At 39.9% G+C, this 113672-nt stretch overlaps 1 protein-coding gene across 8 annotated transcripts; it reads left to right on the forward strand.

The window, feature by feature from the left end:
* The first annotated feature begins 27589 nt into the window (after positions 1–27589).
* On the forward strand, positions 27590–111405 carry frmpd3 (FERM and PDZ domain containing 3). 8 transcript variants are annotated; one of them, XM_069170410.1, is made up of 17 exons: positions 27590–28088; positions 61542–61640; positions 89495–89607; positions 89730–89884; positions 90033–90135; positions 90439–90484; positions 91767–91871; positions 99101–99208; positions 101190–101321; positions 102344–102463; positions 102867–103003; positions 103536–103662; positions 104078–104167; positions 104412–104591; positions 104791–104959; positions 105701–106639; positions 107293–111405. In XM_069170410.1, exons 3-17 carry the CDS (start codon positions 89567–89569, stop codon positions 110103–110105), a joined length of 5265 nt encoding a protein of 1754 aa, XP_069026511.1. In that variant the 5' UTR covers positions 27590–28088; positions 61542–61640; positions 89495–89566; the 3' UTR covers positions 110106–111405. The 8 variants fall into 8 exon arrangements, with proteins under 8 accessions (XP_069026511.1, XP_069026513.1, XP_069026512.1 ...); XM_069170412.1 differs by having other exon boundaries at positions 105701–106588; XM_069170411.1 differs by having other exon boundaries at positions 104824–104959.
* Positions 111406–113672: the final 2267 nt, after the last annotated feature.

Genomic DNA, 113672 nt, shown 5'->3' on the forward strand with positions numbered 1-113672 from the left:
TGTGTGAAACAAAAACAGAGACAAAAAGGACGGACTCGCTGTTTGCATGTAAACAACTCTATTAGCAAGCTGTCCTTGGATGATTGAGAGAGCCGAGCCGAGCCTCCATGTGATGTCTTTCTCCAGTGTTCTGCCTAACCAGCTTCCCTCTTTCTTTCACTTCTCATTCAAGGCGTCACAAGATGGCACATAATGGAATACTTAACAGACTGTAAGAGCCTTCATTGCTTCTACTGTCATCTCTCATGCATGCACCGCTCACTGCACGGTGCAGGCGAGACTCCTAGCTCTGATAAACTGTTGCTGGCCTTCTGCTCCGTTGTCCATTTGACATTTCCCTTTCTTTATTTTAAATATTCAACCCCACCTCATAATCCCATTACTGTCAAAAGCCTACTTTGTGTCCCCTCATTGTCTCATGATCTCATTTTTCTCTCTGACAATGAGCTGCCGTTGAAATGAGCCTCACTGCGGGCTCAGGAGAGAGGAGTGAAGATGAAGAGCAGCCAGGGAGGCAGGAGGGGAGACAGAGACATGGACAGGACAAAAGAAGAAAGCGGACAGGGGCAGGGCAGAGGGGAGAGCAAGAAGAAAGGAGTATTGAGCGATGGCAGTTTGGGTTTAAAGGAAAACACGGGGAAGCGGAAGCTTGAGAAATTGGAAATTACAACTGGGAAGAAAAATGGATGAATGAGAAGAAAGGGGAGCAGGCAGGAGAGGTTCAGATGTATCCAGTCAGGCTCGGGGATAAATATATGGCTGTGCTTATTCATGATCCACATTTCTCCTTCTATGAAGCCATTAATTTCTCTGCAACCAATTGCAAAGCTTTATAGACCCTCTTTTGTGCCAAGGACCCGTAGTGCTCAAATCATATTGTCAGCTCCAAGCTCCACCTTCAGGTACTCTGCAGTCTATTAGTTCGCGTAAGACCTCCTCTAATCTCTCACTCCCCTGCAGCTTGCACATGTTCAGCATCTCTTCATTATCATCAAAAGGGCTACACAGGAAAAAAATAAATAAATAAGAGTGTAGGAAATCTCCTCTTTTCATCAACATAACGGTGATGGGGCAGAGCACCCGGGATTGTAAACGTTTAACCTTGGAGACGTCTTTGGCTAACACACTGCACCATTACTCGCACTCTGGTACAATAGAAGATGTGTGTCTATGTGCACTGTGTGTCGCCTGAAATTAAAGCGCCAATAAAGGCACACTCTATTAGCTTGTTAGCAGCAGAAGACATTTAACATGGGAAATCTCTTACACACACACCAGCTGCGACTGCGTTATCTTTAGCATTGCCTCTGAGACAGCGCCTATTACTGTACATCCAACCAACATAAACAAAGCACGTCCATACACACAGCTGCTTGGATGCACAGCCCGGGGCTCAGGCAGGGAAAAAGAGAGCGAGTATGCTCTCATGAGAAATGAGCCATGTTATCTCTGTTATCTTCCTCCCCAGCTGGGCCCGGAGAGACACAATAAAGTTGTCGCAACGATCGATGCCTTTCCACAATTCAGAGCTGATGGAGTAGGTGTCAAACTCTGTAACTTAGTTTTTACATCCCGCTCCCCGACGCACGCACACACGGACACCTGCCCGCACGTTCCCACGACTATTCAATCAATCATTATCTGAATAAGGGGGGGGAGGTCAAAAACATCAAAGGTCACAGCAGCTAGTAGATGTGTTGGGAGGAAACTTTATTATGTCATTATGCTGCTTGGCAGCTTTTATGTTCCAGTGATGAAGCTTGTGTTGTGTCACAAAAACAAATCTCTCCCAGGGAGGATGAATGATGAAATAACTGGTTGAGGTGGGTCTTGCATACTGAGCAATCCAGATACTGGACTCTGGGTAACTTCAAAAAGTTTCTGGGTACAGTTGGAGCATGTGACAGACATGTTGGCGTCACCGCGGGTTCTTCCGGTCCAAACGCACAACAACTAGCCCGGTACAGTTGGTAACCGTGTTTATTCATATTCAACATGAACAATATTCTCCTCCGCTTGTGCACTCCTGCCGGGCATTCGAGCATACGCCACACGTCCTGTCTCCGCAGCCAGCCTGCTGCCCCGTGTCCTCAGGAATGCGAGCCGTCTGGTGACCTGCAAGGGCTTTTATCTGGAGAGCCAAATCAGTGATTCCCTGCAGCTGTAGCAATTAAGGCTCTTCCATGCACCGTTCCCTGAACCACTCCCCCAATCAGTCCCTCCAGCCGCTGACCCACACCACGCCCCACAACCACAGAGCAAAATTGTGGATTACAGATTAGTCAATTGAAAAAAGTAATCTAGTAAATCTTTAGTAAAACTAATCAATTAACCACTTAGGTAATTTTGAAGTAAACCCGTCTCTAATTCTACCTTTCCAGTTTTGTATTTTTTCTGCTACTCTTTGACTTTGTATAAAGAAAATCAAATATTTTGGGGTTTTTTGACTGTTGGGGCTGACAAAACAAGCCTGTGGATTTTAAGATGTCAAGATTTAGATTTAAGATTTCACAACCTTGTGATTAATGATTAATGGAGAAAATAATCAGCTGAATAACTGATAATGAAAATAATCCTTAGGTGGAAGATCAGGTGGACTTCGTCATCCGAACCCCTTGGGAAAAGAAAACAATATTACATGTTAGATAATGACCTGAAATATTTGTTGTTAATATCCTCCCCAGTGTACAGACTGATTTCCTAGTTCAACTTGGACATCATATTTTCTGATGCTGTTCACCTGCAGTTTTCTGGCATTATTTCCACAACCTCTGATAGCACATTGTCTGCTATGCCATATTATCTGCTTTTTACTATTCTTGTCTTCTGTCTGCTTGTTGTTAGTTATTTTGCCTTTTACCCGGCTCAGTTGTTTTTACAGGATTTGTTTGATTTGCTCTGGTCTGTATTGTCGGTTTTGAAATACATAACTGGTTGCTGACATTTAATAAAGTGTGTGCGTGTGTGTAGCAATCAACAGTTATGTGATAAAAAAAATTGCCCTTTAATAACTTATTTGATTAACAGTTATTCAAATCCACAGGTTTGTGTAATGTCATAACAGTGGAAGACATGGAGAAGATCAATTTAATTTTATGAAGGATTTTTTTTTTTTTTTTTTTTTTCCGTTTTCGCCTCAATCTACTGAAATGATCTGGGCCACATGGGATTACAAGACAGTTTTTTCTTTCTGCTCAGTCTGTCTCCAGTGTGATTTTACATCTTACAACCTCAGCAAAGACAAACAGGCTCTTGTAATGAAAAAGAGAAAAACCTCAGGGATTCTGAGTGGCAGGCGGTGTCAAGTTTGGTTTGCAGGTTTCACTGCATGTGCGCAAGCGACTGTTTGTGTGTAGGTGTTTGTGTGTGGGTGCACGTTGTTTTCAGCCATCATCTTGTGCTTCTATCTGTTTGTGCGTGTATACACACTACATCCATCTATCCAAGCATCTATTCATTTATTGAAGATGTCCCAAGCCGATGTCAAAGATTGGTATTGGGGCCAATCAAAGCATTATTTTTAACAGATTGGTTTCGGCTGAGTTATATTGAGCCTTGATCCTTTTTGCATATACTGTCGCACTGGTGTCATTAACAGAGAGCACCGTTTATGTTAAGCTGCAGGAGTGTACATGTCATTTGGCATGTACACAGATAAAATGTGTGCAGTGTGGAAATATTTTAAAATGGAAACAAAAGCAGCATAACATTCCCTTATAATGTCTGCAATGGAAGCAATTTGTGAGGTGGTAGTACCAGAGCAGCGTTCAATACCACTTATTTATATGGCACCTAAAATAACTACACTCAACAAAACACAATGATTTCACTCAGGTAATTGTGATGAAGTTGAATTGTGATTTGTATTTGTTGTGCTTGTAAATGTTAAAGTGAAGTTCTGACACCAATTCGAAGAGCAATTGTGATTATAATAGTCATTTTGTGTTCTTGCTACAATGCTGCACTAAGTGGGATTGATAAGAGCTATGTATAAAGTTTGTTTACTTTATTATTTTGCAAAAAATGCATTACATACTTTTAATTGTCAGACCTCTCCATTGGATTGAGGAGGGTTCTGCACTGGATCCTAACAGAATACTACAGAACCATGGGACTGTGCTGTTTCCTGCTCTTTATGAGTTTCACGATTAAAAGCCCGTGGCAGTGAAGACTCTTTTAATCTCTGTCTGTTTGGCTCTCGATGGTTTTCTCTAGAGCTTCCTCTCTCCCTCGTCCAACACGAGCCTGGACAAAAAGCCTCTTTCAACGAACCAAGTTTGGGATCCTGCTCAATCCCAACAGGCAGCATCTTTTTAACTCCCATTTATAAGACAAACATCATAAGAAATATAAAATGATGAATGAGTAAAATGCTATTTATAAAGTAAATATTATCCTAGGATTAAACTGTTGAAGATAGAGTGGAGAGTGGGGGGAATGGAAAGATAGCCTGCTTCAGAGGAAGAGAGAAATAAATTGAATCAGGGCCAGTCACACATGTAGTCAAAGAATGGTATCTTCTACTTAGATAATTGAATTTCCCAGAAACTCTCTTTATCCCCACAGGAGAACAAAGGAGAAACCTGTGATTAAGTTGAAGGTGAGTGTAGAGTAATGGAAAATAAATTCTGTAATTAGCTGGCACATTGGATTTAATTTGGATGGTGTTGTGCAGTATTCCCATGTTTCCTAAAGCGGAGCTGTGGGTTAACTGAGACAAACACCTGTAATTATTGCATGGAAGCATCTGCCTGCTGAAATGGATCCTCCATGTTTAATGAGTCAAATCCTGCATCCTTTCAGGGATTCTATAAGATCTGAACAGTGTCGTTGGTACATAAAGATAAAGAAGGAAATATTAAAAACAGTGCATGAGTCCTGGCACAGCAGGGGTTTGAGCTCGAACAAGACTTAGAGGCACAATTGTCCATTAGCTTATACAAAATATGTTTTGCACTGCCTTAAAGAAAATAAAAACATCTGAGAGCAAGCCACGTGTTGCTCAGAGTTGCTCAGAGTCAGGGCACTGAGAACTGAGGAAAAGGTCACAGTTGAACAAAAGGGTTTACTGTAATAATCAATGGAAGGTGACGAGTCGGTCAGTCACAGGACCAACACAGAGATTCACCACAATATGCAGCACAGCTACAAGCAAACAGCCTAACCTGCACATCTTTGAACTGTGTGTTGCGGGAGAACACCGGCACAGTCGAGAGAACTCCACTCGGACCCTTCGAGGCACTGCTGACCACTGCACCAACATGCACCTCCACTCTTTACTGCCATTGCAAGTACAGTTATTAGATTTCTTTTAAGGGGCCATTGATTCAAAAAAATAAGATGGAACGGATCAGGAACTTTCTTCTCGATCACGTCGTGCATTCGCTTGATAACAATTATGCAGCACATTCCACTATCTGGAGAGAAGAAAGCCCTCAGAATTTTTACAAGTGGTGAAAGTGTGAGAGATGCCTTCCTGCTGTACTGGTGGTCAGACGCCTGGCTGATGTCACAATCACTACTTGGACACGATTTCACCAACAGAGTTTGTATTATGTTGAATTTAGTTTTTATGTTTGTATTGGCCAGCTAGGTTGTCACACCAAGTGGAAGAAGGCAGAATACAAACAGCAATTTTGCTGTCTTTAAGCCTTTAAGTCTCGTGCTTTGTTGATCCAACCACACACTCTTCCACCCTGACCTGGGACTTTTCAGCTCTGAAACACAACAGAGGCTTAAATCCACCCAGCTTTAAGATGTTCCCTGCCAGACCAACATTACGATAGGTTGTTTTATGTATTTGGAAAAAAAAAAACTGTGAGGACTGTGGTGCTTGAGTAAATATTGAAATAGCTGTGTTTCCTTTGAGTCATGGATTTTGGGTTATTTTCATTTTAAGACAGAGACAACAGGTAGGGAGAAGCCTGCCACTGTCTGTTCCCGCCTGCACATTTCTAAACCCTCTATGGACCTTTCTGTCTTTGATTAAGCTGCCAAGGCGCTGAAAGCAAAGCTACTGGGTACTGCCTGCGGGGAGAGCAGAGGAGAGATAATGTGATAGATCATGGTCTCTGAGGTGTTCAGGCTTCTCAGTGCTCTTTAAAAAAAAATTCTTACCAGTTCTATGTCTCAGAAATTAGAGAAAGCATTTTCTATCTTCACCTCATTACAATATGACCGCTTTTTGGATGCCAGCCCCTGTTTCTGATGGTAAACAAAACATAGGCCTGTTTTTTATATGTCTGTTTTGTTGGAAATATGTCACCTTGTGTGTAATACACCACTAAAAAAAAAAAATCTGTATTTTATTTACTACTTTATTGAATCTTAGTGAGTATTGGCATCTGTTGTTTTGTTGTTTTGTTCCAAATTACCAGCTAGACTGTATTAGCTATCATGTTGAACCTGCCTCCTGCGCTGTGCATGCTGCAGTAACTGTAAGCTAAATACAATTTGCACATTTATGCCATTTGCAATTACATTCTCAGATTTTTCTACTATAATAAACTAATTATCTGGCATGCAACCCAAACAACCCAAATGAAGCATGGCACCAGCTTTGGCTGCGTATCATTGTTTTGAGTTCACTCTGATTTATACACCAGTGTTTATTTACAGAACATTCATAAATGTGAATCAAGGCGGTAATGATGAAACACTGTATCAGTGTGTTTTAACAGAAGATGAGAGGATGTGCTCTAATGAGCGCCTACAGCTATATAGTGACCTACCATTTTATACTTACTAATTTGCATTAGCCTGTGTGCTGGACAGAGCTGCTCAGTTTTATATTGTGAGGTCAGCGAGCGCAGTAGTGACTGGACTATGAACCCTTTAAACAAAGCAATCAGCTGAGACTCTCACTGGGAAGAGACACATTTCTGACAGGATTTTATTCAATGTATTTAAAAAAAATTACTCATTAAGTCAGAGCTGATCAGATTACATTCACATGCAACAGTTTTGAGTTTGCTTGAAAGTACAGCTGTCTCTTCAATGTGAATATTTTCTGGTTCTTTTAAACCTCCATGATAATAAACTGAACATCTTTTGGTTGCGGACTATTAGTCCGTACAAAAGAACACGTTTCGGGAAGCACTTTGGGCTTTGGGGAGCACTGGTTGACATTTTTTGCCATTTTCTGACATTTCAAAGAACAAAATAATCAACATTAATGGGAAATAATTAGTTGCAGACCAAATGGGAAGTGTGCGAAAATCATTGTTAATGTCATCCTTTTAGGAAAGTATTTATTTTTAGGCCTACAACTAACATGTATTATCATCAATACTTCATCTGTCAATTGTTATTTTCATAAATAGATTAATTGTTTAGTGGGAATGTATTGGTACATTACATTATAACATTCCTTTGTTGAAATGTCCAACAGCACAGGACGATGTATTCTGGTTTTACTCGACCAGCAGTTTAAACATCTTTATATATTCAGTTTACTATGAGACATGTCAAAGCAAAGTAAGTCCTCATACTAATAGAAGCTGCAACCAGACAAAGTTTAGCATTTAACTGAAAAATGACGTATGTGTGATTATTAAAACTATTGTTTATTAACTAAATAATGAAGTGACTATTTGTTGCAGGGTTATTTATTTCCACATTTATTAGCATTACATAAATTAAACATATTTTTGGCTAGAAATTTTGAACATTTTGCATAAAATGGTTCACATTTTTTGGAAAAGATTATAGTTTTAGCAACAAGTAAATTTTGAACATCAGCTCTCCTCCAGCTTAAATGTTTACCGAGCTTGCTTTAACAGAGCAGTGCTGTTTTATTTTATTTGTGTCTTTCTGTAATGTCTGTTGCGTTTATGAATACCTAAGATACTAACAAATATACTAAAAAGTTTGTTTATTGCCACCAAGGAGTCCAAGGTGTTTACAGAGTAGGAGCTCTTATAGGTTCCTTTATAGAACCACAGGCTCCAGAATCTCCTGTGAAATATAAAGGAAACACTAAAGGTAGATAGTTTAAATGCATATTCCAGGTGCGCAGGGAATGGTGCCATCACCCTTCCTGAAATACTGATGAACTGTAAAATGGCACCTTTTGCATCGTTGCCATAAAAATGCTTCATAGCAGGCAGAAAATGTTTGTCTAACTTGTCATATAAACAAGAATGAGCAGTTGACTATTTTCACCGATGAGCTTCTGACTCAACTGTCATTTTGTTTTCTCTCTGATCCATTCACAGAAAAGACTTGCCAGCTGGCTCCTGCACAAGCTGCCAGGGATGAGTATGTATGACATAGGTATTTGCAGGATTATAATTCTTTGTTTGAATCATATATATTGCTTTTGGATAAATTGCTTTGCAAAAGTGCTGACTTTGCAAACTAAGGGCTGCCACCACACATGCCCAACATCCCCCATTCAACACACCAGTTATTTCCTATTTGAGGCATTTTTTACATCCTGAGAGCCAAACTGCTCGGGTGGCACTGAGAACATGTATCACAGAGAAGAATTGGATTAACAACAGCTAGCGAAATATTAAAGAGTGAAACACCGGCCAAATAGCAACATCAACCAACCGGATGACTATGATTTATCCCGGCAGACTGAGAGTCCCATTTGGATTGTTTAAGGGGCATTAGTCTCTGTGATTTCATGCTATGGCATTGAATAATTAAATAAAGCTCATGTTTGTCAGTCCTTTCAGGATTTTGCAGTCTTTTGTGATTGTTGTGATCAAAAATGGTTGATTTTACAGCAGCTTTTCTCAAAACTTGTGATAAAATTTGCAACGTTTTGTGATTTTTATGGATTACAATTTACAATAATTGCAAACTTTGATGATATTTTGATCTATCCCCAAATGAAGAAAGAGCCATGTCATCCCTTCCTACATCATAACAAACAATAAGCATGCTGTAGAACACAGAAATAGCTGTAAATATGTTGTTTTGTTTTGTTTTGTTTTGTTTTGTTTTGGGAACTTTAAGAACAAAAAATCATAAAAAGTGACACAGCTTTCTAAAACAGTCTGTGACTGCAGTATAGAATACACGAACTACATATTCTGTACAAAAAAGTGATTTAAATGCTTTTTAAATTATATGAATTCAACAATACTATATGCACACTAAAAGGTGAAATTACCCTTTTACAATTAAAAGGATGATATACATGTATATTTGGTAGCCTAATGCTCATATTACGAGCATATTTATAAACCTTGTCACTTCTGTTTTTTTTTCTGCTCAACCAACATGAGGTTTGTTTTGTTGACAAGAGGAGAGGTTGAAGAGCCTTGTTGACTGTACATGAGGAATTATTCTAGTTGGGCTGTAATGCCTTCAGCAGAGCTTCTGCCTTTTTTGCAGAGAAATCAGGAAACTTTAGCAAAATTGCAAGCTGCTGAAAATATTGCAGAAGTCAGTTGAGTTTGTTGTAACCATTACAATCACAAGATGTCAATTTATTGGAGGGACTGTTTTTTTTTTTGGGGGGGGGGGTTCAATCAAATGTCAGTATAACCCAGACAAAGGGAAGATAAGGACAGACGGATGCCTGCTTAGGAGTAGGATGGAATAAAACAAAACTTTCAGAAAACAATCACATTGGCTTTACAATTTGCATACACTTGGACAAATGCATATGTTGAGGTCCCAGTGAGGGACACTACTGAGGGTCATCAGTGAGGAGAGAGTCATGAATGAATAAATAAACATTTTGACACTGTTGACTTATTCATGCTGAGCTTTCAGCCGCAGAAACATTCTCTGTGGTTTCACATGCCAACTGAGAATCCTTGAAAGCCAAATGTGCAAATCAAATAGCTCCATAAAAATGGTATCTCCTTTTCCCTGTCCAAGAATAACACTGAATGCAAGTCTGTTGTCCGATTAAAGAACATACGCATTACATCCAGCTTTCAAATGGGCTGTCATCTTTAACCTCTCTTTCAAAGTGAGAGCAAGTCATTAAAATTTGTTTTCAAGTAGTTATCTGTTGAGACAGAGCAGACACACAAAGTACAATCATATAGTGTCTTGATTACCAAGCATGCTCCAGCTAATTCAGTGTTCACACAACCAACAAGACTTTTCAGATTTAATAAACTCTTGCTTCATGCAACATAAACAGGCATTGTTTGTAATGTCATGCATTCCACTTCGGTCACTAATAAAACATAAAAACAGGCAAATTAGCATTAGCCTGAGGGAAAGCATTCTCATGTTTGTCATGTGTTTTTTAAGGGAGGCTTAATCACAATTCCATGCTGAAAGACCCATCACTACTACCAAGGAGACCTTCCTACAAAAACTTAATTGAAAAAGAAAACTTTATGTCTCTCTTCCCCAATAAAGTAACCCGCTTTGCGTTGAAACAAAGATGTCTTTTTACCTCATAGTCAGATAAGAGAAACAGAAACTGTGCCTGTTTTCTAACTGAAAGTCTGTTCTCTTTGAGCAGTACTCAGTCTTTCCACAGAGCCCCCTGAGCCTGAATGTAACTTAACCTTGTGTGTAAGTTTAATGTTGTTGGTTTTTTAACTCCCATTGAAGCCATTGCTGCACTATGTTGACTCCCAGAGAAATGGAAAAAGCCCCAGAGATTCATTACAGAGAAGGTCAGGTGTCCAATTCAAGAAGAGGCCAAGCAAAGTAAGCATTTTATAACAAAATGAAACATTGAAGTTGCTGTTAGAACAACACAAAAACACCATAAATAGTGACTGTGTCATTAGAGGCGAAAAGGGAGGAAGAGTCACAGCCACAAAGGAAGAAGTTGGAAAAGTGTCCTTGCAGAAGGCAGTTTGTCCCACTCAAAACAAACAAACACGCATAGGAATGAAAAAAGAAATAGACTTGGAAAACAAAACACAAAACTATATCCCGTCTCGAAAAAGGCATGAAAACTGTTTTCCCCTCTAATCACAAAAGGGAGTCAGCTATAAAGGAAATGAAAGTTAAAAGAAAAAGTTCTGCTTCTGGCAGTTTTACTTTTAATTGCATGGTCATATAAGTAGTCAGAAACAGAGGAAGCTGATGAATAGAATGCAGGTTGTTGCAATATTTCATTAGGTATGAAGCACCTTTGGGTCACATCTGGCAGGAGCTGGGAGGCAAAGCGGAAGGTGAATGATCAGTAGAAGATTTTATCAGCGGCATTTTGGGTAAAGACAGTTTTATAGTGTTATTAATCAAAACAGAGAGGAATACAACCACGTTTTAGAAATAAAAATCCATGTGCTAAAGTTTCACATCTGCCACCACAGTTACCAGTGTTCCTCTTGTAGTGCAAAAACTCTTCAGAGCACATGAAATTTAGAAAACCTCTGCAAGACACTGCAGTTTGGCAAGTAATCAGACTACAGAATGAGTCCCAAACCTGCCACATACAACAGCTATTTTTTACACCGTGAGCTCTCACAATGTGGACTGAGGAAGGAAGCACAACATTTTGCCACCACGAAGCACCAGCTATCCCCTGAGACCTTGTTTTTGACATTTCTACATAAAAAAAAAAAATCCCAATTCAGTCAGTAATGACTCAAGAACTGTAAGGCTAAAGTGACAACTTTAGGTTGCATTGATAAGAGACGCTTATTTTTTAAATACAATCTGTTTCCATCACCAGACCAGAGTAAGACCAGAAGAACTCCAGCAAAAATCTTAATTTTTACTTCCACAGTATCAATATTCAGAATGAAAGAGCGAATAACAGCCTTTTAACAATGAGACAGGAAACACTGACGTTATTGAACCTGTTACAAACCTTTTCAACTACAACTCTACCAAATTTGATGTAATAGAAAATAAACACAACAACGCTGCATCCATTTTTTGTTACAGTAGTACTAAGCAGTCTCTCCATTCAGTGTACCACACTCTGGAACCTCAAAATGACATCAGGTTGCGGTTTAAAAAGAGACGCTGCCTCGTCCCACTACAAGGTCCGTCAGGGTGGAAAGGGTTAACACAAAGTCGCAGCAGTCAGCACAGTCTAATAATCAGACAAGTGCTTTGCCACTAATGTAAATGTTAAAGAAAGCCTTACAAAGCTACGATTCTGCACGATAGTATAGCAGAAGTTGGTTGGGGAAGGATAATTAATAGGAGAGCAAACAGGAGCAGCTCAGAGCTGCCCCTCTCGTTCTGCTCCATTAGAGGGAGAGAGCATCATCGGCCTAATGCACCCAGAACCATCTGTAGAAGAAGAAAGAGATGTCTGGAGTCCAAGTGGACACACTAATGAGCTGCTTTTAAAGACACAGCCCTGCTGCTGGCCAACAGGCTGAGACCCAAGGGAACAACACACACATGTAAACAGGCACACGCTCAAATGCACACACAGACGAGCACATACATACAAAATGGTCAACCTGTTAGCACAACACTAACACTTTTTCCTTGGCTAATGAGAGTAGAAGAAGGAACAGGATGTGAGGAGACAGGAGGATAATTGTGTGAGAAGAGCAAAAATACTTTGAGAAACCAAAGGCAAGAAAAGTAAAAGGAGGGTAATGGCTGCTGGATTGGAACATACAACAATACACAGAAAAACAAAAAAAATCCTCCCCACGTGATAGCACAGCAGACTCAGTGACACACTCACCCTCCCCTGAGACAGACTTCCAATATTCTGCTGAGAGCTGTGGCTGATGATGATGATGATGATGATGATGGGAACACAAGACTGTTAAAAAAATCAAGGGCAACGCAAGAGAAGCGCACACAAACAAACACGCCCTCAAACATGCACTGACACACACAAACACACATTCAAGGGCAAAGTGATCCATTGCAAATGGCATTGCTTTATAAGCCACAACCTACACGGTCTCAACAATTGCTCTCAGCTGCTCTCAGTGGAAACCAGTTACTGTAGCGTTTATTTGCCATTTTCTAGTGCTCCTGTGAAACTAACTTTTCTGTACCTTGTGTTATTCTGGATTCTGGATGTGTTTTAGGCACAAAGGTTTGTCCATATATTGCTGTATGTTGGTTTTAATCAATGGCTGTGTTCCAAATGACATACTGTACTTCCCTTAGTACAACAACAAATACGGCTCTTACATGTTAGGACTCTTACTTGTTTGCTACTTGAATTTCGATGAGGTAGTGTTGTCTCAAATGACACACTGCCTTACTAGAAATAACCATTGAATGCATCCCCCGCTGACCTGTCTGCCGGCTATGATTATTTTACCCAGAAATGTTTCATGCACACAATAAACACACTGATGGCTGCTGTATAACAAGTGTATTCTGGTACTATAGAGGTAAAAACAAAAGTATGCATACAGTGGATACGGAAAGCATTCAGACCCCTTTAAATTTTTCACTCTTTGTTTCATTGCAGCCATTTGGTAAAATCAAAAAAGTTCATTTTATTTCTCATTAATGTACACTCAGCACCCCATCTTGACAGAAAAAAACAGAAATGTAGAAATTTGTGCAAATTTATTAAAAAAGAAAAACTGAAATATCACATGGTCATAAGTATTCAGACCCTTTGCTCAGTATTGAGGAGAAGCACCCTTTTGAGCTAGTACAGCCATGAGTTTTCTTGGGAATGATGCAACAAGCTTTTCACACCTGGATTTGGGGATCCTCTGCCATTTTTCCTTGCAGATCCTCTCCAGTTCCGTCAGGTTGGATGGTGAACGTTGGTGGACAGCCATTTTCAGGTCTCTCCAGAGATGCTCAATTGGGTTTAGGTCAGGGCTCTGGCTGGGCCAGTCAAGAATGGTCACAGAGTTGTTCCGAAGCCACTCCTTTGTTATTTTAGCTGTGTGCTTAGGGTCATTGTCTTGTTGGAAGGTGAACCTTCGGCCCAGTCTGAGGTCCAGAGCACTCTGGAAGAGGTTTTCTTCCAGGATATCTCTGTACTTGGCCACATTCATCTTTCCTTCAATTGCAACCAGTCATCCTGTCCCTGCAGCTGAAAAACACCCCCATAGCATGATGCTGCCACCACTATGTTTCACTGTTGGGATTGTATTGGGCAGGTGATGAGCAGTGCCTGGTTTTCTCCACACATACCGCTTAGAATTAACGCCAAAAAGTTCAATCTTGGTCTCATCAGACCAGAGAATCTTATTTCTCATAGTCTGGGAGTCCTTCATGTGTTTTTTGGTAAACTCTATGCAGGCTTTCATGTGTCTTGCACTGAGGAGAGGCTTCCGTCGGGCCACTCTGCCATAAAGCCCCGACTGGTGGAGGGCTGCAGTGATAGTTGACTTTGTGGAACTTTCTCCCATCTCCCTACTGCATCTCTGGAGCTCAGCCACAGTGATCTTTGGGTTCTTCTTTACCTCTCTCACCATGGCTCTTCTCCCACGATTGCTCAGTTTGGCTGGACGGCCAGGTCTAGGAAGAGTTCTGGTCGTCCCAAACTTCTTCCATTTAAGGATTATGGAGGCCACTGCGCTCTTAGGAACCTTGAGTGCTGCAGAAATTATTTTGTAACCTTGGCCAGATCTGTGCCTTGCCACAATTCTGTCTCTGAGCTCCTTGGACAGTTCCTTCGACCTCATGATTCTCATTTGCTCTGACATGCACTGTGAGCTGTAAGGTCTTATATAGACAGGTGTGTGCCTTTCCTAATCAAGTCCAATCAGTTTAATTAAACACAGCTGGACTCCAATGAAGGAGTAGAACCATCTCAAGGAGGATCAGAAGAAATGGACAGCATGTGAGTTAAATATGAGTGTCACAGCAAAGGGTCTGAATACTTATGACCATGTGATATTTCAGTTTTTCTTTTTTAATAAATTTGCACAAATTTCTACATTTCTGTTTTTTTCTGTCAAGATGGGGTGCTGAGTGTACATTAATGAGAAATAAAATGAACTTTTTTGATTTTAGCAAATGGCTGCAATGAAACAAAGAGTGAAAAATTTAAAGGGGTCTGAATACTTTCCGTACCCACTGTAAATCAAGTGGATGTCGTGCCAGTGTGACTTTTCTTTCATCCATCTCTGGTGCAAGGTGTGTGGATATATCTACTCGGGTATGTTAATTACTGACTCTATGTGGGCATGTGTAGGAGTATGATGTTGTGATGAAATGCTTATGTGATTATGCTGCAAATTAACTTCCCAACGAGGACAAATAAAGTCTCTATCTATGTTAGTGAAAAATAAACACTTTTGTGATGTGTTCTACCTTAATTTGAAGAGTCTTTATGTTGGTGGTCCCTCTCTTTCTGCAACGTATAGCCAAAATGGTGAGTGTGGAGGGTGTCCTGGAGTCATATGATGAGCAAAGCTTTGAGCAACATGCTGCAGCACTGTTCATTTTAAGCAGAAATTACATAGCAAAGTGAGCTGTCTTTCCTCAATGCAGCTGTGTGTTCTTTGCCTCCCTCTGTGCAGAAGCATCCACCACTAGTTCCAGCACAGGTATTAAGTTATGTCATTATTTAGGGGACAGGTCTGCTGCCAACCAGCAGGTCAAACGTAAACTAACTCCACTGCTCCCTGTTATCATCCTCGTTGTTCTGCTCAGCGTGTTGTACTTTATTCTGGTGTTTCATTTGCTTCCTCTCATGAACTTGTCAGTGAAATTAGCTCGTTGGCCACTTCCTTCAGTCAGGTCCATTCATCTGTGGATTCCTTAGGTTTGGTTAGCCCGCTATTGGTTAGTGCGCAACCGGAAGTAACACGGGCCATTACGTTGAATATGCACAACAGTGACACCTCGTGGTGGTAAAAGAAAATGAGGACTTCGTCAAAAAAAGATATTTTGACATGTCAGCGTGGGCTGAAAATGAAATCGAGGATGGCTGGGTCTTATATATCTGTGTTATATGGTGCGTGTGAGCTCCATCTCACGCTGTCATAGTTTACTGGATGCTAAAGCCCACTGGTCCATATCTATCTTTTCTTCTAAATTTCTGTTTGGTAAAAGTTGTCTTTGTCAGAAACTGAACATTTTTGATGTGTCAATTTGTGGATATTGTGAACATGTCCTGCAGAATGGAGGCCCTTACATTTCTGCTTCTGAAAACCTTTTCACAGTTAGTTGAAATACTGGATTTGAACATTGGTTTCATCCTGGTCAGACATACTCTGATTCTGGTGAGGCTGTTGACACTTGTGAATGTATAGAAACACATTGGAAGATACAAACAGCAACAGGTAAAACTAGAAGGGTGTTCGGAGAATGCAGGCCTCCGCCAAACATCTCTGGTGGAGTTTATTTTCGACAGTTTATTTTAACGTGAGTAAGAGTATAGTTAGTTGCATGATATGTGTGTATTTACACTTCCATAACCACACCTTAGTTTGAGAAAAAAGTGTCCATTATTATTATTCATATTATTATGCCAATGTAACCTTTTTTTTTTTAAATCGTGCCCTTTTTGGGTTGCTGTGTAAGGGGCACTGAGATATAAAAGTAAGATTATGCTCAACCAGATCACACAAGAAATAACACATACACTGCAATTTAGGGCTATTGCATATCTTACACCCTCAATTGTAAATTAGCTTCACTTATATAGTGCTTTTACCTTCGCAGTCTACAAAGCACTTTACAATTCTTGCCTCCTATTCACACTCACTATCACACGCCAACGGTGGCAGAGCTGCCATGCAAGATGCTCACCTGCCATTGGGAGCAACTTGGGGTTCAGTGTATTGCCCAAGGACACACTTCAGCATGTTGACAGGAGGAACCGGGGACTGAACTGCTAAACTTACAATCAGTGGGCAACCTGCTCTACCACCTGAGTCATAGCCACCCCAAGAATATAAGCGTTAAACCCTACAATCCAAAACACTTATACAATACCACTTGAAAACTTTTTGTTTTTTACAATTAGGAACACCATATAACAATTATAGCAACTACTTCTCTGCCATTTCACAGCACTTTTAGGCTACTCTACTTCTTCCTGTTGTGACAGGCTGTCCTCCGTCTTGTCACAGTAATTTATTCAGGTGACTTGAGTCGTACCTCAGGACAGTACAGTGACCTCGGATTAATGTTGTCATAGTTAGTGTAATATCAGCCGCAGGGTAAATTTGAGAAGCTACTAACTAATTCAAGGACTGAAACACAGTAAATAAAGGTCAAGTGACAGCGCTGTTTTGATGTGAGAGGAACAGAGAGCAGAGCCCTGAGGTAAACAGCGATGGTCCCTGTAGCCGGCTCAGACAGATGGCTCAAATCGAAGGGGGTTTGGATCGACTGAGGGTGTTGGAGGCTTACCGACTGTGACAGACCAGGGCTCTGTCTGTTGGTGTCTTGGCACAAGCTTGTGCAAACATAAACGTTTAATGTAAGTTGCAACAGGAGCAATAGCATTACAGCGTCAGCCATAATGATGGAAATGACAGCGAGCAACCCTGGCTGACTGTTGGGTGACTGACGAGCCAATGTTTCCTCTAATACTCTTTTCTCTGTGTGCTGATTTTTTTTAATCTGCTTTTGGCCTGTTGAATAATCTCTAATTACCGAATAGACAAACACTGATCAGATCATTTGTTACAATGGCACACTGCAAACTAATGCTAGTTTTGGAAAATTACGGTCTTTTGAGATAAAGTATTAGTCAGATACAAACAGTGATTAACAAACACAAAGCTCCAACAGAGCCACCACCTCTTATAATATGTTGTCAGACAACAAGGTAAAAACTAAGTAGGCCAAATGCTGCTATGAGTTATATTAATTTTACCCCTGTTGTCTTATCCCAACTTAAAGGTACCTGTGAGGCCGAAGAAAGGTAGATGTAGCAACACAGCTGCTAAGGCTTTTGTTCTAATGATTATTCTAAATGTTCGAATCTACGTTTTTTTTCTTTTCTTGACATTAGATTATTAAATCCTGCTTTCCAGCGCCACCAGTGGCCAAAAATCTCACGTAACTTGTATAGTAACTACTGTACATTGTTATTGCAATCTGTGTGTCCAATACCAATTAATGTAAAATCAAATGCAAGGAGCAGTTGTGATCTCTCTGTGTTACTCTCTGTCATTATCCCTTTGAATCCATGTGCAGTATGACTCCACTCTGAGGTCGACTACACTTCTCTTTCATGAAGGTAACAATTAGACTGAAGTTGTGCCCTTGAAAAACCATTAATTTTTTTTCTTCATCTTGAGATAACAAGATAATTAAAGCAGGATATTGAGATTAGAGGAGTTAAAAATCACGAGGAGCAAAGGAGTGCTGAGGTCACAGATATTTGGCTGAAACAAGACTTGACTGTCTGTTCTTGTAAGTGCATGTTTAATGATCAACTTTACACATGGCCAAGAAACATCATAGAGAAAAAAAAGAGCTTGATCATCAATTTTATTATCTCATCAAAGACCATTTACCTAATTTAGGCTGTGGTTGAGAAAATCAATCTATTACCTCCCTGTTATGAGACACCTAAATTGTGATAACAAGAAAACAAAGTTTCATTACAGGATGAAATAAGATAATTTTTTAATGTATGGATAACAAAATAAAAACAACAGTGAGTTTAAAAAGAAATATTGCAAATACTGTATTAAAAATCTCAAAAATTGTTACTGCATTTTAAGGAAGACAATGCATCTCACCCGCCACCTGTCTTTCTTATCAGATTAGGCTCTGTGACTGTGAGGAGCCACACCCTGTAGTCTCTCACACTGTGCTGGTTCACAGGCGTCTGCAGGTATTCGTCAGACTAATACAGCTGGTTCCTCCCCTGACAGGAAGTTCAGCCAGTATTTGACTACGGTGTGTGCAGACTCCGAATCCTGCTCTGTGAGAGGGCCAGTTGTAATCAGGAATAAGCAGACCTCCTGTCGTTCTCTCAAAAGACAGGAGGGTGCAAGATTGTTTTGTGTAGGTTCAAAAAAGACCCTTAAATTGATCCGGGACCTAAGACCTCACAAGCTCACGGTTCTGTACCAACATGCCTGCTTTCTGTCTAATGTGCTGTGTGGAGTCCCTGAGGCTATTTTTAGACTCTTTCCCATGACAATAACAGTCAAGTCTTTTTATGCCTGGGCAGAGACCTATTCAAAGAACTGTCTGTTAATGTGGACAGCATGGATTGATGCCCTCAACGACATGCTTGTATCGCCTTTTTGCAGAACAATAGGTTTTATCTAAAACAAAAGCAAATGCCCACAACACTGCATGAATGTTCTTTCTGACTTGTTGGGATTTGGTGAAAAACAGTGAAGGTTTGAAGGAAACACAGTATGAAATGTCACACTGCAACCCATTACAAGTGATTTTTTTTTTTTTTTTTTAAAGGCTCCTTTGGTGCTTCAACATAAACAGTGATGGCTGGACTTGGTTGAAACCCCTGTAAGATTACAGATATGGACCACATGGAATCTCATAGAGGCTTGTTGTGAGGAGAGCCAACAACATACATCTTTGTCCCCGTGCATGTTGAGCTAAACTGCTCAGATATGTCAGAGTGGAAATAAGTTGTCGAGGTTTTGTTTTTTGTTTTTTTCCACTTTATATGTGTCATTGTTGTGAATTCTGTCTGTAAACCAAATCTCACTTGCACAATTAAAAAGACAACAAATCGAACACAACTGATTGGAACCAAATTAGTTTGAACTAAATGGAATATTGTAATTGATTTCTAAATTGTTTTCAACACAGCTGCATCATAAAAATCACAACAAATGAGACAGCAAACTAAGCAAACTCAGAAAATTAACTCAAAAGACATGGTGATGATCAATGGGGAGTCGTGCTTAAAAACCTAAATATTTTGTCATCATGACACCTGGTTATGAAACTGAAGTCTTTTTGGCATTTAGCACACGAGCAAATATCTTATGCAAATTTGTTTCCTTGATCGAAGGAGGAATTTAATTAATCTGTTCATTAACCTCAAATTTAATATGCCACAATTATGTATGAACCATTTAACTGGAGTTTTTGTGTTTGAGAATGCCTTCTTCAAAACAATTTAAAATGAACTGGTGGATTACTGCTAACACAAGCAACATTTATGTCCTGGAGAATGACAGCTTCTGTAATTTAATATCCTAAATGCAAAATTATCTTTGGAAACGAGAGGAAAATAAAAAGAGGCTCCTTAAAACACAGAATTACTTTGTAATTTTTTTTAAATGAAAAAAGTAAAAAAAACAGTAAACCTTTAATATCTCTCTCCCAAATGCTCTCCTTTACATGTTGATTGGAGAAAATATAGTTGTCTTGTTTATGCTTTCCTTTTGTGTCCGTTTTTGCCTCATTATCAAAACAGTCAGTCGATATGTCATTAGGCAGTACGGCTGAGCGCCATGTCAGTTCAGCCTGAGGTTAGTGTGGACATTAACAGTTTTATTTCTCATTCTGTTTTCATTGCTCAGCCACTCATGAAATCCAATAGATGCACTGAATCGCCGATACAAGACGTGAACACATGACCCCTGAAAATGACGAGGAGGATGAGGCACATCAACGTCTCTGGATATAAATCTGACGTGCAAATTTGACCGACAAATGAGATGATGGAGCCATTACCTTGCAGTGGGGCATTGGTTCGTATATGTGTGTGCAGTATGCACTGTATATGTGGGTTATACAGCGTGGTAAACCGCAGGGATCAGGGGAGATGAAAGGGTTAATTGACTGTTAAGCTTCCAAGCTTTTGAGATCAAAGACTTTCAAGTGTTACGATCACAATCAGCCTCTTCTCCATACAAGCAGCGGCTAGATCCTCTCTGGCAAGGTCACCGCAGACAGAACTTGGGATTTGTAAGCATTTCGTGTGTGTGTCAGTGTGTACCTGTGTGTCTCAGAGTGTAAGTGTGTGTGAAACTCAACTCATTCTGAGAGTTTCGAGTTTAGCCAAGTCACAGTCGAGACCATGCTTCTTCTGAAATCAAGTGTAAATGTGAACTTGAACTATTAGAAAACAAACTTCCAAAATATTTGGTGTTTATCACTTGCATACTTGTTTATATTGTAATGCAGAAAACTGTTGTGCATATGGAGTATACATGAAATATTTATCGTGTATCCTGATAAGAAGGCAATCTCCACTTGGCAATTATACAGTAAATAGAAATAATCCTAACTCCTACTTTATTTAGATACTTTCAACTTCAGTTCAGTGGCACTGTTCTTCATTTCTAACTGTGATATATTTTGTTTTCTCTTTAAACTAACTGTGGAGACTGTACAGTCTAAATATACTGGAATAAATGGTACTATTGTAGTCACATTTCCTCGGACTTACTTTGTAACTGAACTCACTGGGATGGATGAACAAGGTGGGGCTTTATTTTACAGCTTACATACCCGGGACCTGCAATGTAGTCTGCCTGGAAAGAGGATTAACAAGGGAACTCTGCATTTTACAAACTTGCACAGTAATGAGGAGCTTTATTGCACAGTTTCAGTGATTTATGCTGGTACCGTACTCCCAGTAAAATGTGATATCCATTACCTCAGCTAGAATTAATAGAAGATGATAAAAAGATCAATACAATTAATACAAATATCAATACTAAGACAAACCCCATTTCTGGAAAAGTTGGGACAAATGTGTGATTTGTTAATTCTCCTGAACCTTTATTTACCTTATGGTCACCACTGTCGCCTCACAGCACGAAGGTTCTGGATTCAAACCTTGTCTGGGAAACCTCTTTGTAGAGTTTGTATGTTCTCCCTGTGCCTGCGTGGTAAATTAATGATACTAAATTGCCCGTAGGTGTAAATGTGAGCGTGAATGGATGTATAAATATAGATCAAATAATAAATAAATTTGAGTTTCATCGTTGCAACACATAAAAAAAAAAAAAAAAAAAAAAAGTCGAAACAGTGGCAAAATCAAAGTAAAAAAAATTATATTATATTATCTATATATATATACATTATTATATTCCAGTTGAAACATTCCACAATAAGCCGTTGAATTGGTAGCACTTGAGGGTATCAAGATTGGGTATGAAATGCATCCATTGACATCTTTGCAAGCAAAGATTGGTCATGGCTATGCATCATTTGCATTTTTCCAACAATTGCTTGTGTGAGTGTTCCCAGTCCAACTCAGCAAACTCTCTGAACACAAACTTATTTCAACTTGGTAAACACCATCTGTACATGTGCAGTAGTGTGTTTGTGAGAACTGTCATTAGTATAGTAAACTGTGATACAGGCACCCTGCTCTGCTCCATTCATGAGCTTATTATAGTTTCTTTGACAGTTTGCAGTGTGGACCGCTGTTGAAAATCAACAGACCAAAACAGAACACATTTAGCAGTGTCAGAAGTGCCATTAGTAGATTGTAAAAAAATGAACCAATATTACTGCAGTTGTCAACACCGTGTCATCACAGACAATACTGTGGCAGGAATAAAGACGGGATAAATGATGAATGAAATGAAGTACAGAAAAACAACAAGTGTCCTCTAATGTAACGTGGTGAAACCGCAGAGGAATATTCACACTGCACAGAAATCTGGTGCAGAAAGACCCAGAGGCTCCTTTGGGAAAAAATGACGAACAAAAACTTTCTTTATACCATGTTGAACCTGTGTATATGCAATAACTCTGGGCTCAAAATACCTGTCTTCACAGATTATTTGAAAAGGTCCCTTATTTCATTTTCTTTCACCCTCACGTGCAGGGCACAATGTTTACCTCGTCGCAACATTGACACATCTTTCAAGTCCACAAATAGACTAGATGAGATTTCATATCACTCTTCTGACCTCTAATGTTTGTATACGTCTGGAAAGACTGACAGATTAGACAGTCAGTCATGCAGGTAGTTTGTACTTCCCCTCCTCCTCCTTATCATCCTCCGATTCAGCAATTCTCATTGATGGGCTCATGTCCATGCAGTGTTGGCTACCAACACAGATATAATCTATGTGCAAATGTTTGTCCAACAACAACATGTCTCATTACAAACCACTGAAAATCTAGCGCAAATAACCAAACACAGCCTGATTAATATTTAGGTATATTAAAAATTGGCTAAGAACTGGAACAGCAATGATTATCCCTCGCTTGATATCCTGTACGACAACAGGTACAACACTTCCTTCTATGTACGAGAAAATTCTCAAATTGTTGGACAGAACACCAACATTACTGCAACCTCCTTGGCAAACATGGCATCCTTAATTGGAAAGATCGAATGAAATACAGTGACACCTGCCAAATGTTCGAGTTGCTAATTGGCATGGCTCCTCCATCATTTAGCTCTTTATAAACAGGAACACTAACAACAGTCAGGCAATGGCTCATTTACAGAAATGCTGATGAATGTGCGCTGTCCTCATAATGATATAAATAAATAAATGAAATGTAATACATAATTAATGCAGTTTCTGACAGTACATGTTTGTTTATAGCATGTGGCTAGCATGGTATGACTCCCATACATCCCACAGTTGTTGCATCTATCTCCTCTGCTCCAGTGTTACAGAGAAGTAGCTGTGGATGTGATGATGTAACCCCACTACTCTTCAGGAAGCTGCTGTCACTCTGCACATATAAGATGGAGACCAGCAATGTTTGGGTCCAGAATCACGGCAGCATCGGACACCATCTAGTTATTCCTCGTACTACAATGGGTCACGTTGCCCGGGTGTTTGTTCAGTTATATCAATGCTCGGGAGAGCAGCTGCAGATTATGGGATGTCTTCACCTCTAAGGTCTGCTCGATCAAACTTAACTGTAACTTTCTTAACAAGCTCCAGTTTGTCTTGTTAGGACTACAGGGATCTCTGGAGCTCCTTTTTGTGACACTGTGCAATTTCAACAATGGGCCTGGATCTGCAGCCAGTGTGCGCTTTTGACTCTCAGCACACTGGCTACTGATGGTCCACACAGAAGGCGTTTCTCTGAGTGCAGGCTGCAGTTCTGTGATCTCTATCCTGTAGCAAGGCCTCACACAGCTGCTTTAATGCCAGTTTTGAAGATGCTTCCTCCTCCGGGAAGCTTCTCTTGTAAATGGACACTCGGGTGTTTGTTTCTCTCTCCCACAGAAGATGTGGCATCATGACGGAAGGACAGGACTGTTAAAGATTTTACAGCAGACAGAACAGCAGATATTCTTCTGTGAAAGGAAATAAGTTGTGTCTCTTTCAATGAAGTTAAAAACACAGAAGACATAACTGATAATTGATGGAATCCCCTTTAGTTCGGACCAAACGTTGACTTGGACTCAACAATGCATTAATTAAATTGTGGCCGTAACTCCAGAAAGTATATGGTTTTGAAATACCATATATCTTATCAAATTTCACAAAAATATCTAATACGATGTTGAAGTGATCAAAAGTCAAAGGTCATCTTCACTGTGACATCAATGTTCTGCAAATATATTTTTCAGACCATTACTCAACACCATAACTCATAACGAAGGGGAGATTGTGACACATTCTTAATTGGTGACCGTCTTTAAACTGTGGTGATTGTATAGATCTTCTTTGCTGTCAGGTTGAAGGTGTTTGTGAGGCATCCGCATTTTAGAATCTGTAACTTATGTACAGCAACATCTATATTTGCAGAATTGTCTTGTATCAATCAGCTTTATTGACCAAACATGGGAACGCATTAGGACGTCACCCATTGGTTTGTGAACAGTCATTGTGAAGCCTCATGTTTGGAGCTTGAAATGACCATATTTGGATGACCACCCCCCAAAACATGGCTTTTTGAGGCCTAATATCTAATTAATGACAGAATTATTTTCAGATGGACAGCCAGAAAACTAAAAAGGAGTGAATTCAGCTAACAAAACTATGATAACTAAGAGACCCTGAGGACCAATGCAAAACTGATTTTTCACAACATTGAATCCCAAAAGTCCTTCTGTCTTCCTGCTGTGTTGCTGTTTTAATTTCCTGTTGCCAGCTGCAACAAAAGTGTCGCATTAGCGCAAAATGCACATTTCAACTGGACTTCTGTGACTGCTGTAGCATATGTGTGTGAAAGGTAGTAATATGTGTGTGTGAATGTATATACCAGCACTTTTGTAATCCAGTGGTCTGCCAGGAGTGCAGGACTGAGGGGGAATTACCATCTGTTAGTCTTCTTCCAGCATCCAACGCAGTACTAACCATCTTCCTCATGCATAATTACCCTCACATACGCGCCATGAGACCGATTCTTGTCCACCAGATTGCTTCAGTCGCCACCTCAGAACACTCCTAAAGCCTGATTTAGCAGCAGATTACAGAGTTAAATTAATACAGCCAAGCGTCAGGAGTTGCTTTCAAATGCAGACCCCAGGTCAGTGCAGAGCTGTTCCCCCAGGAGGATCAGGTCTGGATTTTGTTAAGGCTACACTAAGCTCTGCTGTGGGGTGAATTACAATGGGCAAATTGTGAACAAATCTTAAACTGTTGCTAATCAGTTTCTTCAAACCCATGACTTCTCTTTCATGTCTTTAAGTCTTTTCCATAAATTGAATTTGCTATAGTAAATCCAAAATGTACTCTTATGGGTTTTGATTGGTCATGTACTCATATCTGGGAAAATCAGTTTTTCTGTAACATGGGAGGTTAAAGAAAGGCAAGACAGAAAGTTGATGTAGAGAGCTGTGGTGCATTGTAGCAGAGCGAGAACCTGATTAGACTATCCCTTCAGTCCAGTCACATAGTGCTGCAAGGATAGCTGTCTGCAGGCCAAACAGCCTGCCAGGGGAATCTTTCCACTGCTTAGAGCACATACATTCACGTGAGATAAGAAGTACATTTTATGGAAATGGTTGACTTTTTTTAACATATAAGCAAACAGTTGAACCTTTTTGAAACAGTGCCTAAAGATGAATAACGTATTCCACTGTGAGGAAAAGTATCTATAAGTGGCTTAGAATTCAAACGACTGCCAATTTGACAGGACACCTCAACAAATTCAGCCCAAGAGCAGACTGTCTGATGCAAAAGATAGTCTTCAAGAACCCAAACATGTTATCACAGGATCTGCAGGTAACTTTTGGTGTCAAAGGTCATAAATCAATCAAAAGGAGAACGCAAAAAATATACCTGCAGGGTATAAAGGCTTTACTATCCAAAAACAACATTGGAGCAAAACTCCAGTTTGCCAATGAACATGTGAGCAGGAGATTCTCCAGATTCTCAGGAATAATGTGATCTGGGGAGACGAATCAAATGATGGGTTTGGACACAATAACAGTAGATATGTTTGGTTTATGTTTTTGTTGAATAAATGTCCTTGTTGTGTTAAAGTATATCCTCTTCACCTGCATCCACTGTGTCAAACTGGATCAGAGGTTTGCTTGTGAAAATATGTCAGAAAGCCAATAATTTCCACTAGATGTGCTTGTTTTTTCACATAGTTGTGTCTGTCTAGAATTTTTTTTTAGTTTGGACAGATGCTGGGATGTTGTCAATAATGGTTTCTGTCAGGTTGACTGTGAATAAGCCCTGACCTCCTCTGCTGTTTCTACATGTTACATGTAGTGTCTATGCTACATGTAGCATATCATGTAGCAGAAAAGCAAAGAAAGCATAACAAGCTTCCATGCTTCTACATCCTGGTTTCAAGCTGCACAATGGCAAACAAAGAAAGAGGAATTGAGCGATTCTGCTGAAGACAAATGCGTTACTAAGAAGGATGCAAAGATACAGAAAGACGTATTTAAGATAGAAAAAAAGGAAAAGATGAAGACATTGTTTAGTATGCTTCTCCTGAGCAGCAGAGATGTCTCTGCTTTTTATCAGAAGAAATAATGTCTGATTGCCCGCATTTTTTCTGTCTCATTCTCTGTCGATTTCAAAGACCTTTCTTCCTATCTCCAGATCTTCATTCTTCGTCACTTTACCCCTCACTGCATCTCTCTTTAATTTTTGAGACAGTCAAAGCAGAACAGACAGCATGCTCAGAGAACAAAACAATGAAACTGAGCCTCAACATTTCACCTCTTGTCTGTCTCATTTTCTTTCCTTACCCTTCCTGTTTCTCTCTGTAATCAAATGGTCCACCTGCCTTCTACTTCTTTTTGGCCACTTCATAGTGTCACTGCAGGGGCTTCCATATCTATTAATCTCTCCTCCTCTCCTCTCCTCTCCTCTCCTCTCCTCTCCTCTCCTCTCCTCTCCTCTCCTGAGTGTTGAGGTGTGATATATCATTCCCCTGGGGATTCAGGGAGGCAGGTAGGCTGTTAAGGTTGTAGATTCTCAGGGCTGTTGATATACTGATAGCCTGGGGGGAGACCTTATGTGTGTGTTTTTGTGTATGTTTGCTTGTGTGTATGTGTGCAGCTCCCAGGTTATAAACTTCTCAGCTAGTCATTTTAAACATGCTCATTAGCGTAGGACTCACAGAAATGTATTTGCACAATAAACATGTATAAATATGCAACATAAGATATGCAAAGCACAAATGCATCCTCTGCTTGTGGACATCTATCTGTCCTATGTCTGTTTCTGTCACACATGCAAACATGTGCAGGTATGAATGACTAATTAACTCAGCCTTGCATCACTGATTGATTGATACCAATAGATGGAGCAGGAAGGAAAACAACCTTTCCTATAGTCTCCCTTGGCATTGTCCCTCCCCTGCTCCCCCCCACCCCCTCCTCTCTCCCTCCCTCTCTCTCTCTCTCTCTCTCACACACACACACACACACACACACACTCACTCTGCCTGAGCATCTCGGAGCCACCGGCAGCATCAACACTGAGAGAATAGACTCTGTTTTCACATAGAGCGCAAAGAGGAGCCAGCACTGACGCGCAAACGCACACTCACACATGCAGAGGGAGGAAACAGCAGGTGGACAGAGAATCCAGCTGAAGCATGTCCACTGGCTACAGTCAGACATGTAGGAGGAGGAGGTGCTCTGCTCGCCGTTCCATGTCCGTTTCAGTTCTCTAAGCACCTCCCATCCCCCCCACCCCCCCGAACGCTCGCTCCCTGGCTCTGCGGTTGCTGAGGGGCTGGCTGGAATGACCCGGGAAAGTGGGAGACACAAGGAGAAGCGCTAGATGGGGCTGCCGGCTGGGAGGGCTCTCTGATCCTTGATCCCTCCTCTTCTCCATGCTGACAGATAGACAACAGAGCTCTGATCTGCTCCACAGATGCATGCCCATATAGGAGGGCATGGCTGTGTAGACCGAGGGTCTTCAACAAGCACAGCTTGAGAGGAGGACCACCACAGAGACACGCAGGTAAGAGACAGCTGGGGCCGCTCTGCTGGATTTCTATCTACAATGATTTGCACAGATGTGAAGGAATGGGTGTCGTCTAAGATAGATCACTTCATTTCTCTCTTTCTCATCTAGTTTCAACTATTGGTTTGATAATTTACTGTAGGTTTTGCTGTGTATGTCTTGCCAATCCGTGCCTGCTTCGCTGCTGTGCTGCATGGCCATTGATTAGAAGAGAGATGGTCTGTGGATGAGAACTGTGGCAGCATAAAAATGGAATATGTCTCTGGGAGGACATGGACTGATATCCATCAGACGTCTGGGAAATGTCAGTTGGCTTGAAGAGGGCACAACAGGGAGGTAGCGGGACAGAAGAAAAAAGAGGAGCGAGACAGCCGAGTGACTGAAAGTCATGGCATTTGCTATAATTTATGTGAGTGCCATATCCTGTGGGCTTGTGCTGTTTTAGGGAGGTTGGTGACCATTTGGCTTTGTTTTTCCTCGTTGCTTCATTTGTAATTCATGTATTCATCCCACACTCCACATTTGGCCAATTTTCAATTAAAGTCTAAAGGCTGTGTTTCACGGTGTGGCAGGGAAGCTGAAAGTGCTCGTGTTGAAGAAACGTTACAAAAATGCCAAAGAGGACTTGGACTGGTGCTCACTGAAGTTGGATAGCAGGGAGAGCCCATAGGTGTGCTTCACAAAGCCAAGAAGGGTGGAAAGTGAGGTAGAAACCTGGGAACAGAGGTGAAACAGTGATTTGCAGCATAATTAGAATGAACAGCTGTGGATGGAGAAAACACATGTGGGAGCTGTGTGAGGATCTTACTGAGGATGCAAGTGAAAATGAACAATAATATCAAGATGAAATGTTGATGCTGCAGTTTTGAGACTTTTCAGCAGCTACCTATGCAGACAGTTTACAACCTCTCCCAATGGTGGGATCTTTCCCCTCGTACTTATTACATGACTTTAAAATGGTTACAGTCCTTTTCTTTTTCTGTGGATGTCAACGACCGGGGCAGCAGCAGCCCCAAAATGCATTTCAGAGATTGGCTCTGGGTGAATGTGCTTATGCAGAGGTGCCTGTGGCTGAGAGAGATGAGCTGTCCAGTGCCCTTGCATGGAGCATACATCACTGAACGTAGCGTCGTGGACCCAGGAGGAATCAACAGAAAGAAATCCATTACTTAGATGACCAGGCTTCTCTGATCTCATCATGTGGCTGGGCAACTTATAGAGACACTGGAGAGGGGCAAATGGAGAGAACAAAAGGACTGAGGCAGGCCAGCAGTCAGACGAGAAGAGAGCACTCTCTTCAATGCCATGATTAATTCTAGAGGCAGTGCATTCAACATATGCCAAAAAAATATCAATATTTTCCATTATACGCTGTGTTTCAGAATGGATGGTGGCTGATTTAGAGGTTGATTTTAAAAGCCATATTGCGACATCTATCTAGATGTCACTCTGCTCGACACTGGCTGGTGTTTGATGGAGTGGATGTCTGAGGCTGATTAGGTGTTCTTTTGCAGTAAATGCATGTGTAGGCTGATCGTGGGAGGTTTTATGGTGGTAAATAAATTCACAAGCATGTAGAGGACAAATCATCAGATAAGTTTTGCCTCAAAAACTCCATTTAGTTACATATTCAGAGTTTTCTGAATAAATAAAAAATATGATCAAAAGCACATTCTAGCCCTGAAATAATTTGTGATATTGTTGTACATTGTACTTTCAGACATTAAAATGCAATTTTATCTTCTCTGACAACTTCTGCTTAGTCATTAGAGAGAGCAGAGCAGCCCCAAGGTTGTATAAGATAGAGCAAATTAACACAACTTGTGGTGCAGCCTTTGCCCAAGTGCACAAACGTAGCAGCCTCTCATAATATGGCTCATTGAGATGTCCTGAATAACAGGGCTGCCGCTGACAAATATCCAGCCTGGACATGCTTTGAAAATCCAATCAGCATCAAAGTGGCAAGGTCTGATGCACATGTGAGGAGAACCAGTTGGCACACGCTGGCAGCTCTGCAGAGGCACATAAAAGCACAGCATAAAAACAGACTTGGCATGAGATAAAACTCGCAGCTAACACCAATTACAGTAGAGGGCATTTAAATGAGGGGAAACAACACACATTATTTCAGTCTCACAAACACTTCACACCGGTAGTTAAGCACAAGTAGAGAGCTCTGTTGTAAGACACGTGAGCGCTCTCAGAGATACACATGAATAGGTACACTCCCACCGACTGCTTTCCCATGCTGGAGTTGGTTTTAAATCTGAGCACTGATCTCTATGTATGCCTTGTTAGGTGAAATGATTTCTGCCCAGTATATAACGCTCTGCAGGATATAATACACATGATGCGGAGTTAAAGGATGAGGCAGGTGATGTTTAATGTTTTTACTATCACCATCAAATCTGATGAAAAGATCAAATTTTGCAAACATGTACCGACTGTGAAGCCTCTCCGATGTAGCGTATGCCTCCATGCCATTAAACTCCATTGTTGCATTTGGGTGACTTTGTATTGCAGTGCAGCTTATTCCTTCCAGCAATGTAAAATAGTTTCACATCCCTGTGCATGTTAAATGACATCTGCTCGGTGGAAATGTGTGTTCCAGAGATCAAAAATGCAGTCATGGAGTCATGTCAGGATGGTGTCTACGTTCATGAATCCTAATGAAGGGATTTGTAAGTCAATGTATTGGTAACTTTCATGTGTTTTTGAAAGACACCACAGCATTGATCTCAGTGACATGCAGCTACAGGCTGTGGCCACACAGACAGTACTTTTTATTTCGTTAGACTTGAGTTGGTTTTGGTCTCTTCAGGGTAGAAATATTACAGGATGTACATTGAGACCAACAGATGGTTTTGTATGTTGTTGTTTTTTTATAGTTATTTTCTAACATCTCTAGTTGTGCTGTATTAAAATGAGCAGTTAGCTTTATAGCAATATTTAATTACTGTAACATGTTTGTTGCATCATGCAAGTTTCTTAATCTGCCACGTATCAGATTGACTGGATGAGCTCAAAAACATACACTTAGTGGCCACTTTATTGTGTACACTTTAATAACCCTATACAATTTGATAAAACAGCTCAGTCATGAATTCCACCACTATGAAATCTATAAAGTTTAGTTGTTGTTGACATTGTTAGAAATGTATATAATGAATCATGTTTCTTACTGTGGGGATCGTTAAAAATTATGTTGGACTGAACAACATCACATGTATGTTGAGAGGTGTTTACTGGGGTTTTCTACTACATACAGTACATAGGCGGGGAAGAATATTAGGAACACCTCTATCTATGACCTCAATGGCAAAACATACTGATTTAACACCTCTAAGACTGTGTCAACAAAATACATCTGAACATTACAGACATAATTAAAGTAGGCTTTATGCCTGATCAGGTGTTTGGGCTGCATTTGATTGTGCAAATAAACCTAATAAAGTGGACACCGAGTAAAGATTCATTATTTATTCCCGATTAAACAATTGACCTCTTGAGTTGTATAGTTGAAACTGCTGAAACGTGGTGGTTACAGCGATGGTCGTTTTAGGCTGAATCCTAACACTAATCCAACAATTATATTTAGTTCCCATGGAAACCTTTTATATTTCTGAAGAACAGATGAAATAAGCTCTCAAAGCTGTCATCTGACAGATAGATAGATAGATAGATAGATAGATAGATAGATAGATAGATAGATAGATAGATAGATAGATAGATAGATAGATAGATAGATAGATAGATAGATAGATAGATAGATAGATAGATAGATAGATAGATAGATAGTCCCTCCTACTCATCGTCAGTTTAACAGGTCAGTAAAATATATCTCTTATTCCTTCTCTGTGTCATGCTCACTCACTCTCTCTTATGGTCACCCCTGACAACCAGTTGTTTCTCATACTGTATCCGAGGGCTAATCTAGCCAAGCTGGAGGCCAGAATTCAGACGCACACAAGACAGAAAAAAAAACACAACCACAGTAATAAACTGGCAGTGTTACTGGGGCGATAAATATCTGAGTAACAACATGCATATTAATTGGTCTTTTGTGCCAGCACATTTCTGAGAATCCCGCTAGTGCTCTGCAGAAGATCAGTGCAGTGTGAACTCGTTACTTAACTTGGCTACGATCCCAAACTATCAACTGGGAAAACAGAAGATAAAAACATTTGCTACAAATGCAAAAAATTCTACCGCACTCTGAACACTGGGTTGTAACATACTGTATGGGGGTACAATGGCTAGTTTTCTGTGAGTATATAGAACAACTCCTAGCCTATGAGTGGCCTCAGGTCACGGCTGCAGACCAAAAACAGCTCTGCATTAAAACAACCTAAAGGACTGTGTGGGTGGGGGTATGGTGCTTCGAGTACTGATGAGACAGGAAATATGATCCAGGAAGAGAGTGAATGCTTATCAGATGCCAATACACACCTAGTTTTTACAATCACAGCGATAATCATAAAAAATTGTATTGCAACATTTGCAAGTTAAAGAGTGGAGCAAAATGCTGCTCTAGAAAGCCAATACTGGCCAAATAGGAAATTTGCACAAGCGTAATGTGAAAGCTTTAAGCCTGTACTGTGCAAATAACAATTAATGGACGCTTGGTGATGTAGGAGACATCTTGTATTCTGAAATTAAACTTCTAAAAATGAAAAAAATATATTTGCATGTTCATGGATTCTGGATCCTCCATGAGAGTGAAGTCGAAGACGTCAATTTTAAAAAATCGGGAAAAACCCAATCAGACACAAATATAAAGTAGAAGCAATGTATTTTCAATTTATATATCTTGATACATGCCTTGCTGGGTCTTTGATGAAAGGGGACCTTAAAGATCCCCACATTGACTGTGAAGAATATTGATGGTGTGAAATGGGAAATGATCAGTTAAAATCTGATGTTTTGCTGATTCATCCATCCACCCCCGACTTCACCCCTGCACAGACGTTGTCACTGTATAATATAATCTTATTTCCTCATAATTTCTGCAAATGCTTCTGGGCTTTGTCACTTAAACATAACCACATGTCACTTTGTGGCAAATCAGAAATGGCTCATACCGTTTGTCTTCAGATTTCAGTCTCTAAACACAGCCTAAGTCTTGTTCCTGACTATGTTCTAAACCCTGATGTTTTCTTGGAGCTATACACATTATAGTATTGACTTGAACTGTTAACATATACACTTGGCAATGGTTGAATGAATTCACATGAAAAGTCAAAGAACAAAACCTCACCGTAAAAGCTCACAGGCCAGAAATGGAGGCTTCACATTCACTGTACAGTAACAGCTGAAAATGCTGAAAATGCTTGGAGTCATGAATCATTTGGGAGATGTGTGCAGTCTTTGGAGAGGACATTTGCATTCTTTACTCACAAACACACACTCACATGCACAAAGTAAAAGCACAATCATTACTGCGAGCCAGGTTGATGACTTGTTTTTTTTTCACAGGGTACAAACATAGCCAAGGGCCATAAAGCTAATTACTTTATTAACTGTCATTTCATGTTCCCTTCTTTGTCACAAAGGCTGCTTTAAAATGTCCCAAGCACTTTATGGTTGAGCATCATAAAATTCCCCATTTAGTCCACCTCAAGTCCACAAGTCTTTCTGCAGATACAATATACGAGGAAAACAGATGGCTGCAGTGTTTTCTGCAGGTTCAGTCAGCACCTCGATTCTCTTTCTGCTCGGGATATTATCTCATTAGCTTTGCTTTTTAGCATTTTTCATTTGTCAATGGCAAAAAACACATTTTGAGGTGGGGGGTAGGGGGGGCTTTGCACAGAGTGAAAAGTGGTGGGTATAAATGGTACTACTGAGAAATGAGGAGATCAGTGAGGTAGACTAAACTGAAGAGCCATCAGGAGTCCACACTCCACGTGCATGTGTGGAAATCCAGAATAAACTAAATCTTTCAGCACAGTAGGTCTTTCACCAAAGAAACTGGAAACCTATTTGAAAACAGATAGATATATTTACTTAATATTTCAAAAGAATTTAATGGATTTCTCTTACTCTCTCTCTCTCTCTCTCTCTCTCTCTCTCTCTCTCTCTCTCTCTCTCTGTTTCACTTTCCATCATCCCGATCTCCCACCTCTCTTTTTCTGGTCCTGTTGTGTCGTTTCTTCCTCTTCAAGAAATCTGGTTTACATGGGACAAGGCACAACAATGTTAATCTTAGAAGCTTCAAATTGTTACAGTTTTATCTGTTTAAGTATTAAATGGAGCTGGTCTACACAAGCCAAGCTTTGGACCTTTAAATATACTCTTCTCAGGTCATGTGTAGTGTACAGTGTAAGATATTTTTTACTCAAAAAAGCACAGCCAAAATATCATCTAATCCTTGACATTACCCACTGAAACTGTAATAATTTCCCACTTGTCTGTTTTACCATTTATATCTTCTCCATTACCCTGATGTCCATTATACTGTATATCCAGGACAATTTGGATAGAGAAGCAAATCAACTGTCTTCCAACCATTACGCCAAAGTGTATACACCTGACAGTCCACTTCAGAATACATTTTGCCTTGACTAGGTGTGAACTAAGTGGCAACCAACGGTGACATCACCCATTGGTTTGTGGACGGCTGTTGTGAAGCCGCAAGTTTGGCATTTTATCCTTCGCCATCTTGCAGTTTTGGAGCCAGAAGTGCCCATATTTGGGTGAGCTGAGGGCGACATGCAGGGGATCTGACATGGTCTGATTGGGGACCAAATGTAAAAAAAATGTATTGACTTTATACTTTATGAGAGAAGTTGAATGGGAGTCTATGGAGCCCGAGCCTTTTTGGAGCCAACCTCCAGTGGCCCTTGTGGTATTGCAGTTTAAGTTACTTCAGCATTGGTCTGTTTTTTCAGACCTGAAAGCTTGTATATACAGTCTATGGCGTGAACAGCAGAATACCTTATATTTATTCATCAAACACCCACATGGGCTTTAGAAACAAACTACTTTGTTAGGATTAGGAAAAGATAATGGTCTGGCCTAAACATTTACGTTTTGTATGTCACATAACTTTGTAAGTTAAACACTTTATGTAAGGATCTTACTCACATCAATTAGAAGAAACCCACGTTGCCCCCTAATAGCCCTCATGGAATCAAACTCTGGTCTCTTAAGTGATAGTGATCCATCCAATCAACCTCAACCCACCTGACTACTCAGACTTTATTACTCTTTAAACTTTGTTACATGACCTCCATCACATAACCTTCGTCAAATGCCCTCCTTCTTTGACACTGGTCATACGTTCATGTCATTTTCACACCATAACACATTATCCTTTGGTGGACTGATGAGTGTATTGCACGCTTTGGCATTATTCCGGGTTCTGTTTTTATGTACGGAAAATGAAAAGGAGACTGATCAAGATAAAAGAAAGCAATATATTCCTCCAGTCTAATGCAAGTCAGAAAAGCAGAGACACGATGCACATGCGGATGCAGGGTTGACGATGATTGATGATGTTTATTTGTTTTACACTGCAGTAGGGAAAACAATCTCCGTGAAGTGTTAGAAAGTAGATTTTGACAACTCATTCCAAGTATTTTGAGATGAGGTTTAAAAAATAGTATGAATCGAGCAGTAGCTTTTCTATGTAATCCAACACACACACACACACACACACACACACACACCAATCTTGCATCACTTAAGGCATGGCTCAAGATTCAAGGGGCCTCCTCTGATATTTTAATCATCTCACAGGTGGACGCTCTGAAGACCCAATTGCTAATAATGATCATCACTGCGGGGGCAGTTGCTAACAAGCCGTCAGAAACTAAACACTTAAACAGGAAATGTGAAGTGGAAGCAACACATCAGCAGAGAGTGCCGCTTTCTTAGATTTCTCTGACTCCCAGCCTTCAGTGGCCCTGCTGCCTGACTCACATTACACCACCTTAAATACACTTTTAGAAGTCTGGAATAAAACAGATTTTCTGTCTGCTTTTTGTTTGGTTGTTTATAAAATGGCTATCTGTGTTCAGAAGATCAAACAGATACCATATCTGTTACATAAACAGCAGCAGGCATGAGCAGAGGAGTATCACGGCTGGAAAAATGTTACCATTTATGGACAGAAAAAGTTGAAATTGTGCACAAACAGTGCAACAGATCAATCAAATTGTTTCACGCATTTAAAAAAAAACAAAAAAACATTATGATTGCATTTAATTGATTTTAGTACAGACAATCTGAGCAATTTATCACATGTTACTGATCTCCAAAGTACAGTTTACTTCAATAACAAATTCCCTTAACAACAACACTGGTATCTCAAAATGGAGGGTGCAGTATAAAGAACCTACAGGGGACCTTACATATTTTCTCTGCCATGCAGAAATAACTATTCTACACACGCATGCACTTTTTTTTTTTTTTTATCATGATTACCCACAAATTTGTGATTATCAGTCAAGTCAAGAAGCAGAGGAAAAGGAAACTAAACAGCTCTCACTCAACTTAGAAATTTAAAAAGAAGAAAATCAAGGAGAATAATACATTTTCTAAATAGCTTAAAGGAAGTTAGGACCTGATTTAATGGGAGCCTGGGTTCACTGTGCTGCATGTATGAGAATGATCTAACAAGACTGCAGCCATACGTTTCTTGCTTTAAGGTGATTTGTCCTTGTCTTTTGTTTTTTTTCCAGGAGATGTTTTACATTGCTTTGTCATGAAAACTGTATTTGACCCCAACAGCACCCGTCTGCTCTGATTATATTCAGACACTGAACTTTCTTTCTATGTTTGTTCTCTGAAATGCGCTGACGAAGAGAATTATTGTTTGCAATCTGTTTTGGTTTTAGAGGTGTAGATTACATGCTCAAATAGTTCTCTCACATTCTCCACTGACAACAACACTTTCATTAAATGTCATTAAAATAAAACTAATTGCGACAGCTGCTATAATAATTATATTTATACTGTCGTATTGCTGCAATTAGTTCCAAATGAAACATTGAAAATAGAATTAATTAAATACCTTGCCCATTGTGTCCTCTACATTTTGTTAACAGATGAAACTATTCATTAGGCTCATATTTGAAGAGCGCCATACAATAAGACAAAAAACACAATCATTTAAATGGTGCCAACATAGAACAAAAATCATTTCTACTACAGTCGAAACATTGTTGTCTCAAAAGAAAGCAGCTAATGAGAAGGAAAACTAAGTGAATCTCTCCTGGCACATGTGATTTGTTGGAGTAAATAAGTCTGAGGAGTCATCTCAATATTCAGTTATTGTCTTTTGGGGATATTTGGGAGGTCCTTTGATGTGAGTGCTGCTGCCTCCCCGAAGCAGTGCAAACCAAAGATGAAACCTCTCCTCGTAAGACACTTCAAAGGTGTGAAATGAAACACTTTGACACGTGAGTTTGTCTGTGTAAATTCACACAATTACAGAGTATTTCTTAAAAAAGAAACACAGATCAGATTAAAACTACAAAACTGTAATGCAATGTAATTTTACTGTAACCATGGCAATAAAATGCTGGCGAGTTTTATGACAGTTTTACAGGGAAAAGGTGCAAACAGGTAGAGAAGCACACTGGATAAAATTGTCCCACCTCCTGGTAATCTGTGATGCCCTATACAAACACACAACTACAGCCAGCTATAGAACTCAAGTTTTATGTTTGTTGTGTTTGAAAAACCTTTAAAACTGAGACAGGTTTTTGATTACATTTAAATAAACGCAGGACACTGTGGACTTTTTGTTCCTTTAACCAGTCCAAAATCTTTCCATAATATTGGCCACTTTCTAAAAAAAGGTGGATAATGCTGTCTTTACTACAATTAGAAATGGTAATGCAAAATAAATACAGACACCAACATTTTACTGATACCTTCAGGATCAATAGTTTTGCAGCTTGCTCTTCATAAGGTTAATAGAAAAATGTATCCAGTCATGATTGTTCTTTCTTAAAACATATTTATTGCTGCAAATTAGTTATAAATTCCACAAGACAGGACCATCTTTTTCCTCTATTTCCACAATTTGTATACTGTCAGTTGTTGAAGAAGACAAAGTAACTCAACCTTTACAATATAATTTAAATATTTGGCCACATATATTCTTCATACACTCATATGCAGAACATGTCACACATTAAGTTGCAGAAAATGTGAGAAAGAGGATTTAATATTCTGCCAACTAAGTAAAGGCAGTCGGTTTCATTCCCCTGCAGATTACGATGCTTTCTTGCACAAAACCCTGCTAGATTATGCTGTCAACACAACATATCTATGTACAAACATGATTTGTAGTCAGATGCTAGTGTGTCAGATTGTGTTTGAATCAGACTGATTGCTTGTGTAACTGAATAGTTTTGAAAACCACACAGACAGGGTTTATTTTCATCCGCAGACCGTTTCAGGGGGTTGTAGCTTTCAGCCCACAAGTCTGTTAGCATGCACGCTACATACTGTGCGTGTGTGTGTGCACTCTTGCAAGAGTACGCACAGCGAGAGCAGCCCACGAGGATTTATTACTGTAAGAGAGACTCTTCTCAAACCCTCCCCTCCTGCACACGCAGATCAACACACACACTCAGAGGTACACAAAAGCTTCACGGACACCAGGTTTGTGTGGGGGCATGTTCATTTTCTTCAGAGGAGACTAATTTAAATTTTTAATGGCTTCTGACTCTTTGAGGAAAATAGAAAAGTGGCTTTACTGAATGCTTATGAGCTCCCACATCAAAATTTCCATGACCTCGAGGGAAGGATGCAGCCCAATATGAACATTTAATGTAATTGGACATACTAAATGCGGTATTATGCAGAACATGTCCTCACGTAAATGGCACTCTGCCATGCATGAAGGAACTGACTTCGGTTGAAACGTCAGTGTTGTCATCGTTTCTTTTGTCAATGTTGCACAGTATCATTCTTCTCAGTCTCAAACGCCATTTCATAATGTTAGAGCCATTATTGTGAAACTAATACATCTAGCACTGTGGATTAATTTAGCCATTACACTTTTTGAGACTAGGCTGCTACATCTGCTAGCAGTCTGCTTTAAGCTGCCTTTTCTGGTGCATCACTCCATAGTAGTCAAATATCATCTTCAACCTCATGCCAACAATGTTCATACTTGACAAAACTTATGGTAACGTGTGATATTAACTTCATCTACAGTCCGACTCCTAAATGGAACCAAAACCCCAGAAATGACTCACAAATAACGAGTGAAAGTGAAGAGTTTAAGAAACATTCCATCACTTTGTAGTTTTGTCCTCATCTTACTGTTGTTGTGAGGACATTTGGCCCGACATACTGCAGAGTAAATAGACCTACAAAACACACGCACATACGTACACACACTCTGAGTCATGCAGGAATTAGTCACTCTCTTTTGATATCCTCTCCCTCCTGACATGGTTACTTCCTGGCAGGATGTCTTTGAGGCTGATTTATAAAAGCACAATCACCATTGATCCTGGCTAGAAATTTCACTAACTGATCGCAATTTGCACGGCTGAGGGCCACTGCTGAGATGAGGCTCTCGTCTGGTTAATTAATGGTCTGCAGGTAATGTGGGCGGGATGGTCTTCACCTAGCAGTGGAGTACATTCTCTGGAGAAGGATCTGCCCGTAATGAAGGGCACTTAGACCACCTGCCAGGAGAGCACAGCCATGATTGAAAGTCACCATGAGTTTCCTCTGACTAAAACAGATTCGTCACAGATGTGTCACTCAGACATAGTACTGCAGTAAACTCACAGGTTCCCATACATCCCTTCATCACTGCACCTCCTTCCTGTATATCTGCATTGAGACTGCAAACAGAACCACAGAAATACAGTAAAAGGCATGTTGGCTGATAATCTCAGTGTTGAAGATAAATCATCGTTGTGTGAGAAGTGCACTATAGTGATAGATTGTGCTTTCCCCAGCGTATTCTCAAGGTGAAAAGTCCAGACTCAGACAAATCCTTTGCTAATGGCCTGTCATTCCTCTTAGGAATCCAGTAAACACTGGCTCTGTAAAATCATGCTTCAGTGTGCATGTGTTCTGAACAAATATGCTGACAGCATGCAGCACAATAAATACACAAGATGAATAATGCACTTCCTAGTGAAAGAGGAAAGTCAAAATAAGATAATAATCATGCAGAGGCCTGTTGGGATATGTGCATATCATGCCTTGATTTGAATGAGTAAGCTGTAATCAGTTTTCAGAGTTTGTTACAATAATACACAGACGGATGTTACATCTTTTAGCAGTTTCAGCTAGCAGTGTTGCACAATCACAGCTGCTGAGCTGAAGTTTTTTGTCTTTTTTCTGTGGGATTTATTATGAGTTTTGAAAGGGAGGGAAGCCAAAAAGTGCCGTAGCGTCCCACCGTCCGGTGTTGCTGTTGGAGACATTTTTTAAACGACTACAAAGGGAAATAATTTATGAATATGCCTTCAGTCCCGACTAGCATTCATCTCGAGGTGAAAATTGCCATTGGCCTAAAATTTGTAGCTGTAAGCTTCTCTATTCGGCAATGAATATAGCGGGGCTTGTTGACATATAACGTGTTGTGTCAGCTTTGGTGTGTCATCTAAAGCTGTCACGGTCTGCCTCTGATCACATTGTTTTCAAACAGTATGTTTTTGCCTCTGTCAACTGGCTTATATGCTGCATATGTTAATTTCACCTCATTTTATCTCTGAGTTGTTCTGCTTTTGTTGGCAGGGTTTGAATGGCTTGAATTTGGCTGAAATTTCAAGAGCGCATTACTGTTTCTGCAAAGATCAGCTGATCAGATATTGATGATTTATTTTATTCATTAATTTAAAAAAAGATTCTCTTGTGAAATATGATGCAACATACTGGTAAACAAAGCCATAAAGTGGGTATCAGAAATCTAAAAACTATGCAATCTAATGGTCATCTTGGTCTGGCAGTTATTACTTTTTGTGAACAAACTGATTACAAAATTGTGTCAAAAATCTGATATTTGGCATTAGTTTTACCTTGCTGAAAAAAAAACAAAAAAAAAACAGCTATTAATACTGACGTTCAAAGACAAATATCTAAGAATTTAGTAATAGAGAAAACAATTTAATCACAAGTTTCATTCACTGTCTTTTCAGGAACTTCTGATAATTTCACATGCTCGTGATAGCACATGTATATTACCCAGCTGATCGTGATTCGTACGTGCTCAAAATTCTGCTATTTTCTAACCATTTTAAGAAGTTGTTCATTCTGGTTTGAAAGCTGACATTTAAAATGCTTTGTTGAACTCAAAAACAGCAATGGCCTCACCTCAAGGTCCATTTAGTAGCTGCTCAATGACAATTAGGAAAAACTTTTTGAATGAAGATCATTCGATACTGTCTGAACAAAAGCACCACAATAGCTATGGTACAGGTTTCAGTGAGATTTAGTCATTTGACTATTAAAAAAATCACTCACTATTGGTGAACTGGAAGTTTGGAGAAATGTTCAATTGGTGGTTCACACTTGACAACATTTTTCTGTACAGTATTTTCTGTCTTACACTTGGCTGTAAAGTTCAAGTTAGAGCATTTCAAAGATGAAGTGTTATCTCGCCCGCACTGACCTTCAGAAGGTCATCCACGCATTCATATCATTGTGTTGGGAGTTTTCTAATTCACTGTATTCAGGGTTGTGCAAGAAAACACTTTCACGCCTGCAGTTAGTTTGAAACGCAGCTGCTTGGCTCCTACCAAATTCAAAAAGACATAAGCACATTAGCCTTAATCTACTCTGTCTTCACTGGCCAACAGCCACCTTTGAAACTGATTTTAAGATTTCATTCACTTTAAAACATTTAATGGCTTGGTTCACAGCTATATTTCTGAACTGCTACAGCCCTATAAGCTGGGACGCAGCTTCAGATCCTCAAGCAGGACCCTACAAAGATCCCGTTCAAAACTAAAAGGGGGATTAAGACGGACTAGGCTTTTTCAGTCAGGCCCCCTCAGCCATGGAACTACCTGTCAGACCATCTGAAACTAGTACAATCAGTGATATCTTATAAATCACTACTTAATACGTATCTTTTTTCCAATTACTTTTTCTAGCCTCGTCAGCAATACAATTTCATTTTTTTCCCCCCACACTTTATTAATTTTTTTGGGGCTTTATTTGTCATTTTAGTGGCCTGTTTCTATTGATTTTATTGTGCTCAATTGATTTTACCAGTGTAAAATGCTTGGTAAGAGTCTTTTTGAATAGTGCTTTATGAAGGTCTGCTATTAAAAATTTAAGCTAATCCACTGATGCATTGGTGGCATTGGAGGAAACTGGGAACTGGAGAGATAATTTCAAATTTTGAGAAAACTACATTTTGTATTAGTTGGAGGGCAGCAACTGCCTAAATATAGCTCTGACTGTCCATCTGGTACTGTGATATTTGCAAAAGTAATTTAGCATTTTAACTGGCCTATTTTACTGTATGTTTCATACAACAAGTGAACATGTGAAACAAGCTGATAATGTGACAAAAAGGAATATGTTCATTTCAGGTCCAAAACATGGAGCTGACACATCTTGTTACAGTAATTGCATGGTGTTAGCTGTTTTTGTGTGCAATCTACTGAATATCATCTACTATGCTGTATTTCCATCTTCCACCGCAGTTTATTCACACTATGTTTTCACAATATGGTACTCCCACGTGAAAACCCACGTTACTTCCCAGAATTTGTGGAGGGAATTGACGATATCACATATCTCTGGCAGTTTATCTAACAGAACATGTGGCCAGTCTTTCTTTTGACAAACGTCACACTGGGCAAAGGTGCTGCCTCCAGCTAAAAGCTGTAATCTCCCTCACACCTGGCTGGTGCGGCTGGGGCCAATGACGGCGTGCGTCTCAAGCTCATCAGTCTGGCAGACAGTAAATCAGTCCGGGCCCCTGCAGAAGCCCTGGAGCTGTGCTGCACGTCACATACAGCACTTCATACCAAATATGTCCCTGCAGGCTTGCCCCTGTGACGGAGATTTACTTGCTTTGTGAACACAATATGTGGATAAAAACGATTGGGTATATTCTCAAAATTCTTCCATAGCGCTTTGCAAAAAGTCCAAAACGTCATTTTGATCATTTATGATGCAGGAACAGATAACAAGTATACCTTCCGTCCAGAGGGAACGCTTTCAGCTTTTGTGAAAAGGCTGTGTGATTACTTTGAATGCAGATCCTCTGGTAGTCTTTTGTCAGAGCATCAGTGAGAAACTGACACACATTCCACCTTGTGTTTCTACTGGTGCTGGATTTGGATGTGTATTTGTTATCAGTTCCTATCAATGCATGTGTGTGTGTGTGTGTGTGTGTGTGTGTGTGTGTGTGTGTGTGTGTGTGTGTGTGTGTGTGTGTGTGTGTGTGTGTTAAGTGGATTTCTAACTGAGCCGGATGCTGGATCTTGGTATGACAAAAGCTTACGGCTTCAGACAGACAGATGTTCCTCTTCAGATAACGATCACAGCACAGAACATGGCTGTGAGAACAAAGCTGTCTCCTGTGATTATGCTCCCTCTACAGCCTGAACCTGGGGAATACTTTGTGCACGGTACAGTCGAGACCCAGCTGATTGGAGTCACACGGAGTTAAATGATTAATGCATTTATGACGGTTTCTATTTTTATATCTACCACAGTGGCTGTTTGAAGCTGATGAAAGTATAAAAAAAAAAGAAATCTATGCAGACTCACCAACTTATTTGCCTTGTTTTTGCGGTGGAGTTTCAAAGCCCACTGAGATAAGAGAGTGGGGGATCTGGCAGCTGGCACAGTGGAGGCTGTTTTTGAAAAGGAGAAACTTCAGAGCTACGTTTTATCTCCACCTTCTTACCTAAATTGCCCCCAGCAGCTGGCAAAGGAGGACCTGAGCAGGTGATTACCAAAGGCAGGGGCAAGAATGTGACTGAATCATGCAGAAGAGGCAAGGCCTGGGTGCCCTGCAATGTAACAGAAGTGTCACCAGTTTGAAAACAGTAAACGCATGCACACACACACACACACACACACACACACACACACACACACACACACACACACACACACACACACACACACACACAGAGCATTTAACATTCATCATTCTTTGACTGACGGCTTCAGGGCCTCTTTGAATGAGAGCACCTTTTTTGATAACTCAAGGGGAAATAGGTGAGGGTTTCAAAAGTCGTGTAAGGCTTCAGCTGACAAGCCGGCCACCATACCATGATGCATGGAGGAGGCAGACTTAACGTGACTAACTGCCTTAGGTCTGGGCTCTCAGAGAAGCCTGCAAGGCTCAGCTGTGATGGAAATGCAGTGGGAACAGAAAATCTTATTGTGGAGTGAAAATCTATTTATCTGAGAATGTACTGTGTACCCACAAACTATGTAATTCTCCAACCTCCTGAAACACAAAGCATATCCTTTAACCCTCGTGTTGTCCTAGGGTCAAAATGACCCGCAGCTGTGTTCAACCAAGTTCTATTTTATTTTCATATTTTTTGGGATCATTGGTGACAAGGAGGCTGTGAGGGTTTCTTTAAAGAATGATGACCAATGATCCCAAAAAATATAAAAATATAGAAATAAAATAGAACTTGGTTGAACACAGCTGCGGGTCATTTTGACCCGAGGACAACACGAGGGTTAAAGCTACAAGCAATGTTTGAGGTAACAGTAATGGTGGTCATCATTTTAAAAATGGTCAAACTGAATCTATATTCTAAAATTGAAAATGGAGATTAGTTTAAAAGCCAGAGTTTATATTAATTAATCTGCTGAATTGAATACATTCTACAGCTACATTTTGAATAGTTATAACAGTGCACATTTTCTTTAAATGGAAGTTCTCCAAGCACAACTGCTCACCTCCATTACAGTGCTATATGTCTTGATGGTGAGCTGAGGACAGGAGGGAGCTTTTTGGGACTGTTCAGAAAAGGTCACCTGCGCCGCATCCATCAAATCTGAATGTGCAAGGTTTCTTTCTTGAATACATTTTTTTTTAGTTTCTAGCAAAACTACATATACTTAACTTTCCAAAGGACTGTTGTCTAGTTATGGAAGGTAACTAATTACTAATTATCCTGTCTGTAATAAAAAAAAAATTGGCATACAGCTGGACTTTTTTGTTCTCACACTTACGAAAGGATGATTATTTCTCTCACTTTCTGAGATGGTTTCATTTTAATAAATGTTCAACATATTTTGAATGTCTTTCGGTATACGGTTTGTGTTGTCATGAGCTGCACTAAAGATACGTTTTGAAATGTCCAAACAAGGTCAGGATGCCTGTTTGGTTGCTACATGAAGTTGCGTCACTTTGGTAGACAGCTAGACGAACCGATTGAACTAGTCAGAGACATCTAACGGGTCTGAACCGCGTATTAGCAAATGGCAACAATTGTCAGTAACGTTGCACCATGTTAAGAAATTCACCCCTGAACTCATCAGCTTGGACCGCACCGTAACACACCCTCATGTGCACACTGAATTAAAGTCACACTGAGAGGACTCCAGACAGAGAGCATCTTGAAAAACGTCATCATTTATTTGACGGTCCACCACCACACAGAGAGCGAGCTGGTTAGCATGCTAACCTGAGTACACAATATATAGACGTCTTTGACAAAACATCATTAAAAAAAACATTTTTTTAATGCTTTAAACTAAATATCTTCATATTAGATTGTGCCTTTAAAGCCCATGATTTCCAGGTGCACAATAATAATTGTCCAAATGGTCACGTGACTAAACATTATTTCATACCATTATAAAGATCATCGTGGTTTTGAATGTGTACAGTTCTGAGACCCAAGAGGGACAGAAGAGACATGTCTGTCATGGAGGTTTCAGGTGGGGTTTGAGTGTTGCTGCTTAATGGATCATGTCATCTGATGACATTTATTATTCTTTCCCATATATAATATGCTATGAAAATAAATATTGTCATCCTTAAACTAAAGGGCCACACTATGGAAATAATTTAGAATAACTTTACTTCACGTGATATTATAACACATCTATTATGTGACGCATCACAAAATATATATTTTTTTTACCTAAATGAGAGGAATTGCTTTGTGTTTTCTATATTTCAGTCAGTGGTCCCACATTTTAAAGTAGAGTATTTCAGCCCAGAAAATATACACTTATTTGACAGCAAGAGATTTTGCACTCACAACTGGGACTGTACACAAGAAAAGGGCAACTCTGACGTATTGATGCAGAGTGAGGGCATGACCTGCTCTGCTGCCACTAATCAATCTTCACCTCAAACCTCAACATTTCCAGCAAAGCAGAATCCCCATGTGTGCCAATTCGATCTTTTTCTGCTGTTAGCGTGGATGCCAAGATAGCTGCAATTTATGGCTGTTCTTTCTTCTGTTCAAACGAGAGGTAAGCTTTAGCGGCCGTGCAGGTGCTTTTAATGATCTTGGTTTTATGGCGGTTCGTAAAGCATGACGTTAAAGATGCACGACAAGAATGCTGAGGAGGCAAAAGGATATGGTGCACAGCTTCACCTCAACTCCACCTCATTTCCTAATCACGGCCCTGCTCAGCTTCTCCCAGTTCTTCACGGCAAATTTATGGTCTCTGCTCAAATGCAAGGCTGAGCTGCTTTGCATATTACCCATCACCCCCTGGGGACGGTAATATATATATCATAGATTTGTTCAGTAGTTTGTCACTAGATGAACTATGCAGGTAAAGAGGAGAGAAGACAGAGCAGTTTCAACTTCTCAGATGATTAAGGATTATATTTTGGGTTACTTGATATTACAATACCTTTGCAAAATATATTTTTTATATGTTTAGTAGCATAAAAGCGTTATCATTAGCCTGTTTCTTTTTCCATAGGTGAAACTTTCATCTTGCTTTCCAACTAAATATTCTCTGAGAGACACTGTGTCCCACAAGGTAATGAGTAGAAACTTGTTCATGGAAACAGCCAGCCATTAAACACAAACAATCTGAGCTAATTTTGTAATTAAACTGCTGCTACACTGTCTGACTTCCTAACCTGCCACTGCAACACACAAAGACAGCCACAGCAAAGCGAGGATTAGAAGTTATCCTGTCGCTTTAAAGACAGGCTATTTTCTTCACTTATCCTAATGGTCCGGTTCTCTCAAAAAGCGCTTCATTTTTGATGAAGAGCAGCACTCTCTGAGTCATTAAGACCTCTCAGTGCGTCAGCATATGAAGATCTCTTCAGAGTTATCAGAGGATACATCATCTTGTTGAATTGAGAACAATTTCTTGACATGGACAGTTAAAGCTTCTCATTACACTGCTGTGACAGTCCGTGTATCATACCTCATTTACACAGCTCTCTCTACTGACAGTTATGTGCTACTTTCTATTTTATTTACTTCAAACATAGATGAGCAAGAGTCACTCATTGTTATAAATAGACAGTGTCTCTGTTGTAGTTTTAAAAAATATATATTTTAAGATATTTTAATATTTTTGTATCCGTAACTCAAATTGTTTCTCATCAAAACCTGATTCTGTTTCATGGGAAAATATCTGATAAAAGAAGAAAATATATATTTCAGCAAAACTTGCTTGGATTTTCAACACATTTAGGCAACCATAAATGTTGTTCCTTGATTTACATCAAAAGATCGTTTCCAACAGATTTCCTGCCTTTCTGTAGATTTTCAGTGTGCTCACATTTAAAAAGGTCCTCAGACTGTGTTTCTCTGACCCTCTCTGTATAATAGCTTTCTCTGGAGGAGTAACAGACGAGAAGGCCTCAGGCTCTCCAGTGGGCCAAACCTGTTATGACGCAATGCTTTTACCACTTTCCCTTGAGACTTGACTTTTAAAGAGTTCAAGGCAATGGCCTTTGAAGTATAAAGTATTAAGTTCTAGTTTATGTTATGGAGTTGTAATTGGCTACTCAAGATTACACCGTAGTGCTGTACAGTATGTCAGTGGACCCGTGTTCCCAGTGGGAAGTGGGCCAGCTAAAGGTTTCTAGATTTCAAATACATAATTTAGTTTATTTAGAAATGCATTCAGGTACAGTAGACAACTGGGCTCACATGGGTTGAATAACCATTCAATGGAACTGGTACATTAGATCAGAGGGATAATGATCAGGCTCCAGCTGATCCAATGACAGAGACAAATCTCAATCAGATGCAAAAAAGACACTTACTGTAAACAAGTTTTGACTCCACAACACAGTTTTGTTGCTGTTGCTTATATGCAGACTTGTGTTTATCTCATTCAACTTACTACCTGTCGCAGGTAGTATTTCACGGTCATATACATTGTTTTGAAATGGCCTATTTTAGTTTCGGTTTCAGGAAATGTTGGTCCTGTAGAAGGTGCTGAAAAGGCTCACACATGTTGTTTTGTGAGTGATTGGAAAAATGTGTAACGACGTGTTGGTTCCACCACACTTCATACTTTATAAGTGGCTGGCTTATTGCTGTACACTTGGCACTTCTGGACATTAAATAAAACATTCTCTGCTTCTTGCTGAACACGTGGCTATTTGCACTCGTACTTAGATTTCTGTGGGTAAAACTTGAGAAGGATGGCTCACTTAAACTTTATGATGACCTTTTGTTAACAGCCAGCCTATTGTGGATGTAAAACATATCGAGCTCTGAATATGTGAGATGAAGTTTCCTACTCAATTTTGCATTTATTGTAAAGATCAGAGATATTATTTCATGGCAGCAAGTCCTCCAAATTAAATGTCAAATCAGATTGTTTGGAATTGAACTTTAGATCGACCCAAAGAAGTGTTTTCTGATTTGATCTCAGCAGGATGACATCATGTGTCTGTGGTTTCCAACACTGTTATAAATAAAGGTTAAAAAGAGATGTTTTATGATGTGACTGGTTTATGATGGTTGAGTTTTTGTTAAGTTTGGGCACAAAAGCGAAAATGAGCACTTCATGGTTACAATAAAAAATGCTTGGGTAAACAGGAAGTAAACAGTAATCTCCTCTGTTTCAGTTCAATGTGTTGTTGAAAATAACAGTGATGAAATTACTGGTGTCTTGTTTCTTGACAGCGCAGTATCCTTCAGGGATTGTTGGAACATGTACAAACAACCGGCAAAAATAAAATGTTGAGGAAGCTTTTCAGCTGTGACCTTTGAGGTAAATTTTGGTAAAAGTCGTAATGGATCTCTTGGATCATCATCAAAAAAGGAACTCTGAATTTTGGCCCAATTTACCCCTGCACTGAAAAAATGCTAAATGTTTCTCTGAATGCATGACCTGGATAGTGACATCCAATCTATGTGTGTTTGCACTTACACCTTAAAATGCAATCACGTTATCTCAGCTTTTCCTGCAAATTTATCTGTTTTCAGTTTGCCAATTTCTTGGCGTTACTAAATGTCTTGCAGGTTAAGGCAAGATATTCAGGATCTATTTTTGGTGGGTTTACTTGAGGTAGCATGAAGAGGGGGAGTTAATCAACCTTTTGCTAAACTGGTGGATTTTTTTTTCTTGATAATGTTGTCTGGCTATATAGGTTGCGTTTACATCTAGCTGAGATCTGATCCGTCCGTTGTGCAGGATTTACACCTTTTTTAATATGTGGTTTCTCTAATCCAGTTAGATTGTATGTAAATAAACTGTTTAAATGAGAAACACAAGATTTATTAAAGGAATATGAGATAGATATAGGATAACCTACCTGTATGTGGACTGTGTACATCGAGACCAGCTCAATATCAGCCAAACTAAACTGAACTTTATTGCTAGCTGCACTCATTTTGAACAGATGAGTAACTATTTAGAAAACGAAGCAAAAGTTAAGTTGATTGTGTTTTTTTTTATCCTTTTAAAATTATAATTGCAAATCACCAGTAGCCGAATGTTTCTACCTTCTATATTGCGAGGCTTTGTTCTACACTACAGCAAAGTACAGCATGAATAATAGTCATTTTCTCAGCACAGAGTATCTAAGTGGTGGTGGTGCGGAGGCGTATTTTGGGCACTGTTTGACATTAAAAGAGAAAAGGGGAGAGTGCAGTGAAAGACATGATTAGTCACAGGTGTTCTGCCTGCTGACGTAAACTCCTTATGTTGGGCACAGGGTACGTTCACGTAATAAAGGACAGATTCCAGAGCTGAGATGAGTGGGCGGTAAAAGACACTATGAGGTTCACACTAAGGTAATAGTAAATTCAAATAAAAAATGGTATGGTTTAGATGAAATATTTTACAGACAGTGCTTTTGGACATTTTATCCATTTCCATGCTTGAATTACTTCCACCTGTTCCTCTACATTTTACAATTGAAGTGTGTGGTCTGCATTAAGAAACAGCATTACTCATGAAGGCAACAGAACTCTGCCAACTGGATACAAACTGCTTTTAAGAGCAAAGCCAAACCAGTCTCATGTATCTAAAAATCAATAAAAGCAATATCACTACAGTTGTTTTTATTGGACCATGATGGATAAGGCATTATGCTTTAAAAAGAAACAAAAAGAAAGAAAAGATTTGATGATGTAATGGCTTTCTTAAGTGCACTAATAATGGTCAGTCTCTCACTGTGAACAAGAGATACAGTAAATAAATACAGTACAGCGCCAGTGCATGTCAGTGTTACTTGAGAGGGATATAGTGTTGCTTGGTCAAAGGGAACTGCAGCATATTGGTTGTTTGAATCATTGGTAAATGGTTTGTTTATTGGAATAATCAAATTGCTACATTCTCATAGAAGTGGTATTTTATCAGATAGTAGGGATTGTAATTCTGAACTGCATGTTTCTGCTTGGAAAACCACATTTGTGGTCTATGTATGCCATTATAACCTTTCAACCTGCATTCTGTCAGATACACTGATGAAGGGTAAAAGGCTTTTCGTAATAAATCAATAGACTTTAGAGTGCAGAATCTATTTAAAGATTCAAAGGTGTACTCAAGTAATTTAAACCTATAGCGCGGGGAAGAGTAGGCTACAGCGAAGCCCATGATGTAAGCATGTGTCAACAGGGTTTCTGTAATTACTGTCACTGGCAGAAAGGGACATTTTGCACTGCAGGTTTTTCATGCCACTTCCCTTAATGTGGGGAATCACAAGAGACAGATTTTTCTTTTTAAAGTACAATATTGTTGTGGAGATGAAGTGTAAAGTACAGTGGCCCCAAATGACAAAGAACATAACAAAGACAGAAAGTAAAAAACACTTGCTCTCTCAATCCAGAAATGCTCCAAATATAAGACCACAAAAATATCTCAGAGGATGCTAAAAGTGGGTGTGGAATCTGATATTTTACTTCCAGATTTACTTCCAGTTTGAATATTCAAAGCTTCAACCCGAAGCTGTTTTGCTGCGTTACGTTTAGACAAAAACAAGCACAGCATAAAGTCTGAATTCAGAGGGCCTACAGGGGTTATCACCAAATAAATTATTAATTCCTCCAAATCCAACTGAGCCTTTACTTTTATTTCTTAAAATCTTGACTTTGTGGTCGGTTCGAAATCCAACAAGCTGCTGGTGGCTTTTCATTTTCATGTGTTTAGAGAATACCCTGCTGATCACAGTAAAACGACAAGCTGATTTATAACATGCCTGTTTATTTGCTACTAGGCTGACAACTACTCTTCCTTGGGAACATATTACAGTGATGTTTCTTTGACTCTCTGTGCACCTGCTAAACCGCTTGAACAGAATAAATGTCGGACATAAACGTTAATTACGTAATGTTATCATGAAGTCAGGTGCACTTTTGGCCCAGCCAGAGATGATAATTAAAGACAAGCAAGTATCAGCTGTCCCACGACTGTCCCACGACTGCAGCCAATTTGACCTTATCTGTGAGATGTGCAGGGAATTAGAAATCAGCAATCATCCAACACCCTCCCATCATCACCACCACAAGCTCTCTCTCTCTCTCTCTCTCTCTCTCTCTCTCTCTCTCTCTCTCTCTCTCTCTCTCTATCTCTCTCTCTCTCTCTCTCTCACACACACACACACACACATAGAATACTTTATTCTGTGCAGAGACTGTATTAATTAGTTGCCCACCTTCCTATTCTCTCATTTAGGCCTTTATTTTCCCTCTGTATGCATTAGGTAATCATGTATGATTGTCCTGGGGTGTAAACATCACGTTACAAAATAAATCACCATAATGAGCCTGGTAAGGTCTGCACAACTGGTACTCAGGGAAAAACATCATAGATTACGTAGGTTAGTGATGCGCATTATTTAAGTTATTTCTAAGGACAAGGTATTTAAAAGGCTAATGAAGTAAATGGTAAGAAGAGATAATACCCGAGTGGTTGCAATTACCACAATGCAGCTAGCACTGTTGGCTGCTGTTGGCATCATCTGCTTGTTGTTGCCGAAAAAAATATAAAAATGTACATATAATACTGTCAAGCCAATTTTGCCAGCTGAGGGATTCTCTGACATTTCTTTTCTAACAGTAAATGGGATGTATATCCAGATAGCAGGGGCATGGGAAGGGGCACCACGGACATTATGTTTTCAACCTTATCTTGTTGGTCTAGATTAGTTAGCAGATTAAAAAGAAATCAGATTTTCCTTTTAAATAGGCCATGAGCCAAAAAACGTGCGTAACCAAAGCAATGGCACCTTGATGTGTCTATTTATGAACTGCATAAGTTCATAAGTAAGTGGTTCTATAGCAATATGATACATTTGTACTTAGGTTATGATTTGGAGCCACAGTTTAGGAAAACAGGGTCAAAATAATCCACAACTGAGAGGCACAAGTGATAGAAGCTTTGCAGACAAAAACAAGAAATTGGGGGAAACAGTCTGCGACGCTGAAGGTGGCAAAAGTTAAGAAGGTCACAGGGCGAAGGATTAAAAGGGCAAAGATTGAGTCCAGAAACAGGTGGAGAACCTAAAGGTGCAGGTGGAGAAAAAGGCTGGGAAGCTTGAGACACTGTTGCTCAGACAGGAAGTTAAAACAAGTTAAGTAGTGAATATGTAAGAGGTAATACTTACATATTCACTACTTAACTTGTCTGAGGGAATAGGGAACAGGTGAGGTGAGTGTGGGCATGACAGGAAAGGCTGGTGTTACAGCAGAGCAGATGGGAGAGGCACAGGGATGATCTCTCATCCAGAGTTAGTAAATGGGAAACCACACTTAAGTTGACTGCGTTCCAGTACAACAAGTCAAAAAAGCCAGGTTCGTTAGCCACTAATAACAATACCAGTAGATAACAATGCATTATGCGGTATTTTGCATTGAGCAAACACAGTAGCAACATGTCCACAAATAGAATTTGACAGTACTGTCGGACTGATTTAAAGAGACACAAATAGGACTGAAGTATTCATAAAAACTATTACTCCAGCTTTCACTACTGTTGATGCACAAAGAAACCATCTTGGATTTTGAGTTCTGGGTTGGTGAGGTTCTTCTGACTTTCTAAATTGGAAATTCCAACTTCTCAGTTCAAATGAAAGGCACCATTATTGAAGCAGTATTGTTTGTCTTTTGGCCTATTAGGGCAAATAGAGAGCAACAAAAGCATTCATCTGGAGTCACCGTGTTCACCAGTAGCTAACTTTGTCTGTGTATGATTTGGCACTGGTAAGGTATACAGCCTAGTGGATTTATCACATTGTGTTTGCTCAAAACAGCTGCAGGAAAATGGATTGATGAGAAAGTGAAAGTGAACCAATATCATTGAAGTTGGAGGACATAAAACCAAAACAATGAGCTTAAAGATACAAGACTGCTCTGTAAAGCTGAAGGCCAGTTGCCCTGTTTAAAGTAATTCACTGTCTGCACTACATTATTCCAAGACACTAAGATATAAATATCATCAAAGGTTATCATCTTTTCTTGGATTGTTCATATTTGGTTAATTTCTAGAAGGACATTTTTAATTGTTTTTTTTACAACAGGGGAAATACTTATCGATGAAAAGCTTGTGCTTTTTGGTTGTTAAAAACAAACCCGTTTTCTTTCCCATGTCCTGAAAATCTGGACGTCTGGGTGGAAAATTCTGGAGCCTCCAGTTTTCAGGCAGAGGTTCAATGAAAATATCTATTTTATATAACTGGAGTGAATGTGTCACCTAAGAACCAACTCTGAATTTTCTTTCAATGTCTGCAGCCTTTTTCTATGTGGGACGAGAAATAAGAGTGACATTAATGTAATTTTGTCTTTTTTGCACAACATCATCAAATGAATCAATGGTTTTCTGCCAGGCAATGTATCCATTTTTCTTCTTCTCTCTTTTCATTTCTTTTCTGGGGGAGTGGGGATGCAGTTTTTGTGTTTGGTTCATCTACGGATGAAAAGAAGAATAAATCAAATATCATTTTTAAAGATGAATAGGACTGTAGAATCGCATAATAATTCTTTTTGGGTTCATCACCATGAGCAACACTTTTCATGTCACACACAATAACTTGACCCAATATTAATACATAAATATGTATTCGTGCTATAGTTGTAATATAACACTATGGATGCTATTATTACAAAATTCATTGGCCACCATATGCCAGTCAGCAGTGACTGGGGTCACAGTGGGTGTTATGATGAAGATCTGGATCGAGATGCAATTTAATTGCCTTATTATGTTATTGGATTATATGGTAGGAGTGGAATTTGTGCGGGATTGTTTGCATGTATGGCCTCGTTGCGTGTCACTTATATAAGGATACTTCACAATAAAATATTTGAAAAAGGGATCTACTACTTTTATGCCATGCAGTGAAATCAGGATGACCTATTCAAAAAATTGTGCAGACTATAAAACTGTGTTGGATCAGTTACTTTACTGTCACATCTAAATAACAAATGGTATGTTAGCAAGTGTTATTATTTTACAGTATGCTTTCATACATACGCAGTCTTAGTTGTCTACTTGAGTGTTTCCTCAACTGCATGCACAAATGAAGTCCACTGCCCAGTCCCGAAATTTCGGTGGACACATGTTGTGCCTGCAGACCTATCAGCCTGTCACTCCCACAGTGAGCAAAAGCTGGCTGCCGAGAACAACACCTGGGGACTGCCTATCTTAATTAGCAAGTATTCCTTTTTCTAAAGTGAAGCATGGCATAGCAGAGGGCACAGTGAGAAAAGGCCAACCCGCAGCTTTCCATTAAAAGCTTAACTGGGTTTGGAGCTACAGCGAGAACATCGAACAGTGGGGTGATCAAAGACAGAACACACAAATCAATGAGCATTGCACACACATACTGAACATATGTGTGTGTAGGTGTGCAGAGGCCTACACCCATACTGTACAAACGTGTAGGCTTATATCAAATCGAAATCATTTACGCTTTAAAAACAGCTGGACCACTTCAGAAGGTTTATTATGGAGATCCAAATTCAAATAGCTGTCTATTTTCTTCACGCAAACATGCATCAAACAGTTACATGGGCCACAGCCATGTTTTATCTAGCAGGTGAAAAGCCAAAGCACCTGCTCTTATAACCACTGAGCCTTTGAAGGCAATAGGATGCATATTGACAATACAGGACCTTAGGCAATTACAAGCCTTATCTTCCTGCCTGACAAACAGTCTGCTTCATTATGGGCTTTTAGCTGACACCTTACCTCAGCCTCCCCATTGAATCATCACTTCTAATGGAGAAAATGAAATGGCTAAGAGGTTTATTAAATATATCTGAATTGTTTGACCATCATTTTCCTCCTTAATAGTCCTTTTAAAGCTTCCATTAGTCAGAGGATGCAGTGAATGACAATTGAAGAAAGAACGCGGAGCGATGCAGAGGTGGAGGGAAAAGTAATGCCTTGACTCATGCGGGAAAACAGGACGCATAATGGTTTGAAATTTTTTCATGTATATGACAATTATTAGAAATAAAATCGGTTCTTTTTAAAGCCGAATTGTGTGGAAAAAAAAAAACAATATTAGAGATTACAGTTTGGATTATCTATCGATTTATCCTTTTGTGACAGGAAGAATTTACACATGCAAACAGAGTACATTACAGCAAATTCCAGATGGGCTTGTTTGAGAACTGAGTAGAACTGTATGTTTTGGCAGAAAAAACACTCACATGGTTTATGTAATTTTTGGCTACAAATGGTTAGCTATCGTCTCCTGGATATAAACCTAATGCGCTAAAATAATCCAAAATAAAAGACGGCTGATATATACCTCAAGCTTTTTACTGTAATTGGTGTGGACAGACATGTTCTCGTGTCCTTTCTGGTCCTATCAGTCCTCCTCACCACTCATTCAGGGCAGGGATTTTTATTTTCTTTATTTTCACTGTTCTGGTTAAAAATCAAGGTTTAGGCCTAAGGGCTAATCAGCTCTAATTACTGATGATGACTAATTGTACCTGCCATGAGACATCTCATGATGTTACCATAGTAACACAGTAGGTGCTATCCTTGTGGGTGTAGTGTTGATATATGGATGCTCTGTACAATATGTTGCCAATTAATTAAATGTGAAACTGATATTTTGAAAGACAACTGCAAGCGCTGGAACAAAAGATTTTTTTTTTTGAAATGTCTACATTTTTAACAGCTGTGCACAACCTAGCACACCAACATTTGAGTGTAAAGGTTAAAATGAACAGCAGACAGTAAGCATTTGGTGTCCATGATATGATCATCCTTCTGGGATGTGTTTGCCCTGGTCCCACATACAACCCCTGTGGAGAGGCGTGAAGGAGGCGCAGAGGAGAAGGTGCAGACAGACACTGTTTGCACAGGACAAATAAGAAGCACTACAATGTGTCTGTCCTGGAAGAAGGGAGGAGCTGAGAGGTTGGAGAACACAGCTTTGTTAAAGAATAGTTTGGCTGAAATGGACAGAGGGCCGGGCTCTGTTTGTTGAAAATAGGAATCAGATGATGGATGGAGGACGGAAGGAAATGAGGTTAAAATGAGGCGGAGATGAGTGAGGAAAGAGAAAGTGTGAAACATTAGGGGGTGAAATAAAGGAACCTTCTAATGATTATGATATTGACAAATTCATGGCAGCAAATGGTGAAAGGATCAGACAATCTCTGAGAATTCTACAAAGCAAAGCACAAGTTAACCTTGCAAGACTCAAAAATCAGTTGACTGAATCTGAAAAAAATTACTATCCACTTGATTTAAGAAAATTTATTTTCAGAAGGCAAAAACAACACAGCAATAAAGTAATCTGCCAGAGATATAAAAAAAAAAAAAAAATCCAAACAATGAAGCTGAAAAATATGTGGCTTTGGAGATTGTGGGGAGTTTGCAAATGATAAAAAGGATTCGCTTAAAGTCAATATTCAGTTGAGGTCATTCACTTATTTAAACTCAATCATTGCAGTGTTATACAGCCGACTGGCTTCACTCTGCTTGCAGTTTAATTTGAGGTATACATTTGCATGAATACAAATTCAAACATTTAATAACTGGTAATAATGTAGCATTTATTTAACAAAAAATATTAGGTTTTAAATTATGTCTCCAAACTATCCAGCCCCCTTTTTTCCATGGAGAGTAGTAGGAAATAACTTCCCAATATGTTTTATTGGCCTAATAAAATCTCTGCGCTGATTTGACTCCAGCTAAATTAGACATGTGTTATAATTAATCCCACTGTAGTTATTATCCGCATAGACAGAACTACCTTCCTGATCTTAATCCTAAACCTAAAGATTTGTAAATTACCCAAACCAGACCAAGACAGTTTTTATTGCTATGCCTTCAGTTAACCTTCAGATTTGTGTGCGCGCCCACAATCCAACAGGAATCCAATGTAATCCATCAGTAACAGTCAGAGGCTGCATGCTTAAGAGTCCATAAGTCCGGTGTCAACATGAACCCAAATGGAACAATTACAGATTCTTGTGTTTACGAGACAAAGTCTGTGGTTATGATTTATGGAGTAGATGGTTATTCCATAATGAACATGTGTGTGACTATTTCCACTGGCAAATACAATTTCATAGATGTTTAGACAACAACAGTGTTGGTACTCGTGATGCAACTGCAATGACTGGCAGGAAATAAATGTGAGCTATAAGGTAAAAGTCACGACTAAGCTTTTTAAATTTAAAATGGGCATGCCAGTTCTGATGCAGAGCTTCATACATTGTACCCTCTCAGTAGTTCAGTATTCAGATGCTTTGTGTCAGAAATTCTGACTTTTACTTTCCAATCTTGATGTAATGATAAATGAAAATAACAAATGAATAATTCAATCCTCTTAAATTTTGTATATATTTTAAAGTGGTTGCAGTTAAGGTTTGATAACAATGTGTCAAATGGTAGCATGGAATTAAATGTGACAACGTAAAAGGTGATTTTACAAAGCTTTGTAGTGCAGTTCCAGGTTATTCAGCTGTCCAGCTACACACTCTCACCAGTCATTTTCAGCCACAGCAGACAGCTATTTCCTGAAAAAATAAACTGACGAATAAACTGACTACACACTACCTGCTGAGCAACAAATGGCCGACAGACACAGTGACCGGTAAAGATAGTGGAGCATTTAGCAGCTAAAGTGCCACATATTTCCCTCAGGAGCTGGTGGGGATCAAAATTAGAGGTAAAACAGAATGACTATTAGACTGAAATTTGTCATGAGACCAGAAAATACGACTCCAAATGAATACTAATGTGGCTCTGCGTCTGCTGGGTGTGTAAATAATATACATTTTAATATACAGTAATCTACATTCACTATATCAACCTGAGAGGTGAAATATCCAGTATGTCAGCCGTGAGTGTACATCAGTGCATCAAACTGCTCGTTTAAGGCTTTAAAATGAAAATCATATTCTGGAGTGATTCTTTTATATCTTTCAATAAACTTAAATGTTTCTTTGTCTGCTCTGTTTGAATCCTTATCTGTGGATTACTGAATGTGACTCAGGGAAAAGATGTGAATAGTGAGAAGTTGAGATGTATTCAAATTATCACAAATCTCTGCATTGTTGCCCTGCTTGTTTCTACTAAATCTTTCCACTATTTTGTCAGATTAGGTGCTGTGTTGACACTTCTAGCTAAAAAAAAAAAAAAAAAAAAAAAAAAAGAACACAGTGGTTTGAGACTAATATAGTGCATGGTAGGAGAAGCTGCTCCCTGTTATGTGTAAAAAACGGTTGCCCCTCCTGGTAGAGGAACCACCGCTGGGCCTTGTTGGTGCTAATAAACATCCACCTACTTTCATGTCAGATCTGATTCTTATCTTGGATTGTACGTTGAACAGGTTAAAAATACTCCTGTGCCGGTTGTAAGAAGCAACGTGAGACTCAGGTTCCTTTGAGCCGCCCTCTCTTTTAGTGTCATGTGATCAAAGCTAAAGGCAGCTTGTCTTTGAAACATGTCATTGTGAAATGAATTATGAACTGAATGTGGATGGTCTTGAGTCCATTAAAAGTTGAAATCTGTACTTAATAAGAGCAGAGTCTGTCTGTCTATCTATCTTTAGAGACGTGTGATGAAATATTAAATTAGACCATGTCTCAGTGATTAGTGTCATTAGCTCAATATCATATTTGACATCTATAAACTGATGAAATCTAGAGAGGGCTTCAAACATGCAGCGAGTGCACACACAAATACTGACAAGAATCAAAATGCATACACACAATGAGAGCACTTAAAATACCTGGATATGTATAAAATATTACTCATCAATTCATCAAGTCTTCATCATTTCTGTCAGCGGGATTTATCACCAGTGCAGAGGGATAATGTTTCAGTCACTATGGACAGCAGCTATCACCTTTGACATTTGGAAACATAACGCGTCAACCCAATTGCCCAACTGCAGCCACCGCCTGAAAGGAGACAGGAAGAAAACCCAGGAGCTGCAGACTAACTCATTAGCATACTCCCACTCACACAAACAGACATGCAGCAAAATGAATGAAGAGGGTCACACAGACCAGGAAAATGGTGCATAAAAAACTAAACTTACATTGGCAAGAGCCTGAAGCGGTAAAATAATGATAAAACGTGAGCGTGTTCATGAGTATATGAAGAGAACGAGTCACATACACAAGCTGACGGGTGACACATCACACATTCCTACAGGTGACCGAAATGCAGCAGTAGGCTAATAAAAGTTGTGACAAAGATCACGAAAGCTAGCAAATGCAGTTGGATATAAATGAGGAAGGTTTCAAAATTATTTAAAAGATATCAGATTTATGGATGTTAAATTTTGAAATTCCCTTCTCAGTTTTTGAGTGTGTTCCCGTTTCAACATCACACCAGAAAGCCAAATCCAATACGGAAACTTTAGCATAAACCCAGACCTTCAGAGCACTATGCTGAGTGCTGAGGTAACGTCTATATCTGGATTGTGCACAGCAGCTGGTCAAGATGAGCCAAGCAGGATATGGGAAAAGGAAGTGGGCTAGTTTGTCAGCAGTTTCTACAAAGCCTTGAAGATTATGAAAACCGATATCAGGAATGTCTGAAAGTTTTCCAGTTGGTTGGAGGTGAACAGGAGGCCACAGCAAGAAGAAAACATAAAATAAGACATTGGCAGAAAAGGTACAATTAGAAAATATAAGACCAAATGGAAAAATAAGCACATAAACTTCTAAAAGTGCATATGAATAATTGGTTTATTAGATTATTATCATTCAATAAAAAAAACCTAAACTTAAATGTCTTGTCACTCCATTTACACTCTGGTTTTAATTTGACTATAAAATACAAGACTGCGTTTTTGTGTTAGTATAAATCTAATTAAAAGGGTGTGAAACAAGGTGATGCTTAAATTGCTGATATCACATTATCAAAGGTGAAAGTATAAACAGAAGCAGCACAAACAACAATACGAGTTTCATCAAAACAGCTGAGTTGTGCAGATGTGAGCTTAATATTCTTAATATTACATTTTCAGACTACTTCTCCCTCACAAATAGAATCTGGTGCTGCTGTACTACAGTGACAACTTAAATCGTGTTCACGTCTACAGTGCATGGATGAAGTTAACAGTGATACCACGGAATACACTGGTTTTCTGTGTAGCTGATGTCACTTCTGGTCTTCTTCCTATTCATTTTTATCAAAGCCTACTTTTCTATTTCATCTCAAATCTGAAGAATCAGAACATCACATCTGTCATTGTCACCGTCTCATAACACAAACCACTGTTTGTACCACTCCTTCCGACTGCTCTGCAGCGCATCATTATACGGATGTCGTTAACAGTCTTCATAAACTGTTTTTTCATGGTCATTTACTGGCTGCATCAGCGTGTCATGCATTATTACTGCTGGGGGATGAATATGAATATATGCATCTTAGGAAGCATGATCTTAGCAAGATAACACCTACAGTATGAGTCATTTCACACATAAAGATGTCTCACTGTATTTACATTATTACTTTTCATATGTTACTTTATATTTTTCATGATATGTTGGTGGATTTCTGTCAAAGGGGCCATTTTGTGCACAAAAACTGAGGCTAAGTATCAGCGGCTTATTCCGTGTTTACAGAGTATGACAAGGCTTTCTTTGCTTTTGTGTCTCTGAACAGGTAGACACACACTATACTCCTGACACATCTGTGTGTTTGTGGCAGATCCCTGCTTAAAAAAAAGAACCTTCTGTCCACCAGTCAGCACCAGTCAGGATCGTAAGTAAACTTTCTACCTTCCATTTTCTCTCATTCAATGTACCAAAGCTGCACATGGTTCCTGAGGAATTCCTATGTTAAAAATATTGCACTGTGGGATTGTTTATACAGGACAAAAAAAAAGAAATAATTCAAAGCTACACTGACTATTACAACATGAATTATGTGACGAAAGAGCTCTAACTCCTTCTCTTACAGTGTGAGCTAACAAAAGCATTTAAAACCTAATCTTACAAACGCTAAATCATTTATCAATGAGCCACAGGCGAAAGCTATAGAGTTAAATTTTACTTAAATGCGTAACCTCCTTCTGACTGACTGATCATGATATAATAACCCCATTTAAAATTAGTTACGCATAATGATTCTCCATGCCTTCATCCTCTAACCTTCTCAGTCCCTGTCTTTCTTCAGAAACATTACATATATCCTGTCAGAGCTTATGAACGGTCTTGGTTGGGAATCCTCTATTGTTATGATCTTGCAGTGAAGGTGTGATCTCACGTGCAGCAGCGGGTTTGTGCGTGTGCATGGCCTCTGCAGCTCCTGCTCACATTTGCAATTCTGTATTGATTCCATTCCAGTGAGCAGAGAGCTGATTCAGAGTGGTGAGGGGGGAGGGGGGGGTTTCTCTGTTTTAGCCAGGTACCTCATCCCGTGGCTATTGCCATCGCAGAATGAGTGCGAGTGAGAATAATAATGCTGCAGAGTGCAAAGTCTGCAGTCAATACAGTAATTAAATTTGCTGCAGTCATAAACAATTGTGAGGCAATGTACTGTATATGCAATTCAAATACCAATAGGATTATACCATTTTTTTAAAATTTTAAACTAAAATATGTCTAAAATTTAAAATAAACTGATTTTATGCATACAGTCTTCATTGTAACAAACACTGTGTTTTGCAAAAAGGAAATAGTGATCAGCAGTTGGAAGCATTCTTTAATTAGCATATGAAACACAATGTTCACAAACATCAAAAACATGTTGTTTATCCCCACAGCGCTTTAGGATTATAATCAATTTATGGGCCAATTTATTGTTTTAGAGAGGGGGAATCCCTGCTCCTGAACTAATCTTAGTTCCACATTCAGTAACCTGTAATTTTCAAGCATTATTGATGAAACATGTCATATTTCAAAGAAATGTATAGCTAAGATAGCAGCTCTGTGAGGCTGAATTTAGCAAAATGCTAATGTCACCATGCCAACATGCTCAACACCAACCCCGGTTCCTTCGTCACCATGGTGGATTGAACTTTTCCAACCTTTGTTCATTCAGCCATGCCTCCAAAGCGGCTGGGAACTGCTTGAAGATTAGAATGGCCTTAGCTAGTGTCAGATCGCTGACCAACAAGACATTCATTTTAAATAACTTTTTTAACTCCCATGAGTTGGATGTTCTGAGTCTGACAGAAACCTGGCTTAAAGCCTCTCAGAGCTTGTCCCTACTAACTGTGAAGACATTAATTCTCTCAGGCTGACTGGTAGAGGTGGTGGGCCTGCCACAGTCTTTAAGAGCAGTCTCTGTTTCCGCCAGGTTAAACTGGATCCATTCTCCAGCTTTGAGCTTCAACTCTTTGAGTTTTCACCGTCCACCAGAACTTTATGCGTACTCGTCTATCGGCCTCCTAAACCTAATGGTGATTTTATCCAGGAGTTTTCTGAATTTTTAGCTGAAATCTTCCCAAAATATGATAATATTTAAATTTTTGGTGATTTTAATATTCATGTGTGTTGTTCTTTTAAGCCAATGGTGATTGGCTTTTTAAACCTGATTGACTCTTTTAATCTTGAGCAGCTAGTCTCTGGTCCCACTCATGAACATGGTCATACATTGGACCTTGTTTTATCTTTTGGTATTTCTGTATGCACCAGTGAAATGTGTGACGCAACGTTCTCGGACCACAAGCCTTGTTGTCTTTGAAGCTGTTACCGCTGGCTCAGACACTCCCCCTCCTGCCGCTGTTCGCTGCTCTCGTTTTATCACCTCCAACACCGCACAAGAGTTTTTAAATGCTTTTAGAGACGCGCCACTGTTTTCTTCTAATCAAACTCCCCCATGGCATCTTTCTCCGGCGGATATTTAAAAAAAATTTTAACTCAACCTGCTCTGTAATTCTTGATAGTGTCGCCCCCCTGAGGACATACTTCCCCAAACTGAAACCTCAACCCTGGTTAAATGAAGCCACTCGGGCACTCAGGCAGAAGTGCAGGAGGGCTGAGAGAAAATAGAAGAAAGACAGACTCCATGTGTCATTTGAAATCTTAAGGAACTCCCTCACAAACTATCAGAATGCAGTTAAGTCAGCTAGAAATAGATGCTTCTCTGACTTAATTGCAAACCACTGCCACAGGCCTACAATTCTCTTTGACACCATTAACTCTGTTATCAACCCCCTGATCCCGTCATGTTCAACTCTGTCTCTGGGACAGTGTGACACCTTTCTTAGGTTCTTCCAGGATAAAATCTTAAAACTTAGGTCTGGTGTTACATCCCATTACATTGGACCACTTTGAGCCCGTTTCCCTCACAGCTTTCACTAAAATTCTTGATAAACTAAAAACTACAATGTGCCACTCTGACATCATCCCCTCAGGCCTCTCAAAGAAGGTTTTTGTTGAAATCGGACAATGTATACTGTCAATTATCAACAGCTGTCTGTCTTCTGGTTCAGTCCCAGTCTTTTTTAAACACGCAAGAGTGATTCCTCTCATCAAGAAACCTAATCTGGAGCCCTCTGACCCATCAAATTACAGACCAATATCCACCTTGTCTTTTCTGTCCAAGATCTTTGAGAAAGTTGTATTTTAACAGCTTCAGTCTTTTATCCGTTTTAATGGTATCTGTGATGTTTTTCAATCTGGTTTTAGAACATCTCACAGCACTGAATCTGCCCTTTTAAAAGTTTTGTCTCAACATGGGCAACTGCTCCTCTCAACAGGCCCCCATTTTGGGTCCACTACTCTCTTCACTCTACATGGATCTATTTTCCAAAAACAAAACATTTCTTGTCACCTCTATGCCGACGACATTCAAATATACTTTCCCCTCAAATCTGGAACTGCCTCTATACATGAATTAATGAATTGCCTGGCTGATGTCAAAAGCTGGCTCTCGCTAAATTGTCTATGCCTCAACACGAAGGTAAAACAGAGATCCTGCTAATCAATCCCTCTCGCCTTTCAGCTGCTATGTCCCTCATTGTGTCTTGGCTCCATGGCAACCCACTGTAATTTCCATGTCAAGAATCTGGGTGTGATTTTGGACTCATCTTTTACATTGGATCTCCAAGTTAAGTCCATTATCAAAATCAGGTTCTTTCAGCAAAGAACTTTAGCTAAGGTCAAATCCTTTCACGATATGACTGATATATGTATATATACATCTATATGTCCGACCTGCTGCAGCCCGATACCCCACCGCGCTCACTCAGGTCTCTCGAACAACAGTCTTTAGTTGTTCCGAGAACAAAAATGACAACCCGGGCCAACCGTGCCTTCTCTGATGCTGCCCCTAAGCTCTGGAACAACCTTCTCCTTTATATTAGGTTGTCATCCACCTTACCAAAGTTTAAAAGCCGTTTAAAAACCTATTTATGTTCACTGGCCTATCCACTTTGATCTTAACCTCGGCACTTTTGTGTGATTTGTGTTAGTTTTAATCTGGTCTTCTCGAATGTATGGCTGTTTGTCTATGTGCAGCACTTTGGGCAACCTTTGTTGTGTTTTAAAATGTGCTATACAAATACATTTTGATTTGATTTGATTTGATAATGATGCTGGCATGGTGATGTGTGCCAGTTGTTTAGCATGTTCAGAATCAAACACAAAGGCTCATGGGAATTAATTCTGCAGTTATTTGGTGTTGTGGCTACTCCTGGATTAAACAAAAGCCAGAGTCAAGACGTGTCTTTCCGTAAATTTAATTTAACATCTGCAGATCGGCTCACGGTCAATCAAATGAGTGAAAGCTGAAAGAATAAGCCCCGAGTGACAGGAGACATCAAGTTTCATAAATCAAATTAGACCAATTTAAACTACACAAATTTCTCATGTGCAAAATCTCATGGGAACAAATACACGTGAAACATTATTATAGTATTAGATGAAAAATGTAAGGATCCCTACAATTATTAGCAACCCTTAAATGGGAAGCACAAACATTTGTCTAAAATTAATCAAAGTCCATGCGATAGTTGTTGAGATATTATAGTCTGGACCAAAGTGGTGGAATGAATGAGAGACAGACGGACCAAAAGCGCCTGCCTCTAGCATGACCAAAAGGCTTCATTTAAATGAGACGTAAACACATTTGACATTTTCCCTTAGCTGTGTAGCTGCATGTTGTTATATCCTACAAATAAAATGCGACTCCTATATTTCTCAGTGTTGCCGCTGGAGAAGAGAAGCCAGTGTCCTTCGCCACTTCACAGAGATTTGAGCAAATTGTGATGAGTGGAGTCGGCCACAAAGGACCTGGCATGCCAGGGATAGACAACATAGATGCAGCAAAAACACCCTCTGTGATGTGCTGGGGGGAACATAAGCAGCTACTCAAGCATATGGAAGGTGTTGCTATCACAGGCAGGGAGAGGGGAGTTTGTTTTTCTCTGGGTGCGTGGTATAAACGGTGATGCTTTTGCTTGAAAATTCCTATTCGATCTATTGCTCAGCCTTCAACCATCTTTGAGTGCATGCTGGTGGAAAAGAATAGCTCACAGGCACCTAATAATATGTGAACACAGCTTAGATGGATTTTATTGGACTCTTACACTTTCTGCATCTCATTTCTTCACGAAATGATCCTTTGGCTGATACTGGTCGTTGGATAGATGTAAGATTCACCTGCAAAAATCTCTCTATGATGTCGCAACATTTGAAAGTAGCAGACACTAATTAGGGCCCCAAAGAGACACTGAACCATTTGAACCACCCACAGTCAGGTTAGAGACCTGCTCTGAGCCTGCAGCCTGTATCAAACCTTTATCAAAGGATTTCATCAAGGATAGATGGTCTTTAATACCGACATTTAAACCTGGTCTCAAACTGCAATTCCCTCCAGTTAGAAGGTCTCTTTAACTTTTTTGCTACATTACTGATATGACAGCTGATCCAATGCAGTGGTTGTATTGATAAAAACAGATTAAATAACAGTCTGCCATTTCAGTGGAGATCTATTTACAAAGTGCGCTCTGCTGAAGGACCACGATGCATTCTTTGCTGCACCGACTCCAGACACCCAGTTCAAAATCGTTACAGCCAACATCAGTCAGACAAACTCATCAAAGGCCAGACTGAATTTCTCAGTGCTGAGCCGTTACCAGTTCAAAACCAGCAGCCAGGCTGTCTGTCCTCTGGTAGCTTATTCTCATCTAAACTATGTGACCCTTGCCTCGCTTCATCCCTTTCCCTTTCTATTTATCTCCTGCACTCCACTTTACTATTTATTCCTGCTTTCTTCAACTCCTGCTTCTCTGCTTCTCCCTCCTTCACTTTTGTGTATACAAGTTTTGTATTTTTTTCTCCTGATCCTTGTTGTTGTTTGTTCTGTGATGGTGAGCTTACAGCAGCCATCAAACACAGTGGATTTTCTTTTATGTATCTGTGGCCACTTATCCTGTCCTGTTAAACAGACAGATGCCAACATCTTTGGGGTGATAACACAGCTGGGCTTGTGCCAGTAGGTTGATCAAAGAAGTAAATATTGAAGCAGAGATTGCTGTTGCTGATCGGAACTGGCAGAGCTGTGAAACTGCCATCGGCCAATCACACGTAGATGTTCCTTTCCTTTTGTAAAATTGACTGAAATTAGGCTCGGTCTCTTTGCATGCTTTCAGTAAGGCAGGATGTGTGTGATGATGCTGCTTACTCTTGTGTGTGTGTGTGTGTGTGTGTGTGTGTGTGTGTGTGTGTGTGTGTGTGTGTGTGTGTGTGTGTGTGTGTGTGTGTGTGTGTGTGTGTGTGTGTCTTAAGAGTGTAGACCAGTGGGTGATCATCTCCAGACTCATCACCACGGTACTCGTCTCCTGTCACAACACTGTCTGGAAACGAGCGGCTCTGTCACGCTGGGTGACACAGCACTCCAATTAATCACAGAGAAGGACGACTAATGAAGTCATTATGTATTCTGAGAGTTTCATCTTGACATCCACTTTTCCAAGTAAAGAAAAGTCTGATACACAAATACACTTAAAAGGCTTTAAACCATAATGGTAAAGGATTAGCAAAAATGGAGTTTGACAAGTGAAATTTCACAGGATGTGGTTGATTACTCCATCTCTCAATGTATGTTTCAAATATAAATTAAGATTTTTCTATTGCCTTTTATTTTAATGGGTTCAAGAACAAAGACGCTGGTGGCACTTTTACCCTAGAGAGAGAGAGAGACGTTACATTCACAGTAAAATCCATTCATTATTATAGTTAGAATCAAAGAGTGCAGGCTGCTCTGTGTGGCTGGCACTTGTTTTCGTGATGTTTGGCTGTAAAATAGTAACATTCTCAAAAACAATGCAAGACTGAAACCTAAAATAAACTTATTTAACTGCATTGAGCATGGGCTGCATAACACCAATGTGTACGGCATTTGCTTGTGCACATCCTTTGTTTCTCAGACTACTGATGGAATATCCGCATCAGATAGTGAGCAGTTCCATTTAGTCTGCTTACACCAAATGCTACGCTACAATAAAGCCTTACCGTATCATCAGATATTAACGCTGAATTGGATAAAAAGAGAAAGGGAATTTAGTAAAATTGTGTCCTCAGCAGAAGCCCTACCAAAACTCTCCTTTATGAGGTCACTTTGAAGCGCTGGAAAAACACAAGTGAGGGAGCCATCATTAAATTAATTTTCAACAGCCCCTGAATACTGTCATGCTAAATTCCCCTGAAATGTGGCACCTCAATAACATGAACCTGTAATGCAATCTAATACAAACTCCAACCTGAAATAAATAACATTTGTGAAGCTTCAGTGGTGATTTGTTGAGGTTGTTGGATTGTTGCATTTAGATGATTTGTCGGCCATGTAAGGCTGCCCCATGAAAGTCAGTGAGTGTAATCATTGGATGCGAACGCCTCAGTCGACTGAGACTCTTCAAGTCAAGCAGTCTTTTGATGGCTGTGGTGTCTTACACATACTCATAGGACACCCCCCGCCTCTGCCCCTGAGGGAGGAAAGTTGGGTACAAGAGGCACATGGAGGGCGAAGCCGCTGCACCTTTCTGAAGTTTGGGGGGGGTGAGAGTGTTGTGTGTGGACGGAGGGATGTTTTGGTGTGCATAAATACAGTTTTGATTTATTGAAATATATGTTCAACAACTGAAGTTGGCATGCAGCATCTTTGGAAACCCTAGATTGAAATGTATTAAAAGACGGTTAACATTCTTAATCATTTAGCTATCATGGACAAAAGATTAATCTTAACGTGTGAGGTTCAATGTTGATACAACTTGAGATGATACTTGTAATAATATGTCAACATGCAAATTTAAGACAAAAAAAACAAAACATCTAAATGCAGCTCTAATAATCAAATACTTACACTCTTTTTTTTCTTAATTCCAATTTTGAGTGAAATGTATCTAAAATTACACAACACTACAACTAATTCACAGTTTACATTGGCGCGCAGACCTGCCAAATGAAACTGGTGCCTCGATTTTTATTCAACTTCTCTGAAATTAGCAGCTTGACAGCAGGCAAGTACACCCACGTCAACATAAACACAATCATATGCATGTGCATGCACGTAAACACAGACAGCCAGAGAGAGAAGTAAAGTGGAGGCAGAAAAATGAATCCCAGAGGTTTGTGGCAGAATACAGAGAAGTCAAAGGAACAGAGGTGCATTTACACACATGTATACACCTGTACATACACACTGTGAGTGACACCAGGTGAAAGACAAATTGATAAATTGAGGGGAGTAGTAACAGCATTATTAGTAGTAGTACCATCAGTTTGTTACTGGATGTGTTGAGAACTATTAAATACATAAAACACAATTAGTAAAAGCTTTGTATGAATCCTTAATCACTGCAATAAATGGCTCTAGTGCATCACTGTATTTGTTGGCATCTGTTAAACTGATTGATCTGAGCCTCCAGGTATTCTCAGTTATACAGACAGTCATCTTAAAAGTGTGTATTTATGTGAAACAGAAGATGTGTGGATTACAGAGCAAGAGAGAGAGACTTTTAAAGAGCAGCAATTGGAGGATGATGATGATGTAGAGTCAGGGTTTGTGCATCATCTTCCTTCCTCATCCCTGAGGCTCACAGTTGATACACGGTAGAGACAATCATTGCTCGAATTGCTTGAAGGTTGCTATGGTGATTACTGACCAAAGCAATTTGTAAATAACAAATCACAGAGTCCACAGGTATGTTAGCAAACACAAGAGCGGCCATTACTTTCTGTAGAATAACAGACAGATAACAGTGTGAAAATGTGTCGGGTGATTAGGACAATGAAAAGAGATGACTAAGTGTGTGTAATTGGTATCATTAGATTAGTCCAAATTAATTGATTCATCTTTTTTTTATGTCAATTTATCAATCACAATGTTTGCAAACTCCAAATAGTTTTTGGACTGTTTGAAAAGACAGATTAATCAAAAACAAATGGTAGATTAATTAATTAAAAAAATGTTAGTTGCTGGTATAACAAGGATCAAGGATCTGACTTCTGTGTCATATACCATATTCATTGTGTGTGTGTGTGTGTGTGTGTGTGTGTGTGTGTGTGTGTGTGTGTGTGTGTGTGTGTGTGTGTGTGTGTGTGTGTGTGTGTGTGTGTGTGTGTGTGTTTGTGTTTAGATTTGTATTGTACATTTATCCTTGTGAGATCCTTCGGAGAGAGGACAGTCTTGCGGTCCTCCCTTTCTGACATAACTTCAAAAGGCCGTTTGAGTGTTCAGGCTTGGTTTTAAGATACTGTAGGTGTTAAGTGTCCTCACACAGATAAAAGGAACATGTGTATGTATGTGTCTACAAGAACCCTAATAAGTAAGTAAAAGTATATCCTGAAAATGGCCAGTAGCGTAATGATCCTTAATGTATCTGCACACTTGACTGTTCACGTATAGAACAGAAAAAAAATCGTATTGCATACATCTACATTATTAAAGACTTTCTGTCAGAGATTCATTATTCTGTTACTCTCCCAGACAGATAGATACACACCCACACATGCTTGTGCATGTGTGTGATGTAAAGGCTTTCTGGAGCATGAAATAAGCTTTCCGAGGGAACAGTGGAAAAAAGAGTGGCTGGTGTCCCCTGCTATTTCTTAATTAAGTACACACAGCTCTCATCTTAAAATTGTAAATGTCACCTCAGTGCTGCTGGCTACCATTCCAGTCCTTCCTCTTGGTTATAGCTCTTGAGTAAAATGCTGAGATGTGGTCAGAGTAATGCAGCACTCGACCATACTCTTAATAAGGTACTGTAAGGCAAGAGCTCTGGAGCCACAGCAAGTCATTCATTATTTTCTTGTCTCAAAGAAATGTGTAAAAATAAAATTTTGAAAAAAATATATATATATCATGCCTGTCAAAACAGAATATTTTCCAAAGAGTTTCTTCTCCAAAACAGGTAAACAGCCTCTCTACTCTCCTCCTCTTCCCCTCCCTCCACTTATTCCGCCTCTATATCACACTCAAGGATGTGTGATGTTGTGTGTGGTGTGCAAGTGTGTTATGTTCTCTGGACTGTGATGAGCCAAGAGGAGGTACCTCTACGATAAGAAACATATCGATGCTCGGCACCTGTCTGCCTGTCTTCTGACTGACTGAAGCTGTAATGAGGAATGAAGTTTGATGTGCACGCTCAGTTTTACCAATTATGTATTTTCTCCATCTTTGGCACAACAACATTCAAATAGAAAATGTAGATGTAGATATAGAAACTTATTTTTCATCATTTGTTGTTTTGATTTCAACATAGGACCAGGAAGGCAAAAGCTTTGAAGCTAATGATGCTCCTAGTCTTAAAAAAACAAACAATTTTGTCTGAACCCCACAAGCCTCACTACATTTGTGCACTGAAAAGCTGCAGTAATGTTGCTGACAGATTAGCTGCTGTCAGGACAGTTACACACCTTTCAGCTTGTTTTACCTGGGCTTTAATGGACCTGCCAACTCTCATCATATGTCCCCGGTACATACAGTAGCTGTTATGCACAGTCAAAAAGAATACACTGTAAATATATTTTGCCTTTCCTCTTGCAACTGACCTTTTTACCATGTATGCTTCATAAGCACATAATCTGTCTTTGTAGGCACTCTTCGTGCAGTGTTTGGTTTGTGTCTGCAACAGAGCACCAGAAAGAAGTCTGTAAATGTCATACACAGCGCCACAAAGCGCAGCTGTTAATCATCTTAATGCAATCAGACGTTTGTTTGTCCTAGGTTCAAAGACTGCAGCGCAAACTTAAATGTCTACAAATAAGTCTCTCTCCACTTACACCATCTACAGTGTCCAATTAACTCTTAACTGTAGGTTTACCTCCACCTCCACCTCCACCACCACCAACCTTCCGTCCATCCAAACCCCTCTCACCCCCGCCCATAAACAAACCCTGCATTGCACAAGCCCCCCAGCGCGTCACAACACCACCACTTTGCAATCAACTCTGCTTTGTCAAACTTCACACACATGGCTGAGCACAGGATATCACAGCGGTGAAAGGGAGAGGAGGCGAGCTGTGACAATTAGCTGAGACAGGGCCTCAAGGAGAACGACAGGGAGAAGCCAGTGAACACTTTGATGCCACTCGACACCTATTTGGGACATTCTCTTGTGTGACTGCACCACTACCACAAAGACACAAGTGCAACTTACTAGAAAATGTTGAAGGACCCATTAGCAACATCTTCTGCCTTCGTGTATGAATGTTTTTGGACCTGATTACAGCTAAAATTTCTACAAAATGACAAGCTTACACAAAAGAGACCTATGCTTGTTATCTATAACAAAATTCATTTTTCTCCTATTCTCTCCTTTACCATCATGACACAAATGTTCCCAAATGTGCTGTAGGTACAGTGTGACACTCATTAAGCAATAGAGATTGATCCCTTGAAATGGTCCTGCAAAAGGCTCGATTTGACAGACCGCCCGGAGCATTACCTGCAATCTTGTTGATTATCTCCACATTCACATCGATTGTCATGTAGTTCCTTCTCCCACCCCACCCCCCACCCCACCCACCCCTCGCCCCCTCCCTCATACTCAGTTATAACTCTGTGGTTGCTGATACGGAGCTACCTTATTGATCGCACCCCATTAACAAAGATAGAAGAGCACAGTTACAGCCTGATTCATCACAAATCATGGCGGAGCCATCACTCAGTGGACCACCTACACTTACAACTGAAATAAACCTCCTTCCACAGGTACACTTTCCACCAGGTACTTTCCACAAAAATTAATTCACAGAGTTTAGAGCATAAAAACTAGAGGAGAGCTGAATTGTGAGTGGGCATGCACAATTCATACGCATGTACAATTTAGGGAGGAGTCATAAGGAAAAGATAGTACACGCTATCTTCCAAAAATACATAGACTGCACTCTCTCCATTAATTGTTCTGCCTGGGTGCTTCTAGAGTCTATAAGAGGGCTGAAGGCTGAGAACCAGCGGTTGGAACCGAAGGTTCGATTTCTTGTATCAGCAAGGAAAACATCCATAGCTGAAGTGCCCTTGAGAAAGGCACGTAACCCCCAACTGCTCCCCGGACGCTGCAGCTGTCTATTGCACTGGATGTGTGTGTGTGTTTACAGCTTACCAATGGTAAAATGCAGAGGTCAAAGTGCAGGGAGTAAAAACTTGGTATATATGACATACTGGCAAATAAAAAGCTTCTTCCTCAAAAACGACTGGGCTTGATACTGTGTCATTTTGGACACAAGACATAGACAATTTGGTGCTATACCCGACGAGGATCGAATCAGATTTGACCGCCCAATACGAATATTCGATAATTTGTTCCTCTTTTTGCTCTATTTACACTATCTGGCAACCAGAAAATCCTAGGCGCGCTCATATTTGTCTCCAGCTTGCCCGGTCTACTTTCAGCAGCACACGGTGGAGGTGTCACCCTTCACTACTGCCTCTGTGGCTTCTGTGCAGGTCTCCCGATGCGTGAGTCTGCCACCACATGGGCCTCTTGTCGCCCCCATCTGCACCCGCATAGCTCCCTTGGTGGAGGCTGTGGCTGGCGGGGACATTTGTGGTAAAAAAAAAAAAAAAAAAAAACCTAGTCTGGGCCTCGCTCCCAACTGGACGAGCCTTTGCCCAACTGTATCCGACTGACGACACTCTCCCGGCAGGCTGGTCCAGGGGCTGACGTACCTAACGTCAGGGTGTATGGAGAGGCCAGTGCAAGGGCTATTCCTGGCCAATCGCTTGGATCCTTAACCTGGGCGTGGTACAGCAGCTTCGCCCTGGTCGCCCTCTGAGCGCCTACAGTACCCAACTTTGCCTCTGGTGCCTATTGTCAGTGTGTAAAATAACCCAAAACCGAAATTCTGAAACCGAAACCGAACCAAAAGTAAACTGAGGTCTCTGACTGGCGATTCAACTCACTGCCTCTCGAGGGGGCTGCCCTTGGACGATTGTTGGTGAAATGGTCAGTATATCATGGCTCTGGCGGAACAGTGTCATGGTGATGGAAAGCAGTCGACTAGCACCTAGAGGAATTCACTACGCATACTTATTTATTCTTTGTGTGATATCAAGGAGCCATTTTCTCAAAGATTGAACACCCTGACCAATGCTCGCAAGCGAATTACACATGACAATGACAACCGCAACAAGAATTGCATGCAGTCAGCGGTTTTGCTTCAATGCAATAGTCAAGCTCTTTTAGATGTGTGCACCACAGCAGGCTGCATATTCCTCTCTTCTCTCCTTTGCCCAGGGTGCATTAAATGGATTAAACCACAAAGAGCAGCCAAGCATTTATTCATTTCCTCCACACTGAGGGTGAGAACAGCAGACAGCAGACAGCATATTATGGAGAGCAACAAAGTCCCTGGACCATTTTTCCAAATCAAAGATAAGATTAAAATCGTCTTGAGTCGATACAATCTTCCTTATCAAGCAGCTTTGATGCAACAGTGTTTGTTTTCTTTTTGAGTACCCGTTACCATACTTAAATGTGAAAACCTAATCGGTACGAATGAATCAAAATATAACGACAAACAAACTTTGATGAGGGCAGAAAGATTTACTTTTTTTCCTCGAGACAGGATTTGATGATGGTTCCACGGCATCAGTTAAAGTTTGGCGTAACTTTGAAACGAAGAGTAGGCCTGTGTTGTGTATATAGGATGAGGATTGACTGTTTTTCTCCACTATCAATCACCTTGATTAGAATAAACCCTTTCAAATAAATCATGTTTCAAGGGGGTCCTGTAAACAACAAAATGATACTCAAACAACTGAGACACATGATTAGTGTACTAGCATGACAAATCTCTATTGTTACCATGGCAGCAGAGTTTAAAGAGTAGCTCTCAGTTAATTGACACTCTATGATTTTTCTTTTTGTATATGTTTGTGTGTTTCAGTTCAGTCACTCAGTTGTTCGGATTCCTAACTGTCACTAGAGATCCCTCCACTCCTGTTTCCTACATTACATTAACATACAACTAATTTGCATTGACAAACATGTAATGGCAAAAATTGTTGTCTGGATTTCATTCTATGGTAATGTGTTTAAATATGAAATGGAGCTGAAAACTATACTGTCAAATTAAAACAAAAGCCTCAAAACAGCTGCACAGCAGTGGACTCTGGTCCAAGGCAGAGGCAGGAGAGGAGTGGGGCCTTGCTGGACACAAGTGTGCAGGCAGCGGGAGCACAGTAGCTCAGCAGACTAGATAATTACACACCCTGATGGCACAGCCACTTGGTATTCTCTGCACACCCACTAAAACATACCACCACTAGATAACTCAGCCTTGAGAGACAGAGACAGAAGGAAAGAAAGTAAGGGAGAGCTGTTACAGAAGCTCCGAGATCAGCCAGAGTCAGACAGCGGGGAGCCTGGGTTACAAATCAACCCCTTGCCGTGGTCTGAACCTGAGGTGTAGAGCCCTATGACAGGCACAACTAACATGCTCCACTCATGGAGCAACTCTTACATTTTACCAAGTGATGTATAATCTTCAGAACAGGTAGAATCACTTAGCCTGGCACTGTTACTCACCGCTTCAGTCTTTGCCATGATTATAGTCTGGAAACCCTGTTTGCATTAAGGCTTGCTCAGCCACTCTAAACAGTGCGAGGGCATTAAGTAGTTCCAACAATAGCATCAGTGCTAGAGTTTTGACGTAAAACATAAAAGTATATGGTGGGCAATGCCGCTCCAATACTTTCAAAATTACACCAAAGTCTACGCCAATTGGAATGCAACGACTGGAAACAATCCCCAGTGGAGCGTGGGGCCTTATCAATACACACAAGCACTCTCTTGGCCTAAAAGTTGTTGGGAAAGCAGCACAGAAGATGCACTTCAATAAGTAATGTGATAATGGGGCAGAGAAGAGAAGTCAAACTAGATATTGGGGTTAGTGAAAAGTTGTGCTGGTGTGTCCAGTAGTTCTCATTATTACATGTTACTGAAATTTAAGGGAAATAGTGTTGTGCCAGCCAGACAAGCTGTTTGATATTCTCTAGTTGGCCTCTTATGTTGCTGTGTGGAAAAGAACAAAGGGGCTGGTAACATCACTTGCGCAGTTAAGCACAATCAAAAAAAATAATATTACAGAAAGAGGGTTTGTAGAAGTGTGCCTGAGTCAGAAAATGTGTTTACTCTGTGTGAAATGAACATTAGGCAGATACACAAATACGTGGAGGGTATGGGAAATGAGCCTCATGCTGCAGACTGCGGGAGAGGACCACTTTATTGGTAGTCACAAAAGGGCGGAGTTGGAAGGGGCGTGTGGGTGATGTCTCATGGGTAACAGCGATAGGAGGAGGAGGAGGAAGCAGCGATGCTGTATTTTGTCGAGGAAGAGTGTCAGTCTGTGTCGTTCCGCTGTCAGGCGAGCTGCTGAGAACTGTGTGCTTCACTGAAGGGTGACAGCAAAGAGACAGAGCCACTCTGCTGCTGTCACAGCCACTATGCCTCTCAGTTTTCAGCTGTGGGCAAATGGATGGTATAACTGGCTACAGGCTGCTGGACCTGAGCGGCTAATCATGCCATTTTTCCTGTGCATGCGAAAGCTATGGTCAAAACCAACTGTAATGGTCTCATTTACAGACTCTTTGAACAAAAAAAAAACATGGAGTCTAGAATTGATTTTGTAAAGGTCAGGAATATTAGCTTTTGGTGGTAACTTGGTCTCACTGCCAAAACTTAAAACTTCTTTCTTATTTACAGTATTTATACATCTTGAAAGGTTAGAGGGGGGTAAATAACAAGCAATAGATCAGGGATGAAAGTTGGCGCAGGCGCACAGCCGGTAGAGTAACAATTCAGAGTCCTGTCAGAGCGCAGGCAGCTTGTGAAACTTTGAGGAGAGAATAAGGCTATGCAGACTTGGCTTTCTCCTTTCAGCCTGACTGATGAATCAAATGCAGTCAAGTGGAACCTCTCCAGCCTGAGAACATAGATTCAAAATAACCAGCCAGGGAAACTGCCTCTCCTCCTTGAAGAAGCTTATTGGAATATGAGCTGTTTTCACTTAGAAAATATTCTTCATCGCTTACTTCTGTGCCCCCACATTTAATTTGGCATATTTTTATGTTTTCTTTTTTACTGCCCTGTAGCTTCATTTAGTTGTTTTAACTAATTCTCTACTCCAGCTCTGTCGCACCACCGCACTATAATTTAAAAGAACACAAGCACATTAAATTACATTCATGCACACAGACAAACAGAACTGTCAGTGTGAAGCTATATAACAGATTGGTGGTTCTTACATGTAAGGATATTATCTTTTTTTTGTCAATAACTCCGCATGGTTTGCAGTATTTGCTCTTTTTCCTCTTCATTTCACGTTGATTTATATTTATTGCAGTAACAAGCAAACGTCTGACTCAGCACATCACGCAGGGTCATTTTTTGTAATGTTTTTTCTGTGTGTCTGCCTCTCATAGATACTGTAGGTAATTGACCTTCAGCAAACCAGCACATGTGCTGTTTCATGGATGGATATAAAACGGACTCAAACTGAAGGTTAAAGAGATTGCCTCTATAGTCATCAAACCCCAGTGTTATGGAGATGCAGCTCTGCACTTGGCTGGTTCCCTCAATCTAAAAGCCTCTCCTTGCTGCTAGACAGTAAATGCAGCTAATACTATATGGCACTATGTAATATATCACAGGGATGCAACACCCTCAAAAAACATTCAAAATTCTCAATTTTAATTAAAAGGCGGTAATGTGCAAATTCTCTTGTTCACAGTAAAGATGACTTATAATTATGGAGTTATGAGTCCAATGTAGATAAATGAAGGAAAATGCCTACATTGTTTTGGCTTTCCTCAGACAGAACTGTCACATTTGCCATAATATTTATGACCTTTTTGGGGATACATTAAAGTCTGCCCCATGCCCTCTACAAACATTTTCTTTATGGCCAGGGAAGTAAGGGAAAGTCCTAACAAGCTATTTCACAGATGAGCGGCATTTCTTAACCTCATCCACCTTTTATCAAGGAGGATCCTGCTCAGTGACCTGCAGAAGACAAACATCTGTTTGGCTAACCTCTGCCACCTATCTCTCTGTGACAGACTGGCTGTTAATCACCATGCTAATCCATCACAGCTCACTGTCCCTCTTCTCCAAACCATATTTGTACATCTGTCTGCGTGAAACACTTCAGCTCGATGAACAGCAAAGGTACTATGTGTTTAGCTGACTCTGGCTTTAGGCGAAACCTGCGCTCAGACACAGTTTTGCCACAGTGAGAAATGGTCTCTGCTGAGCTGTGGGGGCTCGACTGTCACTACTAATGGTGCAGACACAAAAAAAACTCTGAACTACACTCAAAGACTGTGAAAGTGGTCAACAACAGCTGATCTTAAGTATAGTAGGTACAAGGCACTGTGTTACTATCGGAGCTCAGAGTCCAGGGCTGCAACTAACAATTATTTGTATAACTCATTCATCTGGCAGTTATCTTTTTAAATAACTGATTACTCATTTGGTCTACAAAAATATATGAAAATAGTAAAAGCTGCCCATCCCAATTTTCCAGAGCTCAAGCTGAACTATTTAAATGTCTTGTTTTGTCCATCACTCGGTCCAACAGCCAAACATGTTTTTACAATGATATCAACCAGAGAAAATCAACAAATTATCAACATTGAGAAAGATTAACCAATGACAAAATGACAACTAAGTGGTAATCAAATTTGTCGGCAATTAATTTTCTGCTGATTGACTAGTCGATTAATTGATTAATTGTTTCACTTCAATTTACAACATTGTGCTCTACACTTGAGGCTAAACATAATAGAAATAATAAGTTAATACAGATGAATCAGAATACTCCAGAGTTTATTTCCTGATTAGATGTTCTTGGGAATTGAGAATGCCATTAACTTTATTAGAAATTCATCTGCCGTTTATTCTCTCAATGAATTGATTGTAGTTTCACAGCTATACATCTACATTATTTTTTCCCAATTATGTTTAGGTGAAATCAATGGCTGTATTATGCTCAGAGGCACTGTTGAATTGTATTGTTGGTTGTTGTTTTTTTTGACTGAACAAAGCTCCACATTTATGGACTGCATGGGAGTCAACAGGAGATTGGATAGTTGGTGTACAAAACACTCGACTCTTACACCACAGACCGGTGGTTAATGGTTAAGATCTGTGAAAGATGGTGTTTTTCATTAAATGTAGACCACCATCTTTCACTAACCTTAAACCTTAAGTGCTGTGAGGGCTCAAACATAACCATAAATAGCTGAATACTGCTGTAGTCACTATTGTAGTCACTACTGTACTGTAAAATTGGATATTTCTGTGGGAAACAAGAAGAAAGAAAGAAAAGCATCAAATCCTTACATTGGAGAAGCAATTTCTGTTTTGTAAATGACTAAAACAACTGAATGATAACAGAAATAGTTGTAGAATAATTTTCTGTCAGTCATCTATGTGTTCAGCTTTAGTGAAAAAGATTTTTTATCATAACAAAACAAAGACTAATGTAAGACACTTAGAGAAGGCAGACAGACATAGGAGCAGGGTGGTAGTGATCTAAACTTTGGTCCTATTAGAGTGACAGTCTTGGCTGCTCTTTAGCAGAGAGGTCGTGGAGTTAATCTGGCCTGCAGATTTAGCACTCATGGAAGGTGGGATATCAATTTCCATGTTGTGGTGAAGGGCATGTGGAGCGATGATCACTGTAAACATGTAGGAGTGAGTCAGAGTGGTAGTAAAGCCAAAGACCAACAGGTCAGCCAAGTCAGATCAAGTGGAACCAAGAGCCCTTCAAATATTTGGCCTGGCAGATGTAGCTTTTTCATCATACTTCTACATCAGGAGGTGCCAAATGGAGATTTTCTTCCTGGGATTATCACTGAGAATTGCAAGTTGCCAAATTATTTTTATCCAATGCCTGCATGGTCTGCCTGTGTTTTTAGGGTTATAAATCTAACTGATACTGGCACAAAAACATCTTGTCATCTGTCCTTTCCATGAAAAATGTGTAATTAAAGATAGATTTTTATCCTCTAACATGATAAAGGAACAGACAAATCTTCAAGTGTGAACTATGAATTCATGTAAATTAATCATTGGTGTGTGACATGGGTAGATAAATCTGTTTATACTGTTCAGATAACACAGTTGGACATAGTATGATAAAGGCTGTCACTATCATTTATCCTCATTTGTCTTGGTCGAGGTGCTACTAAAAACAAAGTGAGTCAGTGAGGAGGAGGCAGAGAGATGTAAAGGGAGTTCAGTCCAGGTAAGAATGAAATGATGTCAGTGTGTTAACAGCTTCCAATGAAATCCATTTTTAGAGGTACATTTGTTCCCTCTTTAAAATAATGCTTGATACAATTAGGAAAAGAAATCAAAGTAATGAGCTGCATCTTTCTCAAGGTTGTGTCAAGTCCCACCTCAAAATCCTATTCACTTTTTCAGATCGTTCTCAATATCTAATATCTCAATCTCCAAGACAATACCTTGTGGAGACACATGACAAACAAAAGCACATGTGAGCAAAGCATGCATGTACAACTCTTTGTTTTCCCCCAAAACTTTTCAGTTCAGCACCCCTGGTTTGCTTGCTCTCACTGGGCTCTTGATTTGGGTCTCAATCCAGATACGTGTGTAGTCTGTTATCTACAGCTATTTCACTGGGTAATCGTGGTTGAGTGGGAGTTCTGAGGAACAAAACCTGGTAAAGTAAATTTCAGTAATCTATCATTTCAAACCAAATCAACAAACCAACACAGGTTCCCAACCTTTACTCCCACTGTCCAGTCAGAGCTCAAATACACTTAAATCTTTCAGATTCCAAATATGTTCATTTAAGCTGATGTTAATTGAGGTTTCATAAAACTATTTATTATATCAAAAGCACAACCTTTCAGTTGTTATTCTCCCAGGGCTGCAATCTAAACGATGTATCACTAGGTTGGAGCAAGCACTGCATTTTATATTCCTGAATAGTTTTATTCCAATGTGCTCTGGATATTTTCATAATGTTTTTTTCTTTACTAAAAAACAGTGGTCCAGGATGTGTTGATTTTTTTTGTTTGGTCTTTTTTAGTATTGTCTTCTTAGGTTTGGATCATCTTTTTTTTTTTTAACTGGGTGAAACAATTTGGGAAAGACAGGGCGTTTACAAGTCATGACTTTAGGTTGTGTTATAACTGAGTCCAATCAATGGGATACACATTCTGTGTAATTTATTGGTTACCGTGACAATAAATATACTATAAGATCACTCCTACACAAATAAATCTACCCCCTAAACACAAATATGTGGACATATTTTATTTACTTTTTTAACCATGTCATCATTTCTCTTCCTTCAAATTGTGCTGCTCCACTGACTTTAAACTCTAAGGAGCCCCTCAAGTACAGTAACCTTTGGCTGGGAACCAGTGGTAAAAAAAATCTACTCAGAAATGCAGAACTGAGACAAATGTGCAGCTAGGCACACAAAGGCAGATATTGTAAAAAGCCATGGATGCAGTTACAAATCTGTGCAACTAAACCAGAAGGCTTGGCAAGACAAAAACAAGTGAAGAACTCAACAACTCAACTAACTGTCTGTAAAACTTAATTTTCCACACAAATCAGACCCAAAAACTCTGAAGTAGTTAAAACAATGAAGATGAAGTTAAGATATGAAACTAAAATCAGGTCTTCTTCGGCATTCTACCTACTACTGTAGAGTCCCTTTACCCAACAGAGCTTATAACAAACTGTCTCAGAGGCCGATTAAAAGAATGTAAATTAATTTTGGAATGCATTTGGGCACGAAAGGTGGGAACAAAAAAAGGACAAAGTGCGCAAAAAAAACCCAGCCAGAATAGGTTCAACTCCAGATAATTTTCTGAGTTTGTTATTCTGTTTGTGTTGACGGAGCAGATACTAAACACGAGCTACTCTCAATAAAAGTGCTTTGGCTTGGTCTCATTGGTTCGGTTTGGTTGGAGAGATCCCCAGTATAGTTCTTACCTGTCAGACCTTCTGTAACATGTCGGCCAGGCCGTCTGACTTCAACTGGTTCATTGAGGCCTGTCTGCCATCAAAACTAACTGTGAGCTGCTAGCCGGGTTTATCAGCTGCTAGTTATTATTAATTCTTGCATAATTCACTCAGCAAATACAGTTCTACACTGTAACCTCCAAATAGGTCAAGACTATCAGGGCCTGTTAATGTTCCTACAAAAATAGAAGGCTCAAGTTATGGTGACATAACCCCGGCCCATTTTTAAAAACTCCTCGGATCTACAAGATTTAAGTGAATGACCTGAATGACACTAAAAACGTTGATTGTCATTGAAAGGCAAAAACTTTACAGGTTAGTTACAGCCCAAAGAGCCGATGGGTGGGCAACAACTTAGGGAGGGAAAGTGATAAACCAGTCAGCATAGCTTGATAAATGGATGCCATCTGCTCCAACTTGGGAGGCCAATTGTGTAAAGAGAGGAAACAATGAAGTGATGTTTGTCAGGTGAACACTTCCAGAGGCAGACAGGGAGTAGGTCCTGCAGCAGCACAAGTCTTTTTGTCTCTATCTTTATATCATAGGACAGAAATTACAGTTGTGGGGACATGTCAAGTGAGGCTTACAAAGATTGAATGTTTATTATTTACCTGGCAGCAGGGATGAGAGGAGCTGGTTGGAGGACGTGGGAGAGGAAAGACTAAAGTCATTGCCATTGTGAGTACAAAAAAGTGTGTAATAATAGATGTCACGTGATACAGTTCATAGGTGTTTTTTGATAGACTGAAAGGAACTGTGTAGTAATGGTGAAGGACGGGAGAGGAGGAACTTAAAAGATAAAGATGGAAAAGCAAAATGAGCTGCTTCCAATTTTTGTTGAGAAAGGACTGCCTGAGGTTTTAAAAGATCCAATCCTGCAGATAAAACACACAATGAAAAGTTTATCAGAAAGGATGTTCAGGAGTGACTTTCATATATCAGCCTTCACTTCCCCCTCTGAATTAATTGGTCGTGTAGTCCTGCAGTATTTCTGTGAGTCTGGATGGGGCAGCCTGTATTGACAAAAAGGATTAGGCCAAGTGCCGATGGCTTCATTTGATTGGCTCTCTCAATGCAAAGGCCTGTCTGTCACCACAAGTCACAAATCTCAAATCCCATAAAAAACAACAACTGCATTGACATTTAGGGGAAGTTTTATCGCAGCTTGCAACTGAAAACAGATTGAAGACACTGGCTACTTCGCTGCCAGAATGACTTTCATGGATGCAGCTTCCTAGAGGCCAAACATGTGACAGGCAGAGTATCTTTGTCTGGGAAGGCTCATTTCACAGTACACTAGGGAGATTATTCTGTCGCCTCTTTCATAATCCGAACAGGATTTCTCCAGAATCAAGGATTTGCTACATTTGATACAAAATGTTGGCAGCATGCACTCTAGGCTGACAGAGGATTTCTCTGTGATTGAATGGGAGTATATGTGTATGACTTTAAATACATGTGCATGTAAAATTGGATATAGTAATAATTGAAATAGGATCTATAATCTTTCTGCTCCGTTATCGCTGCTGTGGTGTTTTTCACATCATTAAGATGGATCATCGTCAGAGTGCAACATTAAGAAGTTGCTTCCGTGTCAGTTTTTTCCATAACTTTTCAACACGAAGAAAATAATCCTATGTTCCACTCTCTTATGTCTGATATAACACAGGTGTGATTACATCTAAATCCATTCCTAACATATGTCTAACATTTAGAATAACTTTCGGAATATTTTTGTCATTTGGACTACAGTTGAAGAAAACATCTGGGAGAGAGCACGCTCACTTCAGGATCACTCCTCTGCTTTGAATTTTTCATGTGAGAATGCAGTGTGTGTGAGTGGGTGTGTATGCGTGAGTGTGTGTGTGTGTGTGTGTGTGTGTGTGTGTGTGTGTGTGTGTGTGTGTGTGTGTGTGCAAATCACTAAACACTGACAATGACCTCCAGTGCTGTAGAAACAAGATGGAGAGTTACTGCAGTCTAAGTAACACATCCCTAAGCCCTAAATTCACTAAATGCCACTGCTGATGCTCAGCGCTTTTACTTTCTTTAATTATTTAGTCAGTCAGAGGATATAAGGTCTGCTTGTCTGTCACTCATACATAATCACAGTGTTAGTACTCACCTATTGTCTGGCTTCTCAGGGCAGTGATCCAATAATATATAGCCACTTATGGCTTTCCTCAATTTCCAATTAGTGCTGCGCAAGTCCCAAGTTTCTGAGGTTGATTCTATCTCTGATTCACATTACAATTTATAATTCAGCAATTTATCAGACGCAGTTAATCAGAGAGATTACCAATTAGCACAACAGTAAAGTAAGTGAAAATTCCTCAGGCATCAACAGTAATTCAGAGAGCCATGTGGAAGTGGCCATGGTGATTGTTGCTGAAATGGACTCTTTAATTCTATAATTAATACAACAATTAAACAATAATTACGAATCAACATTGGAGATGCAGCATTCACAGGGCTAAGCTGCAACTACAGCATGTAAGAATAGCCTGAACTAATTAGGTCTAAATAATGTTGCACAAGCAGAAAGAATGTTGCATTCATTTACTCTAAATGCATTAATCAATATTATCAAGCTCACGTTCCTCTTTAAGCATGTGTGTTGACAAGTTGCCTATTTTATGAACTTGGATACACATAGTCTACAAACCCAGTTGTTCATTTTGTAACAATAAAATCTCATAATTTGTGGTGAACAAATGCATTTAGTGGTGTTCATAAAGCCTTAATTTACCAAGTGAGGGATTTACGTTTCAGCATCTAATTTAAAATGTCACAGATGTATTGTGAAATGTGACATGAAATTAACTGTCAACCAACTGTATACCTCTTTAAATGTGGATTGTTAAGGCCTAAACATGATTTAAAAGGGATTTTTGTCTTTAAGGATTTATATAATATTGAACAAATCATTTTCTGACTTTTCTGATGGTAAACAGTGACTACTAATTAAGTTCTTGAGTATTTACATCATCCTCTATTAACCCAGGATAATACTGGTTATTTTAACAAGGAGAGGCAACTTTCACTGGACAGTCTCAGTCCAATTCAGATAATATATTGAATTTAAAACAAAAAACAAAAAACTCCTGAGTAACTAAATTGCGTGTCAGCAGGGACTGGGAGTGAATGCTCTTAGCCTCATACAACATTGAATAACAGGAGAGGCAACTGATTTACCCTCTCCTCAAGGGCTCACAGTGGTATGTCTAATTTCCCTGAACAGGACTGCTGCTTTCAGCCTTTACTATTTGTATTCACAATAGCTAAGATGTCCTTCATCTTTGCTCTCAGACTAAATTAATATGCCTTTTTGTCCTGCAAATTTCTGCAGAGCCTGTCTATGTTACTCTTTTTCCAGTGATGCTTAGTATATTTTTGATTGTGCCTCACTTATGCAATTATACTGTATATAATACGGAGCATTTAATCCAGTTACTATTTATTTTTTAGCCATATAATCTTAGACAATTCATGACTTAACCAGACTATCTGCCCGCATTACTGTAAAGATCTCCTCTCTTATTTAAACAATAAACAGACGTGGATTAGCAACAATACATTAAACTGCTGCTTTATTTTAATGGGGACTAGAAAGAGAGTTCATAGTTTCTACTGTTATGTGGCATAATAATTAATTTCAAGACCTTTTTATATGCTTATAGAACAAGAAATGTTTCAGTTTCTGTACCCTCCCTGATATGAACTAGGCAAACTGTCTCCTGACTGCCACACAGACACTTCAGCTATTGTGGAGAAAGTGCCCAGAAAATGTGAATTTTAAAGTCAACAGAAAGCAAGAAAAAGAGGAAAATGACATGATGAACTTAATTAAGATTTCTTTGGATTGCAGATGGACTGGTTCAAAGGTTGGTGAGGATTGAATGACTGACTGGCTGGATACGCTGTGATTTTAGATAGATAGACAGACAGACAGATAGACAGACAGACAGACAGACAGACAGACAGACAGACAGATAGATCGATGCACAATAATATATACAATAAAAATAGAATAATATTAAATTAAACTAACTAAGCAATATTGCAAAGATTTAAACAAACAAACAACAACCAACCAACAGTGCAACAGTGTTATAGTTGTGAGATTGATTTGGCCAGAGGTTTATTTATTGTATAGTCTTATTGCAGTGGGCAGGGATGATCTGTCCTTGTGGCAGCGAAGCCACAAATCACATTGGAACTGAAACAATTCAGCATAAGGAAATTCACTTCCCCTCCAAGCTAATGATAAACCTTTTAGAGAGGAGGCCTGGGAGAATAATAAGTAAAAGGGCATTCTTTCCACACCCTGAGGCCTGGTGAGCGACTGCAGACTGAAGCAGAGCAGGTATGATGACCTGACCTCTGGTGCCCGAGGACATGCTGGCATCCAGCCACAGTGGCTGCAGGGTGATCGGACAGCGTCTGGCTAGCCCGCTCCCCCTTGCAGCGACCACATCACTATTCTCATCCACCCACTATCCCTCCATCCGCTTCAACAAGCTACCAAGAGCTGTAGTCATAGCAACGGGCAGGCCTGCCGATGCCCTTGGGGATCATTTCTTGACAGAATTTCTCGGTGTCCTCTCTCAGTAAAAGGTTGCCCCCTCTGACTGTTCATCTTTACAGACATGTAAGCTTCAGTGTGCGTCAACTACCTTCATCGCTCTCCCTTTCTGTTCAGTTCTTCCTCACCACTTAATTTGAATGCCAAAACTAATGTCTAAATTATATAAAATCTGTAGTCCTGTGTGGTATTCACAAAACCACAGGTCCAACAAAAAGACAGACGGGGACATGTTGTCTGTTTCTGATTAAATAACAGTTACTTTGACTTGCTTAACAATGAGGTTTGTGGCAATGCACAATTTCAGCATCCTTTCAGTTTCTGTTTGATCTTAAAAGACTCTACAGTAGAGACTCTACTAAAACAAAATGGGCACCAATACCAATACTGATACCTTGACTTTGGTACGTCTACTTTTTCTTCACAATTTTATAAAATTTCTTTCAAGAAAAAGAAAATTACCTTACACATTAAGTCTTTAATTTGTATGCATTTTATAGGGTAGAAGTGTAACCCTGGTTGTTTTCTGTAGCTACAAGTGCAACGTAATAGATGTCACCAAAACATCTCACATGCAACTTCTTGCAAGACGCTACAATTTACAGATGTCAAGGGTAGCTTGCTGGTTGAACACAGGGAACCCTTACTGCAGCACAAGCAACTCAGACAGGTATATGGTGAAAAAATGACTTTGAAAATAGTGAAATAAGATGTTCTAATGTCAAATTTAAGTACCATAAGCTGAAAGCTAGGGATTTTATCTACGTAGGAAGGTCGCCCACGTAAAGGCTACGAATGTTAACTGCTGTGGCTCACTGACACTGATGAGATTTACTTCTGCTTAAACAGAGCAAATGTTAATGCTTTTTAAAACAAAAATGTGATAGTGTGGATGTAGTGTAGGTATCAAAACGTTGTACCGACTGACAAGACATTTTTTGACACTGGATTCTACCGAACAAATTTGGTCGTCGCCATAAAAGTATTGAATTTCAGTATCCAGCCCTATGTCTGGATATATTTCCACTTCTGCTTTCTGTTTTAAGTTTGTTTTTGTCACAATTTAACTTTCCTGTCATACTGGATTCAAGATAACAACAAGGATACTCGTATTGTCTACTTGCTTAGGTCATAAATCTCGCCTTCTCTGCACTAGAGAAGAGGCACTGATGTGTTTCTGACATTTAGAACAACACACAGAGTGCACACATACCTGGCAAAGAGCTAGTCAGGGGCAACCTCCTTAAAAAGCCGAACACAATGGGTGTCCTTCCACTAACTGGAGAAAGGAGACAGATGGTAGAAAGAGTAACATATTAGAGGGGCAGAGAAAAGAATAATAAATGGGGACGGAAGTGCACTGTCAGAATCCACTGGAAGAATCAAAGGAGAAAATAATCATTCTCAATCAAAAACACGTAATCCTTTTTAGAGGCAGAACCCGGTGGTGCAGTATCATTTGTCACCACTGTGCACCTTTGATACAGACAGATGATCCTTTGTAAGTCAGCTGAATACTGAAAACAGACATTTTTATTTAAATCTGATATTTTTAAATTATTAGTATAATTGAAAATCAAAGCACATGTAATGTAATGGATTTTAGTCATGGACTGAGCTCAATATGAAGCCTATCTTTGATACATCAACCCTCATCTGATACCATGACACAAGGTAGAGATCAGTAATGCCTCGCTGCAGTTGTAAATGAGCCATGCTCCCCCATAAGCCACTGTTATCAGAAATAAGAAGTGACAAGAATATGAATCTGGACTATTGACTAATGTGACTCAACCTCCCGTTACTGACAGTTTGTTCTGTGCTTGTGGCACTCAGAAAGGTATTTGCCCTCAACAGTGCATCCTTGCATAATAATCCTGAGCAGTATTGCCATGCTCTTTATCTGCCTCTCCCTATTTTAGCCCATCTGCAGCACAATCAGATTCTCATCTTTAGTCAGCAATCATCAAAGTCCTAGATTGCAGCTATGAACAGAAAAATCTGTCTCTCTTTCCCTCACACAATAATTTCCATTTCAATTTTTTTGCCACAAACACAGAAACCCACATGTCACATCCACACTTGCACTCAGTCTTTCAGTAATCTTGCTTTCACTGCCTCCCACACAGGCATCTGTAAAAGAGCACGTGTGTGCTCACAGCAGTAGTTTGGTTTTAATGTGTTCCATCCTCTGTGTGCATTAAGTTGCAGGTCCTTGATTATTGCAGTTTTTCTGAAGGCATGACTCAAATGCTAGATACTTTTAGCAAATATATTTCAACATAAACGCCTAAATTTCTGGTTCAATCCTGCACATTTTTCAATACAATAAAAGACCTGGTGCTGAGTCAAATGCAACTCATCGATAGTGGCAGACGTCTGGAATCGTAATCTTCAATATTACATTTTGCAGCTTCACATTTATGATAGGTTTTCTGTGTAGCAGCATTTCAAGATGTGCTTAGACAAACTCAACAAAGGAAAACAAAACAGTGCTTTTACTGTTGGGAAAGCAGGGCATCTCACTCCTTTGCTTGCATCCCCTCTCGCCTCCCTTCTCTTGAGCAGGTGAATGATTGCGAAACAGAGAGCAGCCTTTGCATTGCAACCCCGTCCCATGCTGCACCCTCCTATCAGGGGATGGCCAAGGTCCAGGATGGACACACGAACGCATGTGACAGGTACACAGTGCTACTTGGATACTAGTTTTTCTATGCACGGACTGCACATTCATCATTCTCTGAATTAAAAAAAAAACGTGGCTTATTTGTCCTTCTGCTCTGTGTGTGTTTGTACTCTACAGCACTGCAATGTTAGAGGAGAGCCAAGATGGAATGGACAGTGGTACCCTGAGTCCTGCCTCAGCTCGACAGGTCACCATCCAGCGCCACCCGACTGAAGGCTTTGGCTTCATTGCAGGCAGCCAGCGGCCTGTCATCGTACGCTCCGTCTCTGCTGGTTAGTGTGTGTGTGTGTGTGTGTGTGTCTGTGAGAAAGATAGATAGCGGATACAAAGAGAGTGGTGGCACTTAAAGGAGAATATAGGATGGCTCAAATTAAAATGTCCTTTTTACTGTATGTGCATGATTTTGTATTCTATCTGCAGACGGCCCCTCCTTTGGCAAGCTTCTCCCTGGAGACCAGATCTTGGCCATTAACGAGGAGACGGTGAGCGACGCGCCCCGAGAGAGAGTCATAGACCTTGTAAGGTAACATCCTTTACTGTCCCAGGAGGGAGGGTGGGGGGAGGAGAGGGTCCCAGGCCAGGTGATCAGCAGCACAGGCAAAGGGGAGTAAAAAGAGGACATGGGTAAAAGGGGGTAGATCAAAAAGAACAAACTGTTTCTCATTGCTGGAGACACTTTACATCACTACAAACCTGTGGATGAGTCAGTCTTTTTGCAGCTGAGGAACGGCAAGAAAATGGCAGATATAAACAGTAGAAGCTCTCCAAATACCATGCTGTCCGCGGCATTATCTAACCCACTCCACTCTCTGTTATCTTTCCATAGACGCTGCAAAGACACTATAGTTCTCACTGTGCTGCAGCCCCATCAGGTAGTATAATGGGACACTCACTCTCTTTCATGTTCCTCTCCCTCAGGATTACTGTTACTCCTCATCAGTCTCAACACTTATCCTTTCTCTGAATCATATAGAAACACTGTACGGTGCTCTGCTCCAACAGAGCACACCCATGCAATGCAGACATACATTAGTATTCAGGGCTATGCTTCACACACTGGAGTCTCTTTCTAGTAACTCCTCAGAACAACTCCAAGTGGGCACATAATCATCATCATGAGGTGACTTATAAAATAAAGACTGTGTGTGAATGCAGCGCCTGTTCTCATTCCCAGGGCAACAAATACTGTTGTTTTGTCAAAGCTGTTGGCGTCAGAGAGATACGCACAAGGTGCCCTTTGGCATCTGCATCATTACCACGCAGGTCAAAAAAGGAGGTAATGTGACGGAGTAGAAAGAGTGACACAGTTGCCAAGGAAGGAGGTTGGGGGTGGTTGGATGGAGACTGCCCTTCAAGTTCGTAGAAAAGCAAAAGTCAAGGTGGATTTCTTTTAAGTAATGTAAGGTACACAATGTAATGTATTTAACTTATATGACGTACATAAAGTATATGATGTATGTAATGTTGCTAATGTAAAATTACTTATTTGAACCAAAACCATCATCTTATCCTACCCCTAACCAAGTAGTTTTGGTGCCTAAACCTCACCAAATTGCATTTATGTCAAATTGAACCAAAATCATTATCTTTTCCTCACTTTATGTGTTTTTTGGTGCCTGACCCTATAAGACACCTTGTGTGAATCTGAGACGGCAGCGGGCTGTGACAAAATTACAATATTTGACCCCCTGTGATGACAACCAGTTGGCATGCATCAATCCATTAGGAGAAAATTGAAATGTACCATTTATTTAGCCTACGAACTGAACTCAATATTGTGAGAAGATTAAAAAAAAAAAAAAGAGATGAAATTCTGACATGAAAATGCTAAAAACCAAAACAATGATTTCATATGATTCATACAAATTATGCTACAGTGATGATGGGATTTGCCAAAGTGATGGTGATAACTATGAGTTTGTTGACATCTTTATTGTGTCAGACCAACATTTTTACATATTTTAGCTTTCAGCAGGTGAGCTTCATGTTAAAGTCTGTAGTTTTGTAGTTGTCGCATTGCAGCAGCATTAGCCAGCTCTCCAACACATGTCTCTTTAGCACAGACAGTCACAGGGGCTTTTCTTTCATTTATGTCTCATCTTTAAAGCTGACTTCCTCCTCAGAGTTCCTCTCTCTCTCTTTTCTTATCTTCAGTCACCTAAGTCTGCCTTCATAAGTGCAGCCAAAAAGGCCCGCCTGCGAACAAACCCGCCAAAAGTGCGCTTTTCAGAGCAAGTGTCCATCAGCGACCCAGACTCAGTAAGTTCAACTTGTCAAGTCTCTCTGTGACACGCGCATGCAAACACAAGCTGGTACTCTTCACTCCATCTCGTGCTGTGCATTTTTTCTGTTTGATCAGTCATCTCAAAACCATCAAAACCTTCAAGTATCGTATCTCCATCCTCTTATTTCAGTCACTGCTTCTCTCCTTCGTGTGTGTGTATGAGAGAGAGACAGAGAGACACTTTGGTCAAACAGTTTGGTCTTGAAAATATTCTTTCCAGACTGATTTGGATTCTCACAAGAGTAAGCTGTGACTCTTTTGAGTTACTCAAACATTTTCAAAACAGACACAATAAATGTTTATTTTGATTGTCCAATCCTGCTTCACAGATGACAGAGCACTCAAATTCTTACCAACATCTTCAAGCTACAAAAAAACACTGATGTGGCAGGGCTAAGAGCACCCCCAGCTCTGAACCTGATGTGAGGTGTGTCACGGGATTGTGGGAAGGAAGCTGCAATAAGTTAAATGCTGCTAAAATAAGACTAATGTTGTCACTTAAAAACAAGCTCTGAGTGGTGATTTTTGCCTGTGTCTCCTCCTGCTCCTCCTCTCTCCCCTCAGCTGAGTTGATCTAATCTCACACAAACACACGTCACCACAATATCACTAATACAAGTATACAGACACATAGGCGAGAGCGAAGCAGAAAGGAGGTTGTATTACACTCAAGCCAGCGATGACGATGCTCACGCTCAACGTACATGTAACAGAATCAATATGAGACTTTTGAGAGAGAATACTACAATATTTATTGATTGTTATATATTATTTTATCATATTCAATAAATGCTCTTAAATTGAAAGAGCATGCTCTTGTTTATGGCATAATTTAGCCATAATCATTTCTGTACAGTCCCTAATACCTGGTCATTCAAGGACCTATGGGGGGGGGGGGGGGAGCTCACACTCTAAATCAAGTGGCAACACCAACATTAAAAAGCAGGAGACAAGGCAGGCTAAGGTTTTTTAGGTGACGCGTGATCTGCAGATAAGATGGCCGCCTAACACAATTGCTCTTGCCACTTCCCCTCATCATCTAATTAATTATCCACTTCCACGCCTCTTTAACTCAACATCCTGCTCACAGCTAACTTTTTAAGATTTTTTTTTTTCTAACAAAGGCTGATGGTTTGAGAAGGAAATCTTATCACGAATCCTGAAAGGATGACGAGAAACTTCAGCTGCTGAAGATAGCTTTGTCCTCTGTGCTAAACACGGCGCTTAAGGAGCAGCAGTCCTTTATTGAGGCGCAGTTTGTCAAGTTTAAAGAGCTGCCTGAACACCATCCAAACAGAAGCAACAAAGAACTCGAACAAAATAAAAAAAGTTAGAAGTTAGAAGAATTGATATTATACCTAGCTTTCCTAGATCGGGTGCCCAGTTAGTGGCCGTTTTTCTTTTATTTAGTGGCCACAGAGTTGTCTAACTTCAAATGTTTTGTTGTTGTTATTGTTGTCTTTTTTTTTTTCTTCTTCATGTCTACGAGTGTCTGAAACGGGGTTGGGTTTATTTGGATCTCCTCATTGTTTTTTTTGTACATATACAGATATATGACACCTTGCCCAGATTTATTTGTCATTCATCACTATGCCACATGTGGCTAGCTGGAATATTAACGGCCCAAATGGTCCAATGAAACGTTTAATGTGTCTAGATTGGCTCAAGAGACATACGATTGACGTGACTTTCATTCAAGAATCGCATTTTCAACATCCTGACAAATACCGTTTGGCAAACCGGCACTATTATACTGCAGCTGTGGCCACATTTAACTCTAAAGTTGCGGGGCCTTCGTGTTAGTGAGACGCAGTCTATCCTTAACGATAATTAAGTTTTGGTAGTGAGGATAGTCGAATTGCCTTCATCAAAACTAACATTTATGCACAGAAAATGGTATTTCTTTGTATATATGCACCAAACCAATATAGTTCAGCTTTCTTTGAATCACTCAGTCAGACTTTATTTAACCTTCAGGAGTTCTCAGCCATTAGTGGTGCAGACATGAATGACATCCTTAACCCCTTACTAGACCGATCCAGTGCACCACATCTGCAGATTAATTCTTCTACAGTAGCATTCCAAGGTCTGATAAGTGATTTCAGTTTATTTAGAACCATAAACCCCTCTTCAAAACAATATAGTTTCTATGCAAACAGACATAAAACATATTCTAGGATTGATTATCTATTGTCATCTTTATTTTCAGAAATACACTCTGTGGTACTCTTTCCTAACCCTCTGTCTGACCATAGTGTCATTACCTCACAGTTTACACTAGCCAACATGCCTGCCAAGGCCACAAGGTGGCGCTTTAACACCATGTTACTTAAAAATAATGATTATTGCAAATATTTTAGAATTACTTTCAGGGTTTTCATCTCAGAAAATCTTGATTATCTTAATCTTAATTCAGTAATTCAGGATCCTCGAGTCCTATGGGGGGGGGCATTAAATGTTTTATAAGGAACACAACTATTTCCTTTGCTTCGAACTTAAATCAAATGAGACTGGGCGAGATAAAGTCACTTAAGCATGATTTACAAAAGCTACAGCATGATCAGCTGAGTGCAGGTTTCTCTGACAATAGGAAAAGGGAAATTGCTTCAGTCAGAGTGAAGCTTAACAATCTATTCAAAACCAGGGCTGAATTCCAAATTCATAGGACGAGAAGAAACTATTACTACAATGGTTCCAGACCAAGCCGCCTTCTCATACTGAGTTTGCAGACATGTGAAAAATACTTGAATATCATGGCCATTACGATGGACCAGAAGTTACTAACTGTTCCCCAAAAAAAAAAACGTAGAGTTTTGTGCATTTTATTCTGAGCTGTATAGGTCTGAAATAACTTTAGATAATGCTAAGTGTGAGTCTTTTTTACAGGACTTAAAACTTCCTGCTCTTAAGCATGAAGAAGCTGACCAACTTGGAGAGCCAATCACCCTGACTGAACTGAAAAATGCAATAGCTGGTATGAAAACAGACAAATCTCCTGGTTGGGATGGGATCCCCCCCAGAGTTTTATCTCACTTTTTGGGAGTAGATGGGACAGTATTTTTTAGCCATGATTTATTAGATCTATTGAAGTGGGTGCCTTTTTCAATGATTTCAATTCTGCTTTAATTGCTGTTTTGCCCAAACCCAATAAGGACAGCACGAAATGCAGCAATTATAGGCCATTATCTATTCTTAATGCTGAAATAAAAATCTTTGCTCACATCTTGGAACCCCATATAGTAAAATTAATTCATTGTGACCAGACAGGTTTTATGAAGAAACGGCTCGCGTCTGATAACATGCGTTGACTACTCCACGTAATCCGTAGTGCTAAAGATATAGCTTCTCCCTGCGCTGTGTTGAGCCTGGACACAGAAAAGGCCTTCGTCAAGCTAGAATGGGAGTACTTATGGGAGGTCTTGCAATGTTTTCATCTGGGTACAAACTTCATTAAATTAATCAAATTATTACATAATAATCCATCTGCAATGATTAACGCTAATGGTATTATATCAACCAAGGTACCCTATCACGCTCTTAGCGGCAGGGCTGCCTTCTAAGCTCCTTCTTATTTGTTTTATCCCTAGAGCCCCTTTCTCAGAAAATACGCCAAAACCCATCCATCACCCCTGTTACTTTCAATAACACCACTCACTTCATATCGTTATATGCTGACCACATTTTGTTATACTTTGACAAAGCTGCCACCTCATTACTTCATATTTTAGATACGTTTACAGAATTCAGTTCCCTTTCTGGTTACAAAATTAACTGAACGAAATCTGCATTATTTCCATTAAACTCATAATTAGATCTTAGTTCATTACCTCAACATATTCCAATTGTCAAACAGTTTAAGTACTTGGGGGTGGACATTTTCCCATCGTAGTTAGTATTGCAAATACAAAATTTCAGGTCATCTATAATAAAATTGAATCTGATCTTCATCGATGTTCTTACCTTCCAAAGTCATTGCAAGCTCATGTGTCAATTGTTAAAATGGACATATTACCTAGGATAAATTTATTTTCGTCCATGTTACCTTTATCACCCCCAACTGATTACTGGGATGAAATTCACTTTGGTCTTTAAGTTCATCTAGGATGGGAAATGAAAGTGCATAAAGTTGATAGCTCTCATACGCCACAAAGAGCATGGACTTTCAGATTCTAACTTTAAACATTATTTTTGGTCTTTCATTTTGAGACCACCATCAGATTGGCTTAATCCTGACTCTGTTACTAGCTGGAAGCCTATAGAAAGTAATTAAGCCCACCCACATAGACTCAACGATATGATCTACTCTGCAGTCCCTTTAAAGTGAGCCAAACTACAACTGGGCCCCATGATGACCTTCCTTTTATCACTATGGCGTCTTGCTGGGAGGGAGTCCAATAGGATGTGTAAATGGGATCCTAATGCCCCTATCTTAAATAACTTCTCTCTTAACTGGGGGGGTCTCATTTTCATACCCAGACTGGAGTACTAAAGGTGTCCATTCTTTTGCTAACGTTTATAACGAGAACGGACTCTGCAACTTTAATGATTTAGAATTATCTTACAATTTACTAAGCTCATCCTTTTTGCTATATCTCCAACTGCGATCGTCCATGAAAGCATATGGAGTGCCATGGAACTCACTACCCATCCCTGGCGCTCTATACTGGACAACAAAAGAGTAAAAAGAGGACAGATTTCTCGACTATATTTACTTTTCTGGATTAATTCCTATAAAACTCTCCCCATTGTAAGTGTATGGACTAAAGAGCTGGAGCACTACACTAGAGAGGATTCACTCGACTGGAAAACGACATGGTCTTCAATTGTCCTTGCCTCTAAAAATCCAGATCACCAGCAGATTCATTTTAACTACATTCATAGAACTTATCTTACACCAAGGAAGAATTATCTCATGAAACGCATGTCATCCTCTATTTGCACCTTGTGCATGGATGACCTTACAGGTACTTCTATCCATATGTATTGGGAATGCAAGGACGTGAAGTTCTTCTGGGACCTGGTTTGTGCTATTCTATCCGATGTAATCAAAGTTACTGTTCCAGGCTCTCCCACTGTGCTTCTCTTATACGATACATCTTCATTAAACTTAACTTGTTTGAATAGATTAATTCTACTTACTGGCATCATTGCCGCCAAAAAGATGCTGGCTGTAAAATGGAAAACTCTGTATAAAATTATAAATGCTCAATGGATAAACACATATATTGATATTTTTAATATGGAAATGTAATTAGAAAGAGTCCACGGTGCTCAAGCTGGTACTATTTTGACATGGGAAATGATTGCAGACAAAATCAAGAAATTGCTATAACTATCTTTTGTGATTGATGTCATTTGATGGACTTAAGCTTGTACTGTATATACTTTAAGGAGATCAACAAGGGTGGGTTGGAGGGGGCGGGGGGGTCACCACTGGGCTCTGTTTTGCTTAGTTTTTTCTTGTTTTTTTGTTGTTATTGTTGTTGTTGTTGGGTGTTTCTTGAAGTGTCCTTTTTGTTTTGTGTTATATCTGAACTAAAATTTAAAAAAAAACTGTAGATCACAAAAAAAAGTCAGAGACAACCACTAAACTAAATATTTTATCATTCTATTTTCTATTTACCTGAATTTAATGGAGCAAAGCAGAAACAGGATTGCTCATCACATCAACCACCAAGTCACTAATCTTTGAATAAAAGCAATGAAGCGTGTTAGGCATCCAGCTCTAGCTTGCTTTTCATTACAGTTAATTTTACCGTTTAATAGCCTCACACTCCTAGTAGTCAGTTGCAGGCAGTTGAAGGAGATGATGGTCGCGATCAGCTGTTTCAATGGCCATCCTCCAGCCGATGCCAAGACATTTTGTTAATCTCTGTCTCAGTGATCAGGAGCCACAGGCAGGAATTGATCATCTGAAGGCTTATCAGTGGTGGCCACCTAGCCCGCTGTTTGATGAGAAAGAGAAGTGGGGAAAAGATGAAGCTATGGTATTGAGCTGTGATTTTCCTCTCAGCATACTTTGTCTGCATGTGACAAACTGGCCCCAACTCACCCTCACTAACAAGGATGAAGGTAGTGGCTTGTCGTGGAAAGTGATAAACCTGTTTGCGGTGTCTCTTCACTCGTGCACCCTCGCTTTAATGTTGCAGTGTGGAGAGAGATCTGTTTACTCGTTACTCAGACTTCAGTCGCTTCCAATCTGCACAGAACAACAGCTTGTTGAGCCTTCTGAAAACTTAAGTTCTCCAAAAACAGACTGCCGGGCATCTGCTGTGGACACAGCACTCCATTTCCACTAAATGCATCTTCTGAGATATAGTGTTGCAATAAATTCACATCCCTTTGCAGCGATAAGCAATGTCTGCCTACTTCCCTTACAAATCTTGTCATCAGATTAAAAAAAAAAAAAAAAAAAAAAAAAATTTAAAAAAAAAAAAAAAGGAGAAATACAGGAAAGAGATAAAAATTGATTTTCTTTTGGCCAAGAATTATGGAGGTCATTTGGGCCGCAAGGCTTTTTTTCCTGCTGTATCACGGCCATATGTCACATTAAAATTGCCGGCTTTATCTTATTTCATAAAGACACCTTATTTTTCTCTGATCACAACTGTGTTTTTTTTTTAAACTACATAATGAGAAGTAAGTCATTTTCGTAAAAAGCCCTCAGCAAGATTTTTTTTTTTAAAGGAGACCGTGATGGGAGACTGCCTGTCACATCACATCTGAGCAAGACAGAAGTGAACTGCATATCATAACTTTCCTTCTAACGAGTGCTCTGAGTAAAAGCAGTAACCTTGATTCGGGCCTCTCCTCTTACGCCTTCCCTAACGCAACTCTGTGGTGAATGCTTTCAATCCCAACATCCAATTTTCTTTGCATGGCATACATATTGAATGGGGAGATGAGAGAAATTGAATAAGCCTTTCTTTGATCGTGATACAATGCATGAGGTGGGCACAGTTTTGTGCCTTCTCAGACTGTCCAGAGTTCATTTATAGTATCTCTCTATTGTTCGTATAACACATCTTTGTTTCTTACATCCTCTTTCTGCACTACTTTCTATTGCCTCTCACTCAATAGCACAGACCAACCATTACATCTGATTGCATTAATTCTTGATTACCTTTTCAGCACATTAGCACACACACCAATACTTTTTTTTTTTTCACTAAACCAAAGATTTTTTTCTTCTTTAATCCTTCAGACAATGCTCAAGGACGACTCCTTGCTACTCATACCAAATGTGCTGAAGGTGTTCTTGGAGAATGGACAGATTAAGTCCTTTACATTTGATAGCCGTACCACTGTTAGGGTAAGTATTCACTATAGCTGTGCACATGGGAAAAGCAACGGCATTTCAACATCACTGTGATATTGACTTAATGCAGCTAAAATCTATATTTTTTATATCGAAAATGGATCAAATGACTGCCTGTAAATGTGCAATGATCATCTGTAGTGATAAACTACACTTCACTCATCTCTGTGGATTATGTCAGTGTCAATTTCATACTTTGGCTTCACTCTTAGTAGTCTGTCTGCAAAAAAAACCTTTTCTTGAGTATTTATCTGCTAAAACGTCAAATTCATTTCTCAGGAAATCAATTACTGTGGGTTTACCATTTAGCCTCATATTACAAATACATGAAAAATGTATACACTGTATTTGTGTTGTTTTTTGGTGAGTCTTCCATTACACAAATACATTTATATAGCTTTCTAATAGAATTTCTCAAAATATGTTTAAAGCTGCATGTGGAGCGATTATCTATCTATCTATCTATCTATCTATCCATCCATCCATCTATCTATCTATCTATCTGTCTATCTATCTATCTATCTATCTATCTATCTATCTATCTATCTATCTATCTATCTATCTATCTATCTATCTATCTATCTATCTATCTATCTATCTATCTATCTATCTATCTATCTATCTATCTATCTATCTATCTATCTATCTATCAATCATCTAGGCAAGCCTCCTCACGTGATTTCTTACACATCATCAAAGTCTGTCACACAAATTAACAATTTAACAAGAAATCATTCAAGCCTTAGAGCCCTTTAATGTCTATATCTGATTTTTTTTTTTTAGAAAATACATTGAAAAAAAACTGCTTAAATTTTATGATGCTTCAGCCTGAATTTCTGGAATGATAAAGCTCATTGATGTGATTAAGGTCATAAAGCAACAAATGAATTCAGTCAGACAGAGGTCATTTCTGTCTCTATGTCAGCCTCTAAAGATGAGTCTGACGTCTCCGAGCAGACTCATTAAATGGACTCTATTAGATTTCACAAATCTCTCCTCGGCTGATGCACGGTGAGGGAGAAAAGGAGAAACAAAGAGGCACTTTAAAGGAGAGATGGAAGAAGCTCTCTCCTGTCAGCCTAATTAAATGGAATTTCAGCATACTACGAAAGCTCAGATCAATAATACAATGCCAGAGATGAAATCAATGGCACAATAGGATACCCAGTTGTATGGCCATTAGACTGTCTGTCAACTAAGAGGCTTTCGTGCAGTGTTTTAGGTAGCGATCTATAGCATTGTGTGGCATCCTTATTTAATGCAAACCGCAAAGGTCAATATTGATAAAACTGCTTGTCCTACTTTTTCAGGGACAGCTATTGCTTGGAATATATCAGCAAGTGTCAACTAAATTCTTTATGGAAAGCAAACCATTAGTGTACAAGCATTATTTTACTGCTCCTAATGAGCCGCCTTATTGGGATTTATAGCTAAAATACAGCAACATGTAACTACAATACAATCCTTTTTAATGCCCATCCCTCTTAATGTATACTGTAAACTGTATACTGGCAGGGCAAAGAAATTATAAAACCTTATCCTGAGGCACAGCCTATGGTAAAATGTGATAAGCCATGAATTTCCCCTCTGTGTTCTCTGTGCATTTTAGAAAGAGGATATGAGAAAAGCTCTACCTCATTCAAAGATAGTGATCTGCACGAGAGTAAAAGTTTGCCCTGCACAGCCCAACATACAGACATTATTTTCTTAAATTGGATGCACTCACTGGGCAGAATAAAGAATATCTATAAAAGTGCTCTATTGCACAAAATGACAAACATTATTATTAAAGTGAAGAGCCTAAACATAAAATACTCACATGGATATAGATTTGAAAAACTGCACAACATAAACACGTAGGGAATTTGGGGTGACAATAGCTTCCATACATCAAATATTTTTGTTGTGGTGTAATGTATTCTTACTGTGGAAATGTATTCCGGTCTCTCATATGCTTTCATCTCTCGCTTTCTAGGATGTGATATCCTCCCTGCAAGACCGTCTCTCACTGCGCTACATTGAGCACTTTGCCTTGGTGCTGGAGGCAGGTGGTCTGGACCAGAATCAGAGGTTGCATCTGCTGCAGGAGAACCAGCCACTGACACATGTAAGAAACCCAGAACAGGGAAAACGTTTGAATGATGTATGTTTAAGGGATTAGCAATGTGAAACCAATAACAGCCACCTCAAACTAATCCAGGAAGCTAAAATGCCAAATGCCAAAAAACCTATAATTTGCATCCAATCTCACAGTTTTAGAATTGCTTTCCCTTTATTAGTGGGTTGGTTTTGTTTGCCCTTTGAAAATTGTTTGTGGCAATCACATGCTGCCATGAAAACAAAGTAAATAATACTATTGGTATCAAGGCTATACCATGACTTACAAGTTGAAATTAAACTGATCTACACATAAACAGGTGTCAGTTTAAATGAATGAAACTAATTTTGGATATATAACACTTCAGGTTTTATCTGTTATATTATATTTTACACTTAATCTGTTTAGTTTTAAAGTCCATACAAAGTTATTACTGTAGAATAACACATGATTTATTAATATTGCTTCCTATCTTTACCTACCAAATGCCTCACTAATTCACAGGATATTATGATAACACTATGCATGCTGTGCTCATACACCCAAGTAAGACACTACCTTATACAAAGCCTTAACAAGAGAGTGTGCAGTATCTCACTGGGGTTATCAAGTGGGCACCTCCCCTCACCAGTGTTTTGTCAAGTTATGCACAGGACACCTAGGGAAGGCTGTCCTGGTGTCCAAAACTACTCCCCTCAATACTTACACCCACAACCCCTGCTCTACCTGTTTTATATCTAAACTAGTATGACTTGTGCCTGCATACCTTGGCAACATCAAAGCCAGGAGTTCAGAGACAACCCTGATAGTAAGACTTGGGCCTTAATGCATGTTGTAATGTAATTGTTAATTCTTCACTTCACTAAAGTAACTGAGTTACTCACACATTACTCACGGAGGCATTGCGATGACGCGTGGTGCATTCAGAATGCAGTCTCCCCTGCTCCTTTATGGAAATCAACACTGTGATATGTGACTAAAGCTCCCAAAGTTGTAGCGGTTATCCAGCTGATACTGTCGTTTTCCCTCAGGTGGTGCACAGAACCTATTTCCAAGGGATGAAGTGTCTGTTCCGCATCTGCTTCTTCCCCAAGGATCCTGCAGACCTGCTGAGAAGGGACCCTGCTGCATTTGAGTACCTCTATATACAGGTAAAGGGCTGTGTTTAATCAGATGTCATTCAATCTCATGATACTATTGGAGAGCTGTCTCTTCGAAGAGCAGGAGGTGTCGAGGGGGGAGCTAAACCTAATAAATTCTTACAGACAGTTTCATATTAGTGTTTCTATAAGATAATGTTTACCTTTACCTTCTTTGATCAATTTTAGAGTTAAAATTTGTACATATGCCATAGTCAGGCTTTAGACACAATGGCCCTGTTGCAAGCTTTCCAAAAAGACTTTTACATTAACTGCAGATATCCAGTCTCATTAAATGGGAGCCCATCGCTTTCAATGATTATCATATTTGTAGAAGGACTCCATACTTTAAAAAAGCTGTTTGCAATCAGCTGTATGTACAAAACAACACTTTATAATTTCATTGTCCTCACAGAATCGCAATGACGTCATTAAGGAGCGCTTTGGCACGGACTGGAAATCTGACATCACGTTACGATTGGCTGCACTTCATATCTACATCACTGTGTCCTCTGCAAGGCCCAATCAGAAGATCTCTCTCAAGCATGTCGAGTAAGTCCTCAAACTAAATTGGCTTCAAACAAATTTGAGAAATTGTGGACAAAAATTTATGTATTGCATTTTTTTACCTCATTAACAATTCTGAGAAGCATATCAGTGAGTCCCAAAGGGACGTTTGTTCATGCAATAATATCTAAATGATTAATAATTAATCCCAATAGTATTAAAAACTCAAATTACTCAAGGACCATTTCCCTAGGTCATTATGAGACAAAGAAATCCATTGCTTGGTGAAATTACATCTCTCACTCAATTTGCTCATTTATTCTTCAAAACCTCAACCTAGCAAGTAATTAGCTTCTGCTATCACGACCACAGAAGCAGAACAGATTCTCTGTGCTTCTAATAGACTTAGGGTGGCCATGTCAAGTCAGGAGTTGTAGCGCATGTAACCTAGGCTCACTGTGTCTTCCCATAGGATGAAAAAACACCTTTGTCTCCACAGACATCTTCCTGATTAAGCACTCCACTGTGTTTCTCTTTTGTGTATACTTCTGCTCTTTCTCTTTGCTCTCGGTCACAGAAAAGAGTGGGGACTAGAGCCTTTCCTTCCACTCACATTACTTCCAACAGTGAAGGAGAAGAATGTGTGTAAAACACTGTCTCAGTTGCTGAAGACCTACCAGCATCCACCACCGTCCGGCAACAAGGTTTCTCCATATAAAACATTTTGACACTAACAACTGTAACCATTTCCATGATTGAAATATTTCTGTGTGGAAGGTTTTCCCTGACGTTGGTTACTGCTTTCATGAAACATTTATAGGAATGGAAAATATAAACCAAACAGTATGACAAATTACCATACTATTGATTACAAATAAAAATGCAATTCTCAACACTTTCCTGTGTCTTTAGAGGATAAATTACTTTATTGTATTGTCTGGTTATGTCACATGATAACCAGTCCTTTGGACAAGCCCTTCATCCCTATAGATGTAACAGTTGCATAAGAATTTATGAGTAAGAGCTGTGGCTCAACAGTGCCCCCTAGTGGACGTTGTTAGTACAGTAGGAGGATTTCTCTCAAAGATGACCGTTTCTTCTTTATCATTCTGTTGACAGGTCCCTCCACTCCAAGGAAAGCTACAGTATATGCGTGTACTGAATGACCTCCCACCTTTTGGTGGAATATTGTTCCACACTGTTGGACTGGTAATATATTGTTTTGAATCTCTGTATTCAAGATTGCATCTGCTTCTCTTTTACTTCATCCCTTGCTGCGTTCAGTTTTATTATGTCGTCTTTAAAGCTGTGCATGTAGTTACAAAAAGAGCATGTTTTTTAAATGCACACATTTAACATTCTAAAGGACTTGGTTAAAAAGAGGACTGCGAAAGGTTTAGGTTTAATTGTATACTGTGTAAATAGTTCTAAAACCTTCTGCGTCCCTCTGCAGGATGAAAAACAATCTGCTACAACACTACTGGTGGGCCCTCGACATGGCATCAGTCATGTGATTGACCTGAAAAACAACCTCACAACAGTTCTGGCCGAGTTCAGTAGGGTTTCGAAGATCCAGCTCTACCGAGAGAGCCAAGGAGTGGCTCGAGTGGAGGTGACAATTCATGAGGCGAAGGTACAACAGCAGAGTCTCTAAAGACTACTCCTCTGATAATGACAAGATACATTTTGAATGCGGTTTCATTAAAGTTTCCATTTTAACTTCATAAATGATGGAATTATATATTAGAAACTACTGTACAGTTTTATAAGTTTTATTTCATCAGGTCATTACGAAATGAACAGGCAATGCTCATTGCCTGTCCCCTAAATAGTCTCCTAATTCCCCTCCCTACCATCCACTACAGCCCCTGGTCCTGCTCATGGAATGGCCTGATGCCAGTAACTTTGCATGCCTCATCTCTGGCTACTACAAGCTGTTTGTAGACCCTAAACGGACCATTTACTTCCGGACCCCCGGTCAGTCTCAGCTGACCAAGGCAGGTAAGTCTACTTGACTTATGGTGTTTAATAACACACACACTTGGTCTGATTGGACAATGGACATACAATTTGTGATGTAATGTAAAAATATCAATGTATGAAATACAAGAAGATCAAATGTATAGATATGAATGTATATCTACAGAAAATAATACTGTTAACTTAAAAGCTTCAGGTGAAACATTTAGAGTTGTATAAGTGAAAGTTTCTTTCTTTCAGCTTCATACTAGACACTGTATGTCAAGAAATATTTGGCGATCTTAATTATATGTTCAGTCTACATGGACATTGATGGACACTGCTTCTTCATTGACTGAAATCATTACCTATAATAACCAGGTTATCCTGGAACTCCCATCCCATGGCGCCCTCTGCTGTCTTTCCTCTCATCTCCATCTTGACTCATTGGAATGGAATAAGATAACTAACACTGTGGAATTTTACAGTGAATTGTACTTTTTGCTGTGATCACAAGCATTTACTGTACAAATAAGAACAGCTCCTCTGCCATCTGCTGTACTAACCTGTAGTGCGCATTAAAGAAGAATCGTACCATCACATCATCACATTCCACCAGGGTTTAACCCTCCAACCTCAAACTTCAACTTTCAACATCCATCTATGAAACAAATATCCATGAGACCACCAGCTGTCACCTCTGCTTTTCCATATGGATCTTCTCCATCCCCAATAGTTCTTAACACCTCAAACTCTCCACTGCTCTGACAATTCTATCCTCAGATTACAGAAGCTCCCACCATGCCCACCCACGCTCTGGGGCAACCAGCTTGCCAAGTGGAGGTCGGCGAGGGGACGAGAGGGAAAACTCGCACAGGGAGTCAGGGTCTTCAAGGGCCTTAGTACCTGCAGAGCCTCTGCATCTAGGCCTGTGTCATGTCCACCTTCGAGAACAACAACAATTTCAGGAGCTGCAAACACAGGCTGAAGCTGAACTCGACATCAATGAGAACTTAATTTCTCAGGAGCCCCCTGGACGGCCCCGCACCAAGTCAGATCCCATTCAGCAGAGTACAGAGGAAATACCTGGGGTTTTAGAGGCCCCAGCAGTGGAGAATGCAGGATTCAGAATCCGAGCCCAAACAATGGGTCAATCCCAGAAAACCTCACGATACTTCTGTGATTCCTGCAAAGCTAGGCTTAGGGCAGAGGGTCTGTCAACAGCAGTGAACAGTAGTGGGAGCTCGGGCAAACATTGTTCCAGTGCTTGTGCCTCCCGAAATGGAGGTGCTGTTGACCTAATGGCCCTACCACCACCCGGGAATGAAGAGGAGGACGAGGAGGTAGATGGTAGAGGAGAGAAGCTGCAACCACCACCACCCGCTATTGCTGCCCCACCACCCGGGTTCAGGGACAATAGTTCCGATGAGGATGACCCTAAGAGAGGTAGGAAGGCTCGGGCCAGTGCCAGCGCTGGAGTCGCCTCTGGGAAGCTAGCCCAAGCCAAGGAAGATGTGCCTGTGACAATGATTGACAATGTGGCCACAAGAACAGTCCGAGATCATGCCCAGGAGCTTGATGATGCTCTGGTGTCGACGTTGCAGGCGCTTGAGGCTTTGGCAGCCTCTGAGGACTACCCCCATCACCCTCAACAGCCAACACAGACTGCAGGTCAACAACCTCAGTCATGCCACGGCTCACATCTCACTCACAGAATTAACAGTACTTATTCAATACAATTTTACTCTTTTAATCAATCAAAGTACACATTTAAAGCAGGCTACTTCAGAATGTACAGTACGGTTGCAGGACAACGTCTTTTTATTATTACAAAAATGAAAATTGTGAAATTGTAAGGAATTCTGTAATCTGCATGTGTATTCGCAGCAAAACAACACTGTCCAAAACTAGAATAAAGTTCACGTAGAACTTGAAAACAATACGCTTTAAAGAAGAAGCAATAGCCGATTACAAAACGTTGCAAAATGTCTAAAAGAAGCCTTTTTATTAAAAGATTTGCCAACATTTTTATTAGAGTTAGTTATCAGAAAAGAAAATTTGCTCTTCTTTGTTCCTTTATGAAATATCATAAAGGTAAAAGCTGAAATACTTTCATGTTGGGTGAATTAAGACCTGTGTTACATGCAGTCTGGAGAGAGACTTTCAATTTGATCCTGAAGGACAGATTTTGGAGAACATTTAAAACTATTCCAAAGTAATTTTTTTTCTGTTTTGTGAACACAATCGATGCTCAACTACAGATGCCAAGTTACATTTTTACAGAAGAGCACTATAACCAAATTTGTAGATTTCAGTGGTGAGATTTGGTGTTTCTTGATCATCCTAACAGTGTATTGTGTTGCTTTCATTCTCAGGGCTGATTGTCTTAGCTGCCATTACCCCTGAGTCGTCATTGGACTCAGGCCATGAGACCAACTCCTCTGAATTGACAGACGTGTCTGAGATGGTATCGGCTATGAAGCAGAATCAGAACCAGGCCTACCTGCTGGCTCACCATATCAACAAGGAACGTATCCTCTGCCGCCGTGACTTTCCTTTGGCTATCCCGGGCTGCACTGCAAAGACCATAGGGACTGGGGCCTTCTCTGTGGGTCAGATTCGTGCTGGCTGTCCACCCAAGCAAGTAATCCTCAGCAAAACTGTTCCCTTTAAAGTCAGTCCCAGCCAAGACTCAGCAATACTCAGTGTTGTGACAGAGCAGGGGGGCAATCAAGACACTACTCAGACTGAACAAAAAACAAATATGAGAGCAAACTCTGAGCCCACCAAAGCAAACACCCCTGATCCCCCTTCTAAGCCGCCTGAAGAACTTAAAGTGGCTGAGGCTTCACTGACAGCTAAAGTCAGTAAAGATCAGAAGTTCTCCCTCTCCTCTGAGGAAACAGTGAGCCAAAATCATTCGAATGGTAAAAAGGGAAGGACAACAGCACCTCTTAATAAAGACCCAACAAACAAAGCCTTACCTATTCTCTTGCCAGTGGACAGAACTGCCTCTGTCAAGATTTCCCCTTCTAATATGTGCCAAGATGCCGAGACTGCCTCTAGTGAGACCATGAAGCCTTCAAGCTCCACAGAACTTCTGCCAGTTGATGATCTTTTCTGCACATGTCCAGTGCAACAGGAGCCTGCACCTCAACTAAGACTAAAAGACCCACAGGTTCAGAAGATAGTAGTGTTTCAATCCTCCTCCCCCACTGATGATGAGCGTCTACGAGCCAAAGGCCTCCAGCTGGCTAACAGCAAAGAAAATGCAGTGAGAGTAGGAGCAGATCCTAGTTTGGCAAAACCCAACCCACAAATACAAACCAAGTACTCCCCTCGTTTGCCTGTAAAAGCAGAGCGAAAAGAAGCATCTGAAAGCAAGACTGAGAGTGTCCAGGGCAAATCCCACCCTGAATCACAGAAATGCCCCATAAAATCCTTACCTATTTTAGATGATCCAACAACCCCTATCCCTTCTGTAGATAAAGTATCCACTCTCCCAGCCAGAGAATCAAAGAAGCAAGGCAGTGGTAAGGGGAAGTCCCAGCGCAGTGCTCCATTCTTGAGCTTTAGAAACCTTCTTTCAGCTACATTTCCAGCAAGAATGCGAAGAGAAACAGATGAGCGAAGGGCTCAGTTGCAGAAGGTCCGCCAGTATGAGCTAGAGTTCTTAGAGGAGCTGCTGAAACCCAAGTCATCGCAGGGAGAATTTCTGCCCCAAGGATCCTCTCCTGTTCCCTCAGGCACTCCTTGTGCCTGTCAGCTCCGCACCAGTCCTGTCCTAAAGGCCCCAGGGATCTCCAGGGAGCAACGGCGCAGTTGTGACTGTAAACGAATGTGTCGGGGCATGCGACTACCAGATACACCAGTTGGCTCCACGACAGAGACACAAAACAGAGGCAGAGAGAGAACCATCTCGAAGACTCCTCCACCAGTCTCCAAAGCCCCTCACACCCAAGGTGCTACAAGGAGACCTCAGACCTTAGAGATCAAGACTACACGAATACGATCTACCAGCCTGGAGTCAAGAGAGCCCAGAGGAGAACAGGGCTCCTGCTTGCCCACCTGTACTTCTCAAACAGATTGCATGGGAGGTCCACAATATAAGAAGCTCCAGAGGCGATACAGCATTGGAGAGCTGGATAACAGCACTAGCACACCAGTGTATGCTGAGGTGAAGACCAAAGCCAAAAGTCTCGAGAAGGAGATGGAGAGAGTGAGAGCCACGGGGCTGAGGCTCCCCACCCCAGTAGAGCCAGTCCACAGTCAGTCTCACCAAGCAGAGGGGAAAGGGAAAAAAGGTGTATTTTTCATTCAGGGAGAGGAACTACTGCGTGAAAGCAAAGAAGGGGCGGGGGAGGTGTTGCTCACCCTGCCCAGTGAAGACAGTGATGACAAGGATAAATGCTGCTCATTCTGTTTCTGCTACAGGAAGTGTGAGGCTGCGGATGAAAGCAGCGAGAAAGATGAACTTTCATACTCCATACCCCTTCAGGTCCTCCCCGGCATGGAGTTGGACTCGCGTACCTTTCCTGTCGTAAGCAAAACACTCCAGGTTCTTAATGCAGAGGACTGCAGTGGGGAGGAAGAGGAGGAGGAAGAGGAGGAGCCACAGACACAGGAGATCGACTTGAGAGCCTGTGGTACACTGGAGGGGAGCCTAGCACGGGTGCAAGCTCTACAGGGGAAAACTTTCAGCTTGCCTGACGGTTTCCTAAACGCACAGCTGGATGCTAATGAGTTGCTGGCTATCCTGCGTCAGTGTGCCAACAGCCCACAAGCAGAGGGTGAGGCCCGTCTTCAGCCCTCACGGATTGCAGAGTACAAGCAGGAGCTGGCAGTGCGCTTCAAAGAATTCAGAGCGTCATGTCGGAGAGTGGCAAGTGTTGAAAAAAGCCCAACACGTATGCTCGCTGTCGTCTCAGCGAGCTTTCAAGTCTTGTGTGAATTAACTCAGACCTTCATCAAATTGGTCAGAGGGGTTCGTTCAGAAACCCAAAGGCTGCAGCTGTTGAGAAAAGTTGAGGAAGTAGCTATCAACTACACTCTGCTTCTGCGTGCAGCAGAGGAGTCAATGGGGCACTCGAGCAGCTTGCCGACAAAGACAGTGAGTCCTCAAGTTTCCTCCAACACCAATAACATGAGCTCACTCACTCGACCCATCAAAACTCTGCCTGCCCAGTAAGAATAAATCTGTCCAGGATGTGATCAGAACAGTCCAGAATGTGCGCGGCTCCTCTATCCAAATTTATGATTTATTTATTGTTTACAATTTTTACAAGACGTGCAATGAACCATCCTCAGTAAAAATTGCAATGCAACTGTTCCATCCCATGTTTACAGGCCCTGAGGTAGCCTTGTGGATCTTGTTTTGAAATATAAAGACACACCAAACTAATGCACAATGGAATAAGAACCCTATAACAGACTGGGTGATACAGGGCTAATCACCTCATACCAATATTCACAATATACATAGGTCATTATAGTAGAATATTTTATATGTAATATATTTGAGTTGTGTCTACTTAGCAAATAATATAAAGTTTTGTGAAGAAAAAAGGTGAAGAATATATTTGAAATGTATTGAATTAAGAGAACTATATATAAAAAAAAAACATTATAATACATCAGAAATAAATGTATACTTTGGACAAAAATATTTCAGAGATCCTGTCAAGTAGCGACTTCTGTAAATTGCGTGGTCCAAAGGGTTGGTTGGTTAGATGGTGATGTGTTTGTTTGTTGAATTTTCTAACTGTTGTAATACAAAACTGATCTCTGTTGGCTGTGTTGGCTTTGTTGACAGTGTCTGACGTACTGAGCCAAGAGTCAAAATGTAAGTGACAGTGTTGGAAAATGAAAAGCACTGAAAGACAAGTATGACATACTTAACTACACTGATTGACAGAGGCCCATTATCTCACAATAACAGTGCAGGTATGAAACGCACCTGCTCAGGGCAGACAATGTAGCAGAGACCCAAGTCACCGTCTTATCCACTGTACAGTTATGAGTGCTGTTACCTCACTCAGCTGTAGAGAAAGGCCTACCCACAATGTACTTAATAACGCAGTGTATTTTACACCACCACTAAACCATAGCTCACTTGCATCTCACTGGTTGTGAATTACAGTTTTAAATATACTTGCAAGTGAGTAAGCTTATCACTAGAAGTTTTGCACAACCTCTGAAATTAGTTCTGAAGTTGAAATGTATCTTTTACTGTTTGATTCAGTGTTTTTTATTCACCCTGCTGCTGAAAACTCACTTGAGTCAACACCACTAGTTTTTCATCATTCATCTCCTCAAAGCTAAAGCTAAAGCTGACCCATTTCAACAGAGTCCTTTGTTTTTATTCAGGTTTTCAGATACTATATAAACAAATTTGCTTTCTATGTGCTGTTACACATTGTGCAATCTAGCAAATATATAAGAAACACACAAAGTAGTTTTCTATGTATTTTAATAAAACTAACACATTATTTCCTGTCTGATATCTTCTTTTTGTCTCATCCTCTTGTTATACCTGGACATTTAATAAGAGAGGCTTTATAGTTTTGCTGGCCTAACACGTACACTGGATATACTATTAAGAGAAAGTGCTGTGAAGCCAAATTAACAGTGACTTCTTGCAAAACATGTTTTGGTCAGCCCTTTGGGATGTATGGTAGCATGGTACGCCAATGAACCTGACCAAAATGTTGTTAAAATACTAAATATGATGTAAACATCCACCCTCCCGGCAGGGATATGACTGTTTGGTGGTAAGACTACTGTTAGGATATTGAATGCCACGAAGTGTACATAGTTTAAATGTTAAATATTTGACAAACAATAAAAGTCAATGGGAGTGTTCATCTAAATCCATTTAATACTTTCCAGACAAATTATGTCTTATCACTAGTATATATTTGAGCCATCTTTTTTGTCCATTTTTCAAAATAAATTCAGCTTTCATTTATAGATATAAATATGCCTTTGTGTGGTTCTACATCACCCTCACAATATTCATCAATGAAAGCAAATATAGCACACTTATAATATTTATTTTATACTGAGAGTTTTATCTTCTATATGAAAGGGAAATCAGGATATCAGCTTTGTTGCACTTTTGTCTTGGTTTCAGAACACATCTGTGGTGTTTTTGAGCATTCTCAGTTTTCCCTTCGCTGTTGATGTGGCATTTCCATCACCATATCCAGAGTTTTCTCCTCCACTGTACTGCATGTTCTCCTTTACGCAATAGACTTTCAGGGGCAGATACTTGGACCATTGAGGGTGATGTATAGGTCATTTTCCACTTCTAAAGAGGAAAAAAAACAAGCAAAAATGGGAGAATTTGGTGGCAATACGTTAAGGTTTTGCAAATGATATTCAGTATGAAAATGTATAATTTTACACTGCAAATGTAAATAAAAAAAAACATTTGAAAGAATAAGAAACACTTTTAAAACATTACTTGTAACATTCAAATTTATCCAAACTCTTCACTATTTTGTAAATAGGAGATAAAACATGTCTGTACGGTAATTATTTATAGTAGTAATGTAACATAGAAACTAATAGCAAAACATATATTTTAAAGAATATATTATGAATATAAAGCATGGGACATGTTTATTTTTATAAACAAAAGTATCAGACAATGTTTTTCTCATCAGCACTTGAACATCTCAACATTATAATAAACATTTTCTGTGGTTGTCATTGCTCAGTTGCTTTGCTAAACTGTGTGGATTAGTCTGTGTTTCATTCACACGATGAGCCTACCATGACTTGATCCATTGTTTCCCTATGTGCAACCAATTCATTCTTGTCTTTATTTACTGTCAATGATCTTGTCGTCACTGTGGTCGTCTGTCTGTGTACAAAGTTAACTCATGTTTTAAGAGCAATAAAGCATATTATATAAACTCTGTCAGAGAATTTGGAAATGACCTTACACGCACAAAACTGAAAGATAATTTACCAGGAGACTTCTGCCTTGTTACTGAAAAGCAGGTTCTTACTGCTGTGGTTGCCTTAACCATTTCCCTCTCAGTGCAAACCTCACTGACTTGACACACAATGCCAGTGGTTGAAAGTAAAATGGATTTTTTTTTGCTGACATTTTATATAGGCTTACACAGGATTATTGAGCAAAAGTAAAAGTGCTGGTGGATGTCAGATCTCAACAATCTATAATTTGAAATATCAGTCAACCCTTTAAAAGTAAGTTGTTGTAACTGTTAATGGACTTTATTCACAAGACACTTTGACATGTCACGAAGGAAAAAGCACAGGTGTGCATTATAAAATTAATGAAGACTAAATTCAATTCGGCAGCTTGATTCCACTGTCTCACTGTCAAAGTTCACTGTGACACATTGTTCATTTCATTATTAACATCTGTGCTTTGCCTATTATGAAAAAAATGTCTGCAGTGAAAATACTTTCCCTACATGACCTTTACAGCAGCTGGATGAGACACGTTTGCCTCTAGCCCCTAGAGGTCACCATGTTGACTCTGGGGTCCTGAACATGGCCATTGTGCATGCCCACGGTCTCTGCCAAAATGAAAGCATGTTAGATTTAGGATTAATGACCATGGTAGGGGGATATCTAGTTGTGTTACTGAAAGGCCACATTTATTAATTGTTATTCATCCTTAACAACACACAAAAAAAAACAACTTAGCTAGACCTACTGTAGGCTGAGACATTTGCACTAGAGTGCCACGCAGGCACGCACATGCCAGGGAAGGTGATAA

Source organism: Embiotoca jacksoni, unplaced genomic scaffold (genome assembly GCF_022577435.1).
Source record: "Embiotoca jacksoni isolate LCO1_2020_lvr unplaced genomic scaffold, fEmbJac1.0.p SCAF_5, whole genome shotgun sequence".
Lineage (NCBI taxonomy): Eukaryota > Metazoa > Chordata > Actinopteri > Embiotocidae > Embiotoca > Embiotoca jacksoni.

What these genes read in the sequence shown, in the direction of transcription:
- frmpd3 (XM_069170410.1), top strand. Translation starts at nt 89,567, where the DNA reads ATGGCCAAGGTCCAGGATGGACACACGAACGCATGTGACAG. An exon ending in CACCACCGTCCGGCAACAAG is followed by an intron (nt 103,663 to 104,077) that starts GTTTCTCCATAT and finishes TTCTGTTGACAG; the next exon opens with GTCCCTCCACTCCAAGGAAA. An exon ending in TCTCACTCACAGAATTAACA is followed by an intron (nt 106,640 to 107,292) that starts GTACTTATTCAA and finishes TTTCATTCTCAG; the next exon opens with GGCTGATTGTCTTAGCTGCC.